Consider the following 144,179-nt stretch of genomic DNA (forward strand, 5'->3'; position numbering starts at 1 on the left):
AGACTCCGGTGCTATTTTGGAAAGACTAATTGGCAACCATGAGTAGAATGGTGACAACAAGGAATGACTTTTAGTAATTGGGAAGGTGGGAAAGACCAATACAAAGGCACACAATAGTTTGGCAGCCTTGAGTAATAGTCCAGCAAGGGAGAGCCTATCACATCGCTATGGACATATATGTGATAAGACACCCCCATGGTCGTGAGAGAGCGTGGGAAGATGAACGACCAACAAGAGGATCAGCGGAAACAACTTCGACGGAAACACGGACTACAAGACAGGAAATGGATACGTCTAGAGTTTGCAGTTGTGGAAATATACGCAAGAATGGTAAAGGACTTGAAGATTCATCGCACATAGATGGGCTGATCAGTTCTACCAATTCTTGAACGACGCAAATGGCAACATGGTGAGACAGAGGAGAAGATGAGCCAGGAAACACATCACACAGCTCAACACCTCCACTGACAAGAAGATATCTCGGACGAAGGCGAAACCCATGATCAATCAAGCATGAACATTAACATTCAACAAGGAGAGGAACACCAGAGTTAAGCAGTAGACCCATCATAAATTTTAAGTATTGAAGAGTATAAAATCATGGGCGAATCCAGAAATTTATTATTTAAAAAAGAACAACAAAGGAACATGTGTTTCAATGACTAGAACGACAATTATTAGACAAATTGCTTTGGACGAGTTTAATGCACATAGTTCGATGTTCACGAAAATTAAATATAAGATTATCTGTCAAATTAAGTAGATGAAAGGCGTCGAAGGAGTAGCATTCGCATAGTTTGAAGTTCAGGAAAGTTAAAAATTCCTTAATCTGTCAACTGTGGTAATCGTAGGGCATGGGGCAATATAATTTCACGTAGATTGGTATTTACAAATATTTAAAATTCTATTTATCCGTCAGATATATAGTAGAGAAAGGACATCGGAGTTAAATTCACATAGTTTCTTGGTTACTGTCAGAGACCATGAGTGAAGGAAATGGAGGAACGACTTTTAAATGTAAGAGACCCTTTCACGTTAAGTCAATCAACATGCGTGATAATTACTTCCGCAAGGTAAGGTGCGGGAGTGTATATAAAGTATGCCCATCTTCTATCATATAGTTTACACAAAAGGGTCTCTTGTTGATTAGATGCTGTGCTTTGCATTAAAAGAAAGTTTGATGAAACACATACTGGTTTCCTCGTCGGTTCATTATTTACATTTAACCTGGAGGCAGTTTTATATACATATGGATAGATCAGATTCTAAATATAAAAGTTGCAGTACAGGAAGGAAGTCAGTTCTCATAGGAAACAGCTTTCAAGTCACATATTAAATTGGATTCGAATTTTCAGTCGGTTATTTAGTATTAATTCTGCCATTTTAAATTGGTACTTGACAAGTGGTGTTATTTAGCAATATCTCTCTTTACGATTTTAATTGCATGCTTCTTGATGCAACGATTTTTTTTTCATGAATCACTCTTGTTAGCGGAATGGACAATATACCGACAGCTTGTGAAAGTGAAAACTTATGAGAAGGAGCTTCTACTATATACAAAGTAATTACAATAATATATAACATGGACAAGTTTGATAATATGCTGCAAAAATATGCGAAAATGTTGTCACGTGCAGTCTGCATTAACTGTCTTGAAATTAACATGTGCCTTTCAGCGAGAGGCTCTAGAGAGCCTTAATCGCCCAAAAGTAGTTTTTAAACTTTCTAAAGCTGGACTCATGACCCTGCTGTTCTATTTTCACCGGAATTTAACGATTCAATGTTTAGGGAGAAGCCGTTTGACTAAACGAATGAGCAAGTCGTTTAAAACAATTTAAACAAGGTAGGTGTCAATAAAGTCGTAGAAAATAAATTTTAACAGTATCTTAATTATGTGACGCAGAGTTCTTTTGCTTATTTATATAGTAGTTCGAGAGTTTCAAAATTGGAAATGTAAAATTCGGTAAAAAAAAAAAATATCCACTTCAGGACTCGTAACTCCAACATCTGTCAATGGACATTTCTGAAAATTTCAGCATAGGTCCATCTTATCATATTAAACAATTTTACTCCCTGCCAGATTTTAGCTCAACCCAAATGTTTTCAAGTTATTTGTCAAATTCTGCAATTTGACCCATTTGGGCTATTTTTAATAACGGCCGCCATGATTTTGCAAGATAAAAAATATCTACACACGAAGTTTTAAACATACACCAATGAACAGTTATGCAAAGTTTGGTTACAATCTGTTCAGTAGTTTCAGAGGAAAAGCTGCCTGAAACGATCTGATACATCAAATGACAAATGTTTTCTTTCAAACTGCACTTATTTGTCATTTTAAAAAATCACTGTTGTTCATGCCCAAAGTATGGAATCATGGATATTAGTTATATAGATGATATGAAATATTATTAACTGTTCAATAGGATTGCAGTTATTGGTTTTATGTAATATTTTCAGGTTTCACATGATATATGTTAACACTCAAAGATAAGGACGAGTGCCAGGAAATAATTGTATTAAACATGAATATACAAGTACCAGTTTGAATTTAGGAAACAGGCGGAAATAAAATCAAGCGAAAAAGGCTTTGATTAAAAAATTAAAAAGTTTCTAAATGTAGTCAGGAAACATTTTGATACAGCTGAAATCTAATCATTAGAATATAATATCCGATGTTTCGAATCACAATACTGTTTTGTTCACATTTCAAAATCATAGTTAATGTACTTAATGTTCATTCCAGGAAAAAAAGTCCAATGACCAGTAATCTGTACAAAGCCCATCTTCTGCTCTTAGCGATCGTTTTGTCAGCAGAATTTGATTGTAAAAAACCTTGCTACTGTAACCCAGTTAAAAAGGTAGCTGTCTGTAATTCAAGGAAACTACGCTCAATTCCAAGACTCCCGTCATATATTAAATACGTAAAGTTGATTGAAAATAATTTCACAATAATCAATAGAAAATTCTTTGAAAATTTGACAACTTACAATCAGATCTGCACACTTAACATGACAAATAACTGGATACATCACATCAGCAAGGATGCGTTCGAGGATTTCCATAGCTTAAAAACACTGGAAATATCAACAGAACACAGTCTAGGAATAGAAGAACTTATAAGTTCCCTCGGGAGCCTCAGAGGATCTGTACTTCAAAATATTAGTTTAAATGGATATGAATGGGATAGACTTCCTCTACATATGTTTTCAACGCTACAAGGCCACAATATTTTCCATGTATCGATGGTCTCAAATGGTCTTAAAGAAATAGATGGGACTGTATTCCAACCATTGAAAAATCTTAAGGTTTTAGATCTTACATCCAATCAGCTCACATATATGACCTTGAACGGGCTAAGCAACTTGAATATTTTGATTTTAACAGATAACGACCTTCAGCAAGTTCCAGTGACTTGTGATTCCGAGGGATCAAGCCTAGTCCCTAAGCTTAGCTACTTTTTTCTGGATAGAAATTCAATTACAAAAATGCATCAAACGTCATTTCGCTGTCTAGAAAATGTGATATACTTGAATTTAAACTACAATAATTTTCGATGTTTGGAAAACAATACGTTCGCCTCTATGAAAAAACTTACAAAATTGCATCTGTCAAATTTGGCAAGGCTAACATTCATAGAGGAAACAGCTCTTAATTTATCATCATTGAAATTATTGTTCTTTCAGAATAACCGATTTCACTTTGAAAAAGTTGCCAATTATAAACCTAAGTCGTTGTTTCGTTATTGTCAAAAGTTAAAAACCCTAGATTTGTCAAACAATTTTCTTTCAACACGATCACAAGCATTCAAAGATATATTTCAGCCACTAGCCTATTTAGAAAAATTAACTTTGCCAAATACCAGACTTAGATTTTTCCCATTCTTTATACTGAAGACTGTAAGAACCTTGAAATCCCTTAATTTGCAAGGTAATTTCATCAGTGGATGGAATGAGAGCAGAAGCACGTTCGATGAAACATCTTCGTTAAAATTACTAAATTTCCAAGCCAACAACATTCGATTGGTTAACAAAACAACATTTCCTACTTCATTCCTCTCCAAGTTGAAATCATTAGATCTTGCAGACAATCAATTCTCATGTACTTGTGAACTGAAATGGTTCCGTGATTGGATAAGAGAAAACATAGAATCTAATAATCCAAACAAATTCCATCTAAAACTAAAGGGCTACCCTAGTCATTACATTTGTAAGTTTCCGGGAAAACTAAGTGGGGTGTTACTTAAAGATTACAACCCAACCGATGAAACGTGTAGAGAAAAGCATCATGGGAACGCGGTAGCACCAATAGTCGCAACGGTTGTGTCGTTAGTTGTTGTGTCAACCATTGTTGTTTTTGTCTTGTACAGTTGTCAAACAAATATTCGCAACTACATATACCTTGTGAAATTCAATAGGAAAAAAAGATCAGGGTATATCCAACTCGACTCATATGATTACGTGTATGAAGCATTTGTTGTGTATGCAAACAATGACAGAGCCTGGGTACACGAGACCCTTCTTAACAAACTGGAATACGAAGAAAAATTAAAAGTATGCATTCATCATAGAGATTTCGATCTTGGTGCTCCAGTGACGGCAAATATAGGAAAGTATATGTCGCTATGTCGAAAGATCATTGTTGTCATGACAAACTCTTTCGCTGAAAGTGAATGGTGTCAATGGGAAGTTGACCTTGTCCAAGAACGAAGGCGACAGCAAGGAAAGGCTGTCTCAATTTTGATCATCCTGGAGGACATTGACTCTAATCATATGACAGATTCATTGAAAACTTTATTAAACAGTACGCATTGTGTACAATACTGCAGAGGAATTGGTGAAAAAATTTTTTGGGAAGCGCTTGTGAAATGGGTGAGGGAACCCATTGGACAACCACCAGCAGCAGTATTATAATTATATTTTCCAACTTTGTGTTCGTGAGTATTGTTTTAATTTAACAGTATACTTTCGATTTCAGTTCTTACCGCTTGGTAGTATTTTATGTAAATTAGATAGTTAGTAAAAACCTTTGAAATTTAATGTAGTAAGGAGTGAATGTAAAGTGTGTTGATTTCACAGATAAAGGGGTAAAATGGAACAACTTCAAAAAAGGTAAGAACGAGGAAAACAACATTGCACATTGGATGTATAGATTTGAATATGTTGTTTTTCAAGTTATTTGTGTTACAATTATTTTTCGCAATTTGGAATTTGGTGTTTCAAAAAGGATTTTAAGTAATTTTTTTTGAAAGATTGACAAATATCTAAGTCAATATTAATTTCTGAAAACTTGATCATTGCTGTTCAAGTGTTGATTATAACCGGATGTCATATTTTCTTGTACATTTATTAAGTCGCAATATATTTTTTACAGGATCACGAGAAAAATGATAGCTTGCGTATTAATTTCTTGGTGCATTACTTCCCTTGCAAACCAAGCTGTTTAGAATGTCAAAAGCCTTGTTTATGTAACTCGGTGAAAACAATTGCGGTGTGTACTGGTACAAAGGGCGCTAAATACATTCCCCGACTTCCGGTTTTATCTTGACGGCTTACATTACATTCTCGAAACAGTTTTGTTAGTATGACAAAAGATCTGTTTGTCAATATTTCTAAATACAATGCAGTAAAGAACCTAATATTTGTGGAAAGCAATATGCATTTCGTTAGCGATGATGCATTTTCGGATTTCCTCTACTTAGCATCGTTTGAATGTTCTACAGTAGTCGTTTGGGAATATGAATACAAATAGAATAAAATATGTACATTTCTCTTATAATCTGTGGAAACGTCTTCCAAATGACTTTCTCCAGTCGTTTAGCGACATCAAGCATCCTTTGAATGTCTATATAACAACTAACAAATTACTTAGTGTGAACAGTGAAGTATTCCCAGTATTGAAGAGTTAAAGAAGACTCAACTTAGGCTCAAGCCTAACAATTTATCGCTTGTTCCTAGTCTAAAGGTATTGAATCTTGGTGATAACCTATTATCAGAAATGAACGAAACTTTTTTTCGACTGTGTAGGAAACATTGATGTGCTAAATCTTGATGGAAACAGTTTCCGAAGTCCGAAGTAATACACCTAAAAAGCTGAAGAAGTTGAGATCTTTACGATTATCCGGTACCATCAAACTAAAAGTGAAAAAGATAATGCTTTCAACACGGCTTCTTTAAAGTATTTAAACTTTTCGCACAACAGCTTTCAATTGAAGGAGAGCAACGACCATTTTAACCATAAAGAGCTGTTTTCTAGTTCTCCCAAGCTTGAATACCTAGACATTTCACATAATATCTTACCAACGAAAAACCAGTACACACGTGTTTCTAAAAAATGGAAACACTTAAAGCTGCTTCTTCGTTAATTTGTTCACTTCCATTTCACACTTTTAGTTTCATGAAATATCTGGAAGTTTTGGATCCTTAAGGAAATCTTATACAAGGGTGGATAAATGGAACTATATATATATATTTTTTTTTATTTTTGATATATTTTTTTTTCAGATGAATTCTTCTTAAAACAGTTGAACCTGCGATCAGACTTGATAACTTTGCAGATGGCGAGTTGTGTCAGTGAGAGGTAGACTTGGTCGATGAAAGGAGAGAGGGGAAGGACGTCTCCCTACTTATGCTACGAACTATAGATTCAAAACACGTAACGAGTAGACTGAAAACCTTGCTAGAAAGTACACCGTATATAACATATTGTAAGGGAGTAGGCATGACAACTTTGTTGTATCAAAAATACGGGTTCATTAATCGATATAAACATTATTGAGTATTTGTTTTGACATAAATGTTGCATACATTCATTTCCGGTATGAAAATAAACAAAAGTATATAATAACAACTACAATACAATACAATACAATTAATTTCATTCAAAAAACAGTTTTGAAAAAGTTTTAAATAAGAGAGACACATTACAAAGACGACATTTGATGTCTAAATTTCACAAGTTAAATAAAAAGTTAAAAAATAAATGACAAATATATCTAAAAGACAGACAGTAGCCCTACCGATGTTTGAGATTTCGTAAATAAACGTAAGACAAGGGATATATCCGTTTACGCCAATTAACATCACAACTTATTTGTGCCACCCACTTTTACAAAAAACGTAAACTCATTTTCATCAATGATATTTGTATCCAAGTGCACCACTTAAGGGAAAAGGAAAATTATTATGACCCCATCCTCCTCTATCCGGGCTGGGAACAGAGTGGAGTAAATCATATCTAAATAATTTGATATAGCTGCAGGTTAATCATCGTTACATCTTACTTAAAAGCCATGAGTGAAATTGTACACGGACAACAACAACAAAAAATACAGTCAAACTTCCTTTATTTTTCAAATAAAGGAATGGAACTATTAACTCATCATGAAAACATTTTCTCAGCGACTTACTTCACTGTTAAAATTGTTAAAATTCGCATAAGAACAGTTCTCTCTACGAGTTATGTTTGTTCCGGACTTAAACGGTTTTAAAATGGTATGCATAATACCTGTACAGGTAGACTGGTGCAAATGAATCCCCAGTTTTGGTCCAAGTCAAACAATTAGAAAAAAATGTTTGTGGCGCAAATGATTCCTCCAAGAATATGTAATTGGCGCAAAATGATGCTTCCCAAAGACAGACATCGTTAGTTTGAAAGTAAGACAGACCAAGCATATGCATTGATAACCGAAGGAAAATCAGGGGCGAACCCATATATTTTTTTTAAATAATTGCCCGACCAAGAAATATATAAAATGAAGGTGGGATCCAGGCTATCAGTTGCTCATTTTTTGTAAAATTTGGCACAAAAATTTCTCGGACATCGACATAATTCCATTTACATAGATCGATGTTCAAAAAATATAATGCATCAAATACAACAGACGAGGGGCACAGAACGAGTTGCATTCACATAGTTGTGTGTTCACGGAAGACAAAATTCCACAATGCGTCAAATACTAGTATAGAAGACGAAGGCCGTCGAATGATTTGCATTTATATAGATCGATTTTCACGAAAGACAAAATTCCAAAATCCGTCAAATATAATAGACAAAATCAGACGTGTTGCATTCACATATTACATATAACATAGAAAAAATTCGGTTGGAAGACACCTGGAGACTCCGGTGCTATTTTGGAAAGACTAATTGGCAACCATGAATAGAATGGTGACAACAAGGAATGACTTTTAGTAATTGGGAAGGTGGGAAAGACCGATACAAAGGCATACAATAGTTTGGCAGCCTTGAGTAATAGTCCAGCAAGGGAGAGCCTATCACATCGCTATGGACATATATGTGATAAGACACCCCCATGGTCGTGAGAGAGCGTGGGAAGATGAACGACCAACAAGAGGATCAGCGGAAACAACTTCGACGGAAACACGGACTACAAGACAGGAAATGGATACGTCTAGAGTTTGCAGTTGTGGAAATATACGCAAGAATGGTAAAAGACTTGAAGATTCATCGCACATAGATGGGCTGACCAATTCTACCAATTCTTGAACGACGCAAATGGCAACATGGTGAGACAGAGGAGAAGATGAGCCAGGAAACACATCACACAGCTCAACACCTCCACTGACAAGAAGATATCTCGGACGAAGGCGAAACCCATGATCAATCAAGCATGAACATTAACATTCAACAAGGAGAGGAACACCAGAGTTAAGCAGTAGACCCATCATAAATTTTAAGTATTGAAGAGTATAAAATCATGGGCGAATCCAGAAATTTATTATTTAAAAAAGAACAACAAAGGAACATGTGTTTCAATGACTAGAACGACAATTATTAGACAAATTGCTTTGGACGAGTTTAATGCACATAGTTCGATGTTCACGAAAATTAAATATAAGATTATCTGTCAAATTAAGTAGATGAAAGGCGTCGAAGGAGTAGCATTCGCACAGTTTGAAGTTCAGGAAAGTTAAAAATTCCTTAATCTGTCAACTGTGGTAATCGTAGGGCATGGGGCAATATAATTTCACGTAGATTGGTATTTACAAATATTTAAAATTCTATTTATCCGTCAGATATATAGTAGAGAAAGGACATCGGAGTTAAATTCACATAGTTTCTTGGTTACTGTCAGAGACCATGAGTGAAGGAAATGGAGGAACGACTTTTAAATGTAAGAGACCCTTTCACGTTAAGTCAATCAACATGCGTGATAATTACTTCCGCAAGGTAAGGTGCGGGAGTGTATATAAAGTATGCCCATCTTCTATCATATAGTTTACACAAATGGGTCTCTTGTTGATTAGATGCTGTGCTTTGCATTAAAAGAAAGTTTGATGAAACACATACTGTTTTCCTCGTCGGTTCATTATTTACATTTAACCTGGAGGCAGTTTTATATACATATGGATAGATCAGATTCTAAATATAAAAGTTGCAGTACAGGAAGGAAGTCAGTTCTCATAGAAAACAGCTTTCAAGTCACAGATTAAGTTGCATTCGAATTTTTCAGTCGGTTGTTGGCAAATCTGAAAGGTATGATCTATAATCTGTTATATAAGATACTTACAACACAGGGGCCTGATCCTGAGATTTTGTAAAATGGTAGTTTCAAAGGGAATCCGGTAAAAAATATTGGGTTACTGGCTATTTGTGTGTTGATTATCGCTCAAATTTTGACGAAAATAAACAAATATATCCAACAGAAGAGGGTACCAACCAGGGACATCCCTGGATCCGCCAATGATTTGCACTTTTATTTTCACATTATTTGTTGTTTAAAGACTCATTTATAAGACTCGATTATACCTGCCAACCGTATTATGTACAACACTGGGCTGATGGTGAGTCTAATTCTTCAAGTCCCCACAGAATCTATATAAAATTATATTTTAAAAAAGAAGTATTATGAAACTGTCATAGCATCAATATATTGATGAAATATTTATCAACAGAGATATTAAACAAAAGATTGTAAATAACTTGTCTAAAGATTTATTAAGACAACTTTTAAGTGAAAGTTGAACTCAGTTTAAACAAATTACGTAATTTCGTAAAAAGAAAATTACTTTTATAGATAATTGTGTCTCAATAATTTTCGTTTTATTTAATCATTTGGCAATGAAAACTTAAAACCCTAATTGGTACTTGACAAGTGGTGTTATTTAGCAATATCTCTCTTTACGATTTTAATTGCATGCTTCTTGATGCAACGATTTTTTTTTCATGAATCACTCTTGTTAGCGGAATGGACAATATACCGAAAGCTTGTGAAAACTTATGAGACGGAGCTTCTACCATGTAAACAGTAATTACAATAATATATAACATGGACAAGTATGATAATATGCTGCAAAAATATGCGAAAATGTTGTCACGTGCAGTCTGCATTTACTGTCTTGAAATTAACATGTGCTTTTCAGCGAGATGCTCTAGACCCTACTGTTCTATTATCACTAGAATCATTTAATTAGTAGAGAGCATCTCAGTTATCCACTCGGTTTCCATATTATAAAATAAATCTCTCATAGTCATTCCATGCTCTTCATGGGCAATAACTCCAGCATCGATCAACAGATCATTATGAAAATTTCAGCAACAAATTTAACCCCGTGAAAATTTGGCTTAACCCATTGTTTTCAAGATATTTCCATAAATCCTCAATTTTTGAAGTAAGGGTATACATGTTTTTCGACTGATCCAAAATCTCCATACAGAAATTGCTAAGGATATCCTATTAATATCCTATCCTATGCTTGTCATGTTTGGTTTTCAATCCATCTATACTCGACGTCACACACAGCCCATGTTTGAATTGAAGCTCTACTTTTTAAACTGTCGGGACTTACCGCCAGAGTTGTCTCTCTTTTATTTAATCTGAGGATAGTTCGCATATATACATGACGTGTTATTACCAACAAGTCGTTTATTGGATTAAATTGTGCGTAACAAATCCTTACGGGAAAATCCTATATTAACATGCCATGCTAGTTTCTGTGAGACGATTTGTTTACAAACGAAGTTCTTAAGTTCCCCTCGAACTCCGGTGACAATCGTCTGCTTGATCAAATTCTCGGTATTGTACGTTGTTTGCGTAGAAGAAATCCGAGATATCCGAACGAATGCATTCTGGGTTCTTCGGTTTTTGGACAAACCATTTAAACGTAAACGACTTCTCCTAGCAACCCGATCACTGTAAGCATGGCCGACTTTTGACAATGTAAATATTGGGACGGAGAATTAAGATCTCACCGGAATTTAACGATTCAATGTTTAGGGAGAAGCCGTTTGACTAAACGAATGAGCAAGTCAACAACGGTGGGTGTCAATAAAGTCGTAGAAAATAAATTTTAACAGTATCTTAATTATGTGACGCCGAGTTCTTTTGTTTATTTATATAGTAGTTCGGGAGATTTTCAAAATTGGAAAAGTAAAATTCGGTAAAAAAAAATATCAACTTCAGGACCCGTAACTCCAACATCTGCCAATGGATCTTTCTGAAAATTTCAGCATAGGTCCATCTTATCATATTAAACAATTTTACTCCCTGCCAGATTTTAGCTCAACCCAACTGTTTTCAATTTAATTGTCAAATTCTGCAATTTGACCCATTTGGTCTAATTTTAATAACGGCCGCCATGTTTATGCAAGATAAAAAATATCTACACACGAAGTTTTAAACATATACCAATGAACAGTTATGCAAAGTTTGGTTACAATCTGTCCAGTAGTTTCAGAGGAAAAGCTGCCTGAAACGATCTGATACATCAAATGACAAATGTTTTCTTTCAAACTGCACTTATTTGTCATTTTAAAAAATCACTGTTGTTCATGCCCAAAGTATAGAGTATATATGGATATTAGTTATATAGATGATATGAAATATTATCAACTGTTCAATAGGATTGCGGTTATGGGTTTTGTTATGTAATATTCTCAGGTTTCACATGATATTTGTTAACACTCAAAGATAAGGAAGAGTGCCAGGAAATAATTGTATTAAACATGGATATACAAGTACCAGTTTGCAATCAGGAAACAGGCGAAATAAAATCAAGCGAAAAAGGCTTAGATTAAAAAGCTAAAAAGTTTCTAAATGTAGTCCGGAAACATTTTGCTGCAGCAGAAATCTAATCATTAGAATATAACATCCGATGTTTCGAATAACAATACTGTTTTGTTCACATTTCAAAAACATAGTTAATGTACTTAATGTTCATTCCAGGAAAAAAAGTCCAATGACCAGTAATCTGTATAAAGCCCATCTTCTGCTCTTAGCGATCGTTTTGTTAGCAGAAAATGATTGTAAAAAGCCTTGCTACTGTAACCCAATTAAAAAGTAGCTGTCTGTAATTCAAGACAACTACGCTCAATTCCAAGAATCCCGTCATACGTTGAATGTATTAAGTTGATTGAAAATAATTACACAACCATTGATAGAAAATTCTTTAAAAATTTGACAACCTACAATCAGACCCGCACACTTAACATGACCAATAACTGGATACATCACATCAGCAAGGATGCGTTCGAGGATTTCCATAGCTTAAAAATACTGGAAATATCAACAGAACACAGTCTACGTATAGAAGAACTTATAAGTTCCATCGGGAGCCTCAGAGGATCTGTAATTCAAAATATTAGTTTAAATGGATATGAATGGGATAGACTTCCTCTACGCATATTTTCAGCGCTACAAGACCACAACATTTCTTATGTATCGCTGGTCTCAGATGGACTTAAAGAGGTAGATGGAACTGTATTCCAACCATTAAAAAATCTTAAGGTTTTAGACCTTACATCCAATAAGCTTACAAATATGACCTTGAATGGGTTAAGCAACTTGAATATCTTGATTTTAACTGAAGTTCCATCAACTTGTGACTACGAGGGATCAAGTCTAGTTCCTTAGCTAAGCTACTTTTATCTGGATAGAAATTCAATACAAAAATGAATTACATGTCATTTCATTGTTTAGAAAATGTGATATACTTGAGTTTAAACTACAATAATTTTCGATATTTGGAAAACAATACGTTCACTCCTATGAACCTACTTAAAAAATTGCATCTGTCAAATTTGGCATGGCTAACATTCATAGAGGAAACGGTTCTTAATTCATCGTCTTTAGAATGGTTGTACTTTCAGAATAATCGATTTCAATTTGAAAAGGATGGAAAATTAAAACGTAGGCCGTGGTTTTATTATAGCATGAACTTAAAAACCCTGGACTTGTCAAACAATTTTCTGAATACCGACATAGAATACCAAGGCAAATTATTAAAGCAACTGGTTCACCGATTGGTCAATTTAGAAAAATTAACATTGCAAAATACATAGATCTTTCCCTTTCTGTATATAGAAGACTTTTAAAAAGTTGAAATTCCTTAATTTGCAAAGGAATTTCATCAGTGGATGGAACGAGAGCAGAGTACATTCGGTGAAACATCTTCGTTAGAACTACTAAATCTCCAAGCCAACAACTTTCGATTGGTTAACAAGACAACATTTCCTACTTCATTCCTCTCCAAGTTGAAATCATTAGATCTTGCAGACAATCAATTCTCATGTACTTGTGAACTGAAATGGCTCCGTGATTGGATAAGACAAAACACAGAATCTAACAATCCAAAAAAACATCTTAAACTAAAAGGCTACCCTAGCCATTACACTTGTAAGTTTCCGGGAAAACTAAGTGGGGTGTTACTAAAAGATTACAACCCAACTGATGAAACGTGTAGAGAAAAGCATCATGGGAAAGTGGTAGCACAAATAGTCGCAACAGTTGTGTCGTTAGTTGTTGTGTCAACCATTGTTGTTTTTGTCTTGTACAGTTGTCAAACAAATATTCGCAACTACATCTATCTTGTGAAATTCAATAGGAAAAAAAGATCTGGGTATATCCAACGTGACTCGGTTGACTACGTATAAGAAGCATTCGTTGTGTATGCAAACAATGACAGAGCCTGGGTACACGAGACCCTTCTTATCAAACTGGAATACGAAGAAAAACTAAAATATGCATTCATCATAGAGATTTCGATCTTGGTGCTCCAGTGACGGCAAATATAGGAAAGTATATGTCGCTATGTCGAAAGATCATTGTTGTCATGACAAATTCTTTCGCCGAGAGTCAATGGTGTCAATGGGAAGTTGACCTTGTTCAAGAACGTAGGCTGCAACAAGGAAGGGATGTCTCAATTTTGATCATGCTGGAGGACATTGACTCTAATCATATGACAGATTCATTGAAAACTTTATTAGACAGTACACATCGTGTACAACACTGCAGAGGTATTGGTGAAACACTTTTCTGGAATGCGCTTGTGAAATGGGTAAGGGAACCAATTGGACAGCCAACAGCAGCAGTGTTATAATTATGTTCGTGGGGATTGCTTTAGTTGAACAGTATATTTTCTTACATGTTCCTTTTTTTTCATTATGAAATTTTCTGAAGTAACGTAATTCACTTTGACATGGATATTTAAACATGGTTTATCATGTGTTATTAATATTTCGTATGAGTCCAGGAAGTTTTAAACCGAAATTATTGACATGTTGGCAGTATTTTATGTAAATTGTATGGTTTAGGGAAAACCGCTGAAATTTAATGTAATAACAAGTGATTATAAAATGTGTTTGTGGCTTTCACAGATAAAGGGATAAAAAAGACGATTTCAAAAAAGGTAAGAATGACAAAATGTTTTGAATATGAATTGCATTACATATTAGGTGTATAGATTTAAATATGTTGTTTTTCAAGTTATATGCATTATAATTATTTCTGGCATTTTGGAATTTGGTTCTATTAAATATAGTTTTCAAAATTTGACAAATATCTTCGTAAGTCAATATTAATTTCTGGAAACTTGATCATTGCTGTTCAAGTGTTGATTAAAACTCGGATGTCATTTATTTTTGTACATTTATCCAGCCTCAATATCTATTGTTTTTACAGCATCATGAGAAAAGAAATCTTAGCATGCGTATTAATTTCTTGGTGTATTACTGTCCTTGCATACCAAAATGTTATAGAGTGTAAAAAGCCTTGTACGTGCAACTCAGTGAGAAAATCTGCGATGTGTACTGGCACAAAGGGCATAAGATATATTCCTCGACTTCCGGAATTTATCTTGACAGTTTACATCACTCGATACAGTTTTGTAAGTGTGACAAAAGATCTGTTTGTTAATATTACAAAATACAATACAATAAAGAATTTAAAGCTCGTAGACAACAAAATACATTCCATCAGCGTTGGTGCATTTTCGGATTTCCTCTACTTAGAATCGTTTGAATGCTCTAAAGAACCTCTTGTGAATATAACTCAACTACAGCAGTCGTTTGGGAATATGAAAACAGATAGAATGAAATATCTACGTTTTTCTTATAATCAGTGGGAACGTCTCCCAAGTGACTTCTTTCAATCGTTTTGCGACATCAAACATCCTTTGAATGTCTCTATAACAGCTAACAAATTACAAAGATTGAATAGTGAAGTATTTCAAGTATTGAGGAGTATAGGAAGACTGAACTTAGATTCGAACAATATCAAGAACGTAACACTGGACAGTGTACTAAATGTGACAGAAATAAGTCTTAATGATAACAGAATAAATGATATCCCCTATTGGTGCAATAACAACGAGTCACTAGTTCCAAATCTAAAAGTATTGAATCTTGGTGATAACATATTATCAGAAATGAACGAAACTTCTTTCGACTGTGTTCAAAACATCGAGGTGCTAAACCTCGATCGAAACAGTTTCAGGATTCTTGAAAGTAATACATTTAGAAAGCTGAAGAAGTTAAAAATTTTACGATTATCCGGTAATAATAGATTAAAAGTGATAAAAGATTTTGCTTTCAATACTACTTCTTTAAAGTTTTTAAACTTTTCGCAGAATAGTTTTCAATTCAAGCAGAGTAACCACCGTTACAGCCCAAAGAAGCTGTTTTCTAGTTGTCCACATCTAGAACACCTAGATATTTCACATAATATCTTACCAACGAAAAACCAGTACACCCTTGTAAGAGCTATGTTTCGACCTCTCAAAAAAATGGTAACACTGAGAGCTACGTCTTCGTTCATTCGTTCACTTCCATATTACACGTTTAGTTCCATGAAAAATCTTGAAGTTTTGGATCTCCAAGGAAATCTCATACAAGGCTGGAGTAATGGAACTATAGTTTTTGGGGCGAATTCTTCTCTAAAACGGTTGAACTTGCGCTCAAACCTAATAAGATTTATAAACGCGACGACTTTCCCACCAAGTTTACTGAAATCTCTGAAAGAGCTTGATTTGTCATTCAATTATTTTTCTTGCACATGTGGTCAAATGTGGTTCCGTGATTGGATACGTAGCAGTGTCGAATCCCAAAATAAGAAAACTAATATTTTGCTTAAAGGATATCCAAATCTCTACAAATGTAAACTGCCGGGTGAACTTCGAGGAATATCTCTGAGAGATTACAACCCAACTATTGAAAACTGCAAAGAAAAAAATCCTTTGATTGTAATGGCCATTGTGTTTTCTTGTTTTGGTGCTTGTGGCATTCTAATTGTGTTTGTTCTATATAAATGTCAAACGAACTTGAAAAATTATGTTTATCTATGTCGATTTTATAAAAATAGAAGATCAGGTTATATTCGTTTAGATAGCGATGAAGACTACGAATACCATGCATTCATCGTTTACTGTGACGCTGATCGGGACTGGGTGCACAATGTATGCGTCAAAAAGTTAGAACAGGAAGAGGAAATGAAAATTTGTATTCACCATCGAGATTTTGATATTGGCGAGCCAGTAACTGGAAACATTGAGAAATATATGAGTAAATGCCGTAAAATAATAGTCGTAATGTCGAACAATTTTGCAAAGAGCGAGTGGTGTCAATGGGAGGTCGACTTGGTGCATGAAAGGAGACGACGACAGGGGAAGAACGTCTCCCTACTTATCATGCTACGAACTATAGATTCAAAACACATGACCAGTAGATTGAAAGCCTTGCTAGAAAGCACACCGTATATAACATATTGTAAAGGAGTAGGTGAAGGTGTATTCTGGAAAGTATTGATAGAAAACTTGCGAAAACCGTTTGGACACCCACCGATTGCAGTTGTATAACATTGGAATCACATTAAAGCAAAAAAAAAAAAAGAAAGCAAGAATTAGAAACATTTTGTTGTCTTCTCCGTGACATGACGTTGCTGTTGTATCAGAGATACGAGTTCATTAAATATATATAAACATTACTGAGTATTTTTGCGCGAAAAAATGGGGTATATTCATGCCCTGTACGTATAAGCTGTTAAGCAGAAACGAATTTACACAAACATAAAACCTAACAACCATGATAACTATGAATAACACCTGAAATAAGTTTTGAAAAAAGTTTAAATTAGAGAAACAAATTAAAAAAAAAACGACATGTCATTTATCAACTTCAAAAGTTAAAGGAATTTTTTTTAAGGAACAAATATATCTTCAAGACAGTGTCTCTACCAGTGTTTGAATCATTTGTATATAAAAGTAAGGTCAAAGACAGACACCATCTGTTTGAAAGTCAATGACAAAGATAAAAAAAAGGATCTGACAACAGAATGAAAACCAGGGGGAATCCAGAAATTTAAAGGTTCTAAAGAACAAGAATTTCTTGTAAAAGTAACCATGTTTTTTCATGGATAAAAAAATCCAAATGGTATTTTGGGCAGGATACCCAAAGGAACAATAAAACCAAGTTCTTTTGAATTCAATCCAGTAGTTTTTTAGAAGAGAGAAGATTTGTTAACGTATTTTCATCAAAAATAGCAATAATAAAAAAAAACGCCCAAAAAGGGCAATAACTCCAATATGGGTCAACAGATTTTCATCACGCATAGATCTCGAGCATCATTCTGATCACTTTTATCCAATGTCAGAATTTGGCTAAACATAACAGTAGTGGGAATTTATGCGAAAAACTGCTGTCTCGTCCCTAATTCTATTTTTTTAGTAATGGCGGCCATGTTTATCGAAGGATTAAAAAGTGATACACTACTTTGTGCAGGATACCCTCAGGAAAAATTTTAAAAATTCCATTGAATTCTGCCCAATTGTTTCAGAGAAGAAGATGTTTGAAAAAAGGTTAACGACGACGATGACGCCAAGTGATGGCAATAGCATACCTGGTCTACGGCCAGGTGAGCTAAAAAGGCGTCCGATCCAGAAATATGTTAATGAGAGGTAGGGTCCAGTCTTTCAGTTTTTCATTTTCCCCACTTTTGCACGAAATTAATATTGTTTTAATCATTTAATCAAAAATGGGAAGTGTTTAGGGTTTGGGTTCTGTCACTAGAAATGTATTAAAAACAGTAAGTTTTTGACTTTTTTTATATAGGATGCATCCCCCCTAATAAAGAAAAATGTGAAGACATTGCATGAAAACTAAACAAAAAAAATAAATTCAAACGACAAAGTTCAGACGAATTGCATTCACATAGTTTGATGTTTACGGAAAGTCACATATTCCATAATTCGTGAAACATAGTAGACAAAGGGTATCGAACGAAATTGCATTCAATTATTTCGACCTTCTCGAAAGGGCATCAAACTAATTGAATTTATACAGAAAGATGAAATAATGCGTCAGGTAAAGGAGACTAAGGGCATCGAACTAATTTAATGTTCACGAAAGTTAAAAATTCCTAAAATCCGTCAAATATAGTAGAAGTAAACATGAAAGGTAAATATTCTTTACTTAACACGGTATGCGAGTTATCTGAATGGATCGAGGAAGAGATGCAAACATAAAGCCATATCATTCATGAAAAGTTGTAAGTCCAATATTTCTTAATAAGCAAAATTGAAATAAAAATTTCTCAATAATGTTATTACAAACGATCTAACTGAAATAAGAATCGTTTCTGTGTAACAGGTGCAGTCAACAAAATCAAAGATTTGATTGTACCCAGTTTGCCTCGCAACTCGCAAGTATAAGCGAAGCAACTTGGACAAGACATATACCGTATAGATGAGGTATGTGAACAAAACATAAACTTGAATATATTAAGTTCATGCGCGTATACGAAAAACCAGCAAACCTGAAAATTTTCTGACCGACTAGTGTTGTTGTTAATTAGGTAACAATCATTTCTTTACAGAAATGGAATGAAAACAATTACATTTTTTAAGTCACAAGTTGTTTCTAAAGAAGTATTTTATAGTAGATTTAAAGCAGATTTTTCGAAAGCCGGAAAAATATTTTATCAAGGAAAGAACTCAAACCCTCTTCTCTTGTAATAAAAATGTTCTCTACGAGTTAAAAATAGAATCCCTCTGTGACCCTTGTCCCACCATAATTCAACATGCAATTTTGAAAATTTAGCAAGCAATTCAATGAGAGGTCAGACCTAGAAAAAATATATCATTCACTCTATATGTCCTTTACATTCATAAAATAATGTCAAACTTTGTATTACCTCAATATAGAAAGTTTAAAACATTTAAATTTGGGATTTTTTTATGTTGAAAAATTACAGAAAATCGAAACTGAAACTACAATGTTTTGCAATGTTCACTATATTATTGAGTGTTTTTCATCTTTTTGTCTGACGGGTTTTTAAACAGAAAATTAAATCGTGATTTGGACTTCATGTTTAAAAATAACTAATTCAAATAACAATGCTCTTCTATCGACCTTCAAGTAATTGAATAAGTTGAAATGATTCAAAATATTCGCTTCTTTACACATGAAATATGAAGATATATTTGTTACTACTTCTTTGTGTTGATTCTTAACATACGAGGAACTTTTTATTTTGTCGTATGACTAATAATAGACAAATAATCTATTTACCTTTTTCAAATTGGGATTTTCACAAACAGAGTTTACAAAAAAGCAGGCAAATATGACCTGAACTTTATGATAACACCACGTGATGACCTAAATCAGAAGCAGAAAGCTCCTGGCATCGAGACGATTGCAACCGTAAGTTTTGTTTCCATCATCTGAGTTTGTTCCTTTTTCAAAAGTAAAAAGATCCCATCGTTCAATTTTTTATTGGGTTTATCAGCATTATTGTTCAGTATTCTATTTTTGCAGTTATGTTTTGTTTTTATGCGTCAAAAAAAAAAATATATGACTACCATTCAAAAAGCATTCATTAAAGCATCGAGTACATACCAACCGCTTTGAATCCATTGCATGATAACATCAAATCGATTTGTTAAATGCATCATTATTTTGTAGGGCTATACATGTATTAAAAAATTAAATGCAGTGATTATTATATTTGATATATATATATACGTACTACTATTTATAGACACACAACTTTCTTTCAGTGTCATGGACCTCTGGAGAATAATCCCTGTATTGTTCAGTATTTGGTTCTTCCCAATAACCAGTGTCGACGAAGTTGATAGTTTATTAAAATGCGTACTTCCCTGCATATGTAATATCAATAGAGGAACAGCCACTTGTAATTCTAGACGTTTGTCTTATATCCCTAGACTTCCGAGTTATATTAAAACTATAAAACTCGTGGGCAATAATTTCACAAAAATCGACAGAATGTTTTTCACAAATATTACACTTTATAATTTCATAATTACTTTGAATATGACTGATAATAAAATTAATTCAATATCTGAAGATGCGTTTGTTGATTTCACTTCAATTAACTCATTAGAAGTTTCTAAGGAACCAAACTTAAGAATAACGATGCTGAAGCGATCTTTCAATAGCTTACCCGTTAATCGAATATCTTTTCTTCAATTTTCTGGAAATGGTTGGCAGAATCTACCTATTGACATGTTTTTGGTGTTTGCTATGAACAAGAGAAATAAGTTCACTGTTTCGCTGACGAGAAATAACTTACAATCCATAAACAGTCAAGTTTTTGAGCCTATCAAAAATCTATACGAGTTAAATTTAGGATGGAATGAAATTAAGGACGTTTCACTAGATGGTGCTCTCCATGTTGTGGAACTTAACTTGAATGGAAATTATGTGAGCGATATTCCAAGCTGGTGTGGACCAAATAATACTACACTGGTTCCGAACCTCCAATGTCTCCGACTAGACGACAATTCTATCACTCAAATGAACCGGCGTTCCTTTAAATGTTTAGAAAATCTAGAAAAACTTGGATTAGATGCTAACAACTTTCGGATTTTGAAGAACAACATATTCAGCGAGCTTAAAAATTTAAAGATACTTTCTATGTCAGAAAATACGCGACTAAAGACTATACAAGAGTTCGCCTTCAACATATCATCACTGAAAACGTTGGACTTTTCACAGAACAATTATCATTTTGATAAAGGTATACATCACAGTTATAACCCTAACACACTGTTTCGGTATTGTTCCAATCTGGAATTCTTATATTTGTCCTATAATACAATACCGACCAGAAATCAGTACTCCTCATTTCGGGCGATTTTCCACCCACTGAAGAAGCTTAGATTATTAGATCTTGAAGGTTGCTCCATGCGATCACTGCCTTACTTTACATTCCAAGAAATGAAGCAGTTAGAAATATTGAATTTAAAAAGAAATTTCCTGCAAGGATGGAACAAGAGCGTCGCTGTTTTTGGAAAAGTTTCGTCCATCAAAGTGTTAAATTTAAGATCTAACTTGATCAGATTGGTAAACAAGACAACTTTTCCAAACAGTTTATTGTCATCCTTAGAAAAGCTAGATTTAGGGGATAATTATTTTTCTTGCACATGTGACCAAATGTGGTTCCGAAGTTGGATCCGAGAAAATGTTGAGTCAAGTGTTAGAAAAATCAGTCTTGTATTGGTAGGATATCCGAGTTACTACCGCTGCAAACTTCCAGATGAAAGGCGCGGATTATCTTTACGTGATTACAACCCTACCGTTGAGGATTGTACCGTTACGAATCCTCTTTTTGGAACCGTGATAGCAGTGACGTCTGCAGCTGTTGCATCATTAGTAGTTACTTTGATTTTGTATAGGTGTCAGACGAACGTAAAAAACTACATATACTTGTGTAGGTTTTATAAAAACAAGAAAGCGGGATACGTTCGTCTAGACAGTGAGGACTACGAGTATCACGCATTCATCGTGTACTGTGAAGCAGACAGCGACTGGGTGCATAATAAATTGGTTAAGAAACTAGAAGAGGAGGAGGAAATGAAAATGTGTATTCACCACCGCGACTTCGACGTCGGCGCACCAGTGACTGGAAACATAGACAAGTACATGAGTAAATGCCGTAAAATCATTGTCGTCATGTCGAACAACTTTGCTGAGAGCGAGTGGTGTCAATGGGAGGTCGACTTAGTCCACGAAAGACGACGACGACAGGGAAAGGACGTCTCCCTGCTTATCATGTTGCGAACTATAGACTCAAGACATATGACTAACAGACTGAAAGCCCTACTCGAAAGTACTCCATATCTCACTTATTGTACTGGTGTTGGAGAAAGAATCTTTTGGAAAACAGTTGTAAAAAGTTTAAGGAAACCATTTGGTCCTCCACCATTTGCTTTGGTGTAAGCTTGAAAATCTTCAAACTTTGTTAATAAGATTTCCTATAGTGTTCTTGAAAACCAATCTTTTAAGTCATTCAAGTGCCACTTCGAATTATATTGAAAGGTTGGTGTTCTCCATTTTGTACTCATGCAGTTCGAAAAAAATCCAAGTCATTCTTTTCCACATCAGATATAGAAAAACCAGAGCAATATTTCCTATATCAGTTACTTGGTATCCGTTTGATTAAGAAAATTGTAGATCGATAATTCAGTCACGTACAGTACTAAAACTAAGCAGCTTTCAAAGGTTTTAGTCATTTATTATTTGTTTTTTTTCACGATTTATGCTCAATACACCTGTATTTTAAATACTTATAAGAAGTTGTGTATAATCTATATTAAGAAATCGGCCAATATGTCCTTGGGTGTTCGTAGTGTTAAAATATTTTGATTTTACATGACGTAGACCAAGGAGGAAAATTTATCGTTAAAATACCATATCTAATATCGTTAGGCATCATGCTGAAGGCACTGTCTCTTGTGTTCCGGAGAAGAACCCCTTCCAGATTTCGGTTGATGGCATTGGCGAGCGTTATGTGCTTGTTGTATTTTACCCTCATGACATGGGGTATGACATCTCTAGCATGGAGTGGAATATTACCTCAAATATTTAAAAATGACATTAGGAGGATTGTGAAACATAGAATGTTTATTCTATTTGTTTTCATCAATGCAGTAGGAAATTGTATTCTATGTATAGTAACAAATACGAGTGTGAAGAAATTCTTGAAAAATGTGCACATTAAATGCATGACAGATAAAAGTGAATCGTGCAAGTATTGTAAATGTTTCATTCCACCGAGATCTCATCATTGTCCTCTCTGTGAAACGTGTATCCTAAAACGTGACCACCACTGTTTCTTCCTAACGGTTTGTATAGGATATCACAACCAGAAATACTTTATTATGTTTTGTTTTTACATGCTTCTTGGAACCTTTTACGGTATGTTTCTAATCGTGAAATATCTTAAGGATTTTTATAACGTCGTCTTCTATGGACCACAGACATTCATATATCTGTTCTTTACAACTTTTTTAAAGATACTTGAAGTGAGGGATATAGACAATTTATATATCTACCTCATTTTTATGATGTTCGGATGTTTGTCAGCAGGTCTTATGGCATCTGCGTTGTGGTTCTGGCAAGTTATGTTGACGTTCTCAGGACAGTCAACATTTGAGTCATCGAAAGGAATAATGGACTATTCTTCGTCTAGATATAAAAACTTTAAGGAAGTGTTTGGGACATACTGGCTATTAACATTGTTATTACCACTTCCTTTGCCACAGTGTTCGGATGGTTTTGACTTTTCCAAAATATCTATTAATAAATAATTTCATCGCTAAAATTTCTTTCTTTTAAATAGTATACAAAATTGTAAAATATAGTTTGAAAACATAAACAAAAATCTAAACATCAAGTTCGTTTACAAAAAAGGAAAAAACAAAGATAATAAAATAAAGTGTTACAGGGCGCAGCTAGGTCGCACCCTGAACTGATGGGGCAAATAAGTAAACAAAATTCAAATTTCAATCTGCTTGATACAACTATGAATTTTTACTGTGATTAAATGTTCGACACAAAATGGAAGTGGTCAAATAGCTTAATTACTGGCAATACGACTTAGCCTATAAAAGATTTCACGGACAGACAAACAGACGGGCGGAGAATGGGATTTCTATATATCACAAAATTTTGCTTCTCAATTGTATGAAAAATTAAAAAAAAACCGAAAGCCTGGATAACCAATTCACAATGCCATGGCAATCGATGGAAGAGTTTTTGAATTATAGTCCGAAATGGGAAAATGTTATATTTTTTGTATGAATAAAGCCAGATTGTGTTTTTGTTTAATTATTATTATTTTTTCAACGGATGAACCTGCATTCGTCTATCTGTTCGTTGGTCCGAAACATTGTTCACTTAAGCACAGGGACTTGCTCCCATTATCAAATATGCAGCCCGATTAGTACATAAATAAGAATTATATATTAGTCAGACTGCATACTTGATAGCGGGAGCAAATCCCGGTGATTTAAGTCAAAATATATACTTAATCCTATTGCACAATGTTATTCTGATCGAATTTACGCGCGCTATATGATCATAAAAGTCTTAGTATATGTGACGATATATAAGTAATCAGATTTTGTGGGCACAACTCTTCTGCTGGCTGCAAAGCTACGATTTGACTGGAAAGTTATTTCCAATCACTGTGTGTTGCAAGAGTAACTCCAATGAAACCGTTGACAAGACAAATTTTGTTAGAACTTTGTGGAACTGAAACTGTAAATCACCACACATTCTTGATCCTTCTGCATTAATTTCCATTTTATTCGTCAAAAAACAGGACTTATGGGACTTCATTATTATTGTGCATATGAATTGACAAGAACAATTTGCATCCGATTTTTTGTATACATAGGCAGGGTGAAAAAGGGGGTCCGCACTCATATGCTCGAAAAGATTGGAGGATTATATAGAAAATAAACTGATTATCATTGGAGTGCCCACCTCGCTAGTCAGTGGGTCCACCTTTTCGAAATTTTTGGACCCATCTCTTGTATTGTACGGAAATTATTATAATCTATAGATAAGAACGTAGAAATGTATTTTAACCTTTAAATGATTTAAAATCCACCATTACCAGTTTATGAAGACTTCACTCACTATACTACTCAAGCTCCGATCAACGTCTGACGTTCGAAATTCACTCACAAAGGCTTTTAAATTGCTCCCACTATCAAATATGTAGCCCCACTAGTATATATATATATGTTATATACTAGTGGGGCTGCATATTTGATAGTGGGAGCAAGCCCCTGTGGTTCACTCTAGACGCTGCAGCCAGCCCTCTCAATTGTTTCATGTTTGTGGGGGAACTCAGTCTGGGATGTACCTTTTTTTATTTACCCCCTTTGAGTAAGTTCTTATTTATATTTTCAGGGGCGGGTCAAGGTGAGGGTGCAATAGGTTTACGCCCCCTCTATTCAAAGAAAAAAATCCAAGATCTATCGTAATCTGCTAAATATTGTATTGAATATGATAACTTGTCATATTTATACTTTAAACATGTCATAATCTGGTTTCCATTTATACTGATTCTTATAATTATGCCTCCCCTTCATAAAATCCTGGATTCGCCCCTGATTTTCATACAAGTATTGTAATGTTTTTACAATATTTAACATCAGTGATACTGTGCCGATATTTCAATAATGTAAAGGAGAATTTTCTGCAAGGGCCCCTTTTTGGCCTCATAATTTGGGCATTTTTGAAAATTTGATTAAAGCTGATTTCTAGGTAAGTAGTAGTAGAGTGAAATGTTCGCCAGGGGCGTAGCTGCCTATACGCAAATACGCAGTTGCGTACTTTCGGAAAAAGTAACAAAAATAAAAACACACATTTTAAAGATGAAATAAAGGTTTTATGCAATGACTCACTGGGGGCCTTGAGCGACCCCCCCCCCCCCCCAAGACCCCTCGCCGTAGTTTTGCGTACAAAATAAAACAGGCCTAGCTACGCCAATGTTCGCAAACACTGAATAAAAGATATTTTTGACGAGATTTATGAGGTTAATCCAGAAATAACATTATGCATTTGTGTAACTTTTACAAAAACCTTCAACTTTTAACATTTCTGCAATTTTTAAGATGGTTTTTGTGTGGAACGGAAGTGGCAACAAATCTGTTGACTCCAGATATGTTTACACTAGTTTTAACTGAATTATACACAAAATACATGAAGCACGAGAGTCAACATAGATGTGGCCATTGTTAAAAGAGTGAAAAACTGCACAAAATTTTGTGTTTTCCAGCCTTTTTGATAGATTTTCCCAATTTAGCCACGTTTGCAGGGCATATATGACCGTATATGTTCAAATTTTTACCATAAACCAATCAAATCCACTATAAAACACATCAAAGGGCTGGAGAAACAACATAAATTTTTCTTCATGTAGACTGTTTTTAAGGCCAAATTTTGCCCTTACCGAACCAACTTCTTTAAAATAGCTTGTGGGTCTTCGACTTTTCTCTGCAGTATGGCGTAAAATTTGAATAAACTGTAGTAATTTATATAGAAAGCAATTATAAACTGGTCTGATTTAAGGTGACACCAATGGAAGCTTTCAGTGACATTACAGCACCCACAGTATATATTTACATGCTAATTTTAGTAGTTTACGTTTGTGAAAAAAAAAAATATTCGCCTGATCTACATTGACACGATTTACATTCTGTACAAAATTTTAGAGTGTTTCAAGTAGCTATACTTGTTGGTACCTTACACAGGCACTAGTTAACTTTCGACATACAATCAACTTGGCCATTGCGGGTAATTTACTCAAAATGCGTATAACTACATACCATAGACCTGCTTTCAGTTATATCATAGGTGCTAGGGGTCGGATTTTTTGGGGTTAAAAATTCCGACCCCAAGTACCTGTGTGTTTTATTCCTTTGAACAATTTGAATGAAGCATTATTTTCCTCTTTTCATACAGAGGACAATTATACACGGTTTGTAATTAACAAGGAAAGGAACGATATTGCTTTTATTATTATGATTATGATTCCCCAAGTTTTGTTAAGAACTTCATAAAAAAATCCTCATGTGTTATAAGAACACGTAAAACATTAACACTTGTATGACAAACCACAAAAGAACGACTAGCCGTAGGGGCGAACTTGAAAGCCAGGAATCAGCTGCACGATGAGGTTAAAATATAGAACATATGTTTCATTAACCTCACTTTTAACCATCAAAAGAAGGATGTGGGTATTTGGTTATGGTTCACTCATATGGAAAGTTGATTTTCCATTCAAAAGAAAATTGAAAGGTCACATCAAAGGATTTCATAGGAGATTTTGGCAAGGAAGTACTGATCACAGGGGAGTACCAGGAAAGGTACGTATAATATAAACCATTATTGTTGATTCTAAAGCTCCATTTTGCATATGCGAAGAAAATTTGCCTAGAACATGTGGTTAAGTAAATATGCAAAGCGTTTATATGATCTTTTCAAATCTGCAAATAAATTCAGATGAAATCGTACATGTGCATACAGGTGTTAGGGAGTTTTGTGGTTTGGCAGTATTTTATGGTGTGGGGCCCTTAATACTGTTCTGTTGTGTTATGTTATTATATAAAAGTAACAGCATATTTTACTACTAGTTACTTTTCATACATTTTCGTTTGTTGTTTATTTTTAAAAAAAATCGGTAACCACAGGGTGGATTGTAACTCCTAATATGAATAATAATTGACAGTGAATTACACTAACAAGTCCAAACCCTACGTCCGCGCTAATGTGTGTGTGGGTAAAAAAAATGTCATATTTTTCTTGAAAAGGAGAATTCTACATTTTACAGCCTATGCAGTATACTGTAGCTATATTTATGAGAAGACTTTTCAAGTACGTTATATTACATGAATACATGGACATATGGCATTCAGGGACTTTTAACCTCCCCTTTTGTTGTCTTGAACAATTTCCCAAAGTTCATTATTCTTGTGTGTGTGTGTGTGCCAAATATTTGGCAGAATTGAGAAAATGATAGCCAAGACCCCCTTTTACAAAATTTCAAGATCCATCCCTGAGCCTCTTTTCATATGGATACCTGGAAATCATCCAAACATTTCATCAAGTAGTAAATAAACATGTGTAAAACCTGTGTGACGAGACTGCCTTTGACAAGGGACAAATATGTCCCTGCTTTGACTTCTACTGGTACGCACTCTTGACAGGGCGTGGGCAGTCTCCACTACAGGAGCACACACGGCACAGGGTGTCGCTTAGGTACGATAACATAAGTTGCCTACACTACGCTCTGTGAACTGCGCTCCTCATGGAGCGTAGTGGGGTGTCACATGCTACATCTAAAGATATTCGAAAAAATGGTTCTTGATGTTCTTATCTTGAGCACATAAAAAAAAGTTTCAAAAGTGAAAGATCGGTCATATCATTCAGTAATTCAAAACATTGTCTTTTTTCATGAATATTTCCTTTCTATTGGCATTTTTAAATGAACTAATATGATACAATTACAAGTTCAGACTATGAATATGGCCAAACTTTGTCCTTTGTTTTTATCTGTGAAGAATGCTCACTTTATCTGTCAAATCTGGTGTATGCAAAAACTTTTGTGCAAAACACAAGAATAATTGCCTTCACATTAACAAATTTGCACTCATGTGTAAATTTATATACATGCATATAAATTTGATCATGAGAACAGGGTAAAGTGTTAAAGTACATGTCTAAACCTACTCAAGCAAATTCTAGACTCAGAGGCAAACTATTTTTTGACTTAGTAACATCCTAACTACTGCAGAGGAACGGAATTCTAAACCAAACCCTCAACAATGATGATCGGAAAACCTGTCTAAACTGTATAGACACATTTAAAAGTCTTATTAAATTGATTTTAATGCACTTTGAACCTTGGTAAACAGAACAGCTGTCTAAACCAAGCAAATTTTACAAGTCCAAAAGATGTTTGATTTTGACAGCTTTCACTGTACTTCGAGGCAAATTAGGTTTTTAGGTTACAGTGTTCAGGTTCTTCAATTTCTCTTTTACTGAGATGATAATTACTTACATGCAATTAGGGTACAATTACCGGTACATGTTATGACTTTTACAGGTATCATCTTCATTATTATCTCAATTTAAAAAGATACTATTATATGTTTATACATGTCGATGTTTTGGGGATTGTATACAAATGACATAAACCAGAGCCACAAAACCTTACTTTATATGACGAGAAGAAAATGACATGTATCATAGTTTATCAATATATTTTTTTGATACTGGTACACTTGTAACATCATTTGTCTAGTTTGTACATTTACATGTTATTTTTATCATTCCTTTCAGCCAGGGAGAGTTGTCACTTTGGTGAAGTCAGAAGACCATGAGGTTAGTAATAATACTGTGTAAAGAAATAATGCAGAATTTATCACAGTAGCAAATGGTGCATACATTCTGTGAATTGGTTATCAAGTCCCTGATGCATTTCAAATATTCAAAACTATTTTCAATTTTCTTTTACTGTGCCAAATGAATGCTTTAACTTTTAAATACAAAAATCTTTGTTGCTAAAGATAATTGCACACTAAGCTGATTGTCATGTGTAATACACTAAACTGATTGTCATGTGTTATACACTAAACTGATTGTCATTTTTTATACACTAAGCTGATTGTCATGTTTTATACTTTTTTCAGGAAAAGGTTTGGGGAATTGCATATGAAATAGCAAGCCATGAAATTGATAATGTTAGAGCCCATTTGGACTTTAGAGAGAAGGGAGGCTACACAAAGCATGACGTTACATTTTACCCCAGTGAAGTAATAGAATCTCCTATTCACCTCAATATCTATATTGGTACTTCTGACAATGAGGAGTATTTAGGACCAGCTCCAATAGAGGACATTGCCAACCAAATTCTTTGCTCCGTTGGACCAAGCGGTAAAAACATTGAATATCTGCTCAATTTAGCTAATGCAGTGAGACAACTGTTTCCTGATGAATATGATGAGCATCTCTTTGAGTTAGAAAAGAGAGTGAAACATTTACAAAGATCTGACTGAATTCTCAGTTTACTCTATATTAGGTAAAATAAATGGCCACGCTTTTTTATTAGTACCAGTCCATGTAAAATTCTGACACCGCCAATGGTAGAGATGAATCATGGTGCAGAAAAACCCATCAATGTTTTTTTTATCTACATATGCCATATTTTTATGTAACTGTAGTCCTGTTTGTATACAAGGCAGATTTTGTATAATTCAACCAAATCAAGAACAATAACTCTTGCAAAGTGCCAATTTCATGTACAATCTATATAATTCTTATCTTAAAAGTGCAACAACCAAATGAATAGATAGGGTTGGTTATGTGATCTGTAACTGCTTCTAAATGAGAAATAAATGTGAATTTGGTGGGTTTTTTTTTTTTTTTTTTTTGACAAACATGAATCATCTCCTGTCAGACTTTTATAAAGACTACTACTTGAATACCAGTTTTGAAGGAAATGTAATCAAATCACTCTTGTGTGTCAACACTCTCTCAGTTTATTTTACTATTAGTGTCTGTCATGTATAATTCAGTTAATGAGTTTCCGGTGCTGTTTGTAGTTTTTCTGAATGTTTTTATTTTTATATCACCAATCTCCACCTGTTTTTGACTTCTAGAAAGACCAAAGATTTCATGATGTTTAGTTTTTATCCTGGAAGAATGGTCAGTTAACTTTTCTCTAATACATTTTATTATACCTGAACAAAAGTCAGTTATTAATGTACAATGTAGCATATGTCAGTTTTATTTCATCATAACTGTAAATAAGAAATTATACTGTTAAATTTCAATGCTTTGTAGCTTGTTTGAAGTACTATTTTGTATGCTTTTTGTTTTTAGTTTTTCTATTTGTTGTTTCTTTACTGAACATGTTTAAAATGCTTTAGTATATTATGTTTAAGGTATGAAAAGCCAAATAATTAAAGCAGTTTTATCTCTGACATGTATTAGCTTGTTTTTCAATCTAACTAAAATTTGACCTATCAATTGTTCCATTCAGTCACTGCATATGGAATCTAACACCACTCCATTCTACTTTCTGTTCTGATGACTTTTCTGATCAGCCAATCAGAATTCATCTTTCATGATTTTGAAAGCATTATTCAAAAAGAAAAAGCAGAAGATTCTGAAAAGGTCATCTGAACAGAAAGTACAATTCAGTGTTATTAGATCCTACATGCAGTGACTGAATGGAATAATTGATAGGTCTTACTTTAATTTGATTGCTTGTTTTTTTTCACTATTAAAGAATGACATTTCTACCAATAAATATTTCCATTCTTTCTATTAAGAAATATTCCCATTCTTTCTACCAATAAATATTTCCATTCTTTCTACTAAGAAATATTCCCGTTCTTTCTACCGATAAATATTCCCCTCTGTCTACCAATAAATATTTCTGATTCTTATTCTTTCTACCAATAAATATTCCCATTCTTTCTACTAAGAAATATTTCCATTCTTTCTACCAATAAATATTCCCATTCTTATTCTTTCTACCAATAAATATTCTCATTCTTTCTACTAAGAAATATTCCCATTCTTTCTACCAATAAATATTCCCATTCTTTCTACTAAGAAATATTTCCATTCTTTCTACCAATAAATATTCCCATTCTTTCTACTGATAAATGTTCCCCTCTGTCTACCAATAAATATTCCCATTCTTTCCATAACAAAAAAATGCCCTCTTTAATTTTCATCTTCTGGTATATTGCACAATGTTAATTATTTCCTAGGCATTTTGTTTTGTTTTGTTCTTTTTATTGAAATGGGGGGGGGGGGGAACTTTTGATGGTGTGCAGAACTGAGATCATTTCATGAATTTTGTACAGGGAAAATGGGACCTATTAGAAATTCAGGGCTGCAAAGTGCTTTTGAAGAGACAATGAAATGAAAATAGTAAAACAAAATTTATTGCACAGAGAATAAAAGAAAGGATGGAAGTTACCTGAGTATGTAATTCTTTCTCTAAAATCTACAATATATTACATTAAATCTTTCTTCATCCAGGATATTTCCCTTGGATCCCATTTAGATATTTCAGTACGAGAATTTTTGTCTTGTGATTGTGCCTGAAATTTTGGAGGCAGCGGTGGTGCAGGTAAAGATGGTGGAGGGGGTGCTGGTGGTGTAGCTGATTGGTTTGAGCTTAAAGATGGTGGTGCACAGCATGCTTGGTTCATCTCGGATGCAGGAGGAATTCGATTATGGTCTTCTTTACTTTTGCTTGCATTTTCATTTTTTTCATCATCTAAGGAAGTTCCTGTTAATCTTTCCAACTGAAATATAAATAGATCTTGATCTATAAGAAGAGTAGAACTAAGTTAATATTCAATGAACACAGAAAAAAGTCTTCATTAAAATTTCAAAAATTAACATTGGAAAGAGGAGGTAACTCTGTACAAATAGCAGAAATATCAATGTAAATTGACACAAACTTATATTTTTTGCCTTATCTAATGGTAAAATGTAGGAAAAGTATAAATTTCAGCATTAATCAGAGGATCATCTACAACTTAAACAGGATTTTCATATCTTTATCCACAAACAACCCAAAGTGTCTATTTTTTTTAGATAATTAAATTAAGAATTCCAATTTTGATGAAGATGATGGAGAAAATATTCCACTTTTTGTGGTTCAAGGATTCTTTTAACAAAGTAAAAATTGTTGATACAAAACATGCAGATAGTTAATACATATATTTTTTTTTCAAAATGATTTAAGCGCCAGGAAAGACAACACTTTCTGTAATTAAACATGACCACGAAAATTAAATAGACCATTATACAAAGTTCTTTATATGTATTATAATCATGGGCAGTACAATATGAGAATATGTACAATAAGGAATGAATAGCTCCATCATAAATTAACATACTTTACATGCAACTGACAAAAGAAACATTATTTTTACAATTATCTCCCCTTTTCAATGTTAATTTCGAATACAATTTATGAAATGCTTATTTTGAGTTTTCCCAGAATTTATTTTTTTTAAAGATTTTTCTGTGAATATATGGATTATCATGCTACAGATTTGAATTTTTTTTTAAAAATGTGTTGCAATTAGTGTAAGGTTAAAATTCAATTTTGACTGGACTTTTTTCATAATATTGAAAGAAGGGATTCCAGTACCAAATCTCTTTGACAAACTTTCTAAAAAAATTATAATATTAAGACAAGGTTATGATTTTATGAATCATAGATTTTTTAATACTTTTTTGTACATGTTTTGAAAAGAAATCAACTTACAAAGTCTTTTGGAAGATTTGCTGATTGAATTCCACAGCTTACAATAGGCTTGCAGAAAGTGTATCCAATATGCTTGTAGAAATCCTGTTTGTCGTGAGTACTGAGGTACACTGTATCAAATCCATCACTTCAGTTACAAAAAATAAACAATACTGATGACAGAAGCATAACAGAAAAGATAACAAGCAGCCAAAAGGAGCATGGATTGCTCAACTTAATCTCACTATGAAACAACCAAAGCTATAATACAGAGGGAGTTTCAGGAATTTATAAAAGGGTGTTCTATGCTATCATTTGCTAATTCCCACAAAAATACTGGTATTTTTTTTTAATATGGGGGATTATTCCATTACTGTAACCACTTATCATTTCTCTCTATCAGTGTACTGATATGATCCTCCAGCATTTGGTCACTGAGTATAAAAGTCATACATACATATATTTATATGCACTACACTGCTCCATCGGATCAAATTGGTACAGGGAAGATATGTAAACGCATAGAAAGGTCTGAAAAATTCCCAACGATGTTAGAACTATCAAATTTGCGACGCAAATTTTTTGGTTGTTCCCTCCGCGGGACTCGAACTCATACCGCTGTGACATCTATGGCAACACCGCCCTAAACCCCTCGGCCAGTTAGGCTATATAACCTCACAAATTTGACAGTTCTAACATCGTTGGGAATTTTTCAGACCCTTCTATAAGTTTACGTTATCTTCCCTGTATCAATTTGATCCAATGGAGCAGTGTAGCGAATAGAGTTGTCACATATATACACACACTTTATTACAACTGCTCAGCAAGAGTACTCTATTCATAGTAAATGTATCATATCAAAAACAGGATGTCTTTTCGATAAATATATCATACCTTTTAGCAAACTGCTCTGTTTCTTTCATAAGTAATTTTCCAAGGCCTTTACCACGCATAGATTTTTTTACAACCACTGAAAAAAATACTAACAAGGTTGAAAATATCTGACCTTTATCCAGGTCATTTCCTTTCTTTTTCACTAATTACAAGTACCACTTTTACAGATAACATTTTTTTTTACAAATCGAAGTGATGTTTATAGCATGTTGCATTGCCACAATGATGCCAGGCTATCTGGATGTTGCAAACTTCAATGTTTATTGATCTTGTAGTTTCAAAGAAACCACATTTCTTGCTATCCAATTGGTTGACTAGTTATCAAAATATCTTTCTACCTATGGCAAACACCAAATAACTTTTGACAATAAGACCAATTAAAGATATACAATCCCAATTCATTGTGATATCTACACATACCCAGTTTATAGGGTATGTAAGTCTCGTCATGTGACCCCGTGATTTCACTAGAATGGGTCCTAGTCTACAATTCAAAAGCATAGAGATTTGTCATTAAGAGAGCATTGAGTTCAGTGTTAAGGGCAAAAATCTTTCTGTGTTAAAAAAATACCAATAAAAATGACAAATAACTATTTCTACATGATAAATGTAGTAAGAAAAAACATAACCTAGAAGATTTTGCATCATTATACAGTGTTTGGAGTACCTGGAAGTAAGCAATAAAATACAGATCGGTCTTCGGTTTTCAATACGTTCTATACTGGAAATTCCAGTAAAGAAAATGAATCTTGAACAAGACTTCCATACCCTATACATGTACCATGAAATATACTTATTTATAGATATCTATTTAATTCCATGGCGTTGACATGGAATATAGTAAAGGAATGACTGTAATATTTTTTTGGTCTATGAAGAAATAACCTCAATCAGGTTATTTAGTGTGCACCATGGGCAGTGATGTTATTTCAAATAGGCTGAAAAAATATAACAATCACTGCTTCAAATTTAATTTTAGTATCAAAATTTAAGGAGTAAATCAGCAAAAAGGTTGATGATATCACAGTCACATAACAAAATTAGGTATATGAAATGATGGACAAAATTTGTTTATCCAATTAGAAAGCATGTTACATCTGAAATTGAGATAATTTTTTTTCATTTTTGTCTAATTAAAAATACCGGTACATGTACCGGTAGCTAATAAAATGCTTCACACTGTGCAGCTTTTATTCAACCCAAGAGGCCAAACCCTGACAATTTCAAAGAGATAAGTAAAATTTCACAGAGATCCATACAATTTCAATGAGATCCATACAATTTCATAAAATCCTTACAATTTGATAGAGATCCATACAATTTCATCAAGATCCACATAATTTCATAGTGTTTTGTACCATTTCATAGAGATCAGTCTCTTTTTTAATCATGAGGAAACCAGAAAAGAGTTTGTTTTTGCATTCCCCACTGATTCTTATATGGCTCAATTTCTATTTTAGTAGAGATTTATACGCTTATACTCAAATTTTTGTGCAGAGACAAAATGTCAAAAAATTGCTGTTGTATGTATAAAAAGTTTAAGTAAAATATAATTACTTTAGTCAATATAACAACAAAATTACCTGATTCCACAAAGCAACATTTTTCACAGCCAACAACCAAAGACAATCTGCTATGACCAATGACTACATTGTCCTCACTAACTAACACTAGGTTTACTGGATAGTTGTCATTAGATTTTTCAAGGGAATACAGTCTGCAATATAATGGAAACATAAACTAACACACACATGAAAAATATATCAGTCTAAAATCATGGATTATTAAAGGATAGATCCAGCGTACAATGTATGCCCCTAAACTTTGAAAAAATTATTTCTTTGCATGAAATCCTGATTTTTTTTTCACAAACTCTACCCCTCCTAAAAAACCAACTTTCTTGCCTTTAATTATAATTATGCTCCTAACCTGAAATCCTTGATCTGCTACCGTGAGTTATCTAGTAAGCAAAACATCACTAAGAAGGCAAATCCAAGGAGAGGGTTCAGAGGTTAGAAATACCATTTTGTTGAAAAATTGTGCTTCTTTTGCATAGAATTTGAGCAAAATTGAGCAAATAAATAGCCTGGAATAACCTCTTAAATCTTAATTTAATTCAATAACAATAAACAAAGGATTAGAGACACCTGTATTTGGGGACATTTAATGCATTTCTGGCCTTGTCTGGGTCTTCACTCAATACTGGTTTATGTTTCATGGCATGTGTTGTGAATGTTTTTTTATGCATTTACATTCCCCTCCCTTGGACCTTTATGGAAAATCAAAATTTCACAATAATTTGTCAATTAAATTGATTAAAAGGTCCAAGCTCCACGTAAAAGAAAATTATATGGTTGAACATCAGAAATTAGGGGTCATGGACCTTGGACTACCATTATTTTGAATCCCTGCTGTATAGTATAGGATGGGCTTCATGGCACATCATCTATATTCTTGTGTACACATATACATAGCATGTAAACAAGTAATATCCATGATAATTGATTCCTTAGCAACAGGTTACAAACCAAATACCAAGCAACTTGGGATACTGTCTGTATATGACTAACTTTTCACAGTTTAAATTAACATACCAACCAAAAATAATTTCCAATAAACAATGTGATATTCAATCAAATTTTGCCAACATGTCCCCACAGAAATCATGATTCTGATCAGAGACTTTACAAAATAAAAATATTAGGACAGCATGCCACTTTCAGTTTCATGCCTTCTTCCACTGTCTCAATATTTTTTTTTTATTAAAATCTATTACAATAGCACGAAAGTTCACCTGGCTGTATTGCTTCGTTTCCACTCTTCGTTTAACACTTCTGCACATTCTTCTAAATATTGTTTGTTCTTATGAAGTACTTTCAGATGCATTATCAGTGAAAGTGAAAGTATATAAGCGTTTCAATGATCATGATACCGTTACTATTTATAGATGGGAAGATAACTCTCTACTTGCATTTTTCGGAGATGGACCTACCTCCTCCACTTTCAGCTACAAATAAAAGGCAACTTTATATTTTTTTTCTTTTGAAGCATTAATTTAATAACACTTTTTTCTGTCTTGATTTCGAATGTACTTATTTACAAAGTGAAATTGTTTATATAAAAAAAATATGCATCCTGTTGCAAGTGTGGCAGGACGGCTTACCAGCTTTGTAGTAGGTAGTGAGATTTAAATAGCCAGTATATTGACTTGGTTAAAGGATTAATTCTTAAGCCGAATCAGTTTGGCACTGGCTTGTCATCTAGCGGTCTAGGGTTTGATCCTTCATGGCTGAGTATAATGTTGTGAGTCAAATCATGCTCTACCGTTCAACATTTGGCGTCCAACTATAAGAAACCCACAGGGTTTGGTTAGGTAATTAGCTAGTGTTAGAGTCTTTCATTGTACGGAGACCCTAAAGGTTGGGGAAATGTGGCAAGACTGCCTACCTGCGTTGTAGTGGGTAGTGAGATTTAATTAGCCAGTTAATTGTCTTGGCTAAAGGATTAATTCTTTAGCCAAATTGGTTTGCCACTGGCTGGTCACCGAGCGGTCTAGGGTTTGATCCTCAGTGGCAGAGTTTAATTTTGTGAGTCAAACCATGCTCTCCTGTTACACACTTATGATTTCTGGAGCTTGAAAACTGTATTTTGTCTGTAATATATATTGGTTCCCTGTCAGTCTTAAATCATGATTACTACATAAAGATTTGTAATTTGATAGCATGATTCACTTCTCAAAATTATAGCTGCTCCCAGAGAGATTAAATCCTACAACATTCTATGACAGTACAGTGACACACTGATTTTGCTAAAGATCAAGTTGATTAATTTGCAATGTAAATAAACAGAATTTCGGCAAATATAATTATAGGATTTGTATGCAAATGACATTAATACCTGACCTTTTTAAGATAATATGCACTGCTATATTATATTGCTGATGTCTCAAGGAACAGGAATATGTGACAGCTCCTATTTATACACACTCTTACTCCAGTAGTGCTAGAGGTTGTCTGGCAAGTGATTTTTTGACTTAGTGCCATCCTGGGGTATGGAATGGAATTCCAACCTCTTATGTTGTAGGAGTACCACACACTGTGCATCTGCATTAAAAGTTCAAGCAAACACCTAACTACATATTTCATTTCCATAGAATGTTACTCCCTATAGAACGGTTTTGAAACATTCATGTTTCAGAGCATTAAGGACATCTTTTTATGACATTTTGTAAGTACAAAAGAATTTTTGCAAAAGTGGTTTGGTTAAGATAGTTTTCACTGTATCTTGCAGACTTCCCTTTCTAATATGGTACACAGAGAATGGGTAGAGTTTTCTAGACTTAACACTGAAACAGATATAAATAAAAAAAAATTAAATTCGTACTTGGCACAGTGTCTGTTAAAATAACTGAGGTTCAAATAAGTGGTGGTCCAAGGTTTTGGACCCTCAATACCTGATCTTGGAACTTTGAAATTTCAGTTACATGGTTCCTAGACCTTAACCTTTATTGATTGATACCTTATTGTGTAATGGTTTTCCTTTATTTTTATTTGATCTGAAACTACATGTAGTACAAAAGTTCAGAACATTTTCCACTCTTGGAAGTAAATTTGAATACCAGAAAGAGTACAAAAAATTCACCCAATTATCTCTTTCAATTGTTTTTTCACTTTTATTATGTTCTCTTTGTGTAGTTCCTTTGCCTACCCAACTATAAAAGAAAGATTACCTGTTATATTAGCCAAAATAGCAGATTTACTGTTTAGAACCAGAGAGCAGATTAAGAGTCAGTATAAAGAGGTAAATTAAAGTTTAATGTGTATACTTTTTACAACCGAGAATGACAATCAAGATTACTGTAAGAGTAATATAATCCCTTTTGGGATTTGGGGCTGGATATATTTTTATTATTTTGGCCACCACCATCAAAGCAAAAAAAAATATCTCTAGCACCAAATCCCAAAAAGAATTAGGAACAATGAAATAGTCTACCTAGTGCTCAAGAATACGAATTGATTATGCAAAGATGTACATTCATACATTATCATTTCTGTAAATGGTTTGAAAAGATTGAGATATAATTTGCATTCAATTTGAATTATCATATTCGCATTAAAAACATTGATAATGTTCACATGTATTTTTAATTTGCATCAATGAGCATTTGAATTTCTTTTGTGTTCACATATGTTATAATGTTAAATTTGTATTGGATTGCTTTTAAGAATTTGCTTTCACTGAAATTGTTCATACACATTGCATTTGAATGCAAATTGAATGTAAATTATTTAATTTGCATTATCTAGATTTGAATTCACATTGAATGCAAATTGAAAGGGCATTGCCAGTATTTGACAATGTGAACACACCATTAGTTTCATCATGATTTCAGACATTTTTAACAAGTCATGCTCTTATCTCCTTTTTTATCCTTGTAATGGAGTTTCTCATTTGAGTCTGCTGAAATTCTTGTTCTTCATGAAGTGTAAGAGTAATCAAAGGAACCAAGGTTCTAGCGGTAATCAAAAGAATGTAATCCAGACCATAACTCAATGTTTAAAATTATTTATTAAAGATTGAAGATAATAGTAGTTGAAAAAAATCCAATGGTATTATTGTCTATGAATTTTAGGATGTGGCAGATGAACTTAAGAATATCATTGGGAGTGTCTCAAAACTTAGAAACGAAGTACAAACTAACAAGGTTGCTGTGCCGTTAACAGATGATAGACCTGATACAATTGTATGGAACGAGTACCTTCAGAAAGTGACAGAAAGGGAGGGAACTCCACCCAGCTGGTTTAAGTCACCATGGCTCTACATGGAGTGCTATATGTACAGAAGAATCCAAGAAAGTGTGGGAAAATGGTACAATTAGATATACAGTGAGACCTGTTTAAACTGAACCTGCAAAAATCCAAATAACTCTCTAAACCAAACTTTTAATAGTCCTTTTATATCAATTCAATTGTATTTTGAACCATGTTATTTTTAAAACCAAAAATTTATCAAAACCACACCAGTATCAAAGCTTAAAAGAGGTTCAGTTTAGACAGGTTTCTTTGTAATTTAATAATTGGATATAATAAAAAAAAAAACCTTTTAAAAGTGGCCAACTGTCCTTGTAAATTTGTGTTTAAGAAAGCAGCACAACTGAGCATTATTTTGTAATGTTAAGTTCAAGTTTTCATCATTGATGTGGTTTAATAAAATCAGACCATAAAGATGGATGCCCTTTGATTGAAGTACAGTACCTTAAGTATGGAAAAGTACAGTACCTTAAGTATGGAAACAGCTACAGTAGGAACGGAACAGAATTTTTATTAGTTAAAATCCACATATTTGCATTGCTACCAAAACAACATATTTCGGAACAGTCATTGATCATGATTATAGATAATTCTGTACTACTATAGAGGATGAGGCATGTGTGTCTGCACAGTGTGAATAAACTATAAATCATTGAAAATAGTTTATTGCAGGCACACATGCCTCATCGTTTATAGTACATGTAGTATAAAATGATATATAATCATGATAATATATGAATATGATAAATTATATGTTTAGCATTGTATTTATACATATATATTGATACATGTAAGACATTAGGAGAGAGAGGTGGTGCACCTTTATTGATCCTGGTTTAAAAGCTCATTCCTTTTTAATAGTCTACCAGTTATAATTACTTTAACAATATCCTATTCAAAACAAGTGAACAAATATTTAAACTTTTCAGTAGCTGCTTACTGTAAGCAGTATTGAAATAAGTAGCATGTCATTATGTGGTTGAAGCCGCTTTAAGAAATAAACCTGTGCCTTGGCCATACAGATGAACAGAAAACACTGCCTCGGTGGTCTTGGAGTAGTATGCTTGCCTTCTGTGTTAGAGGCCATGGGTTTGATCCTAAGCCAATTCACACCAGAGACATTAAAATTGTTAGGCACTGCTTATCCACCAAGCATGCAGTATTTAGAGGAAAGAGTGATGATTGGTTGGCTTGTAGTCAGAATGATGTGTGATGACTGTTGGGTGGCATGCCTGCTTGCAGGTTTCGGTTCTGTGATCTAGTACAATATAGATCCTGCTCAGCATGTCAGACTAGTAAGTAGCAGGGTCTGTTTGATTGTTCAATTGTTCTTGTCCTTAAATGCTTCAAATGTTAAACCATAATCAATCAATTAATCTAAAACTATAAAAATGGACACCTTATCTCTGATTATTTACTTTTAGCTCAGTATTGAAAGAATTTGATGTATTTGGAGAACAGAAAGAGAAATCATTCCATGACTCTGAGTTTGCCACAGGTGTGTTGATGATGCACCTTCTAGAAACAGAGAAGAAAATCCAAGGTGATCCCAGTTTTCTGTCAGAGGCATTTACTCAGTTTTTAAAGGTAAATATACGCATGTTTTTAGAGTAAAAAGAAAAATTGAAAAAAGGACTAAGGTACCAAAAAAAAAATCAATTATTGCATGAATTGTTTAAAAGAAGTTGTGTCGAGTTTTTTAATTGTTATTATTAATTAAAAATTATTAATTTTTCACTTAACTGAATGCTATTTTTATTAATTTTGTGTTCTTTTGAAAAATGAATTTTATTGTGTTGAAAGTTTTGTGTGATCTTGATGTTAAAGTACATAGGCAAACATTGTTCACATGAAATTTCAGATTGAGTGGCTATTGTGAAAGTACAATTGTTTGTGGGTAGGCCAAAGCATGAAATTTTATTCCCAATGAAATGGAGCATAGATTTGTATACTGAAAACGTCAAATCCACTAACTTGTGTTTCTTTCCTAATCCACAAAAATTGGTATCCATGAATTAAAGTACTTTCACAGTATTTAATTTGGCATCTAACACTCTAAAAGATGTATTCACTGTTATTTATTGCTGTGGATTTTCTCCTCATGAATTTTACAAAAAATAAATGGCTTAAGTTGGTTTACAGTAATGTAAATTGTGTTACAGCGATTTTATGCAGATTTTTTTAACTAGGTTCATGTCATGTAAAGGCAAATATTTTTGCCACATAAACACAGATTTATCATGTACATTGGTATTATTGAGCAGATACAAGATAGCATAAAATATGAAGCCTTGATTCAATAGACAGTATACTAATCAACCACTACACTTGATTGTAGATATGTTTATGGGGCAATAAATGTGACCTATCCATATCAGGAGGTGCTGACAATGCTCAGAAGTCTTCACCTTTAGAACAACTAAATCATCTGGAACCTTATACATTAATAGATGAATCAGGATTAGTTCTGAAACATTTACAGGCGGAAAACAAGAAGTGTGAAAGGGTGGATATTGTTTTAGACAATGCTGGATTTGAACTCATATCAGATTTATGTTTTGCTGAATTTCTCATATGCTCAGGTCTTTGTTCTACTGTACATTTCCATGCCAAGGCGTTTCCATGGTTTGTTTCTGATGTTACCAAAAAGGATTTTGATTGGACACTACAAATGCTTGGTCAAATAAATCATATTGCCATGAGTGAATTTGCTAACCGATGGATCAGAAGATTATCCAATGGTACTTGGACATTCCAGTCACATGATTTCTGGACAATGCCATTTGACTATAGTCAGATGAAATCCTATGCTCCTGATCTGTACCAAACTTTACAGAAATCAGACATGATCTTTTTAAAGGGTGATCTCAACTATAGAAAATTGTTAGGGGACTTAAACTGGTCATCAACCACCGCATTTGAAACCTGTCTGCGAGGATTTCATCCTGCCCCATTCTGTGCTTTGAGGACAAGTAAATGTGATGTTTTAGTAGGGTTAAAGGAAGGTAGAGCTGCAGAGGTACAAAAGATTGACAAAGATTGGATGATCAATGGAAAATGGGGGGTAATAAATACATGCTTTAAGTCAGATTGAGTGTTTTATAGTTTAGGATGATGCTACAAAAAACAATTAGTTTTAAGGTGTTTTAAAATCTCGTATCTTAACAATAAGATTTTATGTAAATGTGCAATTATTGGATTTAAATAAATTGTATAGATTATTGACGATAACTTTTTAATTGACTTCTCTGCTTGCTATGATTTTTTTTTGTTTTGATAATACATGTATAAGATTAAATCTGTTCACTTAAAACTATATGTTTGCATAATTTTGTGGCTGTTTTCTTAGTATGGTATTTTCATGAATGTTTATAGTAAAGCAGGTAGATTAAAAATTCATTTACAGTGTTGCAAGCACCAAATTTACAGTTACTATTTTAAGGTCACATTACATAAAAACATGTTTGCTACCTGGATTTTTTAAATATTTCAGTTAAGATGCCCGAGACTTATAATGGAACATGGTAATAATGGTAACATGGTAACATTTGAAAAAAAAAATGAATTTTTTAAAAGAATCTTTAAAATTTACCCTCACATCCAAACACTGAAAGACAATTAACTTTTTTTTAAGATTTGTTTGTGTCTTTATAAGTAGGAACATAAAATAACAGAGAAAACAAATTGAGTGAAAAAGGGGTAAAATTCAGAATATTAAAGTTGTCTTTTAACTAACATGATCTAAGATACTATTTTGCAGTGATTCTTTCATTCTCATCATGATTATGATTTTCTGTCAAAAAAGTTGAGTATGAATATCAGGATGATTGATTAGGTTAAGATGTATAACAAAAAAATTTAATATTTAAAAATATAACAATTAAATATAAAAAATAAATTATTATTGACAGTTTGCCATGTGAAAAATTAAGTGACTAATATGTTTCATGTAAAAGCTTAAGTGTGAAAATAGTTGTTATGCCAAATTTGTTGCTTGCATCACAAAGTAACTGATTTCCAAGACAAATAGAGTTTATCTACTTCCTTACATGAGATTATTCATGCCTGTTTTAAACCCCTACACTAATGGGAGCTATATTTGCAATTATCTTGTCTGTCCATCCATCCATCTTCTACACTTTTCTGTAACAGATTTCTGAGCTCCTATTGATGGGAAGCCTTAAATATTAAGTTAATTGCTTTTTTTATGATGACATGTACAGTGTTTCTTCTTTCCAGGTTCCTTGCAATTGCTTATTTACTTCCTGTTCACCATAAGACTTTTGAAACAAATGGTTGGGTGGTGTATTCTTAGCAGGACATAGCATGCAACATCTCGTTTTGATCAAATTTAAAATGGAATAAATGAATAAAAAAAACCAAGTTCAATAATTAATTTATATAATTATATGTAACAAAATATTGCATAACAGTAAGTTCTCCATTTAAATAAAAATAAAATAATGCTATAAAGTAAATAATATCTGGAATTCAACTAAGATCATAAAAAGTTACGTGTAAATATTTGTAAGAATCAGGCAAAATGTGAAAAATCACAAACATGCATGTCAAAACCCTACCGCTCTGATAATATAATTTCATTCAAGGATGCTTTATTTGAAAAGACCATTATTTGATCTCTGCATCACTGGCTTAGCTCAGAAATTTTCAATAGAATCTTTGAAAAATAAGGTTTTTGACAGAGTTATCTGCCCTTGAAATTTTCATTTTCAGTGCATTTCAATGAAATTGTAACTCAATGGTCCAGCATATGGAAAATCTTGTCTGTTTTCCTTGATTCTGATGGTGCAAATAGTCAAATTACACTATCAAAATGATGGGTTTTTTTTTTCATACTATGTTTCACCTACTGCCTGATTCTTACAGGGACTGAGTCTTAAATAAACAATTCATTATCACAAACGAAATAAAGTTACCAACAGGTAGCTTCTTATTTGTATATTTGTATTTTTGATTTAAATCTGGAAGACAAGTTTTATCTGTGTCATCTTTCTGACCTTACCATGATGGCTGATAGGAAAATCAGTTGTTTATTTCCCCAAAATTCCATTTTACTCTCAGGCCCATAGTTCACATGAAATGCAAATTTATACTTTTTTTTATAAACATGTTTATATGTTTTTGATAATCAGAGGCAGATCAAGGGTTTAGAACCCCCTTTCCCCCTTTTGGAAAAAAATATGTTAACTTCATACAAAATATGGATGAAAAAGAATAAATAATAGCCTATGGCCACTCCCCCCCCCCCACTTTTTGCTAATGATGCACAACATAAGGGCAAAAATGAGTAAATGATAGTCTTGAACCCTCTTTTCTCTCACCGTGGCTTGAGGTATAAATTAATCAATTGCATAAATATAACTATTATTCATTTTAGCTGAGATAGGTTTGTTTGTGTTGGGTTCAGTCATTGCCAGATATGAAATATTCTCTAAAAAAAATAGGGGTCCCCCCAAATCTTCCTTTTACACATTTTATTGGCACTTTATTTTTACCCTAAGTCGACCATGGTTTGGAAACTTGTAGGACCTTCCACTCTAAATATATTTAAACTCCTGATTTGATATATATATCATAAAAGAGTACCCTTAGGATTTGTGGGGGGGGCTCAAATATAGGATATAAAAGGTAGAACTGCTTAAAAAATTGTTATTGCTGAAAAACTTTGGTATATTGTTTTCTTTTTAAGACAATGTAGAGGCACAATCACCTTCCATGGCAAAGTTGAGACAGTTGATTTACATTACAGTCGTTCATACAAAAAAAATCATTTTTTAGGCCAAGTATAAGTTATTTTTGGTACTTGGGTTCTGTAAGGGGCTCCTTACCCATGTTTATTATCATATAAATGAAAAGAAAAACAAATAGCACCTATCTCATAAAGTTTGCTGAATGTGGAAGATGTAAAAAGCACCGTCATCACATTTTGGGCAGATTAAAAGCAAAAAGAAATTGGAGGAAGAGTAAATTAACTTTAAATGCACTGGAATGTGTACCATACATAGAGTGCTTTTCATGGCAGCTGGTGCATTTGGGTGTAGCAGTCAACACTTCACGAATATACTGAATAGCTTTCAAACCAAATTATGAATATCCAGTTTATAATCAACTAATTCACAGGACCTTTGGTAGCGTGTCAACCGTTCTCCTTCTTGATAATTTATAACAAAAGTAAGAAAATAATTTGGAAATGGGACGAACATTTGAAGGTTTCTTCACCATGTAAAAGGTTGAAATCTTCATTTTTCTTGTGAATAAATCAAACCAAATCATTTTATTTTCATGATCATATATATGAAAATCAGTTGAATATTCGAATCAAAATGATTGGAAAGGATTTAAAAAGTTCCGAGTCAAAATATTTATTTTAAATTTCTTCCACCCATCCTTTTCAAAATCAAATGGTTGTCCCCTAACTGGTTAGTGCAGTAGAAATATCGGCACCATAAGGCCGGATCAAGACACTTAGAAATGTAGGGGTGCTAGGACATTATTGGCCATTTTGTGTCAATTTTACACTTGTTACACATGAAAATGACAAATTTCCCGATAAAAAGGGGGAGGATCAACCCCTGCACCTCACTTCTGGATCCGCCACTGTACCACTATGTATATACGCAAGTTAACGGAAAAGTACAATATACCGGACAATATACACAATGCACAATAAGCTAACTTCGCTTTTGAAATACAACAAATAAGTTAGTAAACTGCATTCCTTGGGCATATGCTGCAAATCCGCGACTGAACCATTTCCAAGATCTTCGTACCATTTTCCTTGTACGTTTGGCTACCTGGAAGAAATAAGTTTTATTTACCAAAACATTCGGTCATTAAATACATTTGAGGGGCATGAGTTGGTTATCAAGTTCTGTTATCACGGGCCTACAGACAAGATGGTGGAGTGGTAGGTAGTGTGTGCGGGTCGGATCGGAAACTGCATGGAACTAGGAGTAATATTAAGTGGGTGGGTTTTTAAAATATTTCACCATTTTATGTACCAACTTCTGGAAGAATGATTTTGTATGGGGATCATGACTGAGAGCTGCTACAATCTTGTTCCATTCAGTCACTACATGTAAATATGCAGTGATTGAATGGAACATTTTAATCATGGGGCTGGCATTCCCTGCCCATGCCCACATTAGTATTCGCATATGCGTATAATAACTATGCAGTGGTATGTCGTTTGGATACGGTCTAAATTGAGATAGTTTCATGATTTACCCCTATTTAAATTAAGTCCTTAGGTAGCTGAAATGTTCAAGTTTTCGCTTGGATTCTATGATAATGGATAAAATATATTTCAGAAAAGTATTTGTATTTGAAAAAAAAGAGACTTATATTCTTTGACTTTGATATCCACGTGTTTCTACACGTTTACTTGTTTTATATTGAAACCTAAAAAGTACAATGTAGTACACAAATAAATTGCACTTTGATATTTATTGTGTTATCTTTTTTATGACGAATTGCCGATCAGTATTTTAATACCACGGTTTGATATTACCGATATTACAACAGTAGGTACATCATACATTTAAAGCTAGTTAATGTACAAAACATATATAATCTTGACATGCCATACTTGAATTAGTCAGAGACCATGCAATACCATTTGCACAAGCTGAGCTTTTAATGTATTTTAACTCGATTATTAGTATTTCCAGTTATTACTTTGGAAAGAACGCAGTGGCAAATCCAGGGAGTTTCAAACCCCAGAAACTCCCCCCCACTCCCATTGTATTAGAAAATTTGTTCAGTACATGCAAAATTTTGATAAAATGAGCAAATAAAAGCCTGCAAACCCCTTTAAAAAAACCTGGATCCGCCCTTGCAGCGTAACACAACACCAAAGACAACACAACACTATTATTTCCATGTACATGGGACAACACCAATGTTTTACCTCCTTTTGATAGGAAACTCCATATCATCAGTCAGTGTTAGTGGGCTTGCATAACCATATATGAAAGATATTTTTAAAATATTGATTGCCCTTAGCCCAACTTTTTTGAAGTTTTTGAAGACCTGAAATAGAAAATCATTTTACAAATGCACTTGTATGTAATTTTTTTACCCGTAAAGACTTCCGAATACTGATTTGTTTTTACTGCTTGTGTTTCAGGGGACGGTCATTTGATATTGAATTGAGGAGGGAGGGACTCAGATGATTTCTTCGGATCAAAATATTTGTTCGCATATTGTTTATGGTTGTAATAATTTTTCGAGTTTTAATACCTTTCCATACCCCCTCTCAAAAGCAAATGGTCGTCCCCATATTTTTTTTAGGATATACATGTGCTTAATGGTTTATTTCACGACATCGTTTCACATTCCTGCATTGTACAAGTTTAAGAGTCTATTCTTTGCTACATCATTACATACCTGTTCATTTCAGTTATTGAGAAAAATAATTCAAAGATTAAATTGTCTTTTCAGTTAAAATGAGTTGTATTAACTCACCCCTGTTAAAACAAAAGAAAAGACATTCGAACACAAATACCCTTTTCTTTCCATTGTAACTTCATATGATAACGTCGACATTATCATGTTTTGTTTTTTATTATTATTATTATTATCTACAGTTTTTTTTTCACTATATTTATATATACAAAGGGCTATTGTATGTAATTTGTGGTGCATTTCGAAGGTCAGCTAAGTCTAGAAGTAGGAAAACAAAAGGTACGATCGAGAGGAAATCCGTAGACAAAACTAGAATTACCGTGATAAATGCTCCATCAATTGATACCCCTGCTTCCACATTTGATAACAAGCACCTTTTGACCTCCAAAATCTAAAATGGGAAGCGACTTTGGGAATATGTTTAATACAAATGATGTGAAAGCTACATTAAATTCCACTCAGTGGTGTAGCAGAGGTTGGGAATGAATAATGGGTACCCAATTTTTATAAGAGTCTATATTAATACACTTTTGCTATATGGAAAACCATCTACAACATTTAGATAAAGAATCTTACGTACAATTAGGAGTTACTCATCTTCAATATGATGAGTATTCAGTGAAAGGTACCAGTATCGTATTGCATATCCCTGAGCGCGTGTACGTCAAAACATGGATGCCATAAAAATATAGTGCATTTTCTTTTTGCCTCTCTACAAACTAATGTTTTGTCAAAAGACATGAACAATGACTTAAAAAATAGAGCAAACATCACACTGTAAGATGAAAAACTTTTTTAAAAGAAAATCTAACATAATATCATAAAAATGTTCCACTGAAAAGGTTGGTTAGGTGAGTGCAAAACGAAAGTGAAAGTAGGGAAAATGGCTATTTATAGTTCAAGACTACTTTTCTGTCCAATCTTCGTGGACTCACCCTATTTTCTTTGCAGGAAATTATTTTTTCACATGTCCTTAGAAATGCTACATAAGTGAAAGTTTTATTGAATCAATTTACATATTTTTTAAAAAATCCTAAAAATATGCACTTCACTATAGAGGTCTATGGGAAAATTAATACGATACTGAGACCTAGTAAGCCAGTTTTTCAAGTAAAGTTGGATATTCAGCAAGTGGTCTTTACCAGCTGAAAAAGTAGTACCCCAATACAGGTAACACTTTTAAGATGAATTAGCCAACTTTTGAACCTGATTTTTTATGGTAGCTCTGGTTTTTTGCATTTATGGTTAATCTTGACCAAATTTGGAAATGCATTTTGTTTTCATGAATTTGTAGGATATCAGTTCAATAAAATTATTATCTTGACTATTTATGATGAGCATATCTATATTCAGGTAACCTAAAGCAAGTAATACTCCTGCATAAAGGATAGTTTTCAAGTTACAACACATTTTAAGTATGTGGTTAGGACTTGAAAATAGTCATTTTCCATACATTGCCTCTTATATATGAAAAAATGAATATTTTTTTTATTTTTTGTTTTTCTTTCAAATAAATAGCTAAAATGAGTTGCCATATAACTGTGTGGTTGATTTAAACACAGAAATGTCACAAAAGTCATCAGCCAATTTTTTAGTGGACTTTTTTTAGTGGTTCAAATGGACAGATTCTAATGCGGCAAGAAAAATAATGGTGTTTTTTCATATAAAAACTGAATTTTTTCAAAAAGTATCTAAAGCAGACAATTGTTATTATAATATTTATACCAGTAAACTATATTTCTTGCATCATAGCTATCTGTTTTAAAGAAAAAGTCCTTTTCCTGTGACATTGAGGTCCATTTGTATCTGCCTGGGGTACCAAAATGGCTTAAAATCTGTATTTTCTGCATATGAAAAGCTATATTTTTTTAAAACTATGATATTGGTATAATTTTTTCTGGATTTATTATAATTGAAATGACCATATCTATAGTTTAAAACAGTTGGTTGTACCGGTCATTATACTTTACTTTAAACAAGAGGCTCCCTTGAGTTAAAGACAAAAAAGGAGGTTCGGATATTAATATTTCCATATATGGAACTCACAAGTGGGGATTAAATAATGATTTGGAACTCATAGTACAGCTTATGTATCTACCATGTCAGAATAAACCACAAAGTTGCTTAGTTTGATTAATGCAGCAGCTTTTTATCAAAAGTAATATTTTCTGGCTAACATTGAGATATTAGTCTTATGCCTGGAATAGGGTACCTATATAAGAATTTTAATAGAAAACTCATGTTTGTAGCAGGGCAATGATATTCTGAATTTTCAGTATGGAAATGAATACTCTAGCAGAAAAACAACAACTTTTAGGATTATATTGGAATGTTTATTAGTAATAGGTACCAGTATCGTATTGCATATCCCTGAGCGGGTGTACGTCAAAACATGGATGCCATAAAAATATAGTGCATTTTCTTTTTGCCTCTCTACAAACTAATGTTTTGTCAAAAGACATGAACAATGACTTAAAAAATAGAGCAAACATCACACTGTAAGATGAAGAACTTTTTTAAAAGAAAATCTAACATAATATCATAAAAATGTTCCACTGAAAAGGTTGATTAGGTGAGTGCAAAACGAAAGTGAAAGTAGGGAAAATGGCTATTTATAGTTCAAGACTACTTTTCTGTCCAATCTTCGTGGACTCACCCTATTTTCTTTGCAGGAAATTATTTTTTCACATGTCCTTAGAAATGCTACATAAGTGAAAGTTTTATTGAATCAATTTACATATTTTTTAAAAAATCCTAAAAATATGCACTTCACTATAGAGGTCTATGGGAAAATTAATACGATACTGAGACCGAAAGTCTTGTTGAATCCCATTCAATGATGTAGGAGAGAGTAACAGATAAGAGAAGGGTAGCCCTCTGCATAACGGTAGTACGGACGGAAGGACTGACACCCTTATCACTATAAACCCCCACCCCCCGTTTTCAAGCGGAGGTATAACAACGGTTGGGAGAGCAAACCAAGTCGCGCAAAACAAAGAAACTAATAACAACTCATATATACTAATTAAAGGTTTATGATAGGTGATTAAAATAAACCAACAAAAAATCATTGATATGTTAAAAGTAGTTTAGTATTGTGTATGCTTAGGATCATTTTTATGATCTCAGTGTGTGTTTTATTATAAGATTGAATCTACAATGAACCGACAAAACAATAAAAGAGTCTTTTTGTATGTAAGGGTATTTCTATGAACTGTCGTTCAATGAGCAATGAAATAAATAAGCTCACCGTGCACCTTATTTACAGCGCCTACCTTACAATATGTCTTTTAATTTTTCTATAAATCCCTTTCTTTTTTTAGCATTTCTAAGTAAAAAATAGTTCCTGGCGACTCTGAATTTTGTGTCATCCTTTTAAGATGTGTAAGAGTAAAGGAAACAATTTAATATTTCCGTGTTTATTCAGCATATAGTTTTAGAATGGATAAAGTCCAGTCAACATTAAAAAGTTCACGTTCATTCGATTATTATTGCCAGTAATGGATCAAGGGGGAGGATTCCGTGATCAGAATCCCACTTTTGTTGGAAAATTTTGTTAATAGCGCGTAAAACTCGGACACAAATGAACAAATTATAGCCTTGAACCCCCCCTCCCCCCCCTTTTTCAAACTTTCTGGCTCCACCCATGAGAACAGTGTCAATGGCAAACAAACAAAACATAAAACAATATCAGCATTTCTTTTCGTTTAGTGCAAATGACAACAAATGACAATCAACAAGTATAACAATACAAAAATAGCATTACAAAAAAAAGTATATAAAAATAGTTTAAAATGAGATAGATGTATTGTTAGGTTGAAATGAAATGCCCTGAATATGATTTTGTTTTGTTTGTTCATCTCAAAGAGGAATTGGTATTACTGTCGGGTATACATGGCATTCTTCTGAACAAATTAGATACCTTCTTCGTTCCTTTAAGCTTTGACGATTTCTGTTTCAGATCTGTGTGTACCTCGTCGGCTTTGTGGAAAACATTGTTTTCATCAAGTCCTGGAATTTCACCTATTGGCTGTGTGGAATCGTGGCAGCTGTGAAAAGAGTCGTCGCTATCATCCAATTGTTGGTAACGTCTTTGAGAAAAACTGTTTACTATTTCTTTGACTTCTGTTTTTGGATTTGGTATATGACCACTTTCATTTTTACGAGAAAGACTACGAGATAGTTTTCTACCACTTGTTGAGACCAATGAGCTTATTCTGTCCTTGACAGTCTGTTCTATTTGAAGACTATTATGTACATCCTCTGCTCTTCTGAAAACCAAATTACTGGTGTCTTTTTCTGATTTCTTAGGTCTGTCTTCAATATCTTCATAAGAGTATTCTTCATCGCCTAACGGACGGTACTGTTTTTGAGCATAACTGTCTATGAATTCACAAACCTGCTCCTTTGAAGTATTGATAGAAATGTCACTTTCCTCATGAGTCTGTCTCGAAGCCTGAGCATACGGTGAATGTTGCTGGAGATCTGTGTTCGTTGAAAACCTATCCGCACGGGATAGAGTTTTTGGACTTTCGAAACCAAATTCGTCATCAGATTCATCACTATCATCTGATTTATCCGGACTGCTTTGTTGTGACACTCGTTCAGTTTTAGACCACAAAACTACATTGTTTTCCCTGTCTCTTGCACTGTCTAAATCCGTTTGCACTTGTAATCGTCGAGCATTTTGACCACCAGCGTCCTCATCGCCTTCGAATTTGTCATATGTCCAATTTCGAAATATATTTTTCACAGAACTGAGTGACACACTAGACGAAGCTTCTCTGATTTTCTTCCACATTTTGTGTAATTTAACATTCCTCTAGTTTACATTTAGTTATTTACTGGTCTTCGTTATTGATTGCTTGTGCTAATCCCGTTTTAATCTGGATAGAGCTATTGATTTTAGAAGGCAGTTAGTTCCACCATTTTCTGACACTTGTGTAGTTGTTAAATACGGGTGTAAAACGTGTACACAAAGCCTTTATCTACGATCAACAAGTCCCATTTAATAGTCGTATACCTGTAGGTCATGGTCTACATGTTTTCTACGTCTGCGTTTATGTCCTCTACATTTATCAAACATACAAATAGGACAATGAAATGACAAGAAATGAAAACAATGAGACACAAATGTCAAAACTTATTTTTTCAACTAACACATTTAACTTATTTATGGCAGTATCTAATTTGGTAGTCACTTAATTGTACAAATTAGCTAATAGACCAATCAGGGACTTTATGTTACACTCCCTGGGCCAATCAAGAAATCACAATTTTATGTCACTTATTATAATTAAATTTTCTCTAATTCAAAATGAAGTATAAAAATTAGTCAAATTCAAGATCATATTTAAAACTGCCGAACTTTGAGTTCCTTGGCTACATGTATAAAATCTAACGTAATATGATTCTGTTGAATTGTTAAATATATGATTTGTGAATATTTTGTCAATACTGAAATTAATTAAAATCCATGACGATGCCAGGGTGTAGTATTGCACTGTCAAAACACAGCGAGTCCCCTTTCAAATCTCCTCATTGGAACCTCAAAACGGAAAATATTACTGTATGCATAGTAACTTTATTCCTCAGAAGTTTTATTAAAAACATTATTATGAATAAACATTAATACATATGTTGCAAGATTCACAAAGTAGTAGACGACTACAACACTGTATAAGTTACACAATACATGTACAACTATTGAGTCTAATGTACTGTAGCGTTACATGTATGAGTCTAGTAGGCCAATACATGTACAACTGTTGACGAAAATACAGTAGTCGTTTTAGGTATGTTACATGTAGGAGTTCTAGTAGGCCAATGCATGTGCAACTGTTGACAAAAGTGCTGTAGCCGTAGCACGTATGTTACATGCTGGAATCTAGTAGGCCAATACTACTCCAGCAATGCTAGAGTTTGTCTGGCAAGCTATTTTCTGACTTGGTGCCATCCGTTATAGAGGAACGGAATTCCAACCTCTTACGTTGTAGAAGTAGGCCAATACATGTACAACTGTTGACTAAAGAGTAATCAAGGGAACCAAGGTTATAGCTTAATCAAAAGAACGCAATCTAGGGACAAAGACCAGACTTGGAAAACAGAGATACACAACAAAGAACATAAAGTAACTAAAATTATACATACAAAGTAAAAAAAAAGCAAATGAGCAACTCGGACTCCACTAAAAACTGGGAGCATGGACAGGTGCACCAATAGGGTAAGCGTCCTCTGCTTTTCTAGAAACACCCGCCGAGTTGCTCATAAAAAGTCAAGTCCGGGGTGGATGAAAGAGGAAAGGAAAACTATGACACTTTGAACAAATCAGTTTTCATGGCGCAGATGGATACACCGTAGCGATCCACGAATTCATGGTGACGACCATAAATCTTCTGTAGTGATGACTTCAATCTTGTAGCAACATAACCCTGTTCTAGAAGCCTATTTGTTAGAATTCTAGCGCGATACAAAATGTCTGCGTAGTTTCGGCAAGCTCGGCATAACGTATGAGCTGTGATATGAACACTCCATAGTCAGGTGCTGAAGGTATGTTGCCACAGATGAAAGGAAAGTTGACAATTCTGAATAAAAAGTCATCACGTTTGTCGTAAAATACTTTCGAAGAAGCCATACCAGTTAATCTTTGGTATAGTTCATGCGGGAGATTCTCCCCTATTGTCTGCGTCTAAAATACTGTAGCCGTAGTACGTATGTTACATGTAGGAGTCTAGTAGGTCAATACATGTACAACTGTTGACGAAAGCACTATAGCCGTAGCACGTATATTACATGTAGGAGTCTAATAGGCCAGGTAAATGGAGAGAAATCCTGCATTTTTTATTCGTGCATACATGTGCATTCTTACTGATTCATTGAACAGTACTTACAAGAAAGCGATACCTGTTAACCTTTGGTATAGTTAATGTGGGAGATTCTCCCCTATTGTCTCCGTCTCAAGTGAGAGATTTTTACGTCAAAACAAATTTTGGGTGTAAAAATTAAATTATTTAGTATTTTTCAGAGAAATATAGTCTTTTTAATCAAAAACCTCACATAAATGTTACAGTTTTGTGTGTGAAATTCTTAATTTTTCATCGAAATTGCAGGAGTCCCTCCCCCCATTTATGGGAGGGTCAACATCTGCAGTTATTCCAGATCTTTTGAAAACTAACTACGAATGTACGACTTTCTCAATTAAATACTTGAAAATCTCCTTGGAAAAAATTAAAATTCTAAATCCATATCATTTGATGGTTTAAAAGTTTAGAGGCCCAACCAAACTTACTGCAGATTTTGTAGGCCTTTATGACACAAATCATTTCTTTCAATGTATATTGGTTTTAAGATACGTATACATGATATAAGCTGCAAATAACGTCATTTTTCGTTTTCACGGACAGTAACTCCAATAATAATCATCCTACGACTTCATCACACTTTTTTTAAAATGGCCTTAGCTTATATATCTTTATAAGAAAAATAATTCAGTATTAGTTTAAACTGCTAACACATCATTTTTACCTTTAAAGGATGAAAAATGCTACTAAGAAGTCCTCGTTAAACTACGACACAAGGATACATTTGCAGCTTTTGTTGGATTATTTCATCAATAAAACACTCTCTATCTGTAATACGGTTGGTTTTCAAGATATAAGCTAAAAACTGCATGTCTTTTTTCTGCAGTTCAAGGACAATAACTCTAATAAAGATCATCCTACAACTTCATCAAACACATTTTTCTAATACATAATCTAAAAGCTGCAAAAAATATTTGTTGGCACTTTCCAATAGATCCATTCATTTTTACTGAATTTTTGCCAGAAAAAAGATTTAATTTCTTAAGTCCTGGTCTCGATTTTACAAAGAGTCGTAAGTGTAAAGTTGATCGTAAGTAATGACGTCATAAAGTAATTTAGCATTGTGACGTCATGATTTACGATCAATTTCACACTTACGACTTTTTGTGAAACCGACGCCTGGTCACAACCCCAAAAACTTTTTAGTAGTTGGTGCTTGTAAGATTTCTCAAGTCATTGTATGTCTAACAACGATGATGACAATAGCACAATACAATTTGACATTTTTTTTTAAATCTATGAAAACATTCTGAAATGGGGCACACTCTTCAGCCCTTCACTTAGTTGAGGAGGCATGAAATGACATATAAAATCATTAGAAACAGTTGTAGCAGATGTCAATGTTTTTGAAACCATTTACTAAATAAGTAAAAATGCTATTGTAAAGCAAGTTAATATCTGCTTTTTTTTTTAATAAACATCCAGGAAATGTTCAACGACTAAGAAGGAGTCCTTTAAAAACAATTCACAGACCCTTACTGCACTAACCTTGATTCAAACGAGAAAGGATAGGAGCCAAAGAACCATGAATCTGAGACAAAACAATGGTTTTGAACTTTCATTTCTACTCTCAAAATATGCTATTGTCAACACTAATGTTAATTTCTCCACTATTCACAGTAGAGACTTTTAGAGTGGAGTCACAGTGTCTCCATCCAACACAGTGGAGTCACCATATCGAAATATGCTTATAGTTTCATTGGTTGACACGACGAAATATATTTCATGATTCTTTAAGTTAGAATCATTTATGTTATATTCAGAAAAAATGAATGAAAAGTATTGGAATAAAGCCATTTTATCTCAGTTTTTAATTAAGTGGAGACACAGTGGAGCCACAATGGAGGAAAATAGTGACCAATGTGAAGAGTGGAGAAATTAAAATGTCAGTTGATGGTAGTGTACTTGCTTCCATTTTGTACAAACATTCCTACCATTTACATTGTAGAACCCTTCCTTTTAGTCCTATATTGAAGGACCCTGCTTTCTGTTAAGCAAATTTGGTATCTGAAATGCCCTGCTAGTTTCAAGTGAGTATTTTTGTGTAAATTGCTGTTTCTGGTGGTACACAGTCTTGTCAAACAATTTGATCACTCAAATAAATTGTCTCTTTGTAAATTGTTAAGGTACTTTTGTGTTTTTCTTTTGTTATTATTTGATTCCTGACTCAACAATGAAAAGTAGTTCCCTAATGCAATATTTTACAAATGCTACAAGAATTATACAACATATGTTTTAAAGATTTTTTTTATTTAATTTAAATGTCTCTTTTTTTTTTGAAACAGTATTCTTCCTCAACAACAATGTCACTACATCACACATCTAGGTGATTCCTTCCTCAAAACTGAAAATAAAAATCACATAAAACCTTCAAAAAACTTGTTAGTACTGTATGTTTATTGATTCTTGTGAAATTGTAGCATAATTCATAACTAAATATCTTTCAAAGCCAAAAAGGAGTTCATCAAATCTTCAGTTGATATGAAGACTAGATCTTAATTTTATTTGCAGAAATGATACAATATTGTTGGTCTGCATAGATGCAAAAAAAACATATATACTGGTTATAAAAGAGGTATTGAATGATAAAAGGAATTACATTTGGACTATATTTTTGTGTAGTGTTCAGAAATATTAGGGAGGTTCCAGTGATGCACCTGCGACATAAGGTATTTTGACCCTGAAGGATCAAAAACCAAAAAAAAATCTATAGTAAATTGACTTCAGAGAGTAGTATGAAATACCAGCCAATGAATGTCTTACTACAATCAATAAAAACAACTTCAAATTATTTAGTGATTAGTGTCCAGAAGCTGTATTATTGTTGCTAGACTTTTACTGGATTATACCACTTGCAATATGACAGGCTCTTTTGGTGGAGCTGTAAATGCTTACCCTCCTTTTTGTCGCTTCCAGTTTTTTGTGGGAATGTACATTGCTAGTGCTATATTTTTTTGTGTTAAATCTTGGTTCCCTTATCTTCAGTTTTTATATGTACATGTAAACCATTTTGTTTGGTTTGCTACATCATGTGTTTTTTTGTTTTCATGTTCTGGCCATGTATTTGGACTTTGAACAATTTGAATAGTTTCAATGTTTTCGCTTCAGTATTTTTTGTCTATATTTATTAATGTTTCCACCAGTTTTTACTGAGGGCTTTTCCATAAAGAAGAGGCTCCCAGGAGCCTGAATTGCTCACCTTCTTAAAGTTTGTCTTTCAAGGGTAATAAATTTATTAAGGAGATGTCCAACAATTTTGACTAAAGAAGACTTTGGTAGGACTTAACATAAGGATCATTTCAGCAATTGAAAGTTTCTTTCTATCTATTATAGGTTTCAAGATATTTGGCTGAAAACTGTAAAAAAAAAATTTCATCTTCCAAGGGCAATAACACTTACAAGGAGTTGCCTGACAACTTTGATCCCTGAAGACCTTTGAAGGCCTTATAATAAGGATCATTTCAGCAATTGAAAGAGTCTGGCTAAACCTAACGGTTTTGGAGATATATTAAAAAATCTACTGTCTGACCCCTATGTTCTATTTTTAGTAACGGTGGCCATGTTTTTCGAAGAATCAAAAATCAGTTCTAAGGAGGATACCCCAAGAATCATTCATACCAAATTTGGTTTCAATTGGTCTAGTAGTGTCAGAGGAGAAGATTTTTGAAAGAAATAACATTAAAAATAGCAAAATTCATGGAAAAAGGGCAATAACTCCAACATGGCTTAACGGATTAAAGCCAAAACTTGATCAGAGATAGATCTCATCATGCTGAACACTTTTATCATATGCCAAAATTTAGCTAAACATAACGGTTTTGGAGATATATGTAAAAAACTACTGTCTGACCCCTATGTTCTATTTTTAGTAACGGCGGCATGTTTTTTGACAAATCAAAAATCCCCACATCAGTTCCATGCAAGATACCCCAAGGAACATTTATATCAAGTTTAGCACAAATCAGTCAAGTAGTTTCAGAGAAGAAGAGTGTTGACGACGAACAACGACGACGATGGACGCCAAGTGATGGCAATAGCTCACATGGCCTTTGGCCAGGGGAGCTAAAAAAGTGTGTACTGGGGACAGCACACCTATGATGATAAGAGGTACCAACGAGACATTAAAATAAAGATGCAATACATTTGTCTTATGAGAAAAATTCACAATTACATTACAGTATCAACTGCGTTCTTCATCCCCCTGCCCCAAGGATATTTTTTCTGGAAAAGCCCAGACAAAGAATTTTCAGTACATACATGTACTTACACATATGCCATCTATAAAACAAGAAAATAATATAAATGCAATATAATCTATATTTACAAATATGAAGCACACCAACCTTGACTTTTCCAAATCTGTTAATTTCCTGTTTTCTGAAACTGTTGTTCCACAGGTAACAATTGTAAAACCAAGCTAAAGTTGACAAAACTACTAAAACATATGCTCTTGTTCTTTCACCAGTTTTGAAAGCCCATACGTCCTTGCCTTCATCAATACTTTTCTATCAAAGACAAATATATATCATTAATTTATTTCAGTTTATCAATCTAAGCATTTTAGGCTATTCAGTATAGGAGGCAGTTAAACATACCAGATATCTGATCGATTTTATCCTCAATTTTAAAATCAAATAAAATGCTTTGCAGGGCACAGCTTGATATGACCACAGTGGATGAACCCTATACAGCTTGGGCAAGTTTGGACACATCAGTGTGTGCAAACATTTTAAAATTCTCACCAAATCCTGACAAGAGTAATCAAGGGAACCATGATTCTAGCGGAAATAAAAAGAATGTAATCCAGGGACAAAGACCAGACATGGAAAACAGACAGACAACAAACACAAAATAACCAAAATAATACATATCAAGTAACAAAAGCAAATAAGCAACTCAGACTCATTAAAAACTGGGAACATGAACCAGGTGCACCAGTACGGTAAGCATTCTCTGCTTTTCTAGAAACACACTTTTAAAAACTGTCAACATAAATTTTTGCTAGCCAGTAAAGTACATCCCTTAAATACTGAACATGAAGAGTAAGATTGGTAATATTTATTAAATATTTTAATATTTAAGATACTAGTCAGGAAATAATCACTTGTAATATTGACAGAAGCTCAATAACTAGCACTAACCAAATGGATTTTTTACTTGCCTTAGGTGAGTTGACCAGTTGAGGTTTCACAAATTGATGTACCTCATTCTGAATTTTGAATGGCATAAAATATTCGACACAGAATAAAAATTTAACCAAAATCCAGGTGGTCCCTTAACTCCTAAATGGTTCCAGTCACAACCGCCATAATCAATCTAAGCTTTTTTTGTGGTATGCTACCTTGTGGTATAATTTCACAATTTTGTTTACACCATATATGTAACACTTGCATAATACTCCATTTATTGCCCAGACATCAAATGTCTACAGAAAACAACAAAGCCAATGACACAATACCATACATAATAAAACTGTATAGTAATAAAGTATAACAGGCAATAAATAGCTCATTGAAACTGATGCAATTACAAACATAAATAGTAGGGTAATTATGGACACTATATGATACAATAGAATTTTTTTTCCGACACAGTCAGTATAGTTTCGCTTTTCACCCTTTGACTTTAAGGACGCTCTTCTATGGAAACGCAAATCACCTGATTGCAATTATACTTCCCGATTGGCCAAATACTGCTAACTTAGTGGTGTTCGAAAAAACTGTATCGAAGATTTGACATTGCGTGCCATGTGTTATTTTCTTGAAAGAAATGTAGAAACTTAAAAAAAGAACAACATTTTACTGTGTCAGCTATCTTTTTTTAAAGATAGTACTTGATTAAGATTTAGTACATTATATACTAGCTACAGGAAAATATGATACCCATATTTCAATGTTCTTTTTACATTGTACATCAAAATTTCAGACATGTTAGTCATTTTTAATTGTACCAGCATACTTGTTAGCAAATCTTGACAATGAATGGGTGTGATGTCTCCTATTTGTAGAAATAGACTATTTTTTCAGCATGTTCAAACAGAATACTTTTTGGATGCAACTCCTCCTTTGGTATCTGATATGATGTATTGTTATATAGCACAAAACTTGAAATTCAATTAAAAATGTTCGAAATCAGACCACCCCCCCCCCAAAAAAAAAAAAAAAAGTAATTTTGAGGGGTGTGGCCCTTTAGACCCCTTATAACCAAAAAACTGAAAGAGGAATCTGAAATTGGATTAAAAAAAAACACAAAGACACAGATTTTTATAAGGTATCCTATAAAAAAAATTTCGAAATAAGACCAAAAATGAGTAATAGTGGCAGTCAAGTTAATGTCCGGACATTTTCTGCTTCCCTCTTCCCCTAATTTCTAAAGTTTGAGTCTTTACCCCTAGAATCAATCCAAGTCTGACCATTGTTGTATACAATATTGCAGAACAATATCATATATATTCCTAAGCTTTAACTGGAGTAACATAGTTGAATTCTATTAAATACTTGTTTAAGGCCACTTATAAGCCCTTACATGTAATTCTACAATGGTTGGGGATATAACCCCCCAAATCGATACAAACCTTCCCCTTGTGATGATTTGTAACTTTGTTATAAAATTTTATAAAGATCTACCAACTAATACTCAAGTTATCGCACAAAAACCAAGTGTCTACAGACAATGACAGCATCATACCAATATACAACCACAAATTTTTTGCAGTGAAATAAAAAGAAAGAATTTGAGTCATTCAAAACAGTTGAAAATTTTTGTTGGATGCTATTAAAAGACATTGGAATAATAGAATTGACAATTAATAGACACCCTATCGGCCCATGTTTCTATGTCCATCAGACTGCTCCCTGATTAAATCCTTTTTTAATTGTAAAGCTTGCATACAAGTAAATAATTCTAACTAACTCTTGTCACAACACGGTCAACACCTTTTTGACAAGGCTCTTTTTTATTCTAGTGCAGAGATGGGTAAAAATACTTGGGTTGTTTCACAAGTGATTTTGGTATGACAATTATTGCTTCCAAAGTTGGCAAAATAAGTCCTTACAAATAGACAAGAATGGTCATCATATAAGATTTAAAAAAAACATAAAAGAAAACTGTAATATGTGCTGATGTTGACCCTGTGTGCAAAATATGCAAGGTGTTAGTTTTTTTGCGTTTTGATTAAATTTCTTGCATGAAAAAATTTTTAAAAAAATGTTAATGTGACCTCTAGATATACGTTTTGTATTGATCTTGATACTACCTCTTCGAACAGTTACCTGACATTTGAACTCAATATATATTTGAATTAATATTAACCAAATACAATTACTTAAATTACCTCTAAAAACCCTATGGTTTGAAAATGCTGAGGGGAGGATACAAAATGACCATAAATTGTCTACTTACTAAATTAAATTTGATATTTTCCTTCCTCTTCCTGTGGATTCTGTTTCTCAATTTGAAATACCAACTGCTTTCATTACCGGTTGCAAGTCCATTTTCAAAAGCTGAAAGTGGTACTGCAGCATCACTCTTGGCTCTGACCTCTTGTGTTACTTTAGGTGCAGAGCTTGGCTTCAACTCAACAACTGTGGCAGGTAGAGGGACAGCTCTGATACCCTGAAAAAAAAAAGCTGGAATTAAACATTCTTTCTTCAATAGAAACAAAACAGTAAAGTAGGCAATACTTCTAAATTTTAAAGTTATAAAAAAACATTTCTTCATTACAGATCAAATCTATCTGAACTTGTTCAATACGATGATGCATATCTAAACTAACCCTGAATAATATGAAAACCTTGCCCAAACTTATACTATTAGACTATATTTGTAAATTAGATGGACTTACTCACTACTCAGGCATGCTTGTCTTAGAGTACTTGTATACAAATAGACACACTTGTAACACACTATAACAATTTCATCACTTTATTTTTTTCCTTTGTTAAAGTTTAAAATCAGGATCTGCTCAAAATCAAGGAAAATGAGAAAAATCAAGAGTTGCTTGAGCGACTGGTGTACTAGTATTTAAGATGAAATGGCATGTGTGTGTATTTTATATGTATGTGAGAAATTGGTAATATCATAGATTGTAGCATATATATCTTTTATACAATGTAGCTCAAAACATGTTAAGAACAAATTTTTTGGGGGGTTTGGCTCTAAGGAAAAAGGTATTATAATCCAAGGACAAAAACTAGACCACAAAAACAGACTAAACATCAAACATGTAAATAACATAAGTTAACTAATACAATACACACAAAAACAAAAAAATAATGAGAACTGGATTCCACTAAAAATATGGACCAGGTGCAATGGTTAGATAAGATGATGAATACACCTTTTTACCTTATTGAGCAAGAAAGTGATCCTTCTGTGTGCCTCGATTTATTTTATGGTATGTTAAATTCTGTTCTAAATAAACATGCCCCAATTGTAACAAAGAGAGTTAAAAGGGAGAAACAACCAGATTGGAATAATAATGAAATTTTAAATGCAAGAAAGCAAAGGGACAAATTCAAATCTTTTGGTATGTGGTCAGATTATAGATTTTGGCGAAATAAAACAACGCTTCTGATAAATAGTGCAAAACAAAACTACTATGTAAATCTTGTAAAGGATAGTAAAGACTCCAGAAACTTATGGAAGTGCATTCATTGTTTAAATCCTAAAGTCAAATCTACACCAAAGGAACTGAAACTTTAAAGTGGGGAAAAAGTAGCAGACAAAGAGCAAATAACTAATGTTTTCAATGATTACTTCACTTCTTGTATTGAGAATTTAAGAAACCAGATGATTGTGCCAAACCATGATTTTCATAAACTACATAACTATGTTAAGGAAAAGGTTAGAAACTATGATCATAAACAGTTTATGATACCTCCAGTAAAATGTAGTGAAATTTATGAAGCACTATTAAAGTTAGATACGACTAAGTCATTTGGATATGATAATATTGGGCCTAAGGTGCTGCAATTAACGTCTCATATTACTGCACCAAGTCTTACTTACATATATAATTGTATGATTGATTCAGGCATATTTCCACATTCACTAAAGATTGCAAACATAACTCCTGTTTACAAGAGTGGTTAGAAAGATTTAGTATCAAATTACAGACCTACTTCAATACTTCCTTCATTGTCAAAAATAATTGAATGACATGTATCTAATCACTTGTATAAATATTTATCTCAATGGGAATTTTTACATCCAGCTCAGTCTGGATTTAGACCTAAACACTCCTGCCAAACTACTCTTGTGAATATTGTGGATAAATGGCTATGCAAGATGAATGATAGAAACATAAACCTGGCTATATTTGTAGACTTTAACAAGGCTTTTGATGTTGTTGATCATGATACACTTTGTAAAAAACTAATGATCTATGGTGTAAATGACAGTACTGTGCAATTCTTTAAGTCCTACTTGAAGGATAGAAAGCAGCAAGTAAGTATTCTAAACACTTTCTCGTCAAAAAAAACTATTAGCTTAGGCGTTCCTCAGGGTTCCATACTTAGAGCACTTTCATTTGTTATATTTATTAATGATCTTCCTCTTGACATGCATAATACTAATGTTGATATGTATGCTGACGATAAAACCATACACAAATCTGGGAAAAATATTAATTTATTACAACAGGATGTGCAAGATGATCTAAGAAAAGTTGAAAACTGGTGTAGAAATAACCGTATGTTTATCAATCCTAATAAAACTAAGTGTATGATTATTGGAACAAGACAAAAAATGTCAAATGTTGATATACCCTCCTTAATAGTTAATGATAAAGCTTTAAAATTTTCATCATGTGAAAAACTACTTGGTGTAAAATTGATGATACTCTAAGCTGGAAATGTCATGTTGATCATATATGCTCTAATATTTCATCAAGATTGTATCTCCAACCAAAGATTAAGAAATATCTGAACATTGAAACGAGAAAAACTTTCTATAATGGGTACATTCTTCCACTTATTGACTACTGTTGTATTGTATGGAGTGGCTGTGGCTCTGAAGGATTAGACAAAATTCTTAAACTCCAAAAACAGATTATCCGCCTCATTCTAGATGCTGAACCCTTTTCTCCATCAGAACCCTTGTTCAAAATATTAGGAATCATGAAAGTAGAAACAAGGATTAAATACCACAAATACCTATTAACCTATAAATCTCTCCATGGGGAAGCACCAAGCTACATATCAGAAAAGTTTAACTATGTTTCAAGAAACAAACCTTATTCACTAAGAAATGCTGAACAAGGAATTTGATAATCCCAAAAATTAAAACTGAACTTTTCAGACATTCATTCACACATTCTGGGTCTGTCTTGTGGAATAAGTTACCCAAACATTTATGTAATCAAGCCACTGGCAACTCATTCAAAATCAATCTAAAGAAGTACCTTAACACTTTTGAATAGAGTATCTTAAGAGAAAATTGTTGCTGCTTACACTGTTTTTTGGGGTTTTTTTTTAATGTTCTATATTGTATTATCTTAAAGTGATTTGGTATAGTCAAATCAGCTTTTGTTTTTGTGTTGTGTTGTTTATTTTTAATTTCTAGTAGATATAGTTTTTGTGTGTGAGGGCCTCAGGGAAGATTAGCTTGTAAACTAAATGTGTAACCCTCTTGAAATAAAGATTTTATTATTATTATTATTATTATTATAAGAGTGATGCTTTTCTAAAATTACCCAACAGTTACTAATATGGAGTCAAATTCAGGTTAAACATCCATTTTAATGTTTCATAAAACCAATTTTTAATTTTGGCACTAGTTCACATTTAAAACTTAAACACAGTATTTATAGGAAATTATTCTATTCAGAAATGCACACTCCTTCACTATTTTTTTTCATCACTAAACAATATTCATTTTTTATCTCCTAGTACATTTGTATTTCCTGATCTGTGCAACACATTTTGTGATTTTTTTCTCCATCATGTGTAAATCATACAGAATGACTGGTTTACACAGTCCATATCAACAATGAAAAGTAATACAATAAGGTCAGTAGGTTCTTAATTGATACATTTTTGTATAATTGGCCCTGTTGTGATGGATCTTGAGAAAAAAAAAACTCTACCACTTGAAACATGGAAGTCACAGAGGTTCAAATTAGCACTAGTCCGAAGTCTGGGACCCTCAATTTCTAATGCAGGGGTGGACTATTAAAATTTCATTTACCTAGACTCTGGAGTCCCTGGACCTACCATGTTTTACATTTACTATTATTGAGTAAATTTGAACACATGAAGTCAGTCAAACATCACTCTATGAATATAGTGTAGCAACAAGTATGACAGATCTAGTTAGACTTTAAAGAAAAATCAAGCCCAGAACCAGAACTTACCAGACACTGTTCAGCAATGAGATGATTTTATTTTTTTTTCTGTTGTGCTTGTGAGTCCAGAAAAAAATAATTTTAAAGAATTTTATATAAGAATGCACTCAGGAAAAACTTGAGTAGTGTTTCATTTTGATTTTATATGAATAACTAGTAATATCCTTGTCAAACAAAAGTCTATTGAAACTGTAAATAGTTTATACATATATTGTTGACAAAATAAGTAATTCACCACAATCAAGCAAAGTATTCTAATCAGCAGGGGTTCTAGAACAAGACCTTTGATTTCCCTTTTCCCCGACGTTCTAGAACATTCATCAATCCCTTACATCATTAATACCAAGTCCAAATAAATATGCCTCCTTAGAGGTCAATTTTAATTTTCCTTTGTTGATTCCCTGCAATGTGAGACATTAACATCACATTAAAAAATGCAAACTCCATGATTATCTGGACTATCTGTAACAGCAACCTTTTTAATGAGAGCTTATTATTTTTCTCATGTGGATATTTGAGTTGAAATTTAAAAAAAATACTGGACCTATCACTCTTGAAAGGAAAATGTGAACCACTGACAAGTCATTACTTACAAACTAAAAGTTAGCATCAAAAGACAAAGACTGCATAATTTGGATTACTATTATTCTAATTGCACTACCACAGAACAATGATTTATATATAGCAAGCCTTGCCAAGAACTGGAATCTCACACAATTTTACATAGTATGATAATAAATATATTGCGTGGGGCAATATACAGTGAGATTATCAATGATGCATTTCATTGATGCTGAGTGTGCCCTGTTAATGGTGGACGATTTCCATCGCTAAACATTTCATCATGATAAATGTAGGTATTCTGACCCATATGGTATGAAAAACAAATTAAAATATCCCACCTCAAGTTGCCTCCAGACTTTTTCAACGTTTTGTTTTGATCAATACCTCGACATTCAAGACCTTAATCTCTTATCAAATTTTCGACCTGGTCCCAACTTCGAAGATGTACTTCCCTCCTCATTAAAAATTCAAACTCCTTTTTCCAAACCTGATCAATCATCATAAAATTTGTTAAAAATTAATCAGAAATAATGGGTGTGAACATAAGGAGTTTTATAGTTGTAGCTTTCCCTGCATTTGTGATATCAACGTTTATAAGAGCCTGTTTTGACTCCTGACTACGTAGCCCCGCTTTCAAGGGCTGTTACCCTATTCATTTAAAATTTAAACTCCTTCTACAAAACCCCATCTATCATCATAAAATTTATTTCAAATTGATCAGAAATGGTCTGAGGTTGTATACAAGATATTTTGCAGCTGTAGCCTCCCATTCTTGCATGATATCAATGTTTTTATTTGACCAACTGTTGATATAAAAAAAAATGTGTCCAGAGTCACACCCTCAAGAAAGGCATTCCCCAGACCCAACGAAATTTTTTTAAGTACATCTGACATTCGGTCAGACACAAGGTGATGACTTGTCTGACCAAACGACAATTTGTCTGACCGAAAAAACTCTGAACAATTTATCGACACGCTAACATTTTTGATGGGGGGTGGGAATCTCCAAGTACATCTTATTATCAAGCTGATTTTAAAACTACTGGGTATGGGCTCTTGAATTTGTTAATTTGTCACCATTATTCATTTTGGCTAGAGTGTATCTGATGAGTCTTCATAAATGAAACATGTGTACTTTGTTTTGAGTTCTTTGTATTATATATTGTTGATTTTTTAAATTTGAAATAAAGTATTGTTATTAAATTATAAAATCTATTCTCAATCTCTGGCATAAAACATAATCATTTCAAAATTCAACATTTCATCTTGATAGTCAAAACATTCACTGTCTTCATAATCATCATCATTGTCTTTGTCACAAAGGCTCTCCACAATGTTAAGTGTTGAGTTAACTTCAACTTGTTCATTATCAATATCATTCTTTTCCTCATCAAGTATTTCAACATCTGCATCATTAGTCATTATAACATCAACAGTATTTTGTGTTTCATTTTATTTTTTTCATTATTATTTTGACAATATAATGACCGCATGTTTCACATGTAAACGAGTAGCGAGACAACGGAAGGGACGATATATCAAAGGACGAAATGACGTGTAGCAAATGAACCGGAAGTTACATATTATTGTTTACAATCAAATTGATTGACTATCTCGCTAGACTGTAGACTAATTCACGTAATTATTAAAACGTTCTAGTTTTATTATTCACAAAAACCACTTCAGTTTTGAGAAAATCTTCTTTAACGTAAGAAAAAAACATTGGACATCAGGGCCGACAAGCAACATGTATTTACCGGACCCGGGACAATTTTACCGGACAGGTCCGACGGTCCGGCAGGTTTCGATGGGTCTGCATTCCCTCCTAAATAAAATTTCTAACTCTTTCTTCAAGACCCAAACGATCATCGTAAAATTTGTTTTAAATTGATAAATATGGTCTGATGCCGTGATGGTGTATGTAAGGATGTTTATAGCTGTAGCTTCCCTGCTTTTGTGATATCAATGTTTTATATGACCTAATTTTGACTGTATAGGCGGTAAGTAGCTGTGGCTAGTATACTGAAATCTCTCCATGTGAGATATTGCAATAATTTACAAGATGCGAATCCTTCTATATTTAACTCCTTGGCCTTGCAGTTGCACTGAATTTGAAATATCAGTTCTATTTTCCGTTCTTGAGCAGGGCTTTTTCATTACAATAACTGTCTTAAGGAACCAAAGGTCATTTTCAACATTATTATGGATTTAACATTCATATTTTACAATTTTAAGTATATATTTTGTTTGACCGGATGACCTATAGCTGTCCCCCTTTTTTAATGTATCGGATACGTGACTGATCAGGAAATTATACTAAAAAACCTATCAGTTCATTAGACTAGGACAAGTTTAAACCTGTGGTCTGTATGCTGCTAGCTGGGTTGCAGAAGCTAGTCTGCCTGATAGCTGTGAGAACCGGTATGCCATTTTCTGTTCCGTACCAAAGTAGTTCTTCAGCGAGATCGTTCGTAAATGACCTTGACGTTGACCTGACGAAGTCTCGTTGAAATCTCGAACAGGTGCCTTTCCGTGTTTATTGTGTTGCTATGTGGTGTTAACACAACGAGAAGCCAGTATGCTGTAATGACAACGACTAAAACATCCAAATATTGATTGATTTAAGAAGAAACAGACAATTTTTCAACAATGGCAAGCTACTTGGATAATTATGAAAGAGAAGGACTTCCTTCAATTCACAGAAATTCTTATAGTGAAAGGAGGGTAATGTTTGAAGATGCCGGAGTGCATAAATACCGCTCACGATCACCACGCGCAAAATCACCCATACTTAGATCGAAATCGCCAACACTTAGATCAAGATCACCGACATCAGGACTTTATACGTTGTCAGATTCGCTCATTACTCCACGACCACCATCTCCAACTTACCACAGCAGACGAGCCATGGGAGAGGTAAGCATGGCGGTTTTACCATTGATTCATGCTTCAACTAGTTTTACTTGATTGAACATTTATATTTTCTTACTGAGTACTGAATGGTCATTTTTATAACTTTACATTTGATGAGGCAATGTCATTTCATATTAATAAATGTCGGTTAACTGATCCAAATTAGCCTTGGTACATGTATACATGTACATGTGTATGTTACATATAGTGGTATAGAAATGACATTTCATTTGCCATGCACATATTCTGTTGTAAGGAAATTGACATCTGAAATGAAGCAAAAAGTGTGTTGTATGGCTACAATAGCCTGTCAGGGATCAAGAAAAAAAATTAATCATTTTTTGGCTGGTTCTACATGTATCCAAAGTATCGATACTTACTTGATGTAGCGTCAGGTGGTTCTTACTTCCTGAAAACTGGAAGAAATTTAAATTAAATGATCAGAGAAATAATTAAAAATGTTTATATATTATGAACTGCAGAATTGCCATGTTGCCACTCTTTTACATGTATATGAACAGCTGCACTGTAAATCAATATAAAGGCAGGATAGCTGTGCAACATTTAGAAAAAATTCAAAGGATTTTAACCTCGTTTGGTCTTTTAAGTCAGGAATCTAAGAAATTCTAATTATGTTGAAACTTCTCCAAACCGGCCACCACTGGGACAAGAAAAAATGGCTGGTTTTGTGAAAATAAGCAATGCAATCTGAGAGCTGTTTCCATTAATGTGTGCTATAACCCTACACCTTGTCAGTTTGTTGGTCAAGACATATTTAATGCCAATTTAAAACTTTTGGCCTTTTATTTCATTTCAAGGCTTGCATTATTTGTAAATGATTTGATTTTACAAACAGTATTGCCGACAAAATAATGTTCACAGTTTTGAAAAAATATGTATTAAAGATCAAAGGGCTATCGATGGTAATTAGTTATTTGTATTCCTTTTCGTAAATTACCTATCAACAAAGTCTAATAATTTCATCCCTATGTTGTTTTGGCTTCGGTACAGGTCACATTAATTTGAAGAGTTAAAAGATCATAAAGATCATACTATTAAATGAACCTGGTTGCCTGACATGTGTACACACCAATTAACAGCCAACCAGTGACAAAATGTCTGGATAAAATTTGTTGTTTTAACTATTGTCCCCTTCAAATATCATCTGTCCATTGACGAAATGCAAACCAATCAGTGAATGAATTATTAATTACGTAATATTACGTAATCATTTAGAGTTTTGTTGACACATTTATTACAGGTGGACAATAACCGGACGGCCGGAATTGAGAGGTTGTTTTTATTTAAAATATGTAATTAAAACTGTGAATAACCAGCCGATGTAGGGTTTAAGGGGGTGGCCGGTCTATTGAAGACAAAACACACAGGTTTTAAGGTATATTTGCCGGGACTTTTGAAAACGGCCAGTTTGAAGGAAGGACTGGTTTTTTGAGGGTCTGGTTTGGAGAAGTTTCACTGTATAAACTGTTGTCTTATCGTTCTCAAACAAATTTCTTGTGACATTTCCTTTTTATCGTTCAAAACATAACCTTAAGTAATGTTCTGATGGCTTCATCATTATATTGCTCTGTAAGAGAATGGCAGTTCTTCAGGTTTTTTTTTAAATTTTGTCCTTCACAACTCTACTTTGAGAAAGTATCTAAAAAATAAAGGCATCTAGATCTACTTTTAGCACTTCTGGAGCCCTGGCCTTAACCAAGGGACCCATTGATTTTATGTTGTTTAGACTTTGGCCCATCAACAAAAGATCCTTTCTTAGTATGCTTTGTAGATACATTTTAGTATTTACATGCTTGTATTCAATTGTACTTTTCTTAGATGATGAGCTTACAGAGTGAATGCTATTTTTTTCTGTTTTTCTATTTAGCTTCAAGACCAGGTAAAAGTTTTCAAAGATGAATTAAAAAAGAAAGATGCCTTGATACAACAACTTGTCAGGTAAAATAAGATAAATTGGTTCTTGCTGCTTTTGAATAACTGGGTGAAAACTGAGCCTCTCTTTCATCAATTCTGAAATTTTTCTTTTTATAAATTTGTTTTCCAGATTTGTGCAATATAAAGAATTTTTCCTAATCAGCAGGTTTTGTTTAACTTTAACGTAAAACAAGGAAAGGAGTGAGCAAACTTTTTTTTTTTCCGTTTTAAGATTTAAAAGTGTATACATTTAATACTTCATATAAATCAAGTTATGAACTATATGAAAAAAGGAGCATGGTATTACTGTCATTTAGACAGTCATCTACCAAAAGCCAGGCAATAAACAATTAAACTTTTACAGGTCACCGTACAGTCTTCAATGATGGGCAAAACCCATACCATAAAGCAAGCTGTAAAAAGCCCCAAAAAGACATTGAAAGTTAATTTAATTCAGTAAAATTTTCACCCCTGAAACATTTTACCGTGAATAATAAAATATCAAAGTTTTATATTAGTTAACGACATAGATAATTTTGTTATTTCAGCATGGAAAATGTTCCAAAAGTAGCAACAAGACCCTCTTCCTCAGAAACATACAGAGTAAGTACACTTGATCTAACCCGTGAATAATCTTGAATATCTTCAATTTTGTGATTTTAATTATAGTCCATATTTACTTCTACCCAAATTTTTGTTGTTTAAGCAGAAATTTAGTAAGATATCCAGTAGAAGAACAGAGAATGGCTGTGTCTGATATTTAATACTTTAGGAGTTCAAATTAGCACTGACCCAAAATCCCAAACCATCAATTTCTGATGCAGGACTTTTGAAATATCATTTACTACCATATTTACATTTACTCTTATTGAAGGCTTCTTATTTAGAATAAAAAAAAGTCCAGGAGTTTTCACAGTTGAAAGGAAATTTTAACCCCGTTACTATGTAAAATACATCTTTTTGGAAATATACTTCTGAAATGTTATTATCTCAATTTTGTTTATAGCTGGATACAGTGTACCTTGGTGACAGACATGCAGTTGAATCAGCCAGGAGTGAATTAGCAGCTCTTTCAGTTAAATATGATAAATTGTGTATGACAGTAAGTTTATTAACTTATTTGCATTTTAAAGGACTGACATTAATTTAAAATGAGGAAAATCAAGGTGTTGAAAATCTCTGTTCTGATGTACCAGAAAATATTGCAAACTACTGCTGATAAGCAATATTATTTTAAATATCTCCACTACAATGCACTTTTTAATATAACAAGAATAGGTATGGTGTATATGTCAAAGAATCAACAAACCCACTGTGATGAAAATGTCAGCCCAAGGCCACCCATTGGTCTCCAATGAACGACAAGTAAATCCATCCTCATACCGCCGGGCAGGCTGCAGCTGGCCCCATATTATACACTGGTACAGCAGAGGAGTTGCCCCTATATACTCAAGTAACATAAAAAATAAGCTAAAGGTTTAAGCACAAATGTATACTAGTATATATTTTTGGACTGTACCAAACATTCCATAAATGGATGTCATGGGTGTTTTTTTCATTTAAGACATTTGATTGAATCATACTCTGAATATTTTGTGTTGCTTATTTTTTAGGTAAAAAACTTAGAGAGAGAACTGGATCAAAAAGATGTCCAAGTCAGGGAAATGAAAACCTTGTATGAAACTAGCAAAGAAAATGAATCAAGACTAACAGCACTTCTAGAATCGCATAAACAGCAAATTATTGAGTTAGAAAGCAGATCAGGGTCTTATCAGTCAGCCGTGGGTCGTAGTGAATTTACTGTCTCAACTCTACAAGAACAAAATCGACAAAATGCCGATAAAATAGTTGAACTAGAGACTAGAATTAGGTAATCTTTCAACTATATATATTTCAGACTAACTAAGATGATAAGATTACCATACATGCCATGTAAGACCCTTGGTAAAAGAGAGTAAATGAAAATTTGATCACTTGAGATGTCAACAGGGTATGCAAGTCTTGTTATGGTTTCATTTTCCTTACCGGAATTTCCAATGTAGAACATATTGAAATCCAAAGTTCAATCTGCATTTTATTGTTTACTTCGGGGATATCGGAAGGCTGTATTACAATGCAAAATCTTTTATATTATGCTTTTTTAACACCTTTATCATGTAGAAAGATAAATGTGTCATTTGTTATTGGTATTGTTACTCAAAACAATGTTTTGATTTTAAATACTAAACTCAATGCTCTGTATATGAAAAATCTCCATGCATTTGAATGGTAGCTTAGGACCCATTCTCGTTAAACTACAGTCATATGATGAGACTTATAAACCCTATACTTGAGAGGGCAAGTCATTTATACATAATATATGTACAATGAAACCTGTCTCAACTGAATCCCTTTAGAACTTTAAAGTTGTTCGGTTTACCCAGATTAAAATACATTAAAATTAGTACAAAGGGACTTCAAGAAGTGTCTGGTTTAGGCCAGTTTTGGGTTTCACTGTATAAAAAAACAAAATTGATTTGGTCTACATGTCTTATGAATCAATGTTTTTTATTCAACTTTTTTTTTTGGAGTTAGTTAGAAACACAAAAGATAATTAAAATAACATGTACCTTGTCTTGTTAATCACAGAGAACTTCTAGAGGATAGAGAGAAGGCTGACTCAAAGTGTTCACAGTTGGAGAGAAAGTATACTGAGATGATGAACCAAATTTGTAGTGTTCTTAGAATTGAAGAGTTCACCCTTGAAACTTGTTCAGTTGAAGACATTTCTCGAAGTGTAAGTACAAATAAAAAAAAAGTACAGCATAGTTGTCTTCTTTGGCACAAACTATTGATTTACAATTAATTGAATATATTGATGAAAGCCACAGTCTTCTAATAATATTTAAATGCTTTTGATTGTAAGATAAAAAAAAATCAGGGTTAGAACAATATTATATCTCAAATTTCAAAAATTAAAATAATTAAAGATGACAGAGATGTAATAATACACAAACAGTTCATCAGAGTTAACATTGTTTTTCTTCAATTTAAGTTTCTTTATTGTAATAATGCTAGACATATATTACTTGGATTTAGATGCTTAAAAGGATATATTGTTGTAGTATAAACCAAACCTGTCTTGGACATTTAGAATTGGTTTGGTTTAACAAGATTCAAAATACATTTAAGGAAGTAGATCTAGGGTAAGGGACACAACTCTTACAAATCATTGAAACGTTTGTGTTCAGTATTTGACGTCAATCTTAGTAAGCATCAAAGTAACTTGGACTGATTTCATTCTGTTCCTAAGGAAAGCTTGAAAGGCTTTGGTGAAATTGAATATGGTACAAACATATCACTGATTTCAAGAGTTATTTCCCTTACCCTAGGTCTACCTCCTTAAACTGATATGAAGAGACTTTAAGATAATAAAGTGCCTAGTTTAGACAGATTTTCTGATAATTCAGAAAAATGACAGAATATGTTTACAAGCGTCTGTCCAAAACAATTGTTTTTCATCATTTAATTTAGAATGTGCTGATATTATTTTTGAAACCCATTTTTATAGGTCACCGATTTAGTGCAAGAAAATGCATTGCTCAAAGGGAAAATTGTAACTCTGAGTGAAACCCTGAATAGTACAGAGCTAGAAACTAAAGCTAGCAGGGAAACAATAATGAGACTTGTCTCAGAAGTCGGCAAAGAACAGAAAGTAGCAACCAGATATACATCTGAGTTAGATAGACTGAGACTGGTAAGACCTAAGAATAGTACTTATATCACTTATCCTTAAATTATATAAGGTACCAGTGTACATAAAAATTATATGAGATACCAGTCTAAATAAAATTTCATGCACATCCAATGGTAGAGGCAGTTAATGGTGCAGAAAAAAACCCATTGAACAAATGATCTTTTTTCTACGCAAGTTTTTTTCTGCATACACATCTGTATTTTTGAGAAAACAATACATTCATCTCTCATTTAAATCAACCAAATCAAGAACGATAACTCTCGCAAAGTGCCCTTTTAATGTAAAATCTAAATAAATTTTATCTCAAAGGTGCAACAACTTGATAAAAAAACTAAGACTGGTTATGTGGTCTGTAGTTTTCTGTGAATAAAAAATAAAAGTGAATTTCATGGGTATTTGACGTGCTTGAATCACTTCCTGTTTGCTTCTTATAAAGACTGAAACTTCATTGATATTCTTGGTGTTTTTATTTTATAAAGCTCATTAGTTATTACAAAAAAAATCAGTTCACCTTACTTTCAACATGTGTGTATTTTTTTCATGTTGTACCTTTTCATGCATTATTCATTATTCTGTTAATATGACTAAATGTTAGTAACAGTCTAAATAAAATTAGCTCCTCCAATTTATATTTGTTTTGCTTAAGATAATTATAAGGACTAGTTTTAGTTAAATTGTAATATTTTTATAGCTGAATACACATTTGGTTTTAGTATTTGTAACAGTATAAATTGAATTGAAATTTGTATTAACAGTATATCAATATTATACCAAATTAGTAAAATAAGAAGAATTTGCAACCATAAATTCATGGCAGTATTGTTGAATTTCAGCACCTGACATCCAAACTAAACTTAAAGACTATCTATGAAAGTTTTTTTTCTGTTAATTTTATGTTTTTTTTTCTATTCAGGAGAGAGACGAGGCTGTTGACATTAGGAGGAGCCTGGAAAGAGAAGTAGATGTGTTGAAAGAAAGACTTGATGCAGCACAAAGAGCTGCAAGTGCTGGTAGATCAGAACTTGATATGAGAGAAGAAAGATTAAATCGTAAAGAGAGAGAGTTCAGATGCACAATGCATGACATACAAACAACAAAAACTCAGGTGTCTTTATTCAGGGAACAACTAGCTACTATCTTGAGTGGTGTTGATGATACTGTCCTAGACTGGTCAGAGGAAGCTATCAAGTCACGTATAGCATCACTCAGGTCTAGGAACTCCGAGATGGTGTCTGTAAGTACAGTTTAGTTACACATCACAAAAAAGTGATATAAAGAAACTTAAAAATGGTTTCCATAATAAAGAATACTTCTTGTTTGAATGAAAGTACATTTACATGCAGACTTATCATATTATTATTTGAACTTTTTTACAATCATTTACACTTCTCCTAGTCCTATAGATGAGTAAATATCAGAAAGGACTACCTTAGAAAAGACTATCCTACTCCATGAAACACCAAAAAGTTTTAGTTTGGAGTAATAGGTAATATGTGGATAAGGGACCATTAATGGAAATTTTTATCATACTAGTCCTACATGTATCTATGTAGGCAAACATGTATTTTCTAGTTGTAAATCCTGGTTAACTTCAGATAATGTGTTAAAATGTGGAAGATTTTGTGAAACTAATTAGTAGTAAGAAAGTATTATTTGAATTTGGAATTATTTTGGAAATTAGAAAAAAATGCGAAAGGGGTAAGGTCAGTTGGAGAAGGAAAGGCAAGAAAAATTTACTAACCCCCCTTAGTCATGAAGGCAGGACTAAACCCCTTAGTAGGGGTAAGTTTTATAAATAATTTATTATTTTTATTATTATTTTCTTAAATCCAAAATAATTCCAAATTCAAATAATAACCGATTTAGTACTAATATTATCTGTTTTAAGGCAATTGAATCATTAGAGGAAAGGGTACGTGCATTGACTGAACAGTTAGAGTCACAGTATGAGTTACACAAGAGTTCTGCATCAAGAGCCAGAAAGGCTGAAAGCGAACTTGATGAATTGCATGAAAGACTACGCAGTGCTGAGGGTGAAATTGCAGCTGGAGATGTGTTGAGAGATGGCTTTAGAGTTGACAAGGAAAAGGTAAGTTACACTTTATTTCTAAGAACTAAGAAGATGAATATGTTGTTACTGCTAAACTGATGTACAATATGTAAGAGCTAATTAAAAAAAACTGCTTTCTCACAAAAACCGTCTTATTTTATCAAGTTTCTCTGTTATGGTATTGTAAGTAATAAATAAGTGTATTTTGCATTTTGTATTGCAGTATATGAGATTGCTCCAAAGACTAGGACAAACCCTCAAGATGGACAAAATCTCATCTGATTTAGGTTTCGATCTTACAATTGATGCTATTACTGCAAGAGCTGAACAGCTGGTTAAGCTTGAAGCTGACACTATTGCTGACAAATCTACACATATCTACAACTTGCAGCGAAAGGTTAAGTCTTTGAAGGAACAACTTGAAAGCAAAGACCTTCACTTAGACTTATTGAGAAAGAAAATGACTGGTATGGAAGAGAAACTACTTGGAAAGACAGTCATTCAGAAGGAAAGGGATTCGGAGAGCTACAGAAATAGGAAACTGGAGAAACTTCTTGATAAATACAAAATGCAATTACAAGATGCTAATCAAGAAATCACAAATCTTAAAGCTCAGTTGCTTGGATCAAGTGAAATCAAGGTAGGTTTTCTTAACAAAATTTCTAAGTTATCTCCCTTTAACCAGAATACCTCTCTTTCAGTAAAGGTTGTATTAAAGAATAATGTGATGTTTCTTTATTTCTTTGAAATTCTAATAATATGATAAGTAGTACATTTTTACCAGCGTCACCAACAGTAAAAGCAAGTCTAATGGTTGCTTAAGGGTACCTACATTGTGTTTTCTGTAACTCTAAAAGTATTATACCAGTATTATTCAAACTTAAAACAGTGTTATATACATATTGAAGATATTCATGGAATAGTTTGATTGATTTTAAAATATATATTTTTTTTAGTTAAGAACTATGGAACAAAGACAAGAAATAGAGGAGTTAGTCAAGCAAGTTGAGGAACTTGAAGAAGTCAGGAAGAGACAAGCTAGGAAAATAGGTGCATTGAAAGATGAGCATTGTTTGTTTGAATCATCAACCAAAGAGAAGCATGTCGTTGCTGATAATGCTGTTCAAGCCCTATCAAGTGAACTCAGGACCACAAAGAATTCCCTATTGTCAACACAGAACAGAGAAAAAGAGGTACTTTTACCAACAAATTTACAGTGATTATTACACCTCTTTCAGTTTGAGGGTTGTCATTGTAGGATTGAATGTATTTCCATCTGTACTTCCTTCCTTCCATTACACAGAGTGGTAGCCATCTCTTATCTGTTACTCCTCTTACACCACTGAATGTAAATCAATGAAACTTTCACAGAATCTTCATAAGTAGGGCTACCCTTTCTTGAATTTTGAGCTCTACCCTTAAATTTTGACAAAATTAATAATAAACCATATTTTAACCAAATGCATGTAGGTAATGAGTTTAGGAAATTGCATTTTTTTCTTTTGATGCAAAACATAATCTAAGACCATAAAATCAGATTTACAGACCTCTAAAACATATGAAAAACTTTGATTAGGTATTTCAAAGACTATGAACATAGAACATAGGTTGATTTGCCTTACCCATGAAGTTTTATATATGGTGATCTCTAATTCACTACATATTTACATTGTGCACCTCCTATTACAGATTTGGATCCAAATCTATTCGGAGGTCAATAGGTGTGTCAATGGGGGGAGTAGGGGTATCAAGATAGTGACCTTTGCTCACAGTTTTTCTTATTTATTTGTTTTATCTTTTATTTTTTTTCAGATTAATCTCCTGAAATCATTATTTTATTGCTTTGCATATGTTTTATGAATATGCACCCATAATAAACTAAAGCATAACATTTCATGTTGAGGTGGTACGGGATACAGAAGGAAAATATAAGCTCGCAAAATTTTACTCGTAATGTTTTAGAACTATTGCTCAACCTTTAATTCTTTGAAATTCAGGTATGAAAACTCACTCATAATTTATCCCTCAATTTTGAAAAATAGTGTCTTAGAATTAAATACCTTAAATAGTTGCCTGTTATACAATATTTGGAAGAATTTATTTCCATAAACAAGAGTTGCACACAACTGGTTTATAAGATACATCTCATTTTTAGGGTTTGGTATTTTTTAAATTGTAAAACAAAATTGTAATGGGTTTTATAAGCATAAGCCCTGATCAAAACGTTTTCTTCTCGTTATAGCTTGTGGACTTCAGAACAGTTATAGCCAGAATGTTAGGCCTAGATATGAATACACTAGCAATTCCAAACTATGAAATTATCTCCCGGTTAGAGAAACTTATCCAGGCTCACCATACCCATGCATTTACCACCATGAACATGGAAGAGGCACTTGCTGACATGGAAGATGGTTTCATAAGTGGTTATGAGGACTACAGACGCTCAATTGGAACAACTGAGTCTCAAACAATTAAAAGATCTAGGGAACGTGCACGAAGGAAGGCTGCCAGAGCACGAGCAAGATCTCTATCACCAACCAGAAGGGACCCAAGAGTATATTGAAAATTTCGGATTTAGAGACAAATTTATTGGTAGTCAGTGAATATATTTAGTAGTACCTCTTATTAGAAAATCTAATCAAGTGGATAAGAATAGCTATACTGTCCCTACTAATGCATTTATACTCCAACATTAATTCCATTTCTGTTGTGTAGTGGTATACAAAGAATGTTATACCAAAGATAAGCTGAGGACATTTCAAGCTGATAGATAAGCTGGAAAGCTTAGTTCTTTGTGAATTTGTAAGAAAATATTACTTGACTACATTTTGACCAAAAAGCTTTAAACGAAATTTATCTTTTAAATGAAATTTAAAACACACTTTGTGTCTTCTTGGTATTCTCCATTACATTTATTTGTGTTTTTTTTTTTTTTGTATAAAAATTTCATTTTATTTTAATTTCTGTTACTGCTTTAAATTGTACCTCACTTTATGCGACATTAGCATTGTGATGTTTTATGTTTAGGTGCCAAAGGCTTTTTTCAACACCATTTATGTGTTTTAAAAGTAAATAAATGTGACATTTGCAGTGCTTTTAGTTATTTTGGCTCAAAATGTATTCAAGACTGAATTTTACAATATTTTTTGGTCATTTTATTGTATTGTTATATTTTGATATGTTGATTGTAGATTATTAGTTTGATAGGAAACTTTGATATTGATTTTAGATATTGTACTTGACAACTTGGTTTTTTTTTATATTGTGGGTAAAAATATTTAAGATATAGTTATCTGACATGTATTTTAATTCTAAATATCAGTGATAGAGGTGTATATCTTCTTTGTAGGGAGAGAAACAATAGGGAACATTCTTTACATAGGCCTTTATTTGTACTTTACACTTCCTTTGAAAAAAGAATTTTGAACTAATTGGGCGTTCTTCTATACAACAGAAAACCTACAGCAAATACATGATTCTTATAATTTTTTCATGTCATCAGGGTAGTCTCCCCTGAAATTGTTTTCTTTACTTTACAGAGCATGATTAACAATGATGTTTATTTCTAATACTATGAATAAGTACATTCAGTGACACTAGTCATCGTTATACTACTTTTAATTGTTTTATATGAGATTTAATTCATCTAAAATTAAAATTTGTACAGGATTTGTTTTTCTAGTTTCGGAAATTATGAATATTCAGATTTTTCAATTTAGGAAAATGGCAGTGTCTGTATTAGTTATTCCTCAGTAAGATGACTTAGAGTAGGAATTCTTGCTAGTATGAAGACTTTAGATACCCCTATGTCTTTTCTAATGTCTTGTTTATGACAGAGCCTCAAATCAAAATTGGGTTATTTTAATATTTTTCTTATGTACTTACCAATATCGATCATTCCAATCAGCTGTATTTGGTCTTTTTTTTTTTAATAATTCACTTGTTGATGAGATTGATAGGCAGCAGTCGCATTCCCAAACACACTTTGAGCAATTTGTGTTTAAAATTTTAACTACAATAAATATTGAGTTACTTCCCCTTATTGAGATTTTATGCCAGGGAAAATGAGAAAGGTGCATATTTTTGTATGTTGTACCAGTACTTGGTTGATGGTTTAATTCTGTGATATCTGTTGTTTACATGTTTTATTTGTAGATTCTTTTTAGTTATTTGTAAATATGCTATCATTATACCATTTCTTACTGTCATTAAACATACTGCCATTGTATCATTGTGTGTTTTCTGTACCCCTCATAGACAGGGGTAAGGGGTCACCTTTTTGCCTTAATTTTGGTTGAATAATAGAAAAAAAATGGAAATCAAATGAGCAGGACTCACTTTTCAGAATTTCTGGATCCTCCATGGCTCTTGTAATTAACCATGTATGCTTAATGATGACCTCTGTAATCATTTCCAGGTGACTACAAGAAATGTAGTGAGCATCAAAATGGACCTTGTCCTCCGTTTTTTCTTGATAAACCTGCTTCCATTTGTATGGTGATACTAATAATTGTGTAGTCCTGTAGTTTTGATGTGGTAAAAGGGTCCTAACTACCTATTTTAGCATATGCTAAAATCAAGTTTAGAATATTCTTAAATATGTATTTATGACCAAGTTACTGCACTATGTGTAGTACATATGTTTGAATATATTTACTTGGGTATGATAGAAGATACAAGTAAAATATAGCCAGTTTGAAGTCAAGACAGAAATTATCCCCCAGGTGCAGAATCATAAGACTGGATGTAGACTCCCCTCTTAAAATGGGGAGAATTTTTTTTAGGCATGAATTCTTGATTTTTCACAAATTCTACCCGAAAAATACTCTTGCTTAGCTTTGCTTCTTCTTTAATTCTGTTCACAACCTCACCCCCTATCCCCAACCTGAAATCCTGCATCTGCCCCTGCCTCCTTCTTTGTCGAATACCATAGGGGAGGTGTTTCTTTTTTTGTCATTGATCTCTCAGGTTATAGGACACTATTTTGTAGATGAAAATTGCTGGTTATACTGATGAAAAGATGCTTTCAAAGATGCCATCCCTAATTATGAAAATATATTACAATTGAGAACAGTCTGTATGAATGCGAGACCATTGAACACTGAAGAAGGTCCTTACTTTTTGGGGTCTTTTTTATGGAATATACTTAGTACCTGCAAATGGACAACTGTTGAAATTGCTGTATTATTTAAAAAAGACCAGGCACTGGTGCCACTAAACTAAAAAAATTAACTTAAGTCTGAGAATATTCTTACCTGTTGGTGACATCATGAAGACCTGAAACTTTGTTTTTTGCCTATCATTTTAAAAGTCCTGATACACAGGCCAGGAACAAGCTTTTCAATGCAAAATATAGTTTGATTTTTAATAAAATGATTGTAAAAGGGAACACTTTCTATTATCAATACCAAAGTGGTAACTTTGGGTAACTAATATAAGATACTAAGAAAACTAATACTTCTATTTTTAACTTTACATCTCCTAAAAAATAGTCTTAAGAAGTGAATTTATAGAATTCTTAAAACTAACTTATGGATGGATGCATTTTGAATGTGATTAGGTCTATATTGAGACATTATGATTCTATAAATCCTGTAAATATTTAAAATATTTCAATTATTTAAAAAAAAATCATGATTATTCTTTTTTATATTACAACATAGGACAAAATACCCTATGACAACAAAAAAAATCCTAGGAATTATATATTCAATATGGATGTTCATTCTTAATATTATTTGGAATAAAAAAGAAGGATCTTCATTTAATAAAAAAAAAATAGGGTTTGAAAGAGGATGATTAAATAAAGTTTGGTAACTTTTATCCCCTCTCATTTGTATCTCTGATTTGCAAAAACTAATTAGGCAAGGTTTGGTTGATAAATATTGACAATGTATATTTACATACCATGGTTTCTAAAGAATGATTCTTAAGGTATCCATTTCCAAGTATTGGGACATAATTCAGGAAAACTATATGCACAGAGGCGTAGCTAGGCCTGTTTTATTTGTACGCAAAATTATGACGAGGGGTTGCTCAAGGCCCCCAGTGAGTCATTGCATAAAACCTTTATTTCATTTTTAAAATGTGTGTTTTTATTTTTGTTACTTTTTCCGAAAGTACGCAACTGCGTATTTGCGTGTAGGCAGCTACGCCCCTGGTGCACAAGTTATCTCCCCTTGCTTTTATAATAGTATTGTTGAAAACCATGCAAGTCTAAGTACAAGTATTATGAAAATCCTTGTTTATGCTGAAGAAAAACTTGTCTAAAATCGTGAAGACATATTTGACTTTCAAAATGATTTGGGTCTTCAATCAAGTTTGAGAAAATATTATAAACCTGGCATCATCCTTGAAATTTATCAGAAAATGCATGGAGTCAAAATTGTCGAAACTATTCGATTTTCTATAGTGCATGCATCTGAAAATGTGTTTTATTTTGTTTGTTTGGGTTTTTATATTACACAGATATTATCAAGTTTGTGTGTAACCGTTGAACAACCCAGTTTTGCTTTCCTCCCTTGATTCGACTTAGATTTTTTGAAAAATGCACTGGGCCCATATCAAGACAAATTATTCGAATTAAATTCCCAAACTTGATCATTTTATTTCCGGAAGTTTCTCGAGGATTATATTCTCGTATAGAAAAGCTCGACGGTATTGACGACAGTAAAATTAGGCCATAACGCAACGCACTGAGGCTGCTCATTGAAGGCTAAAAATTTGACAAAGGCACTATATTAATTTTATTCTTCTTCTAATTCACGTAATTTCGTTTTGAATTTATGTACTTAATGCTTCTATCCGAGATGTAACTGACATTTGAATTGAACAATCTTTAAAATACGATTTTACACGAATAACTTTTTCATTTATAAGGATTTTCAAATGAAATTATAATAAAAAGTTTGCTGATTCGATATTAGTTCAGGAGATTTATTTTCTTATAATTTGTCCTCCCTAAAGAAATTATTAAGTCATTAGCATAACAAATATTGTTGGCAAAATTACATAACTGACAGAAAGAAGATCCTACTATGGGCTTTGCGTAAGCTGCCTCTTTCCAAAATAGACATTTTGAATTTTATTTATTGAATTATCTATATATTCTGAAGATAAATAAATTATGGAACTATGAATTGGAACATGCTTAGCTTAGCATAGTAATTTAATTAGGAAACATTCAAAGCATTGAATTTTCTATGTAAAACTTTAAGTTAGACTACCAAATGCATCAGTGGATATTTATCAATTTAAATTTATCATGCTGGAGAAGTCTTAAGACTCCTACTTTTTTCTAAGTGCCATAAAGCATTTAATATTTAAATATCAAGTAATATGTGCCCATATAAAACTTTCCTAATAATATGCACCTTTACAGTATTACAAGTCTATTCCACTGGTTATTTGGTTTAGTTTCGTCCAATTAGAAATGTCCAATCAATCAAAGAAGAGGAACACTGCTACTTTTCAAGAATTCTCCGCGAAAATTGTTGGTAAACATAATTTGACAGTGCGCATGACCGGAGAACTTGTAAAACACAAGAACTATCTAATAAGTAGTTTGTAACATTAATTCCCCGATGGGTTAAGTTTAAAATGTGAGCAGTAAAAACTGTTACCTGTTTTATTATATTAAGTATGCACGATTGAACGGAATTTTTCAACATGAATGAACAACCTTTTTTTCAATGGGACTTGGTACGCCAGCCTCTCCAGGGTCAAGCCTTTGGCATGGGGGCATCGCTCTTGGATTTCAGGTAGGCTTCTAATTATTTAATGAATAATTACTGTTGAGCGGAAAAATCACTATTTTTATAATAGAATCGACAAGATGTACTGAAATTGTTTTCTCTCCACTTACTGTCTAGACCCAGCAACTTTTAGTAAAGGAAATGTGAATTAAAATTACATATTTTAAAAATTAAAGATAGTCTCATCCTTTTCTTTAATCAATATTAATTGGATTTTGTTGCATTAATAAAATTATACCCCGTGCATTTTTAACAAGATCTTTAAAATTACAAAATTTAAGTAAGATTAGACGAAAAAAATCCAGAAAAGTTAATTTGAAACGTGTTTAATTAAAAAATTTATTTAATGAAATTGATTTAAAAGGGTGATAAAGATACTTGTTTTAAACTAAAAATTCACAAGTTTCGGAACTGATAAAATTCATTTTCATCTTAAATGGCGAAGTTGTCATTAACTCTAGTGATGGTTTAAAAGTTATGGAAAAGCGAATTTTGCGTCTCCCGATTGGCATCGTAAAATATTTCTCGTCACCAAGATCGGGCGAGCAGAATTCCTTATTCTTTTAAATGTTTTATCGGTTTAAGAAGCGATATAAGGAATGTATTGAAACTATCCTTTCGTCCTTTAAGCACCAAATACAAATTTCATTTTGTCTAAATTTCTCAGCGAAAGCTAAATATTTGTAGATATTGAATTGTTACATTTGATTTCGTTTAAATTTATTTCTTCACGCGTAAAAAGAACATGTTATGGACAAAAATACCCAAAAATTTATTTATGATAATTATATTTCTATAGATTTTTGTAAATGATCAAGCAAACAACTTCATTCTTTTATTATTATGTACGAGTACCTTAATATTCAGACTTTGGTCTGACAAAAACTAACTGATTCACAAACTTTAGGTTTTTAATTGCACATTTTCAAAATTTCGTCTTGATAATATTCAAGTATCATAAATCAGAACTGCGAAAGTTTGGGAAAATTTGATGAATCCCAATCGTTTACCAGAGTTCTAGTAACATAGGTGTTTTTTTTTTATTGTTGATGTTCTAGAGCCTGGATGGCGATTCCCGGGATTCTGTCAGAGATATCTAACTACCGCTTTGAACTTTATTAAAATGTAAAGGGGCTGACACATCTCTCCCGTTTAATCTCACAGTAAATTCCAATAAAAGATATTTCAACTGATTTATTCAGCAGTCCCTGAAACTTGAAAGAAGCAATGTTTGTTCATTTTAAGAATGCATTTGGACCAAACCGATTTTTTTTCTCTCACTTCAATTCCACTTTTGTATGTGTTCGCCGTTGATTCCGTTTTGCAGTTTAACAAGGCTGTTTTGGGTCAGCCGCAAGTAAAGAATACTATCATCACGAAGTCAGATTTTCACAAATGAATTTAAAAGTGCAGAAATAGTTATTGACTTTAATTCTTGATTCTTTTTTTTAAATAAAAATAATAAAACGACAATTGGTATAACTATTTTGTCCGTTCATGGTTGTTAATATCGACTGTTTTTGGTCGGCAAGTGAAAACAAAAGATATGCTTTGTCGGAATCATGCCATCGACACAGAACTCAAGCGGTTTTGGTCTTTTTTTTACAAACTGTTAAAGCGAGAAAACGATGATATTGCAAAACTTGTTACACCGAAAGAAAGGCAGAAAAAAATAACAACACAAAACAATTTATTATTCAAAAAAGTAATTCGATAATTCTTGAAGCCTCTCTCATTATACGAACTCTGTCTAGATGTTATGTACCAATTCCTTGTTAAAGGTTAAAGTTTATTGTTTGTTTGGATGGTTTACATATTGTCATTCCAGTTATAATTATTCTACGTTTCTGGACATGTCTGACCACATTGTCAGACAAATAAGTTTTAATTTAGAAAATTAAATCACTTTCAGTCAACTTCCACTTTCGCATACATCAAATTGATATTAAGCAATAGAAGACAAAAATTTCTGCAATTCGATAAAATAGCAACATTACCTTGTAATAGATAAGGATTAAATTTGAACTTATCTTTTACTTTATTTTTTATTTGTCATTTTACATTTCTTTATCTATTTTATGTGTGATAATCTGTTTTTCTGCGTTTAGTGGATATTCTATTTGAAGTAGATATTTTCAGTATAAGCTGGTTTGCAAACTTAGTTTCAGTGGTTTCGTTTGAAGTTTTTCTCTAAATTGAGATGGTTTGATCACCCTTTTTGATGACACATATCATTACTTTTCTACAAAGCAATGAATATATATATCTGTCTACTTATTTCATTTCTTCTAGATTTCAATTATTATTATTATTATTATTATTATTATTATTATTATTATTATTATTATTATTGGGAGGGTTTGTTATTTTGTTATTTTGTTTTTGTTTCTTAGGCATCACCTCCTCTATCTAGGTTGCATCTTTTGTCCCCGAAACATCATACTACCTGTTTAGCATGAGCAAATAACATGGGATAGATAGTAAGTTCAATGGATACTCTTAAAAACGTTTCTGTTAAAGTTTAACATTTGTATTTTTTATCACGCATATCATAATTGTACTAAATAGGGTTTAAAGATAAGTGATTTCTTTGGAGATAATTTGAAAGATTGATTATATATCTTATACAATACTGCATATATACTACTCAATAAATTCATTGGCATAATTTCTTGATCTAGAGTATCCAAGTCAGTTGCAGATCCAGACATTCCTAAAGGGGATCGACAATTGGCTGACTGCGGGAGCCCGCTCCAGTGTTTTCCATTTTTATTTTACATATTCAGCCAAACTTTTCGAGTATAGAGTGGAGGTTGGGGCCTCTTGATCTGCATATGGAAGTCGCACAATTTTATTAATTTTGAGCAACTTAACTTGGTCATGAAGCATTGATTTTTTCTTAATTTCTTTCTTCAGTTTCCGTCCTTTCTTTCTAATGAACAAGATTTGGCCTCCCTGGAGAGTATTGGCAGATTTCTCGATATTTTTTTTCTTCAATATATTTGAACAAACAAAAGGCTGAAATAGAAGTTGTATTTAAAATTTTGATGTACAATATCACTCAAACATACTATGAATGATAGTCAAGGAATCGTAAGCAAGATAGTGCTGTATGTGTAACGTGTGACTGGCGACTTCAAAATATTTTTATTTGATCTTAATTTGGACATCGAGGCAATGAAAAAACCTGTATTTTTTTTTACTTTTTAGTGCCGATAATACCATTTCTTTCCCCCTTTTTCTTTAATAACTATCGAAGACTTAGCAAGTTAGGTAACTCTATTTCAGTCATTTTTCCTTTATATCACCGATTCTTGTTCAAATAAAAATGCAGTATAATGTATCCAAAAAATTAGATGTGGTCTTTGTTATGTAAAATAGTAAATTGAATAAGAACATGGTGAGGTATACCTGTGCGTATAGCACAGGTGTAAAATCGTATAGTCACTTTCTTATCTGTTCTAAGATGGGTCTATAAGAATTGTGACGAACACCTTTATACGTAAGATAAGTGGATTAATTCGTAATTCGGTGTTTCCTCTTCATTAAACTGAGGTAAGATTTATGGTGTGTATGTAGTATACATTAACTTGTATCCCATAAACAATCCTATATCTACTTATTTACTAAGTCTCACAATATTCATGCCTGCCATTCATTTTGATAGTGAGGATAAGACTGATGCGACCACACAAATGTAGAAGGAGTAGTGGTAGCACAGCGATGTGTGTCCGTCCGCCCGCCTGTCCGTCATTGGATTCTCGTATAGTTTGATTGCGTGTGAAATCATGCTGCCCTCATCCTTTTTTTAATCGTCAAGATTATTAAGGTTTGTCACATAGGTTTTATTTGCTCAAAACTGAAAACGTATCAACCACATGCTGTGGTACTCAAGAAACTATAAACATTACGCTAAACTAAACCCCGGTGAAGGTGATCACAACTTAACGTCATTTCTTTTTCCTCTGATTTTTTGTTGTTTTGTTTTCCAGTTCTTGTTTGCTTTTGTCTGTTTTTGATTTCTTGTGGATGTAACGAGTTATCGTTTTTATATTGTTTGAGAAATGATACATTTGCAGGAAAAGTCTTAAAATAGCGTTAACATTACACCCCTACACAAGCAAAATTGAGTGTGACTGTTCACACAGAACAGTACAAATATATTTACAATACAGTGAGAATGTGAGTGTGTGTGTGTGCGCGCGCGCAACAGTAGGATCAGAATACTGACAAATTCTGATGGCAAGTGCTTTCTCAATGTAAACTTGAAACACTGTGCCTTATGCTTTGCTTCTATTATTTTATCATATTGGCTTCACATATGTAGTAATTAAGATGAATACTTTTTACACTATTCCTATTTACAAAAATAAATCAAGGCGCTATAAGATGATTATAGGCGCTGGTCAGAAGAAAGATTGTGAAAGGGTGTTCGTCTCGACCTTCCTGTTTCATATTCTTATGGTGCAGGAGATAAATGGCTCGAATGGTGTAACCAAAATGACCGAGAAATATGATCTTTTAAGGTTGTTATGTCCAAAAGCTTTCTCCTTTTCATTCCTGAGAAAGCGCCTCATGTCAAGCATATTTATTAATCATTATGTCCTGAGACAGTGCCTTCTGTCCGACCTATTTAGTGATCGTTATGTCCCGAAACAGTGCTTTCTGTCTTAACCTATTTTGTGATCATTATGTCCTGAAACAGTGCCCTCTGTCCAAGCCTAATTAGTGATCGTTATGTCCGGAGACAGTACATCCTGCCTGCCTGAGACAATGTCTTCAGTCCGACCCAATTTGACTTACCAAACTCACTCAACCTTTTAAACTACTATAAAGTTTTTGTTAAGTTTTTCTTAAACTAATATTCTTTAAGTATTTTGGATCTTTTTTGGGTCTTCAAATGTCTCTCATTAAGCAGGAGAGGAACAGCATGTCGGGCTTACGCCCCCATCCCACAAAAAAAATGGGTTTTATTTGATACGAAGTCTTGATATTTTTTTTTTTTGCAAATTCTGTCCTCTAATTTTTTTTCGTGTATCTCTTCGCCTTCCTATTTCATTTTATTCAAGCCACCCTAACCCGAAATCATGGACCGCCCCTGAATCCTGAAAGAACAGAGCAGTAACGACACATTGAGCGTACTTTTCTTCTAAGAAATGTCGATCTTAGCTCGAATTAATAAAAACACATTTTCACAAAATTTTTGTTTTGATTGGTCCATAACTGCATTAAATTCATCGATCAAAGTGTCACATTTTAGTTGTTTGAATGATTATATTTTCTTTCGTTTCCATCAATTCGCCAAAAAGACAATAAATTTGAAATTCCTTCAACATGACACAGTTGCAAAATTATCATATTCGCCATGCAATAATTATAAACTTTGATGAATTACTGAAAAATTAGAATTGTGATAGATAAATTTCGGATGTGTTGAAGAGTTCGTACTTGTATGAGATTGCAGTTTTTTTGTCTGGGAAGTACATTTCAATCGTATGAATATAACGATTGGTTCATCCGGCCAGTACCCAAGTTAAAGTTGGTATAGCAATAGGTTTATCAATTTTTTTTTCACGAGTTCATCTACACTTCATCATCACTTATTCAAAAAGACTCTATTGTACTAATAAAATGGTGAAGGGCTACTCGGGAAAAGGGTGTTATGATGTTTGAAATATAATAAGTAAGTAAGTATAAAATCTGGAGGGGTTCTAACATTGATCGTTTCTATCATAACTGAATTTATGATATTTTCAGGGGCGGTCCAAGGTTTTAGGTCAAAGGGAAGTGTAAAGGACTAAACACCGAGCAAAACCTGTACGGGTAGATTTTGTTTTCCCTTTCAGTTTTATAGAGGGCGTATTCCCACATCTTTCCTTGAACCTGTGCCTGATTTTCAAAGAGCAACGGTATTGCAGTATAGATTGACCTTTCTTATCGTTTAAAAATGCAATGTACTAGAACAAATGGATTTATTTGTGTCTGCGTATTAGTACTTTCAATCTAAATTAATTCAGGAAAGTACGGCTGATGCAGGAAAATCATCAGTTGTAAAAAAACATTCACCCGAAAAACCCACAAGCAAACAAAAACAACAAACAACAACAACAACAACAAGCAAGCAATAGACGATCTTGAACAAGCAAGCTTTATTATAATCGTAATAAAGTTTTCCGTAAACTTTTTTTGCTAAACTTAAAATCTAGTCCAAATAAAAGTAGAATTTTTTTTTCAATATCCGTTGACAAAATTCAGGAACATTTTCTGTTTATGTTATTCGCATATGTGGGATCGTTCGTCCTGTTAGTACTTGTGATTTACAATTGTTTATAGATGTTTATTCAATAATGACGGGTTAGCACCTTCTTAACTTTTGTATTTAATAACATGCTTAATTATTATTTTTTTAATTCAAATCTGGCTGTAATGGGATTTGCGCCCGTTTGTCATTACCACCTTGATGCATTTACATGCACTGCATTTCAAGAATCGATGAAACACTAATGATATTTGAATATTTAATTTTGATCAAATTTATGACACAATGTATACTTGAATGATTTTTTTTTATATTGATTTTCAAGGCTTTTTGTATCTTTATGCTTTGTAAAGTACTGTAAAATTAAACCGTGAACATTCATGAGTTACCCGAATTCAGTCCTGTCGACCCAATGGTTTGATGATGAAAAGGGCCGTTCATTTGCTATATATATATTAGCAAATAGGTCAGATGTCACAATTTAAGGACCGTAAGTGAGTAACTTGTCCAAGCCGATAACCATGAATTAAATTCAAATTTTATGTCTGTTTTATGAAATACCAATTATTTTATATCGATAAGTATTTTGCTGGCACAGTAGGACACTGAAAATAGTTGTAAAGGCTTCTTATTTGAATTTTATTATACTTTCTATGGCTTTACTGTTCACCCTATGGAAAGAATATGTAAATTTTTGTGTAATATCCAATGCATAAATTACTCTTATAACCTCTAAAGGTGCACAAGTTGCAATATATGAATTTTATGATTGATAACACTAGCCGTGGTGGTTTATTTATGTCAACCACCTTAGAAAGCCAACCCTCTTGTAACTAGCAACAAATTATGTCTTGCCAAATAATTTCGTCTATTTTGACTACCTGCTTTTCTTGAACACACGTTACTTTTTAACTGTGAACATAATGGCTGAAACGGAAGGTGTATGTAGATTTATTTCGCTAAACAATGTGATCAAAAACAAACCAAAAACACGAAATACGTACACAGTTAAGAGACAAAACTTAATACACACAGCAAACATTTTAAAAGTAAAATAATATTTGTCTAATGTAAAGCTATTTGAACTATTTCCCAGCCGTTAGCCTTGTCCTCTTCTTGTAAATGATAACTTAGATAGAAACATATTTTAGGGAATCACTGGCAAATACTTCTGACACTGGCGAGTCCTGTTGAAAGGGCATTAGATAACGAAAAAGTTGAAAACAATTATGCTAGTCATATACGGAATCATATGAAAAGCGTCGGATCAGAAATTAGAAGAGCGCCTTCCGGTCATTCTATGTCACAGCGTGAAAAGTTCCAGATGTACAGAGTGTCAAAAAGGACTCGGGCGCTTGTGGTTGTAATTTTATTTTCGACCCTTATACTCGCACTTCACTCATTCTTTATTCATCCACCTATAAAAATCCAGTCCCTTTTCTCTTGTTTTCCGCACCCTGTATTCTACTAATGTCCTGTCCCTTCAACTCATTTCTCTTAATGTCTTGCTCAGAATTGCAGCTGAAGATACATAATGGTTAGGCAAGACTGTGGATTTGAATTTATTTTAATTATCTGTTTAAGAACCATGCAAAACTCCTAAGATCCTGTTTCAAGCGGGGAATATATCTCTAATTGAGTTTGCACTGTGACCTAGAATACAGGGTTTTAGACCAGGTTTTTTTTTTAGGAAACAGTCTTTGTTTAAAGGGTGGCATACATTTTTTTTGCAAGGGCTAACACTAGTGTAAATATGGCCCCGGTTTCCAAGTCTAGACTACCAATGTATGTTAGATACATTTTTTCTTTTCTGGAAGCCCTGTATAGGTCTGGGTGTCAAAAGAATAGGCCTGCAGCAGCGCTAAGCTTGTCGTAAAAGGCGACTAAATAGTGCTCAGAAATCTAGCCGGGGGCTAGGCGCTCTGCCCACAGAGCAACCGGGATGTGTGCCCCAGGTGGTGGAATGGGGTACCCCTGGCATGTGACATGCTGGGGTTGTCAGGCTATAATAGGGAAAACCTGACCACAAACCATAGTGGTGCACTGTATTGGGAAAGATGCCAAGTTCCTCGTACATTAAAGAACCCTGCTGTGGTACTCGATAGGAGTAGGAACCTTTGTGCTCTGCCACAGGAGGCTAAATTGCCCGACCCTACCCATCCCTCCCTTTCATCTTGTAGCAATCAAAATTTTTTGACCTGATTATCTTTTTGTCCCATCCCATTTTTTCATTTTATGTTCATTTTATCATCCATTTCATGTTCATCATCTGGATATAGCTGAAATATTGCTGCTTGGACGTTCAACCCCAACAATCAATCAATCTTTTCTGCAAACAATGTTATACGAGGGCACTTTTGAAGAGAGGTGGTATAGTCAGTTTCTATTTATAACAGGATTGGATTTATTTTTTTTGCTGTGTAGTTGCATTTGCTATTTTTTATAGACAAGTATTCATTAGGCATATGATTTTTCCTAAAAAGCATTTACAATTTGGCTTGGAAAAATTTAGTTCTATTTCTGGCTTTGCTAATATCTTAAATAAAATAAAATGGAAATCAGAAAATTACTCCGGAAAATATACAAATTAGAAAATATCTGCACAAATTATCAACCATGAAAATAAATATGTCTATTGACACCAGTAGCTTTTTTTTGCTTTAAGTAAGTCGCAAAATATGATGGGTCTGTTTCCTAGGAATGGAAAGGTGGTGACATCTTCTTGTTGTTCCTCAAAAGTAAAATTGCCCATGTACAGTTTTTAAATTAAAAACTAAACATTACGTTTTTTCTGTATACACTACTCTCCTACAAAAAGAAAGGAAACAGTTGTTTGTTTTTGCCACCCAGCATCTTGAAAACGCTCCTTGAAACAATATCTTAATTGTTTGCATTCCTTGTATTGATTGGCTCAGCAGGACCCTCCTACTTCAAGTCAAGCAGATTTTCTCTTTTATTATTGAAATCTGGTACAGTGTTATTGGTAATGTGTTTTGTACAATTAACTGTTTCTTTCTTCAATAATGTCATTTGATTAACAGAATTTACATTGCCAATTTACCCTGAATGATTCCCAGGGATTCCATTTAATGAATTCTCAAAAAAAAACTTTGATACTTGAATAAAAAGCTGCTGTCTTTTGAACTTGTCAAGGGTTCTTACAATAGAGTAACTCAATAATCTACGGCAATGACTTGGTGACATTACGACAGACCAACTAAAACACGAGTGAGGCTTAACCACTTTTATTGGTCGTCATTTAGTGATCCTCAAACTGACAGAACAGTTAAAGAAGGGCTTTTCAGTTAGTTCTGAAGATTTGTCTCAGGTCGAATGCATCATCTAGCTAATTTATCTTCGTCACTAGGGATAATCCAATATTAGGATGGGAAGGAAAATCTTCAACCATTTCTAATAACATTCATTTCGGAATATTTTTTTGTTTTCATTGATTAGATGTTTTGTTATTATTTTTTGTACTATTGAATTATTGTAAAACCTTTGTTTTTGGAAAATTGTAGAGCTGTTATGTTAATGGACTGCTGTCATGCTTTCTTTTTGTGAGATGGTTTCTTTTTAATTGAGTACAGTAAAACCTGTCTAAAACAAACTTATTTTGGACTTTAAAGTTGGTCCCATTTAGGCAGTTGTTCATGTATCAAGGTTCCAAATACATTAAATAGACCTTTTTCATATTCCCAATTTTGACCTTGTTTTTAAAATTTTGAGCAAGTTTAAGTAACCTTCCAACCCGACGGACTGGTTTCCTGTCCGATTGGAGCAATGGTCAGCAGTAGACTTCAAATTCAAATATTTGACTTATTGTAGCTGTGGTAGGTACTTGGTTACTTTTGAATAATTAATTTCAAACCATTTAGCTACTTACTGAAGTGTAAATAGCTTTAATTTTCAAAGAAAAATATTTACTGTTCTTCCTTTCCCCATTGAGACTGCCAACCTGGTTGTTGGTTGTTGGTGGGATATTTTCCTTTGAAAAAACTTGCTAAATTGGCTTGTATTCCGTAAATATGAAAAAAACTATTGATATAAAGGGACTTTAATAAGTGTCTTGTTTAGACAGATTATTCAGGGGTCATTTTAGACTGATTTTACTGTATTTGAAATTTGAGTGGTATGAAACTGAGTTGATCTTGGAATTAGGAAGGCATTAAAACTGGTTCAATGTTTTTTTTCTTTCTTCTTGTGCATAAATGCATTTTTGATTGCTATTTTCAAAATTAAATTAAAATTTTGCAAATTCTTTTCAAGAATTGTACTAATTATTGTGAATCTGTGAACTCACTCATTTGTTATTTAGTTAAAAATGCATTAAATTTGTGTCATTTGAAAGGAAAAGATGAACATGGATATTAATAAAGCAGTATTAAACTTTCTGTGGTAATTATTACTGATAACTTTATTATAGTATGAAAGAAATTAGAATATGATTAGTTGAAAACTATATTTTCAAAATGACGAAAAAATTGAAGTACATGACAAAAGATAGGTGCACTTGACTCAACCTTACATTTTTCCACTATTTTCAGGCTACCTGACTGAATCTTACATTTTTCCACTGTGTTTAGGCAACTTAACTGAACCTAACATTTTTGCACTGTGTTCAGGCAACTTGACGGAACCATACATTTTTCCCACTGTATTCAAAGAGCAACCAAATGATTTCACACTTTTAGATTGGAAGGGTTGGAAATACATGGTAAATGTTGAAATTCTGAACTTTTAGGCTAGTCTTGGTACATTTAACTTAAACCTGCTGACTTGATTTTCAGTTTTAGTCACAGATCTAACCATTCTGATTCTTCAAATTTGAAAAAAAAATTTGAATAGTTGGGTGTGGTTATGGTGATATGACAGGCCTATTTATCTGTGTCCATTGTTTCTTTGTCCCGTTACTTACATGTAATTATTCTCAATGCTAATTAGATTGCATTAATGCTAATTTTGCTAAGACCATAATTTCATTCTGATGCAAATTTTTAATACATGTAAACACAAATGTTAATTATCTGCCAGAACAATTAAAATATTAATAACTTTGGTTGTTTTATAGTCTCATAAATATTTCTTTACTTATTTTTGTTCACATTCTGATAATAAAACAGTGGCATATGAACATGCAGTAGCTTGGTCCATTGTTTTTCTCTTTGTGGTTATGTATAATTTGTATTATGCCCCTTTAAATATCATATATGTTGACATTCCTACATTTGGAACTCCATTAGATATTGTCATGATTCTAGTTACAGTGAAACCTGTGTAAACCAAACCCTGTTTGGACTTTAAAGTTTGTTCTGTTTAGACAGATGTTTGGTTTACAAAAGTTCAAAATACATTTAAGGAGGTAGACCTACGGTAAGGGACATAACTCTTACAAATCATTGGAACCTTTGTATTCACCATTTACATTCATCTCTTGCGAGCATCAGAGTAACTTGGACTGATTTCATTCTGTTTCAAAGGAAAGCTTGAAAGGCTGGGGAAATTGAATATGATATAAACATATCACTGATTTCAAGAGTTATGTCCCTTACCCTATTTCTACCTCCTTAAGCTGATATAAAAGGAATTTAAGGTGTCTGATTTATTCAGGTTTTCAGGTTTTTTAGAATTTGGTGAAGACAGTTTTATACCCTTATATCTGTATTGTTTGTTTAAACCAGAATAGGAGGACTAGTATACCAGATTCTGTAAATTCAAAAGTTATTACAAATATGTAAAAGACTAAATATTGCAATAATTTTAAGTTGCAATAGGAAATTTTATACATCACTTATATTGGATTTTTTTCAAAATTGCAAATTAAAATTGTGTTTTTGACAAAATGACAAAATTGCAATGATTAATTTACAATATTAGAGCTGAGTTTTCCTTAATAGTTCCATAATCAAAAATGCCTAATCATTTTTATGTCATTATCCAATCTAATTGCAGTCTTAAGTGTAAACATTTTGAATTACATGGCCAAAAACTAAATTTAGCATTTTTGTTCAGACATTAATGTAATTATTAGCCAATTTTCAACTACAAGCCCATTCCATAATTTTTCTGGCATTGGCCGCCACACTTGTGGATAAGTTTCTAGAGTTGCCTTTTAAGTAAGATTCCCTTTAATTGGAGTTCAAGTTACATATTAACTGTTTAACTTTAGTATCTTCTCAAGTTTTATCAACCAATTTACACAATCAGTCATAAATTTTAAAAAGGCGAAAGTCACACTGCGTCTTTTTCAAAACAGACCTCTCAAATTTACTATTTTGTAAGGTCCATTTAACAAAAAAGTTTGTATACAATAACAGTAATCCTGATAAATGTCTAAATCTGAATAGTGAATGTCACTTGAGACTTGTATTAATGTGGTCCTTTAATATCTCATAAAGATATCATTTACACAAGATTAGGTCATTCTGATAAAGTTGTTATTTCTATCTCTTTAACACTTCTATCTAATAAAATTACCAATTGTACCAGTATAAATATTATACCAGGTAATATTCTATCAGTTATTCTGTTCTTGTTTTGATTACCAATGCTACACAATTATTTTAATTTAGAGTGTTTTTTTGTTTGTTTTTCATCTGAAGATTCAGCTTGTTGTAAAACATGCTCACATTTTATAAAACCAATGGTGAGAGTACATATATTTTTATACCTTCCCCTCCAATTTGGTATTCAAACACAGATGCAAAATGAAAGGTGAGAATAATAGCTCAAAGTACATAATGCAGCCACATAACATTACAGTGGGATATGACTTCCTGGTGTATTTTGCAGAACTTCAAATCTCCATAAAAAATTGAATTTCAAGGTGCATAGATCAGTGGTGGGTCAGGGCATTGGAAACCAAACCTATTCTGACAGTAAATTTTGTTAATGACATGCAAAATATAGGCATGAAATGAGCGAATAATTACCTAAAACCCCATTTTTTTAACCACTCTAGACCCCCCCCTTTTAATATTTCTGGATCCTTTTCAGAACCTAAATGGGAAGACAGTACTTATTCATCTGTAAAGCACTGAACTAAACGTATCTTTCTAATGTACTTCAGTATTCAGCAGCAATTTATCATCCTCCAAGTTCTCAAATGTGCTCCACAAAACTTCCTCTAAGCCGTCTAGTGACACTATATACTTAATTGTCCGACAACCACATAATTTGTTTTGCATATGTAATTTTTCACTGTTACTACAACAATGTTTCATTTTTCAATCATTTTGACATTTAATGCCTGAATTTTAATTACTTTGATATTACAACAAACATAAAATCTTGTGTATTTATGAATATTCATTGATGGAGAAAACTAAAAATAAATGATTGATACAGTAATCATAATTTTATTTTAGGTAAAATGTCCAATTTTCATAAATCATTGATTTTTACATGTTTTTAGTTTTGATTTGAAGTTGAACAAAATGATGGAACTGATTTTAATGATTAATATTAGAATAAATGTCAGACTATGATAATGACCTGATATGTAGGCGAGACAGTCATCACTAGTACATATTTGTTTCTATTTTTTAACATAATAAGGCTATTGTTCATTTGCATAACCATATTTTTGAGATTCTAAAATTACTGAAGTACTCGGATAGATGCAACTCAGTATTCCATTGAAGTTATTACCTCGCCAAAGGGCGATGTTTTCTGTGGTAGGTTGTTATGAAGAAGTTAATGATGGTCCATCATATCACTTCATCTGTTATCAGAAAACAAGTCCTTTTCTGTATTATTTCATACATAAATTAATGGCTTAAGAGAACCAATAATGGTTTAGGATTAAAAGTTTGTACAATAATGAACCTTTGATGTGGTATACTGTTTTATCATATTCTGAAAATATCTTGGAAATAACTTATTTTCCCATTTCTTAATGTCAATTCAACTTCACTGTTATTGAATTACAGGAGTATTACTTGTCCACAATGCATTCCATATTGAATGGACATATTTGCTTTTTTTTTCTGCTTGCAAAAATAAGTGGTTTACCATATTTTGCAAAAAAATATAACTTTTTATTGCAACCTTCTCAAAATCGCATACAAGGTGAATATCAGTAATACAGTGTAAATGTATGATTAGTGGAATATGATGTAATTTTTTTCTTATCTCACCACATATCAACCCTCGACCAATATCATCCCTTGAGCAAACTTGTGGATGATATTAAATCTTGGGTTGATATGAGGGTGATACAAAAAAAACCCATAAAATTCTATGTACCATATATAAAAATTCAAAATTTTTGTCATTGAAATGAAGAAAGAGCTTTTAGTGTATTTTTTAGAAGAGCACTCCACTCTTTTTTCACTAAGAATTTTCTGAAGCATTTTTTAAATAGTTTTGTTTTCTTCAAAGTTTCATACTTTGATTCTGCTTGGCTAAGGATTGATCAGAGGTGACAGTTCATGTGGTGGGGGGTGGGGGGTGGGGGATATTTCCCCATTGACACCGTCTCATGTGGGATAATTTCAGATAAAGCAAATTTTTGATTCTGAAATTCAATTATTCAGTATTTTTCACAGAAAATGTGTAAAACCAAAAAACCTCCCACAAATCATACATTTTATGTTGGAGATTCTAAATTTTTCATTGGTTTTTGTGGGAGTCTCTCCCCCTAATGTGGGAGGGTTAACAGGTATGCTAATTGCTCATTTTTGCCTTTTTTTGTGGAAATAACAGAACTTTGCATCCTCCCCCTGGATCTAACACCGAAACAGTACTGTCAACATACTAATTTTTGCTGGAAATTGATTTATCACTACTAATTTTTTTTAAATTGAGAATATTGGCAACCACAAAAATTAATACAGATACAGTATGCAATAATTGTTTTTTTTTTTCAGTGACTATTATGGTGACTTGTTTTGTTTGTTCATCACCACTGAATATTCATAAAATATGTATAGTATCACCTTTAATCAAAGAGTCAAATTTTAACAATATTCAGCATAAATTAATTAAATTATTCAATTAAACCTTTCATATGTCACACTCCAACACATATCAAATTATTTTAATTTTGAATGTTTACAAACAATCAAGCATATGACATTAGAAGTGTTTATACTGTAAAAGCTTGCTTCAGATACCTGTTTGAAGTTTTTTATGTTTGTTTTTTTTTTAATTATTTGTGAATATTTTTTTTTTCATACGAACACCGTAAATTAACACGATTGATCATAGACACATGGACAACTTTGTATTAAGTGTCACATATGTGCCCTGTCTTTTTTGCTCGTTTTGCAGAGATTCTTTGATGACCTTTCCATTAGAAATTTTGCTAGAATTGTAACCAATAAAGTAGAGTTAAGAAGTGGAAACATTTTTTTATAGGCTCATAGAAGTGTTTAAATCATCCATATTTTTGTTTACTGTTGTCATATTTGTTCATTTGCGACTCTAAAATCAAAAGTTCAGATATAATATTATTAAATGTCATTTTGGTTTTCTTCAGCAAATGAAGGAAAATTAACTGTTAAAGGTATAGATTAGAAATGATAGACGGATGAAAGTAGGGAGTCTTTAATGTTATTAACCCACAAGTTGACTTACTTAGAGTTTGATAATTGATTTGTGAGGCGAGTAATTCTCGTTGATACCAGGATGATTCAATAATAATATTGTGATGAACACAGTCATAATACACTGGCCCCGATGCAATCCCGTGAGTTTAAAGCCAATCTTCTGTCAATATATTTCATTGTCTTTTATAATCCTTTATCAACATACAAACTATTGGCATAATTGAATTACTCAATTATTGAAATAGAGTGAAAATAAATTACTGTCTTGTTTTTAGCTATGGTAATCTAATAAAACGAACAGAATTACGCTTCATGCTCATATTGCTATGTACGGTAACTGCCCATCAACTTGGTATAAGAAAATAACATTAGGGATACAGTAGAAAAAATATAATCGTTTTATTTCCTGCCTGCTGATTAAATGGGGAAGAAGAAATTGCCACAAGTTTTTTCAAGAGCTTTATATTTCATTATTGTGTCTCTCAATGATTAGACCCTATACTGTTTATTTTCTCGTAAAACTTTCAACATTTTGATTGAAAAATCCCCAAGATGCTCTGAATTTAGCCATTTACAATAAAACAGTACTCATGATTTTCTTTAGTGCTGTAGAAGATATCTGTCTTTGTGTCATTAGCATAATTTTGTTCTATTTCCTTTTGTTGAAATGTTGATTTGGTAGACAGGCTCTCTTTGACCTTTTTCTGAAATGTTCATTGAATTGGGCAAAATTTCTTTGCTCTTGTCATTTATTTGATGGAAGAAATGAGTGGTATTTTAGATGGTTTTGGAATTTTTTCCAAATGGTGGAGTGAAGAAAAATAATATTTAGAACACCTCATGCCAAGAAAAATCATGATAACTCCAGTAATTGTGGCTTTGTCTTTGTGGAGTAACCATAGTTTTGGAATTTTTCAAGCTGTGGATTGAAGGAAAACAATATGTAGAATACCTCATGAATAGAAAAATCATGATGTCTCCAGTAATAGTAGCTTTGTCTTTGTGGACTGACTTATTGTTCCGAATTTTTAAACCAATTATACAATTAAATCTAACATTTCAGATAGGCATATTTATTGTTTGCAGTAATGAGATTTCATAATTATATTTTGTCTATAGTAGTTTTGTTAAGTTTTTATTAATGTTTCAGCATCCTGGAGTTACGGAAGGAGAAGTCACGTGATGCTGCTAGATCAAGACGTGGCAAAGAAAACTATGAATTTTATGAACTGGCAAAGTTACTGCCCTTGCCCGCTGCCATTACCAGTCAGCTGGATAAAGCATCAATAATCCGTCTGTCCATAAGTTACCTCAAACTACGGGAGTTTTCTGGTCATGGAGACCCACCATGGAACAGAGAGTCTTTGCCTAACAGTAAAACTATTAAAGGTACCATGAACACTCAGCCATTATGTTCTGTGAATGCAGTTTTTCTTTTGAGTTTATTGTGTAATGAAATGAAACACTTATTCAAGATATGGCATAAACCCTCATAAAAATTATATTTATTTTGAAAATTTGACACTGGTATTAAATGGCCATTTCACTTTTTGTTACAAAATTAGATGCTTTCTTTGAAATATATAATGAAACACAAAAATAGGGAAAGTCACATTAAAAAGTGTGTAAATACGTGTATGAGAAATCAGCCATCTCAGTTTGATTAGAAGTAATCTTAACATTGTGAATATTTCATCAAATTTAGGGAGCATGTTGATGGACTCAGTAACAACTTAAAAACTCATACAATGTAATTTAAGATTTTAACATAATATAAAATGTTGTCACTGTAACAAGGATATAACTACCAAATAATATCTTTATAAATTCTAAAAAGGTTGCTATTGATAACACAAGTCACTTCATTCAATGCCAAACAAAGATAGAGAAGGATCATATATAGATATAGTTATATTCTACAGTAGCATATCTCTTAAACCAGGTGTTCACTATTCCCACCCACTTTTTACAAAGGCCAAAGTTAACATTTTTTTGTGTTTCTTGTAACCTTTTTCCAATACACATTATTGATTATATGAATGGAGTCTAATACACATATTTTTGAATGAATGTAAGTTTTTAAATGATTCTTCAACCCTAGCACCTAATGAAGATCTTTGTGTGAGTATAACTGATGAATTTTTCATTTTTTTTTATCGGTCATCTTCAACTTTCATAAGTTCAAAAATGCAGGCTGTTGAATCCATGAAAATTCTTGGAAAAAGTCTATTTTGAATGAATTCTATTGAACAACAGATATAGTTTGTATACTGCCAGTAATCATTTTGAAAAAGTCTATTTAGTACAATTTATCATCAATAAAGTATCGAACTATGATTTTTTTACTTGGCCTGTAAGACTTTCGCCTAGCCATGTAATTCTAAGTTGCAATTTACATTGTTAGCAGATGATGTTACTGAAATTCCTATCTAGTCTTTGATACTTCTTCTGTTTGATTTATCACTCAAGCATGTTATCTGATACACACACAGTCTAAATGAAGCGTAACTTATAGGGTCAGAGGTCAAATGAAACAGAAAGAGGCAAATGTTTCAAGTTGTATCACCCTTTGCAGGTTTTCAATGAACCCTACATGATATCTTTGTAGTTTGGCATCAATTCAGGGGACTTTTTTGACAGATAAAACATTATCAGATGTTAACATTATCTCATCCTTCAGAAGTGAAGAAGTCGCTGAAATCAAATCGAGGCTATAGTTGTAATAGACCTACATCATAGCATAATAGAAATTTTTGCCTAGCAGAAATAAATGGCAGATTAATGAATTATGAAGTTAGGTTAGAGTCTCAATTTTGCATTTAATTTTTATTGTCTATGGCTTAGATGCATGTTTCTAGATAACATGCAGAACAGGCATTATACATTTTTGTTTAAGAGTACGGCCATTATTTCAAATGTAAGTTCAAACAAATAATCTGTCTATATATAATGCCAAAAGGCTCACTAGATATACTTGCTAGAAGCCATTGGTCTTAAAAACTTAAAAGTACATGAAAGTTGCTGCATGCATTTAGCAATTAAGTAGATAAATATTGTTCTAGCAGATCTTGAACACTTTGCTAAAACTGTATTTTACAATTTGCCCTGTAAAAAGGGATTTTTATTTTTTTGCATCTTCAGATTGTATTGAATGAAAAATTTATGAAAAATGATGAATAACATTTAGGGCTTCTGAATATTTAAAAAATTAGAACCTCTCGAAAATATCTTGCAATCCATTGTTTAGGACTGCAGAAGATTATGGTTTTTGAATCGTTGAAAATGATGCTTATTTTTGTCTTGAAATTACATGACCTTTGACTTTAGACAGAATTTGCCTATCTCACTGGCTTCCAGGTTGACTATACTGTATAACAGGTTTAAAATGTCACATTAAGGTACCTTTATTGTCTACAACCACTAATAATTTATATTAGGTGTTTATTATAAGAAAGAAGAGAAATGAATGCCCACTTCAAATAAAAAGGGTTTTTTTTTACAAAGAGGAAGAGGTAATGATTTTTTTTTAAATTTACAGAAAACATGACAAAAAATGATCACAAAATCAAAATTTCATTTTTCGGTTTTATGGTGACAGATGTGGTATTGATTATTTTATTGTAGATTTGTGGGATGTTGGTTTTTGCTTGGTTTACCAGGATTTAAACAAACTGTCATTGTGAACTTAAATGACACAGATTTAATGCTATTCTTATTTACTTTATGGAAGTGCCTTTAGTATGATCTTCAATTTTTTTTTATTTTAATACTTATTGTTTTTTTATATGAACGAATCCTTGCAATGACCTTTTGAAAAAAAAACTTTATTTGTTAAAAAATGATGAATTAAACTGTAAAGAGTACTTTTTCTATGTGATTAAGGTATAAACTTGCAATACTCACTGAGAGTAAAATGACTACTTATGTTAATTCACAAGTAACAAAACTGTAGTACATAACAATTTTTATGTTCAGTAGATTAACCATAGATGGATAGAAGTCTGTTTCTTCTAGAAGAACATTTAATACAAATTCTGTCATCCTCAAAGTTCCACTTTCAGATTTACTTTTAACATAAATTCTGTCACCCTCAAAGTTCCACTTTTAGAGGAACTTTTAACAAAAAATCTGTCATCCTCAAAGTTTCACTTTTAGAGGAACTTTCATACAAATTCCGTCATCCTCAAAGTTCCATTTTTAGAGCAACTTTTAAGGAATTTTTTAAAGTATGTCTTTTATAAGGATATTTTAAATCCATTCTTCTTAAAATTTTGTCTTTTGGACCACTATATTTAGCCTTTCTTCCTGAACTTTTAGTCTTTTGGACCACTATATTTAGCCTTTCTTCTTGAACTTTTAGTCTTTTGGACCACTATATTTAGCCTTTCTTCCTGAACTTTTAGTCTTTTGGACCACTATATTTAGCCTTTCTTCTTGAACTTTTAGTCTTTTGGACCACTATATTTAGCCTTTCTTCCTGAACTTTTAGTCTTTTGGACCACTATATTTAGCCTTTCTTCCTGAACTTTTTGTCTTTTGGACCACTATATTTAGCCTTTCTTCCTGAACTTTTAGTCTTTTGGACCACTATATTTAGCCTTTCTTCCTGAACTTTTAGTCTTTTGGACCACTATATTTAGCCTTTCTTCCTGAACTTTTAGTCTTTTAGAGGTATGTTGAAAAAAATAATTTTTTTCCAAAATGCTATCTTTTGGAGGAATTTTTAAAAGCAAAATTTAGTTTTCTTTATAAAATTTGTCTTATGAAGGAATTTTTGAAAGTGAAGTCTGTCTTTTAATTTGTTGGTTATTTCATAGTTTTCATAGGTTAATCTTCATAAAATCTGTCCTTTATTGAAAATTTGACCTCAAACTCAAGATCTTTATTCATAAAATTACTTTTAGTATGTTGTTTAGAGGAATCTTTAAAGCAAATTCTTTTAAGAAATTTGTCTTTCAGAGCAAATTTTGAATCAAAGCTTGACTCCCCAAGATTTTGTCTTTTAGAGCAATTTTCATAGCAAGCTCTTTTTAGACCATAAACATTCTAGAGTTTTTTAGGACTTTATTTATCTGTTCTGCTTCAGAAATTAAATTTTTATTGAAATTTATTTTCCCAGACAAGGTTGGCTATATTCTATTTAAATGTGTTAATCACAAATTACTAAAGTTATTGATAACATGTATTGCTATAGAATTGATATCTTTGATTTAAATTTTATTCTGAAAAGGATGAAATCTCAGTTACCTTTTCCAACCATTTAAGTAGCTGTCTTTGTAAGAATCATGCAAAATCTGAAAAATGTGATACACCCCAAAAAAGGCTACATATTTTTATTTTTGTAATTAATTTGTTTTGTTGGTCTATATTATGAAATGTGTAATTATTCATTCAAATCTGCCTGCTCTTAAGAGATAATCAACATTAAAAATCCAATTGATTCTATTGTATTTGAGTGTCATTTACAGAGTTATCTCCCTTAATTTTGAATTCTACAGTACGTTCTATACAATTTTTATCTCCTATGAGCATGGGTTATACGAAAAATCAATGTTAATTTCTGTTTACTGAAGCATTTTAAACAAAATATCCATAATAAAAATATGTAGGCTTTCCAACCATGTATCACATTTTTGCATGATTCTTAGCTGGAATGCTACTTAACTATTTTGTTGTTGTTTGCCTAAATGCCACTGTTTCTTCATTTGTGTCGTTTACTTTGATTTTGTTGTAGCATTGTCCAATTTTGTTTGCATAAATTTGTGTTTTAAAGACTGACGTTAGAAATAGATATTGTTAGACAGGAGTTCTGCTACATGTTAAAGGCTAGATGTTTCCCCTTAGTGTGTTTTAGGTCTGGTATTTGCTTCCTACCTGTTAGCCTTTGGTCTATGGTCATGTTGGAGATTTTTAGGTAAAAGCAAATTTTTGGTTTAAAAATACAATTATTTAGTATTCTCACAGGAAATATAGTAATTTTAACCAAAAATCTTCCTCTACAATGTGAGAGATTCTAATTTTTTTGTTGATTTTGAGGGGTCTTCCCCCTCCTTATGTTGGAGTTTTAAAATGTTTTTGCTTTGATAATTTTCTTGTCATGAGAATATTTCACACATCATGCTTTGGTATCACATTGACACATCTTTTTTCTTGATGAATTACATGTTATTTGGTATTTCAGGACATGGAAGAAGAAGAAGTCTGACTAGTGCTGATTTAATAGACAGTCATCAGGGTACTCATATACTACAGGTACATGTACCTTTAAGATATTGAGAGGATGCATGTAAATAATAATAAAGAAATACCAATCATGTAAATATTGCAAATATTGTATATTTCTTACCTGCAGCATTAGCACCAAAATCAGTGGAAACTGTCTAAACTGAACCCCATTTGGACTGGATAATCTGTTTGGTTTAGACAGGTTTTTAGTTTATACAGGTTCAAAATACATTTCAACTTTTGTAAAGTTAAAAAAAATGTGTGGTTTAGACATGTATTCAGTTTTTCCAAGGTTTGGTTAAGATGGGTTTCACTGTATTTAAGAAATTAAAGATTCAAAAATAAAATATACAAGAAGCACTCAAAGCCAAAAAAGATATTGAAATAGAAAGCCAAATCATGCAGTGATAAATTCTACCAAGTATGTCAATGGACTATATTATTTTAGCCACATTGTTTATTACAAATTTTGGTGTGATGTACATGTGAAATGAATCTAATGGAAGGTTTTATGAAAATTTGATTCTTAGACTTTTTTGATGGAATCTGCTGTGCAAATAACTCTTCAGAGGGTTGGCACTGATGGAAGAAATTTGCCATAAAAAATCTTAAATTTTAACCCAATTTAAAATACGAAAAAAAAACTGGAATTTTCAAGTGTTTTTTTTTTTTTTAAACAAATATGTTTTGAGTAAATGCAATTTTACTTTTTAATTTCCCAGAAAAATAGTATAAAATGTACAAATAGATGCATTTTTACAATTTTCCAATTCTTAACTCAATTAAAAACACCTAAACAACTAGTTATCCATTAACAAGCAAAACTTTTCCATATTTGTATTCTTTGTTAGTAGATCTGCTTTACATATTTAATGCTCAAAATACAGACATGCAAGTGTTTTACAAAATATATAATACATTTTAACTAATATGTGGCCGATATGGTAAAATAGCACTTTTTGGAACCTCCCACTGTCTTATGATTTTAGGAAAATAACCTTTTTCAATGTAAATTTAAAATTTAAATTCATGCTGACATTGATAAATCATTTGAGAATTAATGATGATTATCAATAATAAACACCAATTTGTACACTACTTTTTATGAAAAAAACACAACCAATGACAACTTAAAATGAGTTTTTCTCAACATAATTCTGTTATTGTCACAATATTAATGTTAAATATGATTTTGTAATTAGAGAAAACTGTGAGCTTCTCCATCACAATACGTCTTGTTGACTGTTCATCGTAGGATTCTTGGCCCCAGACTTAACAGTTATACATCAGATCAGTTGGTACAATCATATCTTAATGGCAAACATAAAATTATTTTTGGTACATGTAGTACTTTTATTCATTTATTACATAATTTGAATTTAATTGATCTTTTAAAACTATGAATGACATTGCACTTTAATTCTAAGAATGTGAGGTGTGCCCTACATAGCAGGATGCACAATCAAACCTATATTGGCAACCACTTGAATTCAGCAATAACCTGTTTTAAAAGACTATGATTAAAATATTTCTATATTATATAAAGCTGCATTTAAGGTAGATCATACCTATTGCATTCCGATATTCTAGAAATCAAGTTCAGTGACATATGTCTTCTACATTAAAATTCTTATTATGTTCATTCAAAGTCATCTTCCAGAAAAACTAGGAAAATTTTTCTACTTGAAATATTAGGTAAGACCTACCTGAAAGACCTCTGTCTTATGTGACGAGGTTATGCTCTCCCTTAGACGGTCACTCAGGACAGATTTACTGTATACTAAACTATGCCTGTATTGTTAAACCCCATAGACTTTGATTGTTATGGTATAACCATGTATTTTCTCTCTTCTCCAGTTGGTAAAAAAAAGCCCTAGAATTTGAGATTATTAGAAAAAATTGTACTCTATATTTGATATACAGTAAAACCTGTCTAGATGAACCTCTTCAACTTAGAGATTTACTTGGTTAAATAAAAAAAAATATTGAAACTGATATAAAGTGGTTATTAAAGAAGATGTTTAGTTCACACAGGGTTCAGTTTTGACTGGTTTAACTGTACTGAAGATGAATTATTTGACAAGCTTGAAAGACTATTTTTGTAATAAGACTGATTCATATTCAAATTTGGATGAGAAAAATAATCATCTTCATTTGTTTGGTTTTTTTTTATATTGACTCACATAATTTTACATTGGAGGTTGACTGCAATGAAATTGTGTGACTTCATTATTATTGTGTGACTCCAGTGACATTGTGTGACTTCATTGACATTGTGTAACTCCATTGATATTGTGTGACTCCAGTGACATTGTAGGATTTCATTGGCATTGTGTGACTAAGTCATGGACCAAGACTCAGTAAGGAGCTAATGCACTTCTTCTATGAATTGACCTTATGATTAAACCAGTAAAGATTTTCTGAGAAAACAATCACATTCTCTTTTTCACCAAATATGCTCAGTTGTATGCATTGCCAATTTCCTGAAGTAACATTAAGAGCAATGATCTGACTAAAGACCAATGTAATCCTGGGTAATTCTCATGAGATTCAGTCCCTATAGAACATTAACTATTGTTGACCTCATAATCAGGTCAATTTATATGCAGAATCAATTTCAACGACACATGCCTGATTGTCCATTAATTACATAATTAAAAAATATTTCCTAAAAAATAACAATTAAAATAAAATTAGCTGTTGAAATAATTGCTTTTGGTTCTGTGTATGACAGCAAAACCACAATGAATAGCACCAAAAAACACCAATTGATAAAATATCTTGGCTCATTTTCATTTTTAATGTCCAGAGAGTTCATTGTTAGGTATGATGTTGAGTTTTCCATGGAGTTTTATGACTTGTTACTTTTGGTTTTGATTTGAAATTGATTGCCATTTTGATAAGTGATTAAAGTGACTGAATGTATGGAGAATATAACAAAGAATGTATGGAGAATATAACTAAAGGTGCCAAGTAAATTCAGCTGAAAATGAAACTTCTGTGTATCTTTGATAGCAATTATCTAGTTCAGAACTATTAAAACATCTATAGATTTGGTTCTGAAATTCATTATATTCAAAAATTTATTACACCAATGCCCCTATACAGTTTTCTAGGATTTGAACAATTTTTTTAGATTTCCAAAGGAAAATATCATTCAAATGAAGATTAGTTTTTCCACAATTAAAGTTTGGTTTTGAACTTAACAAACCCTTTCAGAAATTCAAGTTTTCTACTTGCCAGAGGGAAAGTGGATCATAAAAAAAATTTCACACCAAAAATGCAATGGTCCTGGGTTATGGGAATTTCGAATCCTAGAACACTGTCTAAAGAGTGTATACTTCCAGGATTGATTTTAGATAGTTTTTGTTTTGGATGAAATTTAGTTGCTATAGTCTTGAATAATATGTTTGATCTGTCACCTATCTCCTTAGTCAATGAAAAAGACAAGAACATGTTAAAAAGGTATAATTAAAACTTCAATAATTAAAGATTTGAATAATTGATGGACAGGCGTTAATTTATAGATTTTTGTGACATATATTCTTAATTATATAATGTAGTAGAAACAATAAACTTTTGACATCATTAATAAGCAATTAACTTATTTGAACTCTATTACCAAAATAAAAAATGCAAAATTTGAGTTAAAATGTAATTCTTAAAATGTGTATTAGGTAACTACAAATGTAGCATAGTCTGTGAGAAGCATGTTTTTTTTTGATGGGGTACCAATTTTTGTGGTTTTCAATTTTGTAATATAAGCTGAATTTAAAAACCAATAAAACATTTACTTTGCATTTACAGAATAACACTTGATCTGTGTATTGATAAATCTATGTACAAGGGATGGGTGTCATCAAGGCTCTAAAATGGCCCTGAACTTCTAGATTGTTTCTAACTTTAAATTAATATTGGCCATTTGGTCTAAAAAATTATGCTTTTTCATTATTCTTATCATACCATGTCCAGATATCATTTTCATATTTTGTCTGTGACTGCTTAGAATTAAGTATTTTTTCTGAATATGTCAAAATAGGTGAAATTTGACTCTTTTAGAGCAGTTTTGGTATTAAATGTTAGTGGTTTCATCTAAACAACAAAAATTTGCCAAATGTAAATTTCTTTAGCCGTCTAAATTAATTTTTTATGGTTCTTGCGTGTTGCCACAGTGAAAATTAAGAAATATATATTGGTTAAATTGAATCAAAATTAAGCTTTTTACTATATTTTGTTTAAAGTGATGTCCATTTACCAGTCAGAGTAGATAACTAAGTAATGTGCATATGTTTTCCCATAATTTTCATTTTTAAAAAAAAATTTTATATGTGTTGCTTATCCGATCAAATACACATCTATTAGATCTACAAGCAGTAATTGTTTAGTCAATAACATCTGTATATTTGTTATTTCAGTCCCTGGATGGATTTGCCTTTGCACTGGGAAATGACGGAAGATTTTTATACATTTCAGAAACTGTCTCGATATACCTAGGGCTTTCACAGGTAAGTTTAATCAATTTAAGCCTTTGAGATTATAGTATAAAAAGATTGGATATTGTGAAACGTAACAAATGCACCTGTGTATAACCTAAATACCAAAAAGTAAATATATTTGGAGATCACCCAAACGGTCTTCAATAAGAGTGAACACACCTTTAAGTGAGCTCAGGAAGGCCCAGACAACAAAGAAATAAAATCCACGGTACTGAAAGATGACAATTCTTCAAAATCAAACTAAAAAGTAATATAATGACACAAAGACAAATAAATGACCTATATCTTCTGACTGGGGACAAGTGCTTGAAATCTGTGGTGGGGTTAAACAAGTTTTATAAGGCCTTGACCTTCCTCCTTTTAATATCAGGTATAAAATGAACTGAACAACAAACAAACATGCCGTTAAACTCATTCAATAATACATCAATTCTCTCTATGGAATTCTAATCTCCAAAACAGCATCTGATGTTCGAAATTCACTTTAGATGCTGCAGCCGGCCCTCTCAGAAAATGCAAGAATCTTGTAAAGTCAGGAAATAGGAATGATTTTATGCAATTTTTTTCCGATTGTCAAATGACATTTGATTTGAATAATGTCAGAGAACATTGAAGAGGCCTGTCTGTAGCGATTAGTAAGAGAGGGAACGAGTGACTGCCGCTGCATGGAGCTTGATGGAATACCTCAACATACACAATATAAACAAATGAGAATTTCCACCGAAAGAACACTTGCAGTTACTGACAGCTAGCTCAAGAAGTATTAACGAATAGCAATATCATCAAAACTACCAGTGGCTGATCCAGAATTTTATTTGAGAAGGGGAGGTGGGGAGGGGTGATGGGCCTTAGGGGGTCCTGCTCATGTGTTTTTTTTGTTTTTTTATATATAATCAAAATTTTCTAGCATAAAGGTCCACCCCCCACCCCTTAGGTCTGTCTATGGATCATCTGGGTTTTGGTTTGACCTGTGTTATGATTAGGTAGTCACATAGCCCAAGTAGAACCCACTACTATAAATGGTAGCCTTTTCGTAATTACTCTGTCCTTCTTTCCATACATCTTTCAATCTGTCTGATCTTAACATAATTGTGTTTGTTTCATAGCATTGTAACTAGTCAAAGTAGTGGCGTGAAATTTGGTATAAATGTCAATCTCTGTATATGTGTTTGTTATTATTAATGGTCAAATTTGAAGGACAAATATCAGGATCTGGAACTTCAGCTACACTTGAATATCCTATGTCAGAGTTTTGAAAGATTTGATATTTGATATGTTTGTATTCAAAAGTAATGAAAATGTGTATTGCTATTTGGTCTTAACTTTTTTGGTCAAATGGGGTCAATAGAGGTGTTTTTCATGTCATTTTTGTGTCATTTGTAGTAATAGCTAAATGTATGTGGTAAAATTTTATACAAGTTCCATTCAAACACACAGGGATTAGTCAGTATGAAAGGCTTTTAAATTTCTAATTTTCTGCACAGATGTGGCTTATACAGATTTTTCCATTGTCACTTACAAGGAGGATATATGAGGTTTTACAGTAAAAGATAAGACTTCAAATACCATGAAATATCACAAAAATTTGTTCCTAGTTTTCAGAGATGTATACCATAGCATTGAAATTTACCTTTTCTATAACCAAGCTTTATTTATTCAAACACCCCATGAATCATGTGAGCCCTGTGTATGTAGATGAGGTTGTTCAAAACACCTCAAGAATACCCGAGAAATCTATAATACATGCCTCTCACTGAAATTCAAATTTACTGTCAAGAGTAGAAGATCCTGTACTTCTCCATTTCAAACCAATGGTCTACTTGAGGAAATTCAAAAGTCCACAATAAAGTCAGTTTAAAGGGTTAAAGGTTGAGGACTCAGGTAAATGATATTTTAAGTGTCCAAAATTAGAAGTTGAGGGTCCTGGACCTCGGATCACCACTGTTTTGAACCCCTGACTCACTTTGTATGGTATACCTTCTATACATAAATATATATATGGTGGGAGAAACCTGCAATATGTTAATTTGGACCATTAATATTGAGAGCAATAATCCTGTAACAAAGTGGTCCTTGATATATCAGTATCATGATTTAAAGCAATACTTTGAAAAGACACAAAAGCTGTACATGGGCAATAAACAAATGCTTTTTTGTTAGTGAATGGCCGCTATTAGCATAAATAATCCTAACAGGTTTCTGAGTAAAAGGTAGATTACAGTTAAACCGTATGCTTCCATTTGTTTTGAAATGTTCCAGATTTAAGAAAGAATAAAACATATCTACTTGCTGTATAAATTACAGCAAAAATATAGTTAAATTCTGTGAAAAAAAGTTGATCTTCCCTCAATTAAATGACCATTGCTTGATGAAATGTCTTAGGTAGTGTAGCAATGAACTTCCAAACTTTCTTTGTCAGTTGCCCAGTTAACTACATATTAAGGATGTTCAATAGGTAATTGTCATATGATCAATGAAAGACCCAACTCCATTCTCTGAAGTTAACCATTATACTTGCTGTAATATATGACCAGTAGCCAAGCTTAAATAATACAAGTAAACACACTATTTAATGCAACATTAACTTTCATGTGAAATTCTTTAAACAATATAAAAATTTAAAAGCATACTTGAGACATTGCTTGTAAGCTGGTAACCTTTTTATGGGTTTTATTGGATCCAGATTTGGTTGTATAAATGTATCTATCTGATTTATTGTAGATGGTAAAATCTACTCAAAACTATTGTGATAGTTGCAGATCCAGAAATCCCCAAAAGGTGGGGTAGCTGACTGCCTTAGAGGTGGCCTGCTCCAGTAACTTGTAATAATTTTCTATACAATCATCCAGATTTTTTAGTATTGGCGTGAGGAGAGGCCCTTTCCCCTTATGTTTCCACTTGGACCTGCCTATTTGTAACCATTTCTATCTGTTTTCTTCAGAATGCAAATTTTTGTAGTCCATTTGTGGTATCCAAATGTGTGTGTGTGAAGATATTTCCAGCTCTCAATTTTTTTTCTAAATTCTTCATTTAGGTTTTTTATATATGCTATAGAAAGTTTATTTTTAACTACCTAAATAAGAATAGACTAAACTTAACTAAGTTCAAAATTTGCATTTCCTACAATCAATAAAAGAAATTATATGGACCGAATAATCACCAAGACAGGCAGGGGTGAGTCCAGGTGAGGATGTAATGGGCATAAGCTCTTCCTATTCAAGGACAAAAAAAAAACCAAAAAACTCTAGTAATCTGCTGAATATGGCAATTTATCATATTCTTTCATGAAACATGTCATTTTTATTCTCCTAAATTTGCTTCCCCTGCATAAAATCCTGGACCTGCCCCTGTCAGGTACAGAATGTATGTGAACGATCACTATAGTTAAATGTTATCATTGAACTGATTGGTTGTTGGAGTTGAACGCCTGAGACAGCAATATTTCAGCTATATTTAGGTGATTCCTTGAACTGTAAAGTTCTGAGAATATTATATAAAATTGTAACTGTCTCAAACTACAACTGAAGGGCAAAAAGAAATTCTTTCATTTTGCCCTATCATCTGTTTGTCTTATTGAAGTTATAGAATTATTGGACTTTATTTCAATGGTAAAAAAACTAGTACAAATGATTATTGCTTTGTTAAGTACACTGAAACTTGTCTAAACTGAACCCCTTTTGGACTTAAAATTTGTTCAGATAAGACAGGTGTCCAGTTAAGACAGGTATCCAGTTTAGACAGGTGTCCAGTTAAGACGCGTTCAGTTTACCAAATTTTGAAATGCATTTAAATTGATATATAGAAACTTTTAAATGTGTCTGGTTTAGACAGGTTTTGGGATAATTCAGGGTTTAGTTTAGACAGGTTTCACTGTGTTAGTCTGAAAATATTTCATGACTATTATCTGTTATTCCTGTAACATTCCCAATTGAATTAATTACTGCATATTCACATATTTAGATAAACCATTATTTTTATAACCTGTTTGAAAAGGGGGTATTTATTGATCTTGGTATTGCTTGTCCGTCCCCAGATTTAATCAGCAACTTCTCTGAAACCTTTAAATGGATTTGATTTAACTTTCATAGAATATTCATTGCATGATGCCATTGTGCACCTCCTGTTTTGTTTTTCCATTGGAATGCTTAAATCTCTTGTGGGTTATCCTATATGGTTTCTTTTGGGGTGGTAGCAGGGGTATCACTAAGTGAGCTTTGCTCACAGTTTTTTTCTGGGTTTCAGTGATTACCAATTAAAAAAAAGGATGATTTAAACCTCTACTTCATATCCATCCAATTATTTATACTGTAAATTTCAAGAGAGATTTAAATGACAATACGCCTCTTCATTATTCAAAGATATTATGACAACTATAAATTATTTTTTCTTTGTTTTTATTAAATTTTCAATACAAAATTATGAATAAATATCAACCAACATCATTTGAGAGTATTAAATGAATTCACTGAAGATTAAAGGGACCTCATCTGCTGGTGTCATTATCTGTGATACGGTGTTTATCAATGTCAGTCTTGCGGCAATATGTTTGCATACAAATTGAGTCTCACTAAATTAACAAAACACCACAATTACCATTTTACAATCGGTCCAATAATTTGTAATGATTACTATCAAAATAATCCGTAGCCAGGAGTTGCCTTTTCAACAGTTTTGCATCTCAACTAGAGTTCTTCAATTAAAGCGGTAATTTTGTTATTGTCAGCTGTGACTGGGTACCTGTCATTGACAGAGAGGTCATCACCTAATGACTGGTCCCCCAGGCCTATCAATAATATCTTGTCACTATCCAGACCTTCTCAACTTAAAACAATCTACACATTGTTATGAAAGCTTCAACCTTTTACTAACTGTTGGAATTTAAATTAATTAAAGGATAATGAAAAATCCCAATAATACTATTGAATTGAACTTTGTCAGAGTATTTATCGTTGAGTTTGGCAACTAAGTTTAGGAGGATTTTGGGAAAAGTGAGTTATCTCCCTTTGATGATGAAATTGCAATGCATTTCATATTATTTATACCTCGAGTTACTGACACTTAAATAAGTTCTGCATTTAGGAAAACATTTTGATTAAGATTTCATGAGAAAATGTGTGTGTATTTTTTACCATGTTTCACCCCACTGCCTGATTCTTACAGAGAATACACTTTTTAACTTGGGAAGAGAATGAGTATTTTCACAAAGCAAATTAAACTGTTTTTATACAAGTGACAGAACAATGTACCGATATGTTTTTCTAGATCTTTTTCCTACAGGTCTCAGTATTTTGCAAATAGATTAGAGTCCGCGAGGAATAATTTGAAATACATGTATCATCACAATTGTTATAACAATATATCAGTTGAAGAAGGCACTTGGCTAATTTAAATTCATAGTCTTTGTGCCAAAAATTAAAAATTAGTTTGTGTGCCATAGCCCAACTACCCTGGCTCAATTTCACTGACTGAAAAGTTTTATTGGTGCAATATTGTTGATAAGTATTCTCAGTTTGGTTGGTCTATTTGCTCAAAAGTGGCCATTTTAAGTTAATTTTTCACCCAGAAATATTTTGCAACATGGCAAGGTATGATTTAATGTCTTATTAAATCTTTATATAGATTTCACGGTACTTACAATAGTAAAGCAGAGAAAATTTCCCATGACACCAGAAAGCTGATATTGCTAAAAAAAATTAAAAAAAAACAACCTGATCTTGCCTGTTCACTGTCATGACATTTTATGAGCAACTTGGTTAGTGTTTCTAGAAAAGCTGAGGTCACTTACCCTGTACCTGATCCATGCTCCTAGTTTTTAGTGGAGTCCAGGTTGCTCATTTGCTTCTGTTGTCAGTGTTATCTTGTTTTTTTTTCTTTGTTTAATATGTCTGTTTTTCCTGTCTGGTCTTTATCCTTGGAATATATTATTTTGATTGCGGCTCAATTCTTGGTTCTCTTGATTGCTCTTTAAAGCACTGATCAGGTACCTAAATATCAGTACATTACTGTTTACAAGCATTTATTTACTGACTTGTTTATCTCCATGGTGTATGTTTAAAATAAGGCTTTTTTTCTAAATTTATCTATGATCTCAGTATTAATGGGTGGGTATATTTAAAACTACATATGGTTTTCATTCTTGATATTTTTTTCTATCATAAAGTACAGCTTAATGTATGATAATTCGATGCTTGAGATTCAAATAAGAGTGAACTCTACTTTAAGAATTCCATGTTTAGAAATAAACATTAGTTTGCTTTAAAGAAGTTAAATCTGTACTAGTGAGTGTCATTGAGATATGAAATTAGTTATTGAAATAATCTGTAGATCCACACACGGCAATGTGAATACCTTTCTTGTAATAGTTTTGTGGGTTATTGGGTAATCTGTATTTATGATGAATGGAAACTACTGAGGTGTTGCTGCTAAGATAAATTCTTAGTGGTATATCATTCAATTCAATTGTCATCTCTTGTTCAATGTAAACCTACAAGAATTTTTCTTATTTGGTATTTTATTTGATAAAATTAGAGTATGGCGCCATTTTACTTTTAAAAAGTTGACTTAGTCAAAATATTTTTAAACTTCTATGACTACACATATGCACTTCATAGATAGGTGCAAGTGTATTTTATAATTGATGATCTTGTTGGGTTTTAGGTTGCAAATAACATGCAAATAAGACAACAACAAAAAATACAGTGAAACCTGTCTGAACCAAACCCTGAATAAACTGAAAACCTGCATATAACAAACAAATTTTGAAGTCCCATTGTGTCAGATTAAATGTATTTTGAACATAGATAAACTGTACACCTGTCCAAACTAACCAAATTCTACACTCTGAAAGGGGTTCAGTTCAGAAAAGTTTTACTGTAGAAGTCTTGTCTCCTGCTACCAACAAGAAAGAAAAATAGGGTAGGTAATGAAGGAAATTATTTTATTTTTCAAAAATCATTTTTACATTGAGTTAATGGGGGAACAGTCTAGATTTTAACATTGCTTGAGCCAAATTAGCCATAAAATGATAGGTACAAAAAAAAGGGTGGGTAGAAACCTTTACTGATTTTGTATGAAATGTGGATGAAAATGAGAAAATGATAGACTGGAACCAAACTTATTTCCTGGAATGGTCAACCCCCTTTCCAAAATTGCTGTCAGAGTTTGTAATTGTGCTGTCTTGACAAAATTTCACCATACTGTTAGTTTCTCAGATTTCACACTACCATAGTAAACATATACCCAATTATTTTATTAATAAGGTCCCTACATAGTCTTATAGTTTCTGTTTGTTCGTTAATATATATTGAATGCAAAATCTTCAAATCTATACAATTTGAATCATATAGCGAAGTTTTGTTGACTTGTCAATGACCATGAAAAGATGTGAATATTACAGTTTGTTCATTTCTTTGTATGGTATTTTCATACATTTGAAGATATACATTTGTGCTACTTTCAAGGCATTTATTTTTTTGTGCTACTTTCAAGGCATTTTTTATCAGTTTATTTGGAGGGTGCTTGCAAATGTTATTTCTGATATGGGTATATAAATTCACAGTTAGCCATGGCAACTTTGTAACGGACTAAAATCTTTTATGCATTTTATATGAAAATGATAGTTTATGTTGCTGTTTTGTGAAAAATATGGTATTGCTACTCAAATACTTCATCTTCCTTTTAAAGCATACAATTCTAAGTGTCCTTCATCTGTCAAAATCTATTTTGCATTTAGTGAAATAAAAGTCAGCACATTTGGCCAATTGCAGTAGAGAGTTTCAACTTTGAAGACAAACTACACGCAGTGAGGGACATTCATTTCCTCATAACTCTCGTTAAGATTTATGATGATGATCCAAATTTATTATGGTGTAATTAATAAAATCATTAGCTGGTGTAATTATACTGCACAAATTAACAAAGCTAACATATGTCACCTCCTCTAAAATATGTCATGTATTGTGTTAATATTGTCAGAGTAATAAATGAAGTTGGACTCGCTTACATCTATTTTTAGACAATTTGTATTATAATAAGTCTTCCTGAAATGCACTGACATTCATTTCAAGTTGCATGCCATATATTTGAACATTTGTAAACAAATTAATCAGACTCAATATGTTGTTACTTCAATCATGATATTTTTTATGCTTTTCCAAGAAATTTGAGAGTTGTACATTGAGCTTTTCTTAGAAGATAGGGACTTTTCAAGATGAAATATGGTATACATGTGTATCATGTTATGAACATAAAAATCTATATATCACTAAAATTATGGTTCTGACTAGTTTGAGGTAATAAATCAATTAAGTATATATGTATCTTCATCTGTAAAAAATACCATCAGCTAACTGGAGTAGTTATTGAACACCTTCCTGTTCCAACCCCCCCCACCCAACCATGATAAAAAAAAGTTTGGTTGATTATATAGAAATCACTTTAGGAGGCTCCTTTTAGGCTATTTAGTTGGCCCATTTTTGAAATTTCTGACTAACAAATTAATGCATACAGTGTTAGTCAATTTTGATTTCTCCTTTCTATTCCACACTATCTATGATTAGAAAGTACATGTATTTTAAGGCACTTAAAGCATTAATGAAATAAAAACACACACAAAAAGTGCACCCTTCATGCCATATATAACAAATTACTGGCATCTCTCCTCATAAATGCTCTTAACAAAAATGTAACTTAAGCTATAACATGTGTTTTACATAATGAGATAAGTAATGCCTTTTTATGGTCACATTAATTAACTTCAACGCTTTTCACCAAAAAAAGGCAAGAAATAAGCAATGACTTCATCTTTCAAATGTTAGCAGAGATGACTCATTTTGCATATTGTTCCCCACCAAAGAGAACACAGCACAGAGTTCATACTTGAAGAATAAAACGGAGGAACTCCTATGTCCTCTTGCTACTTATAATTTTTACTAGTTTAATGATTTAAGTAGCACTTCAGCTAAGGATCATGCAAAATGTGATTCATGGGTAAAAAGCCTACATATTTTTATTTTTGATATTTTGTTTGAAATGTCATAGTAAACAGAAATAAATAAGTGGTTTTTCATATAACCCGTGCTCTTAGGAGATGAATATTATATAGAATGCACTGTAGATTTCAAAATTAAGGGAGATAACTCTGTAAATCTACTGTATTTTCAATGTCGATTATCTCCTAAGAGCAGGCAGATTTGAATGAATAATTAAACATTTCATAGTATAGACCCATAAAACAACTTAATTACAAAAATAAAAATATGTAGCCTTTTTTGGGGTGTATCATATTTTTCAGATTTTGCATGATTCTTACAAAGACAGCTACTTAAGTATATCATTCCATATGAAATTCATGCATTGTCTATAGTAGAGGTGTTGCATGGTGTAAAGAAAACACAAAGCAAACAATGTTTTTTCAGTCTTCATACGCCATATTTTTACATAGCAATAGTCCTTTCTGTATTCAGATCTGCATATTTAAAAAAAAAACCTACATTCATCTCCCACATAAATCAGCCAAATCAGGAACGATAACTCGTGCAAGAGTAATCAAGGGAACCAAGGTTATTTTGTAATCAAAAGAATGTAATCCAGGGACAAAGACCAAACATGGAGAACAGACATACACAACAAAGAACTTAAAGTAACTAAAATCATACATACAAAGTAACAAAAGCAAATGAGCAACTTGGACTCCATTTAAAACTAGGAGCATTGACCAGGTGCACCAGTAGGGTAAGTGTCCTCTGTTTCTAGAAACACCCGCCGAGTTGCCAATAAAAAGTCAAGTCTGGGGTAGACGAAAAAGGAAAGGAAAACTATGACACGAACAAATCAGTTTTCATGGTGCAGATGGATACACTGTAACGATCCATGAATTCATGATGACGACCATAAAACTTTTGTAGTGATGACTGCAATCTTGTAGCAACATAACCCTGCTTCAGAAGCCTAGCAAAGCACTTATTTCATTTATGATCTGTCTATAATTTTTATCCCATAAGTGCAATGAATAATTGACAAACTAAGACTGGTACTGCATTCTGTAACCATTTCTGAATGAGAAATAAAAATTAATTTTGTAGGTTGTTGACTTGCATGATGATATTTTTGAAGACTGCTACTGAAGTTGCCTTATACTCCTTTATACCTCAGTGGAATCAAAATTGATTAAGTCTATTTTTGCCTCTGTGTTTTCAAGGTCGAGATGACTGGTAGCAGTATATTTGACTATGTACATCATGCAGACCACAGCGAGTTGGCTGAGTACTTGGGACTTGGTTTCCAAAACAGTAAGTAAAAATAGACCCTTTTGTGCTAACTGTAGGATAGTCAGTGAGCATGTGTAGAGCATGCTCAATATATATTTCAGTGAGGAAAATTCATTTGTTCTACCCAAGCCCTACCTCGCAGAAGTGTATATTGAGCATGCTCACAAACTTACCACAAAAGGGTCTATTACAAAAACTGAAATGATTTCATTTTAATAAACCATAAAGCCATGTATACTTTTTTTCAGTCAAACTCATAAAATTTGTCTAGAAATGTTACAAATATTTTTTTATGTAAGAAAAGAAAACTTACATTCATGTTGGCACCATAGGAGTCTAAAATGTATATGACTAAACAGGATTTTGTGTTAATTATTCTGTATGCTTAATTTTTTTTCAAAGTCCTGTTAAGCCTTACACATGTTTGATTAATCATTGTGTGCATGAAGACGAGACATTTTTTATTATAATATTACTGTACGTTGGAAAGACGGCAGTATTACAAAACATTCTAGTCAGCAAAAAATGATTCATTTTGTCAAAATTTTATTTATAAGTCATAGAAAATTGAAAAAAAAGAAAATTTAACACCACTTGTAAAAAAGTCAGGTAAATGGCCTTACCCAGCCTACATTGACCACTAAAAAGAAATTAAGACAGATGTACTGATTTGTAAAATTAGTAATTTAAAGAATGCCAACATGTCATTATGATTGTAGTAACGATGTTCTGTCTGATCAGTTAACGATCAGATCAAAGGAACTGGTACAGGTAAAACAACAGGTGAACAGAAAATATTTACAAACTCTTTGATTAACTTCATATTTGGTTTGACAATTTCCTGGGATTATTCGGTACATTAGATGTAAATTTTCTCGTTCTTGAAAAAGGAACAAACATTTTGCTCATCTTCAAAAGACGACAAAGGTACACATTTGTTTGTGTTCTTTACCAACTAAGGATGCTTATTACACTTGATTGAGTTTTGTATTGTTGTCATTTCTGACATAAGATCAGAAATAACAGGAAACACATAAAAAAAATGACTTCCGAGGGAGAAGAGTGATAATGTGGGAATGCTGACATAATAATGCACAGCACCTGAGTAATAGAATTTGTAATGTGTCCAGTTCTTTTTATTCATCGGTATAAATATCTTTTGTACTCATTTTATGTTTCCTAGTCAATGAAATTGAATTTATTGTGGAAATAATTTGCTTGTTATGGATATAGGATAGAAGAGAATTAAATATAAATAAGGATAAAAACTTTGTGATTATGAATAATACTGTTATTTTATTTCTCACCTGTGGGGAACTTGACTAAATTTTTAAGGCATTTTGCACTGCATCCAATGACTTATTTTTCAATCTGTAAGCTGGGATTTTCTTAAATTTAAAAATTTAAGTTAATAAAAATGAGGGTTTCCTGGTTTGAATCGGTTTTTAAATATTTATCACAGCTAGTGCAGTGTTTAAATACTGGATTCGCAAATCATGAGCATATTTGAGTGGGCTTAGAACGTTTACCATATTCATATTATAGTTATAAAAATGATCGATGTGGTGGGTTTGAGTATTAGGCATTACACTACAGATACTTAGAAAACATCTCCATATTTATTAAATTTTACTACAATAAAAGTTTAGTTGTTTATCTACCAGCATGTCAGTTGCTAGACAGTGAATATTGAGTGAATGTCCTTTCTTCAGCTAGGATTAATGGAATGCTTGTATTTACCTTATTATATTGTATTATATTATGCCTTTGTCAGTGGTCAGCTATATTCTGTCAGTCCAGCTGCCCCTGTTACACAAAAACTCAGTAACACTTTGATGGATTACATAACTGGTACAGGTGATCATGCTGTCCGTCTGTCTGTTCACCCTTCTGTTTGTGTCAGTCTGTCCATCAGTCATCAGTTCCCATCCTCAACTCCTCTGAAACTGCAGAAATTTTCACACGTGTTTTATCACATGATGCCACTGTGCACTTATTTTATATTCTGATCTGAAACAATTATGGGATTTCATATAATGTTTTCGGGGAAGGGAACTTGACTCCAATTATGAGAGTCAGAAATAGAACAGTTAAAAAATATGGGGTTGAAAATAGTCATGTCTTGTACATGCCTTTCACCAACCTTTATACAATATCATTTTATCCTGTAAGTAGATATATTGTGTTGTATTAATAAACAAAGTAAGATATTAGCTGTATACACATCATCACATTACTTTTATCAACTGTTTTTTTTATTTATCATTTACAGTTAATCCCAATGCATCATCTCCAGGCTCAACATCTGACGAGGGCTCGGCTCCATCGACACCACGACCTGTATCTCCCTCAAGTCCTGATAGAGGTATCACTTATTGTTTCATTCATCTTATTCACGATTCCAAATTGTATTCACTTTTTGTAAATTTGCTGGTATCTTCAAAATGTTGATTTGTATCATTCACCCATGTAACAGTTACAGTTATCACATTAATAATTTTTTCTCTTTACTTTGCAAAATAGTAACAAAACCCGCAAAAAACATAGATAGACAAAAAATTAAGGAGTAGAGTCCTTTAATTTAGTATTTTTTTTATTTTTTTTTTCATTTACAGTGTTTTTGTTATTCTTTCAAAAAGTTGTTTCTTGGGTGTTTTTTATGGAAGGGGGTATTGGGTAATTGGAAACCAATACATGTACTTCTACTGTTGTTATAAATATGATAGTAATAGGATAATTAATTGGAAATGGTGAATAACCAAAATATAATCACAAGTGCCGAAGAATGCCTAGTTGTTTGTTGCATTTTTCAATATAAAAGTCAAATTTTGTAAACAATGGACAATACACGTAGTGATGTCTTGTGATGTTTTTGGTGGGGGTGGGGGTTATGAGAGAAAGTCTGAGAGTGAAATTACCAAATTTATTTCACAGAGTGAGTTATCAAAAAAATTTTACATTAGGAACATTTGGTAAATCACTGCTATCTATAAAATAATGTGTTTTTATTATTGTGATATAAATATTTTCACAGCTGAATATGGTTATAATTTTGTTATTTGAAAACAAGATACAATATTCCTCTGTGCAAGACAAAGATGGATGAGGAAGAGAAGACAAATAAAAATGTTACCTGAAGTCCTTGTGATTTATAACCCATTTACATTATTCAGGCAATTTATTGATAAAAACTTTCAATTATTTCTAAATTAACAATAATCACTTTGGACCTTTGCATTTTGGTATTTTGAATGTGTACAATGGGAGATAATTCATGTTCTATTACTTTCTTTTTCAGTTGCTTTTATGATACCAAACCCAGATAGGCCTTTAGAAAGGACATTCTGTCTGAGAATGAAGTCTACTTTAACAAAAAGAGGGGTTCATGTCAGAACATCTGGTTATAGGGTCAGTATAAATCAAAAGTGAAAAAACAAATTGATAAAAATAATACATATTCCAGGTTAATGTGTCTGAAATGTAACAGGCTAAAGTTATTTATACTACCTTTAAAAGATTTTGCATCCTTTATTAAATCTTCAAAAAACCATATGTTAATCAAACAAAAAAACAAATGGAAAACCACAAAAAAAAAGCTTAAAGGTGAGTTAGTCTGTATAAAGTTGAGTATTTACTTTATTTCACTAATTCTCTGATACTGTATGCATCATCTGCAAAAACAAAATGATTTCAACTTTAATATTATTCTCTATGATTATATGTTATAAAATGTTTTAATAAAAGCAATCCGGGAGAAATATTGTTTTTTAGAAACACTTTTGTCTCTAAGAGAATTATAGAAAATAAAAGTTGAACAGTAAAATATTAAAATCATACACTCAAAAGGTTTTGTTTTCAGGTTGTTTATGTAACAGCACATTTTCGTCCCCAGTTATGTTTTAATCTGAACAGAAAGTCTACAACCCAGTATTTAGGGTTGGTAGGAATAGCTATAGCTTTACCACCTCCGACTATAACTGAACTCCGGATAGAGAGTGATACTTTTATCATGAGGCTGTCACCTAATCTTAAAGTCATATACTGTGATACAATGTAAGTACCTAATGTAAGGAAATACAGTAAAATTTGCCTATAACAAAACCACCAAAATCTTTTTTATATATGGCTGAAAATAGAATAAAAACATAAGCAAAATGAAGCAAAAACATTTTGGGGATAGAACTTGTGAAAAGTCAAATTTCATGCAAAAAATTGTCTTTTCCCTATTTAAGAAGGGTGAATGTCACTTTCATCCTCTATGTTATGTACCAGCACCTCATTTCGACTTTAATATTGGGCTTCGTCTGAATAAAGCTTAACTATTGCTGCTCAGGTGTTAAACCCCAACAATCAATCATCAATCATATTGAGCAAAAGGTAAACTCATTACAAGTTAATAATGTAATTTTTCAAAATGTCATTGTAACTTCTCTTAAGCAGATCTCTTTTGGACTACATTTTGTTCACTTTAGACAAATGTTCAGTTTACCAATGTTCAAAATGCATTTAAATTGATGTAAAGAGACTTGTGTCTGTGTAGGTTCATTAATTAAAGAACAGCAAAAGTCAGTGCAATGACCTGTTGGTTATGGCTTAAGAAGACCCTGCCTTCCCAACGAATTTATGATTATGGGATCAGTAATTTTGTTATAATCTTTATTTGATACAAATCTCAACTTCATTAAATAGTTTCAATCTAATACAAACATGATATTGTAAGTATTTAACTAGAACCCAGCGCTTTGTCTTAAGTAGCACTCCAGGTAAGAATCATGCAAAGCTTATATATTTTTATTTTTGTTATTTTGTTTGAATTGCCATAGTTGACAGAAATTAGCATTCAGATTTTCATATAGCCTGTGTTTTTCAGAGGAGAAAAATATATAAAATGCACTGTAAATTTCAATATTAAGGGAGATAACTCTGTAAATGACACTCAAATATAATAGAATTTTTCTGAATTTCAATGTTGATTATCTCCTAAGAGCAGGAAGATTTGAATGAATAATTACTTATTTCATAGTAAAGACCCATAAAACAACTTAATTACAAAAATAAAAACATGTGGCCTTTTTTTGGGGGTGCATCACATTTTTCAGATTTTGCATGATTCTTACAAAGACAGCTACTTCACACACCTGGAATTAAATGTTGTACTAATTTTAATGGGAAAGTAATCTTCAATGTAAACAGTTAAAATCAAATTATATAGTCCCTTATAAATAGTATTCTCTTGGCAGGAAGATTTTGTCAAGTTTTGTTCATAATGGTAGATAATACTTAATATGAAGCTTGACCTTTGAGTTTGTCAGCAATTTCAATCTGATTACTATTTAAGTATTATTAATTGTTGGGTTCTAATTTTGTTGGTTTTCGTGAGCTTCGCAAATCACAAATTTTGGTTTCCAGTGAAAAGGAAGTTCTACATTCATTTTTATGATGGAGTTGTATTTTTTCTCTAAACTATAAAATTGGTAACCACAAGTAAAAGTACTTTCACATCAAGGCTAAAAACTAATGAAATAGGAAAAAAATGAGTTCGAAGGGAATTTGGTATAATCCACATAAATTTAGTCATAAAACAAAAGGGGTATGTCCAGAAAATATCAAAATCAGCGACCAACATCAGTTTTCTTAATAAATTTGAAAAATTCCTTATTCAGTTGTTAAATATGTCTCTTCATTGAAAACAAAGTTCCATTGCTGTACATCCATGTGTATCAACAAAAGACAAAAATTAAGTAAACTTAGAAAAACCTGACAAATTTTTGCATAATAACTTATTTAACTAGACATTTTTATATAGAAAACATAGAACACATTTGTCAGACTCTTCAAAATTTATAGAAAAACAGCCTTCCATATTACTACAACTTCTGGTAAAATAATTTGTTGTTCAAAGCTTATACTCTGTATATTTGGACTAAAAAACTAGCCCATACCCTATCATTTTCCTACAAATCATTTGAGAACTGCACAACCGCAGTACTTTGTGACGTCACTATGACTCAACTATGACAGAAAAAAACTTGTAATTTTTTTATGTTAGTATTTGGCTATCATTTTAATTTCAAAATATGCCAAAAAGAAATGAAAGAAAGTTCAAATTTTCACAAAATAATAGGCATGAAGCAAAGTGTTAGTGAATCTACCCCTTTCCATTTCAGTTGTAATGAAACCTAATGTACACAGCACCTGAAATTCTTGAAGTCAATTACAGTGAATTCTGTCTTAACTGAACCCTGAATAATCTGTCTGAACCAGACATTTTTAACATGATGATTGGGGGTTTTTACCGTCTTGACTATCCTTACGGATCTCGCACGACCGCCCCTTACGGGGATTATGTTAGTAAATGTCTGTTAGTAGTTGGAGGTAGCAGAGCCCAGCCTTCAGGATACCCGACTGAAGAACTCAGTCAGAGTATGTCCTACTAGTGGCTGGGCTGCTCTATTGACGCTCTGGCCTACTCCCAGACCCCATGTGGGTCCAAGAGCGTTTCCCCACTCTAACTGTTTTGGATTATGTCAGCATGAAGAGTGATTTTTAACGATCTTTTTAAATCAATTTAAATGTATTTTGATCCTAGGTAATTAAAACACCTGTTTAAACCAAACACCTGTCTAAACCACACCAATGTTTTAGTCCAAAGTGGTTTGGTTTAGACAGATTTTACTGTGGTACAATTTTGTCCTATTTCCAAAATTACCATGCATTATTGGTTTTGGATCTAGAGTAAACTACATTGTTGGTAGTTTTTGATACAGGACATAAAATATGGATGGCACGTCAGCAATGTCCTATATATATTGAATATAAGACCAGAATAAAAAATGTTTTGACAGAACTGACGTAATTTGTTGACATGGCATTGACGATTGCACAAGTGCACAGGCACTGTTTTGTCTTTTAAAACATAATGGATACAATTTTATATTTATTTATGTATTCAGTGATAATTTAGAAATTATTTGCTATATAGAATTGTATTTTCTTTCCCAGAAGACAGTTTTATACATTCCCCTCACTAAATCAGACTTCACCCATAGCAACATGGCAGTGCACCATAAACAAATAATGAGCTCTGTCCATCATAAGCATTAAATTTTTGCTGCAATCCATTTCATTAAGTTAAAACCTGGTAGAGTGTTGTAAAATAAATGAGAAAATTCACTTAAATCTCCTTAAAAATATGAAAAAGAAAAAAAAGCGTGTTCTATCTGTGACTGATTGTGTTTTATTTTATTAGGATTTCAGAATTATCTGGTTGGATCAGTGAGGATGTTAACAACAGAATGTTCTATGATTTCTGCCATGCTGGAGATGTGATGAGGATACGTAAACACCATGAAGACTGTAAGTTGTATAGTCATAAATTCATTGTTATAGCCCCACTCAACTAGTGGGTGATATATTGGAATCGTTTTGTCATTCTGTTCATAAAAATTTAGTTGCAATTATCTCAACTCCGAATGAACGATTTTATTTTCAATTTGGTAAGTGACTTTATATAGATGGGGCCACAAAAATCTTTGCTTCCACTGGACTTATTTATTGTAGACATGGTTTATGGGTTTATGTAGATGTGGCATACCTTGTATGCAGTTTTTTTGTTGTTTGATATCAACTTGCTTATGAATGGGGGTATACCTATGCAACTTTATATTTTGGTTACAAGTCTTTATCAGATTAGTGTTTGAAACTGCATGTGTTATGAATGCACAGTTTGGGATTTTTTGTCCTAATTGTTCTACAATTATTTTTGTATATCATCTTCATTGTAGTTTGTGTCCAAAAAAGAATCATACATAAAAAAGAAATAAAAAGTAACAGTGTTTCATTCTATCAGACTGAATGAATAAAAACATCCCCAGAATTACTTCCCCTTAAATGCTTTACTACTCAAACCCATTGTACATTTGAATAATATAAATGTGTTGTATCCGTTCAAAATACCCCTTTATGCTAGAAGTGTATGGAGAAAACTGCAAATCACTGCCCCTGTCCCAAGACCAGTCAGCCCACCCTCTCCCTTTTCAGGATTTCTGGATTTGCAACTGATATATTTCATTTTTATTTCAGTAATGAGTAAAGGTCAGGTGCTGACAGATTACTTTAGATTTATGAATAAGAATGGTGGTTATTTCTGGGTACAGATGTGTGCTACAAATCTGTTTAGTTCTAAGACATCAGATGACCATACTATTCTGGCTATTATATATGTCTTGAGGTATTCAATAAATGTGTATTGTTTTATTATAAGCTTTAAGCTTGTAAGTGATGTCTTCTGAACTTTGTTTTAAATAATTCCATTTAAGTAAATGAACTAAGTACAATTTTATTATGCAGTAAGTTACAAAATGGCTGTAGAAATAATTAGTATTAGTTACATTGTTGTATGGAATGGAAACTTTACAAGTAGGAGTTTTTATTTTTGTGTAGAATTAAATGGAACCAAACAAGTTGTTTACACATATAGTATGAGTTGAATGTTTTTGGTGATTTATTAAACAGACATCTACAAAATTCCCTTCAATTTCAGAGGATTTTAAATCTATGAAAACAAATACCTACTTTAGAAGTCTTCATCTTATATAATCCCAAGGTCTTGAAAAGGTTTGTTTCAACCCCGCAATTTGAGTGGGGTATAAAGTGATAAGGGTGTCCGTGTTTCCTTCCTTCCTTCCATTCCACAGAGGGGTACCCATCTCTCATCTGTTGCTATTGCTACACCATGAAATGGAATGAAATAAAACTTTTACCAAATCTTTATTAGATAAACCTATTGTGCAAGACCTATTTTATAATTTTGTCCAAATCAATTGAAAGATCAAAAGGTGCATGTTATCAAATGGGGGATCAACAGGTATCAAGTTAGTGAGCTTCGCTTACAGTTTTTTTCTAGTTTTAACGGTTATTCTTATACATTTAGTGATTTCTTTCTTTCATTTACAGTGGCATACAACACCCAGGTGTATTGATGGATGAAAACCAGTCAGGTGGAAGTACCAGTAGACCTCTTGATAAAGATATTACCGAGCATTATAGTGAACATGGCTCTGATCTGGGTAAGTAGGGGTGGATCCAGACTTGTGTAGGTACCAGTAGACCTCTTGATAAAGATATTACTGAGCACTATAGGATTTGTAAGTCTCGTTCTAGTTTCAGTTTCACTTCCAGAATTTCTGGTGTAGAACGTATTGAAATCCGAAGACTGATCTTCATTTTATTGTGTACGTACGGGAAATCCAAATGCTGCTTCACAATGCAAAATCTTCTATTTTATGCCATTCCTAACATTTTTATCCCTTGGAACTAGATATTTGTCATTTTTAATCAGTATTTTTACCTAAAAAAGATACTTCGCTTTTAATATGGAACTCAATGCTATGTTAATGATGAATCTCCATGCATTTGAATGGTAGGATAGGACCCATTCTTACGAAACCACAGTCACGTGACGAGACTTACATACCCTATAGTGAACATGGCTCTGATCTGGTTAAGTAGGGGTGGATCCAGACTTGTGGAGGTACCAGTAGACCTCTTGACAAAGATATTACTGAGCACTATAGTGAACATGGCTCTGATCTGGGTAAGTAGGAGTGAATACAGACTCATGGAGGTACCAGTAGACCTTTTGATAAAGATATTACTGAGCACTTTAGTGAACATGCTCTAATCTGGGTAAGTAGGGATGGATCCAGAGATTTTGAAAAAGGGGTTCCAAGCTATTGTTTGCTTATTTGCTCAGTTTTGGCAAAATTTTGCATGAAAGTAAAGAAAATTTTCCAAAAAGGAGGGTTCCAATCCCCTGGAACCCATCTGTCTACTGTTTGACCACTGTTAAAATCTTAAATAGTTTCTTGTACCATCGTAAGCAATAAGCATTTTAAGGGTTTTGATAAGTTTGTGTACAGAGATGTAAAATAAATTGATTAGGTTCCATTGTGGAAGTCAGCAGCATTTTTATGCTAAGGGTTGATAAATTCTTGAAAATCATCTTCCATTTTTATTGCGTTAATGTTTTGAGGATTTATTCATTTTATTTATAAGTCAAAGAATTTGCAGAATTTGTGTTTAAATAAAGTTGTGCAATATAAATTTTATAATTCATTACAGGTGACACCAGATCAGAAAGTCTTACTTCTGGTATTCCAAGATCACCTCAACATGAACCATGGGAGGGCAGTATTTCTTCTACATCACAGCCTGTTGAAACTATTCAGGGTTCAACTGATGAACTTGATCACATTGACCTTGACAAAGGTCAAACTGAAAATTGCTTAACCCCTGATGACCTCATAGATAGTCAAGAAGAAGGTGCAAGAATTATATGTGACAATTTACATGAAAAAGCTAACCATTCAAAAACTGACTTCAAATATTCTAGGAGAAAAACAGAAAAACCAAGAAAACGAAAAAGAGACTATAGTTTAGACCAAGAAGATTGTGTTGATGGTAGTATAGTTTTAAATAGAAGTACGAGCCATGATGAAAGGATCGAACGATGTAGTTCTACATCCAATCACAGTAATCACAACGATGACTATGAAATGTCTGATACTAGTGACAATACTTTATATTCAATGACAGATAACATGTCTCGCAGGTCCTCCAATACTCATATCCGAGAAGATAATCGCTTAGACTCGGATCTAGGATGGCAGAATATTGACGATATAAACCACAACTCTGTGGCAAGCTCGGTGAAAGATTTAGAGGATGTTATGAATCGCCATTTACCGGTAATTTCTGACAATAGTATAAAGTCACCCACTGATCTCACATTACAACACATGGGTGGTTCTATTAACAGACAGAGATCGGCTATTCAGTGGGCTGGAAATAGTCATGACAGTACACTTCCAGCATCAAATTTGTTACGTACTCTGTATGCTAACAGAGAATCAGTCATCCGTAGCAATACCCGTCCACCATATGTAAATACACCATGTAATGATCCAGTCAATTTGTTAACCCCACCTGAAAACGAGGGTCATAAAGACCATCTGACACTACATATTCCTCACATCATCAGTAAAAATACAGCTGTGCCAACATATACAAGCTCAACTGTCTCATCATGTAGTTTACAAGACTCGTTTGATATAACACCACCAGCATCAGTCTCGCCAAATGACAAAGTTCCTTCACAGCTCTATGAAGGACATTATGAACATAACAGTTCTAATCTTGCAGCCCCTATACCAGTGAAATCTCATGCATTTTCTTTGTCTTTTGTTTCTCCTAGTCATGAATATAACTCTGGACCTAAACTGCATCATTCTCCGTATCAAGTTTCAGAACATTCTCAGTTTGTTTATGGTGGTAACAGTTCATCAGGAGTTGTATATGATTCCTGGTACTAATTTTCTAGTAACTTAAAATAATTTTAAAGGATATATTCAAGAATTGTCTTCAATTTTTTTTATTAATTATCAGGTTGAATCTGTTTTCTTCTCTTTACAAAATAAGGAGGTTTTACCAACATTACAAATTATTTACTTTTCTTTCTGTGTTCAATAAATAAAAACTATTCAGCAAACAGCAACAAAAGCCCTGAATTGTTACAAAAAGTTAATAGGCTTTAAGCTGTTTAGGCCAGTGTACATATTACAGTGAAACCTAGCTAAAGTGAACCCCTTTTAGACTTTCAGATTGCTTCAGTTAAGACAGGAATTGCTAAACCCATGTTCAGAATACATTTTAAACTGATATAAAGAGACTTTAAAAGTGTCAGGTTGAGACAGGTTTTTTTTGTCTATTCAGGGTTTGTTTCAGGCAGGTTTTACTGTATTATCTTTCATAAAACAAAAAAATATGTAAATTTAGAAATGATTGAGTGCGTTAATTAATGCGATTTTGTCATTTTAGTCAAAAAATGTGATTTAATTTTTGAAAGAAAGATCAAATTAGTTGTATTAAAAATTCAACAAAGCAAGTTTCATGCGTTTTAATAATTGCAATTTAAAGTCACATTTTTCACAAAATAAAAAAGCATTGTAATATCTAATTTTACAGTAACTTTGTTCAATTAACCGTAGTGGTTAGGATTATAATTTTAACTTGATATTTACCGTAAACACGTAACAAAATTTCTTTATGAAATGCTTTAGGTTACACTGGTAAATCTTTATTTCCTAAATTTTGAAAAGAAAAATGACCAGAGTGATTGAAATTATTGAAGCAAGCAGTATTTTTTACCAATTTAATTGGTATGATATTTTATGGTTGTTATTTGTACCTCGTTAAGAGTCTAAATTAATTAAATGTTATAGTTTGTTAGATTTATGTTCCATCTACAATAAAAATATTGTAACACACAGCTGTTGTTTTCTGACATTCCATCATTCATTTTCAATGCTAATGATTGCTTTTTAGTTGGTGAAAAATTCCACAATGGCTAAAAACGATGGTGTCTTTCAGTCTGGGCTTTTAGTCTATTAGTCTACTGAATTAATTCTAATTGCTTAAGGTGTTTTTTTTTTTTTTTTCAGCTCCTCCTGTTTTGTGTTTTAGATGATCTATTGGCTTTTTGAAAAACGGTCAAAATTAAGGCCCTCTGTTTACAATTGTATATTCATATATAGGAAACTTAAGGATATGCAGTCATTTTGTCAAAATAATTCAAAATATTTAAGAATGTTTTCAATTTTTGAATTGGTTATAGGAATTAACATTTTGATTACAAATCAATTTGTTCGTAAATTACAGAGAAAAAAAATGGAAATCACTTGCGCCATCCTCCTCCATTTCAAAGTTTATGGACTAGCATCAAATATTTTTGATAGAATAATTGCCTTTTGAAATTTTGAAAGGTTGTTAAATTTTTAGTTTTTCTTCTCTTTAAGGAAGGATTTCTACTCTAAAAAAAAAATCTTGGTTTTAGTGAGGACTTATAAAAATGATTTCCAACCATGATCATCTGGACCTAATGTGCATCACTTTTAAAATATAAAAATGCTTGATAAGTAGGAAGGAAGTGTTGCCCTTTTTTTAATGTTTTACTATCATGATCAGTGGGAAGAGGTCCAGCACCTTAATAAGAAGAAAACCAATACTCATGAAGATTTATTTAATATTTTTATATCTTCATTTATTCTTTATTTTGGAAACTTTAAGTCCTGATAAGAGGTATTAAAGTTTAAAAAAAAACAATACCTTGGGTAAGTAAAATTTGCAAACCTGCTAATTTACCCCATTAACCAGTTACAGGTGTGTATGTGTGTGTTTGTGACAATAAGCAACTGAAGTTGGTGGGGAGAAGCTAAAGGATGCTATAAGTAGATCATACCTATTACACTGGGCACCTTTTTCAGTCAAATTTACACAGAAATATGTATATCTAATTAATAAATTATATTTTTGATGAAAGTACTGAATCTTTACATTGTTTTATAAGAATTTTGACATAAAACTATCCATGGTATATTAACAAAGTTATTCTGAATATCTTCTTCCAAGAGTGAAATAATTGGCAGGAGAATGTAGAGTTTATTACCCATAATTGTTACAACAACATTCAAGCTCAAATATTACAGAATCCAGTTAGGTGACCTATGTTTTAAAATATAATGAGAACGGAAATGGTGAATATATCAAAGAGACAACAGCCCCGCTGGAAAGAAAAATGTCAGCTCAAGGCCACTTCAATAAACCACAAGGAAACCCTTACAGGTTGCAGCTGCCCCCAAAATAACATTATACACAGGTACAGCAAAAAAGTTGTTCTTACATGCTACAGCTACAATATGTAAATCCAAAATTATTTCCAAGAAAATAAAAGTCTATATGCAAAAATATAAACAAACAAGTATGGTCTACCTTATTACCCAAGTAGTGCCCTTGGTCAATACTCCTTGTCTTATTGAAAAACGTGTTGCTCATCAATGTTAATTTTATAATAACCCCACTATATTATAGGTTTCACTCTGTCTGTCTGTCAGTCTTTCTGTCTGTCTCTCCAAACTATTTTTAAGCAGCTTGCAGCATTGAATTGAAACATTGTGGGATATAATACAAGATGTGCATCCTGTCAGGAATTTATGTTTGAACAAAAATTGAAGAAGTGATGGCTTTTTTTATCCAGCATAAATTAGACTGATGTGATGTCCAAAACTCCCCACTAACTACTAGCAGGATTATTCTGAAACTTAATGGGTGTTAGATGACCATATTGAGATGTGCATATTGTCAGTAATTTATGTTTCGACAAAAATTCTAGAAATGACGGCTTTTGGAACTTAGGCATTTTTCATTTTTTTTTTACGTTGTCACAACTCCTCCTTAATGACTTGCTAAATTGTAATGAAACTCAGTGGAGTGATAGATGTGCATATTGTCAGGAATTAGTCATATTCTGTTATTGTGTTGTCAACAAAACACAGGTTGTTAATTTGGAGTTGGGTGTTTTAGAAATGACAGCAAATTGTGTGTAAAAAGTGGAAGCCTGTCCACCATAAAAATTGCGTCCAATATGAATAGTGCGTATACATTGGTCCAAAATGTACAGGGTTCAACAGGCTGCGGGAATTAAAGTTCTATTAGGGGCAATGTCTATTTTTTATTGGTGTGTGTATAATTTGTATGTATTTTTCTGTGCCTATGTGTTATTTGTTTGTTTGTTTTTTTTTTCTGTCCCTGAATTCATGATTTCCAAATTCTGATTTGGTTTGAAACGTATTAGGAATGAACTGTATTTAAAAGTGTTTGTCAATGTAATTTGATTTTCAAATTTAAGAAAATCTTAATTCTTATTGACTCCTTCAAACTGGTATTTTCAGAGTCGAGATTTTTATAGTTTAACCATGAAAACGTGTACTTGTAGTACTTTGAAAGAGATCGTGTTATTCAAATGGCAAAATTTCGATTTTAAAGTGCAGTTTACCCCAGGGTGGAATTTACTCTACTCCAGCAGTGCTAGAGATTGTCTGGCAAGCTATTTTCTGAGTTGGTGCCATCCTTACAGAATTCCAACCTCTTACGTTGTAGGAGTAAGTTTACTCATGCAGATTTATAGCAACGCTGAAACAGTAATTAATTAATTGAGATAACTGTTTGCCTTTTAATAATCGGGAACGAGAGCATATGTACTTGTGTGTTTTTTTTTAAATAAATAGTACGCTTATATATCGAAGTCAGTATGTGTCCTTGGATTTGTATTAAGGCTAATCAGATTAAGACAAATCCATTTTGGCTTTCACATATTAAGTAGCTGTCTTTGTAAGAATTATGCAAATTCCGAAAAATGTGATACACCACAAAACGGATACGTATTTTTTTGTAATAAAGTTGTTTTATGGTTCTATACTATGAAATGTGTAATTATTCATTCAAATCGGCCTGCCCTTAGGAGATAATCAGTATTGAAAATAAAATAGATTCTATTGTATTTTAGTGTCATCTACAGAGTTATCTCCCTAGATTTTAAAATCTACAGTGCATTCTATATAACTTTTATCTCCTAAGAACTCGGGTTATATGAACAACTGAATGTTAATTTCCGTTTACTATGGCAATTCAAACAAAATGTTAAAAATAAAAATATGCAGGCTTTTTACCTATGAATCACATTTTGCATGATTCTTAGCTGGAGTGTTACTTAATAAGTAATTGAAGTTAAATAAAGTCGTTTATTTCTTTTTTTGTTTTGTTTATTGGGGTGACGTTGTTAGAAATACTCCTATAACTTAAGAGGTTATGATTTCGTTCCTCAAAACTCAAACTTTAGGATGAGTAGCTTGCAAGCCAACCTCTAGCATTGCTGGAGTAGATTAGAAGTATTCTTGACAATGTAAAAAGTTGGGTTTCCGTTCCTCCAAATCCCAACTCTAGAATGAAGACATGCACCAATAATTGTTTTAGTAGGTTAGAAGTACTGATTCTTACAATGTGGGAGTCTTGCATTGCTTTTTTCCATACTCTAACTTTAGGATGGAACCAAGTCAGAAAATAGTTAGAAAGCCAACCATAGCATTGCTAGGATAGGTAGGGAAATAACACCCTACCTGAAATGTATTCAACTGGCTCACATTATTATTCAGGGTGAAGCTGTCAACCATCATGTGGTACAACCTTTCACATCTTCTGTAAAGCAAAAATAGTACATACACACCGCGATTTTGGTTATTTGATTAGTAAAAAATTATTCTAGACTAGATTATAATAGTAAACATGAACATTTAACAAAAGAAAATCCAAAATTTGAAGTGCGTATGTGACCACTTAGACGAATTGTTTTAATATATCAGTTGAAATACCAATACGTTCCATATCGCAAACACACACACACACACAATGATATGCTTTTATGAATTTCGGCAAAAATACTAAAACATCAAAACAGACGGGCAATTCAGAAACATAAATTCCAAGTAATCTTACGTGGTCAAAACCAGACGTTCTACAAACATTCACTAGATATGTATACAGCATAAAAATAAACTGAATGTAAGGAAAACAAGACAACACAAAAAGAAAAAAAACCAAACAAAAACAATAACAAAAACAAAAACTGAATTAAAGCACGTTCAGTATGAACTGACATAAACAATCAGATGCTCTGGAAGGGTATTCTGCTCTCCAGCGGCAGACTTTCTTGACACAATTTTGTTTTTATGTCTGTTCTGTATACAAATAACCACTGAAAATATTATGCACAGTTGCGAATCAGCTCTGGCTCTGAATAAAGACATTCTTAAAATATTTGAAATTGTGTGTATGCAATCAGGGACTTCTTATTACACTCTCCGATTCAATCTGGATTTAATATTGAATCAATAATGGGATAAAACTGTTGAACCGCAAATATCCGACAATTAGAAAGACCCCGCAAGTCAATGGATCTTGCACAAGAGGTTGATTCAATAGACTGATCGTAAATTCAACCCCTCATTAAGTATAAATGATAACACGTTTAAACGACAAAATTAATATGGGGATTTATAATGTGTATCAATCATTGTCTTGAAAAAACTTAAACAAGTATACTACATTCACCCTAGAGTTGTTGAATACCCGTTTTATTAATTTTAAGGTGTTCATCTGAAATTACCAGGCAGGGAGTGCAGGGAGCGAAGCCCTCTCTCCGAAGCTCCGCGGAGATAGCGTTTTAGAGCACCATTTATGCCTCTCCTGGATGTATTTTATCTCCAAAAAAAAAATGGCAAAATTAAGTGCAGGCAAAAGCTTTTTTGCCTGACGGCAGCTACGCGCCTGATTACAATGCTTGCAAAAAATGTAAAGAAACTTAAAACTGGTTTTAATATTGACTGAGATGTCTTATTTTTTTTTAATAGTGTTTTTTTTAAACACCACCTGTTCAGTTAATTTTCTAATCATTTTTTAAATGCTGAATTTGATAGAAAAAAAGTTTGATCTATTAATCGATATTTTAACCCTAAAGTTGCATCTTATTCATGTTGATAGTTTTTTTTTCACTTATTTTTTTCTTCATTTAAAAATGTCCCGACACCAGCTAAAAATCCACCTGTAACTGTAAGCAACTCGACAGAGTCATCTGAAAGTTTGATTGATAACTTTTATACATGATAAACTAATATCATTACTTGTCATTTCTCAAATTTCAAAGTCATCTCAAATATTTTGCATAGTTTCATCAATTCATACCTGTCCCGGTACAGGTAAAACGTCATGCAAGGTGAAGGCCGTTCACGTTGTTGAGAAAGTAGTTTCCCGAGTTTGGAGTAGCAGAACTTCCCAAGGACTTGTGCGAATGATGGCAAAGTATTTTCAGCAACCAGAAGTCAATTATTGATTTTTTAGAGTTTAAGGTAGCCTCAGTTCGACAAAATGCGACGACAAAATGCAAAAAATCGCGATTCTGGGGTTGTAAACACAGAACCAAGGGACACAACTCTATCCAAACTTTTAGGAGTTTACATACTTGTATGTTGTGTTATTTCTGCTGCCTGGGCTTTAGGACATTTTGAGTATTCATTTTTGTGGGTATTTCTTCTTATTAGTGGTCTATTTATACTATGGAAGACCAAGTTAACTAATATTGTACAAAATAGACTTTACCAAGAAGAGATCAGAATCCACAGAAAGAGAGCGCTTCGACAAAGCGAAACTGCTGAATGGCTCAACTTTATTGTCAACAGATGGTCAGTATTTTAGTTTTGGCTACCAATCACTGTAGGGGCAAAATATAAAAAGCTTCAACGTACAGTTTTAATACCAAAAACCATAAAAATGTTGATTCAAACATTTTCCCAATGGGTACCTATGGTTACCAATTGTGCGCCTTTAGCAACTTGCTGACCATTACACTCCTATGTGGTACACTTTATCTAAAACTTAATCTACCATAAGCAACCAAAGTTAGAATGTATGCCATTAATTTAACATCTATTGGCAAAATATCTGTATAGATATGAACAGTAATATTATGCCTCTCTTAAAAGTGCTCTTGAAAGATATAATTTGTATTCTTCATGTTATAAACAATAAAGTTGCACTGAAAGCTTTATTTCTGATGGATCCTTTGGCCACTAAATCCATACAGGAATGATTATTGTGATACCCTGTTTTGTTAAGAGCTGAAAAATTTACTGTATAAATGTTAAAAGAGAAAGGAGGGCATACCTGTTAATCCTCCCACATTAAGAATGAGACTCACTCATAAATCATTGAAAAATTAAGAATCTCCCACTTAAAAAAGTAAGATCTGTTGGAAGTTTTTGGCTAAAATTTTTATATTTTCTGTGAAACATTCTAAAAAAAAATATTCTAAAAAAAACATTCTCCCACATGAGACAGTGTCAGTTAATTTGGGTGAATCTCCCACAAACTGTTCAAGGTAGAGAAAGAGGGTTCTTAAGTCACTCTACATTCATGAATGCTTAGAATGATGTAACAGACGGAGGTCTTAAATACTATAAAAACTTAAGATTCAAATTTAAATTTTCCTTTTGGTGTTTCAATGGGAGACTAAGGTTGACAGCTATTGTCAAATTTTTGGTACTTTTTCAAACAATTTTAGTCCTCAGTCCTTGAGAAAAAGATACTTTTATGTACATGTACTACACTGTATAATGTGTTTATTTGATACGGTTACAAGTACAGTACAAATTACTATGTAAGCATTTGGAAATTTAATATTGTTTTAATTAAAGTCCATAATCCCAGAATGGGAGGATATGTACAAATGTATAACCTGTAGACGTTTATGATTTTTTTTTATAATTCTAGGTGGGTTTTCAATGCAGATACTATTGAGGAGTTTGTAAAGAAGCGACTTGAAGACAGATTGTACACAATTAAACCTTCATATTTAGGTAAAAACAGTATGAGAAATTTAATCATGTACAGCTGGTTCAAGGATATTTTAACCAAAGCTTTCCAAATTAATGAACTTTGTATTTTAGTTAGTTTTGTCTATACAAGTCAAATAACTTAGGAATCAGTCCATATAAAATACATTTCCAATAGTAGAGGTGATTAATGGTTTAGAAAAACCTGCCAAACAAATGATGCTTTTTGGGTCCACATATGCTTTAAAAAGCCTTTTGTTTGATGGGTTTTTCTTCACCATGAATCACCCTTACCAGTTTCATTGTCTTAATTTTATGTGTATTGTACAAATTTTATTCATTGCTTTTCTAATTAAAGTTCATTTAAATTTTGCTTTTTTAACAGACAAGTTAGAGTTAAGTGTCTTCACCTTTGGTGACCACACTCCTTCCATTAAGTATGTTCGCTCGTTTGAGTACATGGATGGGGTACCAGGAGGCAGAAAACCAGTATCATGGACCAACATCAATACCCCTCCAACAGGACTTGATAAAGTTTCATCTTATCAACTGGTGTGCGAGTTGGACACACAGAATTTACTTGACCAGTTTCAGATGGTTTTTACAGCTAAAGTTGGTAGAGGAAGGTTTGGAATACTTCTTTATGTATATATATAATTACAAAACTTAGTTGAAAAGTCAAATCATGAAATGCCATATGTGTATATGTCAGGGATGGATCCAGGATTTCAGTTTGGGGTTGGGGCATAGATAGAATTAAGACTGGGTGAAGTACAGCAAGAACATTTTTTTTGGGGAAAATTTGTAAAAAATACTAAACATTTCATGCAAATAATTTTTTCACCAATTTTAGGGGAGTGGACACTTGGTCCCCGATGAATCAAAGTCTGGACGTTAATCTTTAGTACCAAATTATGTTATTGGAAATAATTGTTTACCTGTCTTAAAAATGTAACACTTTTGATTTAGGAAATACAGTATAAATATTGTTACCTTCATTGATTTCTCTTCAAACATTTAATTACAGAGCAAGTCTTGGATTTAAGATAGCAGTTGAGCAGTTAAGAATCTCAGGAGTTGTTCAAATGGTTCTGCATATGTCTAAAGACATTCCATTTCCACATGTATCCAAAGTCAGTCTTTCTTTTGTTGAGAAGTAAGTTTCACCTATGGATACAAATATGATAAATACAGCAGTCAGCCTTTTTTACAGTTGGTAATCTTGTCAATAAGTCTTTTTTTATTTCTAATTAAATAAAAGGCAAGAAGATATTTCCAAAAGAACTTCAGAATAATTTCTATTTATTTTTTTGTATCAAATATCAATCAAACAGTGCTTGGAATTTAGTCAGAATTGTATTTGAAGATTTACAATTTAAGAGGAAATAACTCAATTTATTTGTTGCAGTACACTACTGGGTATCACTAATCATTTATTATACATGCTTTTTGGATTTTATAGGCCTGAAGTTTATTTTAATATGAATGTACTGAAGTCAGTAAATTTGACAGAGTTACCTCTCTTGAAAAATTGGATCTATGACCAGGTGATGGATGGTATCTGTAAAGGTTTGTATATCCTAAGACAACATAAATCATAAATGTAGATGATATGTATATTTAAAAGTATAAATGTTTAAGAGCAAATCTGGACTTTCTGTTCAATTCTTATTGTAAATTTATTCTTCTCAAATTCAATAGCAGTAAGAGAAGATACAGTATGAAATAACATATTCAACTATTCATTTTAAGATTAAGTATCCCTCAGTGTCTAGCACATTACTGAATTCTTGAGTAAAAAATGATAATGACACACCTAACATTCCAAGATCATGCAACTTCATAGATCCTGAGACTTTGAAATGGTAAAGGCTATTACATGTATCTGCTCGTTATTCCAAAATTTTATGCACAATTACAAAATTTTTCAGGTCAAGGTGGTTCCTAGTCTCTGGATCCACCTCTAAATTTAGAATAACAATTTTCCATAGTGTCAAGAATTGAGAGCTAAAAAGCTCTCCATGTTGCTCACCAAATATCATCATAACTAGAATCAATCTTAATTGAATAATATAAAAATTTGTATTTCTACCACTTGAAGTAATATATGTACTGGAATTACCAAAGTTTATCTGCAGCATAAGTATAGTCACATTAATCTTTATTGATTCAACAGAGAAAGAAACAAGAAAATTATAGTTTATTTACTGCTGTAACATGGACATAAAACCCAGATTCAAATGTAGTTTTTGTTTGCCTTGAAGTAAACCAAAAGATAATTTAATTTTCAGCTATGGTGGACCCTGGTCAAATCAATATTCCAATTGCCAGAGTTGGTGCTGTTCAGTTGAAGAAAACAGCTTCCATAAGTACACAAAAATTGGGTATGTTAAGAATTTTTAAGTTTTTATATCTCATAATAGCCTTACTTGATTATATCATTACAATCCTCTACACAAACCTATAACTGTTTACTGATTTGAGGAAA

The 144,179-nt window shown here is 32.7% G+C and overlaps 11 protein-coding genes and 1 pseudogene across 23 annotated transcripts in view; 9 read left to right on the plus strand and 3 right to left on the minus strand.

Moving 5' to 3' along the window:
* The first annotated feature begins 1,031 nt into the window (after positions 1-1,031).
* On the plus strand, positions 1,032-6,849 carry LOC148625701 (toll-like receptor 8). Its single transcript, XM_088569400.1, has 3 exons — positions 1,032-1,843; positions 2,747-4,936; positions 6,504-6,849. The coding sequence occupies exon 2, from the start codon at positions 2,760-2,762 to the stop codon at positions 4,911-4,913; it is 2,154 nt and encodes a 717-aa protein (XP_088425526.1). The 5' UTR covers positions 1,032-1,843; positions 2,747-2,759; the 3' UTR covers positions 4,914-4,936; positions 6,504-6,849.
* A 2,111-nt stretch (positions 6,850-8,960) lies between these two features.
* On the plus strand, positions 8,961-14,339 carry LOC148625702 (toll-like receptor 1; annotated as a pseudogene). Its single transcript, XR_015920150.1, has 3 exons — positions 8,961-9,498; positions 12,188-12,871; positions 13,363-14,339. The product of XR_015920150.1 is annotated as a toll-like receptor 1 (transcript).
* On the plus strand, positions 14,251-17,218 carry LOC148625703 (toll-like receptor 6). The gene is made up of 2 exons (XM_088569402.1): positions 14,251-14,648; positions 14,921-17,218. The coding sequence occupies exon 2, from the start codon at positions 14,925-14,927 to the stop codon at positions 17,088-17,090; it is 2,166 nt and encodes a 721-aa protein (XP_088425528.1). The 5' UTR covers positions 14,251-14,648; positions 14,921-14,924; the 3' UTR covers positions 17,091-17,218.
* A 144-nt stretch (positions 17,219-17,362) lies between these two features.
* On the plus strand, positions 17,363-23,971 carry LOC148625704 (toll-like receptor 6). The gene is made up of 3 exons (XM_088569401.1): positions 17,363-18,980; positions 19,830-19,932; positions 20,289-23,971. The coding sequence occupies exon 3, from the start codon at positions 20,293-20,295 to the stop codon at positions 22,471-22,473; it is 2,181 nt and encodes a 726-aa protein (XP_088425527.1). The 5' UTR covers positions 17,363-18,980; positions 19,830-19,932; positions 20,289-20,292; the 3' UTR covers positions 22,474-23,971.
* Positions 23,972-26,645: 2,674 nt separating this feature from the next.
* On the plus strand, positions 26,646-31,034 carry LOC148625705 (putative glutathione-specific gamma-glutamylcyclotransferase 2). Its single transcript, XM_088569410.1, has 3 exons — positions 26,646-27,416; positions 29,392-29,433; positions 29,742-31,034. Exons 1-3 carry the CDS (start codon positions 27,222-27,224, stop codon positions 30,105-30,107), a joined length of 603 nt encoding a protein of 200 aa, XP_088425536.1. The 5' UTR covers positions 26,646-27,221; the 3' UTR covers positions 30,108-31,034.
* Positions 31,035-31,987: 953 nt separating this feature from the next.
* Positions 31,988-37,167, minus strand: LOC148625706 (N-alpha-acetyltransferase 80-like). The gene is made up of 5 exons (XM_088569408.1): positions 37,017-37,167; positions 35,806-35,939; positions 34,223-34,298; positions 33,350-33,476; positions 31,988-32,375 (listed from the first exon to the last, which is right to left on the minus strand). Exons 1-5 carry the CDS (start codon positions 37,106-37,108, stop codon positions 32,082-32,084), a joined length of 723 nt encoding a protein of 240 aa, XP_088425534.1. The 5' UTR covers positions 37,109-37,167; the 3' UTR covers positions 31,988-32,081.
* Positions 37,168-37,171: 4 nt separating this feature from the next.
* On the plus strand, positions 37,172-43,345 carry LOC148625707 (damage-control phosphatase 1-like). Its single transcript, XM_088569403.1, has 5 exons — positions 37,172-37,242; positions 38,917-39,022; positions 39,855-40,090; positions 41,457-41,619; positions 42,371-43,345. The coding sequence occupies exons 1-5, from the start codon at positions 37,205-37,207 to the stop codon at positions 43,124-43,126; spliced, it is 1,299 nt and encodes a 432-aa protein (XP_088425529.1). The 5' UTR covers positions 37,172-37,204; the 3' UTR covers positions 43,127-43,345.
* A 1,071-nt stretch (positions 43,346-44,416) lies between these two features.
* Positions 44,417-53,614, minus strand: LOC148625708 (uncharacterized). Of its 4 annotated transcripts, XM_088569404.1 has the most exons (4): positions 52,382-53,614; positions 48,779-48,850; positions 47,963-48,084; positions 44,417-46,847 (listed from the first exon to the last, which is right to left on the minus strand). In XM_088569404.1, the coding sequence occupies exons 1-4, from the start codon at positions 53,258-53,260 to the stop codon at positions 46,844-46,846; spliced, it is 1,077 nt and encodes a 358-aa protein (XP_088425530.1). In that variant the 5' UTR covers positions 53,261-53,614; the 3' UTR covers positions 44,417-46,843. The 4 variants fall into 4 exon arrangements, with proteins under 4 accessions (XP_088425530.1, XP_088425531.1, XP_088425533.1 ...); XM_088569405.1 differs by lacking the exon at positions 48,779-48,850 and having other exon boundaries at positions 52,382-53,611; XM_088569407.1 differs by lacking the exons at positions 47,963-48,084; positions 48,779-48,850 and having other exon boundaries at positions 52,382-53,608.
* A 3,936-nt stretch (positions 53,615-57,550) lies between these two features.
* On the minus strand, positions 57,551-69,744 carry LOC148625709 (uncharacterized). Its single transcript, XM_088569412.1, has 4 exons — positions 69,586-69,744; positions 62,721-62,933; positions 59,663-59,824; positions 57,551-57,663 (listed from the first exon to the last, which is right to left on the minus strand). The coding sequence occupies exons 1-4, from the start codon at positions 69,655-69,657 to the stop codon at positions 57,658-57,660; spliced, it is 453 nt and encodes a 150-aa protein (XP_088425538.1). The 5' UTR covers positions 69,658-69,744; the 3' UTR covers positions 57,551-57,657.
* A 10-nt stretch (positions 69,745-69,754) lies between these two features.
* LOC148625710 (coiled-coil domain-containing protein 170-like) lies at positions 69,755-82,089 on the plus strand. Its single transcript, XM_088569411.1, has 12 exons — positions 69,755-70,143; positions 72,029-72,099; positions 72,624-72,678; positions 73,082-73,177; positions 73,689-73,945; positions 74,704-74,851; positions 75,626-75,811; positions 76,725-77,045; positions 77,700-77,900; positions 78,085-78,501; positions 78,818-79,054; positions 80,104-82,089. The coding sequence occupies exons 1-12, from the start codon at positions 69,877-69,879 to the stop codon at positions 80,422-80,424; spliced, it is 2,577 nt and encodes an 858-aa protein (XP_088425537.1). The 5' UTR covers positions 69,755-69,876; the 3' UTR covers positions 80,425-82,089.
* Positions 82,090-85,310: 3,221 nt separating this feature from the next.
* LOC148625711 (protein trachealess-like) lies at positions 85,311-134,736 on the plus strand. The gene is made up of 12 exons (XM_088569413.1): positions 85,311-85,621; positions 102,576-102,814; positions 107,607-107,677; positions 112,066-112,155; positions 122,345-122,435; positions 124,687-124,779; positions 125,713-125,822; positions 126,274-126,467; positions 129,664-129,770; positions 130,497-130,644; positions 131,370-131,482; positions 132,537-134,736. The coding sequence occupies exons 1-12, from the start codon at positions 85,530-85,532 to the stop codon at positions 133,784-133,786; spliced, it is 2,598 nt and encodes an 865-aa protein (XP_088425539.1). The 5' UTR covers positions 85,311-85,529; the 3' UTR covers positions 133,787-134,736.
* A 5,329-nt stretch (positions 134,737-140,065) lies between these two features.
* The window catches only part of LOC148625712 (uncharacterized), a 37,831-nt gene continuing 33,717 nt past the window's right edge, over positions 140,066-144,179 (plus strand). For all 9 annotated transcript variants that reach the window (XM_088569414.1, XM_088569420.1, XM_088569423.1 and 6 more), the window contains exons 1-6: positions 140,066-140,542; positions 141,630-141,715; positions 142,077-142,317; positions 142,719-142,847; positions 143,154-143,260; positions 143,983-144,075. In XM_088569414.1, the coding sequence (XP_088425540.1) occupies positions 140,229-140,542; positions 141,630-141,715; positions 142,077-142,317; positions 142,719-142,847; positions 143,154-143,260; positions 143,983-144,075 (970 nt within the window). In that variant the 5' untranslated portion in view covers positions 140,066-140,228. The remainder of the gene's footprint in view (positions 140,543-141,629; positions 141,716-142,076; positions 142,318-142,718; positions 142,848-143,153; positions 143,261-143,982; positions 144,076-144,179) is intronic.

Source organism: Perna viridis, chromosome 2 (assembly GCF_037379345.1).
Source record: "Perna viridis isolate PV_CMFRI_1.1 ecotype Kerala chromosome 2, ASM3737934v1, whole genome shotgun sequence".
Lineage (NCBI taxonomy): Eukaryota > Metazoa > Mollusca > Bivalvia > Mytilida > Mytilidae > Perna > Perna viridis.

Bases quoted from the DNA above. Each gene is read 5' to 3' on its own strand.
- LOC148625710 (XM_088569411.1), top strand. From the start codon at position 69,877: ATGGCAAGCTACTTGGATAATTATGAAAGAGAAGGACTTCCTTCAATT. The intron at 75,812-76,724 runs GTAAGACCTAAG...TTTTCTATTCAG, and splicing joins AGTTAGATAGACTGAGACTG to GAGAGAGACGAGGCTGTTGA. The intron at 79,055-80,103 runs GTACTTTTACCA...TTCTCGTTATAG, and splicing joins CACAGAACAGAGAAAAAGAG to CTTGTGGACTTCAGAACAGT.
- LOC148625708 (XM_088569404.1), bottom strand. From the start codon at position 53,260: ATGTGGAAGAAAATCAGAGAAGCTTCGTCTAGTGTGTCACTCAGTTCT. The intron at 48,851-52,381 runs GTATCTAATTTG...TTCCCATTTTAG, and splicing joins AGCTTAAAGGAACGAAGAAG to ATTTTGGAGGTCAAAAGGTG. The intron at 48,085-48,778 runs GTAATTCTAGTT...TTTCTATTTCAG, and splicing joins TTGATGGAGCATTTATCACG to GTCTTCAAAAACTTCAAAAA.
- LOC148625711 (XM_088569413.1), top strand. From the start codon at position 85,530: ATGAATGAACAACCTTTTTTTCAATGGGACTTGGTACGCCAGCCTCTC. The intron at 126,468-129,663 runs GTAAGTACCTAA...TTATTTTATTAG, and splicing joins GTCATATACTGTGATACAAT to GATTTCAGAATTATCTGGTT. The intron at 131,483-132,536 runs GTAAGTAGGGGT...AATTCATTACAG, and splicing joins TGAACATGGCTCTGATCTGG to GTGACACCAGATCAGAAAGT.
- LOC148625707 (XM_088569403.1), top strand. From the start codon at position 37,205: ATGGACCTACCTCCTCCACTTTCAGCTACAAATAAAAG. The intron at 40,091-41,456 runs GTACAATTAGAT...ATTTACTTTTAG, and splicing joins CAAGAAAGTGTGGGAAAATG to CTCAGTATTGAAAGAATTTG. The intron at 41,620-42,370 runs GTAAATATACGC...ACTTGATTGTAG, and splicing joins CATTTACTCAGTTTTTAAAG to ATATGTTTATGGGGCAATAA.
- LOC148625709 (XM_088569412.1), bottom strand. From the start codon at position 69,657: ATGGCATACCGGTTCTCACAGCTATCAGGCAGACTAGCTTCTGCAACC. The intron at 62,934-69,585 runs GTTTAAACTTGT...TTTTTTTTTCAG, and splicing joins TAGCAGCATACAGACCACAG to GGTATCAGAGCTGTCCCTCT. The intron at 59,825-62,720 runs GTAAGTAGACAA...TGTCTTTGATAG, and splicing joins AAAATATCAAATTTAATTTA to AAAAGTATTGATGAAGGCAA.
- LOC148625706 (XM_088569408.1), bottom strand. From the start codon at position 37,108: ATGCATCTGAAAGTACTTCATAAGAACAAACAATATTTAGAAGAATGT. The intron at 33,477-34,222 runs GTATGATATATT...TTGTAACTGAAG, and splicing joins ACAGAGCAGTTTGCTAAAAG to TGATGGATTTGATACAGTGT. The intron at 32,376-33,349 runs GTAAGTTGATTT...TTTATATTTCAG, and splicing joins CAAATCTTCCAAAAGACTTT to TTGGAAAGATTAACAGGAAC.
- LOC148625704 (XM_088569401.1), top strand. From the start codon at position 20,293: ATGGACCTCTGGAGAATAATCCCTGTATTGTTCAGTATTTGGTTCTTC.
- LOC148625701 (XM_088569400.1), top strand. From the start codon at position 2,760: ATGACCAGTAATCTGTACAAAGCCCATCTTCTGCTCTTAGCGATCGTT.
- LOC148625705 (XM_088569410.1), top strand. From the start codon at position 27,222: ATGAGGTTAAAATATAGAACATATGTTTCATTAACCTCACTTTTAACC. The intron at 27,417-29,391 runs GTACGTATAATA...CATTCCTTTCAG, and splicing joins ACAGGGGAGTACCAGGAAAG to CCAGGGAGAGTTGTCACTTT. The intron at 29,434-29,741 runs GTTAGTAATAAT...TACTTTTTTCAG, and splicing joins TGAAGTCAGAAGACCATGAG to GAAAAGGTTTGGGGAATTGC.
- LOC148625703 (XM_088569402.1), top strand. From the start codon at position 14,925: ATGAGAAAAGAAATCTTAGCATGCGTATTAATTTCTTGGTGTATTACT.